This window comes from Panthera leo, chromosome A3 (assembly GCF_018350215.1).
Source record: "Panthera leo isolate Ple1 chromosome A3, P.leo_Ple1_pat1.1, whole genome shotgun sequence".
Lineage (NCBI taxonomy): Eukaryota > Metazoa > Chordata > Mammalia > Carnivora > Felidae > Panthera > Panthera leo.
The window spans coordinates 26,827,648-26,928,608 of record NC_056681.1 but is presented as its reverse complement, the minus strand read 5'-3'; the positions used below and the strand labels follow the sequence as shown (position 1 = coordinate 26,928,608).

The window sequence follows — 100,961 nt, the reverse complement described above, 5'->3', positions numbered from 1 at the left end:
CACGATCTCGCGGTTCGCGAGTTCGAGCCCCGCATTGGGCTCTGAGCTGATGGCTCGGAGCCTAGAGCCTGCTTCCGATTCTGTGTCTCCCTCTCTCTCTGCCCCTCCCCCGTTCATGCTGTGTTTCTCTCTGTCTCAAAAATAAATAAACGTTAAAAAAAAAATTAAACATTGAGAGGTGTTTTGTGTTAAATTAATTAATTAAAAATAGGTATACGGGAACACTGAATATTAGAAATATACAAAGGGCTCCTGGGTGGCTGAGTTGGTTAAGCAACCAACTCTTCATTTCGGCTCAGGTCATGACCTCATGGTTTGTGGGATCAAGCCCCACATCAGGCTCAGCGCTGACAGCGCAGAGCCTGCTTGGGATTCTCTCTCTCTCTCCCTCTGTCTCTCTCTCTCTCTCTCTCACTGCCCCTCCCTCTCTCTCTCTCAAAATAAATAAATAAACTAAAAAAACTACTTTTAAAAAATAAAAATATACAGAGAGCATAGAATGAGAAAAGTAAGTCCTCTTCCCACGTCTGCTTTCCAATCCACAGCTCCCCCCACATCAATCACTTTCTTCTGTAGTCTTTCAGAGATGGTCACTGTATTCACAAGCAAATTATGTGTACAGATTTTTTACACAAATGCTAGCTTGCTATAGACACTTCTACAAATTGCTCTTCTGGCTGAGCTCTACATTTTTGGTCTGCCTCGATTTAAAAAAAAAAAATTTTTAACATTTTATTTATTTTTGAGGCAGGGAGAGACAGAGCATGAACAGGGGAGGGTCAGAGAGAGGGAGACACAGAATCTGAAACAGGCTCCAGGCTCTGAGCTGTCAGCACAGAGCCCGACGTGGGGCTCGAACTCACGGACCGCGAGATCATGACATGAGCCGAAGTCGGCCGTTTAATCGACTGAGTCACCCAGGCGCCCCTGCCTCAATTTTTAAAATTAACACACAACTTTATATAAATACCTGCCTTAATTTACTTGCCTAATATTCTCTTTGGGTACATTTGGGTAGTTTCCATTCCTTTCTTATTACAAACAATACTATAACTCATCCATTCGTTATTTTGCGTACGTGGGAGTTTATGTTAGGTACATTCCTGGAAGTAGAATGCCAGTAAGTGAGTACACGAACTTGTTTTTGTTTTGTTATAATGGATATTGGCAAAGTCCTCTCCCATCAGTTGTACCAGTTTGTCCTCTCCTGTCAGTGAAATATGAGAGTGCCTTGTCCTCACATCCTGAACTGCAGCGTGTTGCCACTGAGATAGATAAAAACGAAGAGGCACTTTTATTTTTCTTTCTTCTTTTTATTTTTTCACCAAGAGTGAAGTCGAGAAATTTTTCATATTGATGAGTCTTCTTCTGGGGGGAGTTTGTTGTGGTGAATTCTCTATTCATTTCATTTGCCCTTTTTTTCAGTTGGTCTTTCCATTGAGCTTTGTCTCATTGATTTATAGGAATTTTTATCCTTTTTTTCTACATCTAAGCTGTAAATATTTTTCCAGTTTATTTATTACCATGGACAAACTTTTACTTCATGTGTATTTTAATGTATCAGTCTTTTCCTTTGTGGCTTCCAGGTTCTATGTCATTCTTAGGAAGACTTTCTTCAATTCAATATTAGAAAAAAAATTCTCTGTACTCATCTAGCTTTTACTTGGCTTCATATTTTATATTTCAATCCTGTGCCATCATAAAGTCACTTTGGTATATAGGCTGTGAGGCAGGAATCCACAATTTTTTTTTCCAAATAATACCCAGTTACCCCATGACTATCATCTTTTCCCAACGCATTTGATATGTCTGTATTATCATAATCTACATTCCCAAGTGTATGGGGCCAATTTCTGAACTTTCTATTGTGTTCAATGGGAGAGTTTTAAACTGGGGCAGGATGTGATCTGCTTTCCTTTTTGAAACCTCCAGTGTCAATATGAAAATTATCATCATGGAAGTCTATGATGTGCTTTGGGGGTCCAGCAGAGGGCAGATCAACCCAGCCCAGAGACATGGGCTTTATTGAACTGGTCCTTAAAAGGAGAATAGGATTTTGCCTGGAATAGAAGGGAGGTAAGGGGCATTTTAGGCAGCAGGCACTGCCTGAGCAAAGGCACGGAGGTCTAACCTGAGAGTCAATGGTGTGTTCTAGAAATAAATTGGGATGGCTGAGAAGGGAGTGGTGGTAGCAGAGACTGGATGTAAATGTGTAAATGCGTGTTCAGGACACTGCATAGACACTGGAGGAGCCAGCCAGGAAAGGACGTGAAGAGATTTATATTTTGGAAAGATGGATAGAGCCTTTTGGGAAGGGAATTTTGCAATATTTACCAAAAGCCCTAAACACCAGTCTGGGAAGATCACTGAGAAATGATCTTTGATTGGAATTGAATTTAAGAAGTGAAATGCATCCAAAGATTTATCCACAGAGATGTTTGTGCAAGGTTATTTATAACACCAGAAAGAAACATTAAAACTAAGAAGGGCAATAAATAGGGTGACGGTTTGCATGGGTTAAATTCCCACATAAAGATTGTTAACTGAGGTATATTTAATATAGTGGGAAAAGGCTCCAAACATAACACTTAAGAATTACAAAAATTGTGATTTATAAAAATATATATTACATGCAAGATGTAGTAGAAGGAATTATACCAGAGTTCAAAAGGTAGTTATTGTTCAGTAGTCAAATTATGGGTGATTCTCTTTTTTTTTTAAATACTTTTCTGTGTTATCTAACATGACTACATTGTTTTCATTGGAAAACACTGGTTTTTTAATGATTAATTAAAAAAAAATTTTTTTTAACGTTTATTTATTTTTGAGACAGAGAGAGACAGAGCATGAACGGGGGAGGGTCAGAGAGAGAGGGAGACACAGAATCTGAAGCAAGCTCCAGGCTCTGAGCGGTCAGCACAGAGCCTGACGCCGGGCTCGAACTCACGGACCGCGAGATCATGACCTGAGCCGAAGTCGGACGCTCAACCGACTGAGCCACCCAGGTGCCCCAATTTTTTAATTTTTTTAAATGTTTATTTATTTTTGAGAGAGAGAGAAAAACAGAGTGCAAGCAGGGGAGGGGCAGAGAGAGAGGGAGACACAGAACCCTTAGCAGGCTTCAGGCTCTGAGCTGTCGGCACACAGCTGCACGCAGGGCTTGAACCCACAAACTATGAGATCATAACCTGAGCCAAAGTCAGACACTTAAGCCACTAAGCCATCAAGGCTCCCTGGAAAACATGTTTTTAAAAACATGTTTGCTGAGATTTAGATGATGAGGTAATGCTTGTGGTGTAATGTTAAGTGAAAATAAAAGTATACAAAATTAGGGGCCCTTGGATGGCTCGGTCAGTTGAACATCCAACTTCAGCTCAGGTCATGATCTTGCAGTTTGTGAGTTTGAGCCCCGCATGGGGCTTGCTGCTCTCAGTGCAGAGTCTGCTTCAGATCTTCTGTCCCCTTCTCTCTCTGTCCCTCCCCTGGTTGTGCCCTCTCTATCTCAAAAATAAATAAAACATTAAAAAAACTTTTTTTTAAGTACACAAAATTAGATATGTGATACAATCTCATCTCTAAATACCATGCATAGGAGAAAGGCTAGAAAATCAATGTGATAAAGACAAAACCTTACACAGATGCGAAAGAGAAATGGAACAGAGTGGTCAGTAAATCTGAAAAGATGCTCAACCTCACTAGTTGTCAAGGAAAATGAAAACTAAGACCTCAGTGAGATACCATTTCACACCCACCAGACTGGCAAAAAGGAGAAAATCCAATAAAATCAAGTGTGGTTCCAAGAATATGGAACAACTTTGGGGGAAAAAATGGATTACTACCTAGTAGAATTGATGATGCCCAGCAATTCTATTCTTTGATACGTGCTCTAAAATAACCCTTGCACATGTACTGATTCAAGTATAAGAATATTTATAGCATCTGAATGCCTGGCTGGCTCAGTTAGAGGAGCATGTGACTTGATCACAGGGTCGTGAGTTTGAGCCCCATGTTGGGTGTAGAGATAATTAAAAAAAAAAAAATTTAAAAGAACATTTATAGCAGTACTACTTATAATGGCAAAAATTTGGAACTACTCAAGTGTCCATTATAGCAAAATGGTTTAACAAATAGTAGTATATTTATACATAGTAATATGATACAATCAGAAAATAAGTGGATTTAGTTACATACAGCATGAAAGAATCTTAGAAACATGTTGTATGAAAAAATTGTAAGAGAATAATGAAGTATGATTCCATTTATACATAGTTTGAAAACAGGAAAAACTAATCTACATACTACGGAGGATTTGTGGTAGCCAGCCTCATCCAAGATGGCCCCCAAAGATCCCTCCCTCCTGGTATTCACGTCCTTGTGTAGTCCCCTCCCACAATATATCAGAGCTGTTCTATGTTACTGATGGCAAATGGCTGAGGTGATGGTATGTCACTTCCCAGACTAGGTTATCTCCTTCTCTCTCTCATCACGCACTCTGGGGGTAACCAGCTGCCATGTTGTGAGCAGCCGTACAGAGAGGCCCATGTGTGGTGAGGAACTGAAACCTTCTGCCAACAGTCATGTGAAACTCCTCCTGCCCCAGCCTCCAGGTGATTATAGCCAACAGCTTGACTACAACCTCATCTGAGACCCTGAGCCAGAACCACTCTGTTAAGCTGAATTTCTGACCCTAAGAAACTGTATAAAGATAGTATTTGTAATTTTAAGCTGCACTGTAGCTATAGATAACTAATACAGGGATATATACCTATGTGGTAAAATTATTAAAAAATGTGAAGGAATAAGAAACACAAAATTCAAGATAGCCATTGCACATTAACAGGGGTGGGCTCAGGATGAACTGGGGAATCAGATACGATTCAAAGTTTGAAAGATAATGGAAATGTTCTTATTCAATTGAATTGTATATGTATATTCAGAATTTGTTGCCTCATTTTTTATACATACATATATTTGTATTTGTACCTACTCAATATCTCATACAATCAATTTTAAAAATACTGGAAGGATGGGGCATCTGGGTGGCTCAGTCAGTTAAGTGTTTGACTCTTGCTTTCTGCTCAGGTCATGATCTCATGGTTTGTGAGATAGAACCCTGCTTCAAGCTGTGTGCTGGGATTCTCTCTCCCTCTCTCTCTGCCCCTCCCCTGCTTGCATGCTCTGTTTCTCTCTCAGAATAACTAAATTTTTTAACAAAATCTTAAAAAAACTAAACTAAAAAAAAAGACTGGAAGGAAATATATTACAAGTAAGAAAGCATTAGTTTTAAAATGAGAAATTAAAATAAACATATAAAAATACAAAAATACATAAATATGAGCATGTAAGGATATAGATATGAGGATTTGCTATATTTATGAAAAGATCTCTGAAAGATACGTACTCATCTTTTAACACTAATTTTTTAACTGAGGGAGAGGGATTGGTGATGGGGTGTGGTAAGAGGCATAGGGCTTTTTCACTTTTACTTCATGTATGTTTATGAACCCAGATGGATCTCGCTGCAAATCTTAACTCTGGTATGTGGCCTTGGGCCGTTCATGTCACCTCTCTTGAGCCTCCGTTTTTTCCATCTGGAAATTGGATATAATTGCACCTACCTGGCAAGGTTGTTGCAAAGATTAAGTGAAGTCATGGATGTACAGCACCTTATATATACCTTCCACTCTGTCATAAGCATTTTTTTTGTTGTTGTTGTTGTAATTTAAAAACCTATTTAAACAGAAAAGATCTCACATATTGAAGTATCTGGCCTACGGACCAAGCCAGTGGCCACTACAAATGAAGAGGATGGAATTTCAAGGGGTTCTCTCTCTTTCCTCTTCCCAAAAGACAAAGGCCCCACTTGAGCCTGGCTACCACTGATTTTACATGAGCTTATTGAAAAGAAACCCTTGCATCAGCGGTCACTCCCTCCCCCCCACCCTCAGCACTAGCAACCATCAATCTACCTTCTGTCTTTATGGATTTGCTTCTTCAGGAAATTTCTTATAAATGGAGTCATACCAATTTGTCCTTTTGAGTCTGGCTCCTTTTACTTGTATGTTTCAAGTTCATCTGTGTTGTAGTATGTATCAGTACAATTGATTTTGTTAAAAAATACTACTCCTTTGCATGGATTTACCACCCCTTATGGATCCATTCATCAGTTGGTGGACATTTGGGTTGTTTCCTATAGTCTGTTGTTTTTAATCACAGATTCCTAAGATCTCTATAATCCTTCCCCAAGAGGAATTCCACATCAGCCATGAAGAAAAAGACCAGGAAACACCTGTAGAGCTCCCTTTGCTTGGGTGGATGGGAACTATGGAAGACAGAGTGGTGCCCCCTTCTCAGGGATCCTTTGGATGGCTGTCACCAATGGCTCACACTTGCAACTTTCTCCAGGCAAGTGTTCTTGGGTGACTGTAGCCACTCTGCCTGGAGGTATTTGAGAGTTAGTCACCACCCATAGCCAATGACTGGCTGGTGTCTATTCTCCACGAAGTAGGAGGACTCCATCAAGCTGGAAGGCAAGTACAGATTTTTGGTTTGGTGACCACTGGTTAGATGTTGGAGGGACTGACATCTAATGGCACAGAATGAAGGAGCAGATTTGGGGAGGCAAAGGTAGAAGTTGGTTGTTTTCTTCTCACTTTCAAAAAATAAGAGTTTGAAGAGTCTGAGTAACTTTCCACCCCACTGGCTCCTCCTCCTCCTCTCTCCTTCGCAGACTTCTCTCCCCTACCATACTTCCATTATAAAAAACAATAAATTCAAATCACACAAATAATACATGGCCACATTCTTTTCTAAAGCAAAGATAAAACCCACATTATCTATCCTTTCTGTCCACAATCCAGTTTAATTCCTTCCCTCTGAAGTTCCCACATTTGTCAGTTTGTTGTGAATTCTTTCATACCTTTCTGTCATATATACATCTGTGTTTAATTTTTTAAATTTTTATTTATTTTTGAGGGGGGGCAAGCAGGGGAGGGGCGGGGGGGGGGGACAGAGGACCCGAAGCAGGCTCTGTGCTAACAGCAGAGAGTCCTATGTGGGGCTCAAACTCACAAACTGCAAGATTATGACCTGAGCTATAGTTAGATGCCCAACCAACTGAGCCACCCAGGCGGCCCATACATCTGTGTTTAGAAGAGGCAATGTAGGGCAATGGTTAAGGGTTTGGCCTCTGGAGTTGGACTTCTTGTGTTCAAATTCTGGCCTGTCACATTCAAATCGTGTGACCTTAGAGAAGCTGTCTACCCTCTCTGAGCCTCAATTTCCTCAATCTATAAGGCGAAAATGAGGACATTACCTACCTCATAGAGTTATTATTAGGATGAAATAAGTTAATAAGTATAAAGTACTTCAAACAGTGCCTGGTATATGGTAAGTGCCAGGTAAGTGCTAGATGTCATTATTTATACACACCCACAGAAAAAGTACAGCATTGTTTTGCATATTTTTTTTTAATTCAAATTCAGGTTAGTTAACATACAGTGTAGTATTGGTTTCAGGAGTAAAACCCAGTGATTCATCACTTACATAGAATACCCAGTGCTCCTCCCAACAAGTGCCCTCCTTAGTGCCCATCACCCACTTAGCTCATCCCCCCCCACCTCCCTCCCCTCTAACAACCCCTAGTTTGTTCTCTGTATTTGCATATTTTTAAAAAACATAATGGTTTCAGGGGGGCCTGGCCGGCTCAGTCTGTGGAGCATGCGACTCTTGATCTTGGGTAATGAATTGAAGCTCCACATTGGGGATAGAGTTTACTTAAAAAAATAAATGTAACAAAACCATAATGGCTTCAGAATGAATTCATATCAATCAGCAATTTGTTTTTTAACCAAAAATGTGTCTCAAAAATACTTCCCTGTCAGTCCGGATCAATCGAACTCTTTTTGAACTGATGCTTAGTATCCCATGTTATACCCAGTTCATTAAAATGCCTTCCTACTTACGGACATTTAGGTGGTTTCCAATTTCTCACAACTACAATGCAGTAGCCTACTAATTGATTTCCCTTTTTCCATTCCTGTTCTCCTTCCCTCTGTTTTCAGCACAGTAGCCAAAATTATCCCATTAAAAGCAGAGAGCTGACCAATGCTCAAAACCCTTCCCAGGCCTCCCACCTCATTCAGAGTAAAGATCAAAGTCTTCACAATAGCCCAGTTGGTCTGCCAGAATATCTCCTGACATTCTCCTCCTTGTCCAGTTGATTCAGCCACCCTGACTTCCTAGCTATTTCTAAAACACGCCTGCTATGCTCTTCCTTCAGCTATCTGGATGGCTCACTCTTCACCTTCTGCAAGTCTTTGTCCAAATGTCCCTGAACTACCCTACTTAAAATTACAACACTCCTTCACATGGAGGCCAAAACAGTGATGGTGAAATTGTGGGTAGACTGGACCAGATGTGTCTGCCCTTTCAGCTCTAAAATGCTGCTTTGGTGATTTCAGACCTCACAGTCTGCCATACAGGAAGAATGGGAACTTGAGACTCCGTCTAGAATGTCATCAATGCAGAAGGAATGACAGGAGATGAATCCCTTGGGTCAGGCTCACCCCTTGGAACGACTTGGGAAGTTCTCACACACATCCTGGCCCGAGGCACTGCTCATTCACTCACTCACCTACTGAGCACCTTCTGTCTAGTACGCCCTGGACCCAGCACAGGTCTCCTGCCCCTGCTCTCCTAATGTAAAGCGAGCTCCCTTTACCTCCACCCCAGCCTGGGCCTGGCTACTCCGTGGCCCTGCAGGTCCCTAGTAGCTGGGTGATTGATGTGTCTGCTGAAAGTGGGAGGCCACAGTGTAGGCAGACCCTGTCCTTCCTTTGTCTCTGTCCAGCCCCTGCCTTCCTCCTGTCATTGTTATCTGCCCCTTGGGGCCTGGAGAGCAAATGATTTTGCATTTACCACCTCCTAATATACTACATCATTTATTTACCTTGTTTAGAGTCTATCTTCTCTAGTGGAATGTCAGGTTCCCAAGGACAGAGATTTTGTCTGTCTTTTCACTACTCTATCCTCACATTTAGTACAGTGACTGACACACGGTAGGTGCTCAATTCATGCTGTAGTAACCGTGCCTCTGTACCTCTATGTGAAAGTAGATGAATATCTCTTGGAACTAAACCTAGAAATACAAGTCCTAGGTCACAGGGCATACATGTTTGATATGGGTGAAAAATGGTACCTTCTTGCTTAAATTTAAATTTATTTTAAATTTCAGTATTACTAGTTGAGGCCAACCACCTTTGCATGTCTTTTCTTTTCTTTTTTAATTTGAAGGTCCAACTGGCTTTATTTAAAAAAATTTTTTTTTCAATGTTTATTTATTTTTGAGACAGAGAGAAACAGAGCATGAATGGGGGAGGGTCAGAGAGAGGGAGACACAGAATCCGAAACAGGCTCCAGGCTCTGAGCTGCAAGCACAGAGCCCGATGCGGGGCTCGAACTCACGGACCGTGAGATCATGACCTGAGCCGAAGTCGGCCGCTTAACCGACTGAGCCACCCAGGTGCCCCCCAACTGGCTTTATTAAGGGGTTCATGAATCTGGCAGCATCCCATCTACCAACGAGAGGTAGCGTCCCTTTGCATTGTCTTTAATGGCCAATTTTGTTTCTTCTTCTAAGAACTGCCCATCTTCCTCATTTTTTTTTTTTTTCCTGTTGAGTTTTGGTCCTTTTCTCACTGATTCATAGGAGATTTTTTTTATTTATATATTGGGTTCTAATTCTTTGTACTATGTGTTGGAAATATTTCACTCAGTCTTTCTTGTTTGTTTTCCTTTTGTCAAACAGAATTAAAAATTTTTTTAATATTTATTTATTATTGAGAGACAGAGGGAGATAAAGCACGAGCAGGGGAGGAACAGAGAGAGAGGGAGACACAGAATCCAAAGCAGGCTCCAGGCTCTGAGCTGTCAGCACAGAGCCAGACGCGGGGCTCAAACTCACAAACTGTGAGATCATGACCTGAGCCGAAGTCAGATGCTTAACCGACTGGGCCACCCTGGTGCCCCTATTCAATATGAGTTTTAGACTCAACTTGGCAAGTTCCATGACAAAACGTTTTATATTGGAAATTTCATCGGAATTGCCTTGAACCCTTCATATGGAAAATTAAAAGCTTTACAATATTGGACCTCCCCACCCACTAACAAAGTATAAAATTTTTTACTTATTTTTATAGTTATTCAACCAAGCTTTACAGGTTTTAATTTTCAGATAAAGGTCTTAGGTATCTTTTCTTAAATGTTGTAGTTTTTATTACAGCGATCTTCCCCCCTTTTCGCTGCTATTATTTTCTAACTGATTATCGATGATCTTTAGGACCAGATGTCCTTAATTCAAATTCCACCTCCTCCATTTATTGATTTTTAGACACATTCACTCAACTTCCCTGAGCCCTTGTTTTCTCTTTTATAATACCAGGATGACAAAGCAAGGGACGTAAATGGAATTAAAAGGGAAGGACCAAGCAATCATAAACGGCGAGTTTAAGCCAGTAACGTCAGGGCCTGGACTTAATGAAGACTTTGAGAGACTCCTCTCCTTGGCAGAGAAGCTGAGGGCGAGTCTATGTTGTACACAGGGGACTCTATGTTAGAACGAAGAGAATTTCGATGAACATTCAAGGCACCATACACCACTATAGGGAGAATAATAAATATTTTTCTTCGGTTAAAGTTTTGGGGAGGTCCAGGTGCGCGCCGTTCTGTTACCTGAAGCCACTCCTCATCTCCTCAGTTGGTACCACCTCTCCCGAATAATTTGTAGTCGAGCATTCTGGGCTTTGTAGTAATTTCCTTATTAGAGTTGTTCCACGGGGCTCGCGCAGTTGCTTGAGACTACATTTCCCAGGAGGCTCCCGGGCCGGTTGTTTGCTTGTCCCTCAACATGACTTCCGGCGTCCTGGCGCACTGCTGGGCCAATCGGGAGGCTAAGACTGCCCATTCCTGGCCCTCTGATTGGTGCATTCGACCAGAGAGCCTGGGTTCAAATTTTCAACGGTACTGAATGAGGCCCGCGGCGGGTGTTCCGGACGCTCGGTTGTCAGAGCTGAGGTGAGGTGAGCCTTGGGGAGAAACGGGGAGCAGCTGGGGGTGCGGGGCTGCTTTCTCTGCTGCTGTCTGCTGCTCTGCCTGGTTCTCGAACGGCTGGAGGTGGCTCGCCTCTAAGCCCGTAGTGCGGCCCGAGCGTCTTGGCCCGGGCTTCACAGGCGGCGGCGGTGGTGTGTGTGGGCTCCGTCTTGGCCGGGCCGAGAGGGAGCTAGACTTCGGACCACCGCTTTCTTGGTGACAGGATTTTCCCGTGAAGTGTGGCCGGACCGAGGCTGGCGGGCTGCGTCTCGAGGTAGAGACGGAGGCCGGCCGTGGGAAATAGGGGGAAGGAGGGTTGGTGGGAGGTTGTAGGCTAATAACGGTAACGACCATTGTTACCACGAAGGGATGAAATAAGCATTCACTGGAGTGAGCACTCTGCGTGCGTTTTCTCGTTCAATTTTCGCACCAAGCCGATGAAGCAGGCGCTGTTCGTAACCCCCACTTTATAGAGGAGAAAACAGGCCCAGATTTCAAGAAATGGGTGCAACAGTAGCCCCGCCCTCAAGGAGTGTGGCTTGGGTGGAGGAAAACTGATGTCGGCACAGGCAACTGCATTTAAAAACTATTGTGTAAGAAAGAAAGGTAATAGATACGGTGTGAGAATTGCGGGACAGGTTAATTGCAATTGGAGTTGTCTTTCTGTTTGGGGTTTAAAATTCATCCTGTTTTATCTGTATCTGCTTAGCCCTCCCCCTTTGTAACGAATAACTAGGTATTCTTTCCTTTCTAATTTTCTATCCTAGAACGTTTATAGGTTGGAGAGGAAAGGAAAAGTGTGAGCCAGACTATAAAAAGCAGCCCCCCCCCCTTTTTTTTTTGATGTATGGTTTCTTTGTCTCACATACAGTTTTCTAGTAGTTAAGTACCCAGGACTTTCCCCAATCAGTCTTGCTTAGGACCAGATAGCGTCCATCGCTCTCCTGATCTTGCTCTGAGGTCATTGCTTTATGTACTCCCAGGTTCATTCCGTTTTACCTTGTCTTGACATCCTATGACCTTTCTTTGTATTTGTCTCACTCATCGGATGCCAGAATTTGAATTATTTACTACTATGATAAGGATATTCTTCTGTTGTGTCGTCAGTGTATCCTATCATAACCCCTGTCCAGCCACCCCTAGATCAGCCTTGGTTGTTTTGGAGTAACACTGTTGGTGTGGTGTGTTAGCTCAGCGTTAAGTTGCCACTCTCGGGATAAAAGTTACTGTTGCTCCCAGCTCACTTAGCTAATTAATTGACTTTTTGAGGGTGTACCGTGTGCTCAGACTGGTATTAGATGCTATGGGTATTCAGATGTATGATGTTCTCGTGGGTTTTCTGGTATGTTTGAGGACAGAAGACTGATCCAGATTGACACGTGACAATCTGAACAAGACGCGACCGAATTGGAGTCCTCTAGTGTTATGTATCGTAGGCGCCCTGGCAATGTAGAGGTGAGGGAGATCAGTGAGGCTTCAGACAAGCAAGGCGTGTCTTTGTGAAGCAGAGAGGACACATACTGGCTCTTGGTAAGCAGAGTGTGGTTAGACAAGAACTAGAACAGTCTTGGTGCACAGAAGTTGCCCACTTAATATCTGCTGTATTGGATAGGCAAGAGGACATTATCTAAATTGACTACACAACTGCAGATATGAAAAACTGGATGACTTCAGCTAGGTCGGTCAATTTGTTTAAATTTTAAAATTATTTATTTATTATTATTTTTTTTTAATTTTTTTTTTTAACGTTTACTTATTTTTGAGACAGAGAGACAGAGCGTGAACCAGGGGAGGGGCAGAGAGAGAGGGAGACACAGAATCTGAAACAGGCTCCAGGCTCCGAGCTGTCAGCACAGAGCCCGACGCGGGGCTCGAACTCACAGACCGTGAGATCATGACCTGAGCCGAAGTCAGACGCTTAACCGACTGAGCCACCCAGGCGCCCCTAAATTTTAAAATTATTTAAATGATGCTTAAGTCTGTGTATTCCAAAGTTAATAAAGTTGACTTATCCTGCATTTGCAATTAAGCTTCTCCGGGAGACAGGATTAGGTGAGAAAGTCCTTCATTTTTTTTTTTTTTTTTTTTTAATTACTGATTTCACGGTGAATCACACCTTTACTCTTTTTTTTAATTAAAAAAAAATTTTTTTTTTAACGTTTATTTATTTTCCAGACAGAGAGAGACAGAGCATGAATGGGGGAGGGGCAGAGAGAGAGGGAGACACAGAATGTGAAGCAGGCTCCAGGCTCTGAGCCATCAGCCCAGAGCCCGACTCGGGGCTCCAACTCACAGACCGTGAGATCGTGACCTGAGCTGAAGTCGGACACTTAACCGACTGAGCCACCCAGGCGCCCCGAAAGTCCTTCATTTTTTGTTTAGGTGCCAGGAGATGATGAGTTCTTCTATGTCCCCTATATATTTTTTCCTTTCAGCCTCTCCTGGGTCTTTTCCCTAATCCTTTTTGAATTGCTGGTGAAGGAAGGAAGAGGAGAGGCCTAAATGCCCTTTGGCAAACTGAATTGTCTTTGCAATGAGTAAAGTTAGGAAACAGAATTAATTGACTACAGGGAGACTGAACAGCCCATTCAGTTCTGTAAATAGATCTGTATATGAGACAGACATAGAGCTCAGAGGTTTTAAGGTACTTGGTGCAAAAAGTATAGATAACTGGGAGGGGTTCTGGGTTTGTTTGCACAGAGAAACTTGATTGGGGAGCAATTAAAGATTAGTGAGAAAGGAGCTTACTTTGGAAACATATAAAAAATACTATATCTACTCATTTAAATAGAAAAAGGTAGTAAAAGTTTTTTTATAAGTGTGCCTACTTATAAGTGCCTACTTTATAAGTGTGCTTACTTACTATAAGTGTGCCTACTATTTGTCCTGAGGTTTGAATAGAAATGCACTCTATTACTCCTTGGTGTCAGTGTTCCTAAATTGCAAGATTTGGAAAGGTAGTTTTAAAGTGGGAATATATAATGTCAAAGACCCCAGAAGACAGCAAATGTATACTAAAATTTAAGCTGAAATGACAAGTTAAGAAGTTTGGCATTTGGGGTAGATTTATGCTATTTAGAACTTAGCTCTCAGAAGCACTCTTTGGTTTGGAGAGTGGCTGGCTATCTCTGGTGTTATGCAGCCCCTTCCTATTCTCTGTTAACCATCTTTACTACAGAGATCATGAACCTGTTATATCACCTTTCTGTTTCTTCCAGGTTCTTGATAACAAGTACTTGCTAGACTTCAGGACTTCAGAAGAGAGGTGAAAGAGTACGTTGCAACTCTGAGTCAAGTCTATAGGCAGGTGGACTGACTGATGGATTAAACCACAAGTAAAGCTGAGTCTACAGTGAGTTACATTAAAAAGGAATAAGAGGTAGGGCGCCTGGGTGGCTCAGTCGGTTAGGCATCTGACTTCGGCTGAGGTCATGATCTCGTGGTCTGTGAGTTCGAGCCCCGCGTCAGGCTCTGTGCTGACAGCTCAGAGCCTGGAGCCTGTTTCAGATTCTGTGTCTCCCTCTCTCTCTGACCCTCCCCCATTCATGCTGTCTCTCCCTGTCTCAAAAATGAATAAACGTTAAAAAAAAAAAAATTAAAAAAAAAAAAAAGGAATAAGAGGAACATTAATATATTAGCATCAAAAGTGTTTAACTTTAGGGGCGCCTGGGTGGCTCAGTCAGCTAAGCATTCAACTTCGGCTCAGGTCATGATCTCACAGCTCGTGGGTTCGAGCCCCACATTGGGCTCTGAGCTGACAGCTCAGAGCCTGGAGCCTGCTTCGAATTCTATGTCTCCATCTCTCTCTGCCCCTCCCCCCTTACGTTCTCTCTCTCTCTCTCTCTCTCTCTCTCTCTCTTTCTCTCTCTCTCAGAAAATAAATAAGTATTAAAAAAAATTGTTTTAAAGTGTTTAACTTTAGGGGTGCCTGGTTGGCTCAGTCGGTTAAGTGTCCAATTTTGGCTTAAGTCATGATCTCATGGTTTGTGGGTTCCAGCCCTGTTTGGGCTCTGTGTTGACAGCTCAGAGCCTGGAACCTGCTTTGGTTCTGTCTCCCTCTTTGCTCCTCCCCTGCTTGGTCTCTCTCTCTCTCTCAAAAATGGGTAAACGTTAAAAAAATATTTTAAAGGTGTTTAATGTATCTTAAAAAGTAACATATTTGGGGAAAAATTATTTTTTCTAAGTTTATTTACTTAGAGCGAGTGCAAGTTGGGGAGGGGTAGAGAGAGAGAGGGAGAGAGAGACTCCCAAGCAAGCTCCACACTGTTGGCACAGAGCCCGACCCAGGGCTTGAGCCCACAAACCATGAGATCACGACCTGAGCTGAAATCAAGAGTCGAATGCTTAACTGACTGAGCTACCCAGGCACCCCAGAAAATTTATTTAATATGGAAAAGCAAAAGAAATAAATATGATTCACTATTCTACCTCTTAGATAAACTATTGCTAACATTTGATAGATTTCTTTCCAATTTTTTTTCTGTGCCTGTATTTGGTTTTAAAAAGTCATACACTAAAAACTTTCATTATTTTTTTTTTCAACCTGATTAGGTTATGAACATTTTTTCATGTCAATAAAATTTGCTACAACATAATTTTAATGGCTACATGGTAGTCCATTAGATGGTTCTACCATAGTATTTTATGCAGTGAAATCCTTGGTGAAAAGAATGCATATTTTCAAGACTTTGGTACATAATACCAATTGCCTCATGGGAGAATTGTGCTGATAAACATACCCACTTAGTAGTGTATATTCACACAGGCACAAATTTATATTTTTAAACTATGTAATACATTCACGTGGCACAAAAATAAAAATAATATAAAAATATTTATAGTTAAAAATCTTCTGTCACTGTCTGTCTCACTTCCTGGCATTTAATAGGTAATCAGTTTTTGAGGTTCTTAGGTACATGTGTATCTACATCCCAAGAAACATACCCTTTGAAGGATGTAAATCTTTACAAGACTGAGTGACTGAGGTTTGACTAGGATTGTAACCTCCTGTAGCCCCACTGTCAACCCTTACAAAACTCAGCTTCTTGTGTTGGAACAGCAGAATACTTGGATATTCTACAAAGATTTCCTTTTAGTATTCTACAGAGATCTGTGTTATTATTTGGTAATAATATTGCCATTATTTGGTAAATGGCATCATTGATTTTTATCAAGGTCCTATTAGTTGTATAAGAGTAGATTAGGGTTTATAAAGTTCTGTGGATAAATTAAATAAAGCAGAACTGAGTTTGTAATCCATAACTCACAAGTTTGGGAGAGAGTCGATAAAAAAAACTACATTTGCTTGAGGTTTCTGGACAGTGATGAATTACAACAAGTGTCCATGTGTCCTGTGCTGACTTCTGAGTGCTTAGACAGTGAGGGATTGTCATTGGATTTTAAATTGACCCAATTTTGGAAGCTTCATGGATCTGTTTCGGTAAACAGATCCAATTTCAACGTAGAAGTTAGCAAACATAAATGTGGAAACACAAAGTCCATTTACTTCCTTCAGACTTAGTTTGTGACTTTGATTAACAGTTAAAATGACATGCTGGATTATGTTGCCATTTACTGACTCCTGCTAATCCCTTATGTACAAAAAAAAAAATGTAGGTAAGATGAAAATAACTCAACTCTATTTAACTTGTGGTTTGGTAACAGGATCTCTTTTCCCTTGTGAAAGTAGGAGAGGGTGTCCCTGGGGGAATGGCACCATTTGGGATGGGACCATTTACTAGCTATGCTTCTAATGAAGTCTTGACTTACTTTGTTTACTATGTTACCAGTTGTTTAAGTCATGATTTTTCTTCCAATAGGAATAGGTTAAGATGCAGCTCCCAAACTGGATAGTGAAGTGCTTGAGAGCATCTGTCACACCAAAGTCTTTGTTTTATTTAGGAGCTGCCAGTCCACTGTTCCAGCTTTCCTTAGAACTTACCCTTTTGCAGTTTTCCCCCACCTCCCCTGAACCTGTGCTTTTTGATTTATAGAGCTTGTCAAGGCTAGTTATTTTTGGTTTGAGAGTGAAGAGGGACAGGACATGATCGAGGTTAATTTCAGGCGAATGTGGAAACACATTGCTTCTTTTGCAATCTTCCTCGGTTGTGTGCTTTTTCCCTCATTTGTTTCCCTTTTCCATTTATCTCTTCCCTTAGAAAAAGTCAGTATTCATCCTTGTAGAACTCTGTAGGTCTGTCTGTATCTCCTTATCTTGTTGTTGCTGTTGTTCTTTGTGCATTTCTTTTTCTTTCTTTCTTTCTTTCTTTTTTTTTTCTTTCTTTCTTTTTTAAAATTTTGATTTGAGTATAGTTGACACACAATGCTACATGAGTTTCAGGTGTACAACATAGTGATTCAACATCCCTGTAGGTTATGCTATGCTCACCACTGTTTGTATCTTTTATGCATCACTTCCACCAGGTACCCTTCTCTGACCCTCCTGTTCCCCTTCTCTGCACTTCCATAGTGCCTTTGGTTTTCTTCTGTTATATCACAGATCACCCTGTATCACAATTGTCTGTATTTTCCACTCAAATGTGAGTTTCTTAAGGGAAGAGACTCTTTATATGCTTTTAGTCTTTGTTTTTTGGAAACAAAAATGAGCTATGTGATATGATGATGGCACTTAATAGGCAGTTCTAAAAGGAAGCTAAGTGGTTCATAATATGGGAGAGGCTTTTTCCTCAGTTCTGTTGCAGGATTATTGGTCTGAAAGAGCTATTCACTCAGATGGTTTCTAGTTTTGCAGGAATCTAGAGCTGTGGTAGATTCAGATAATTTTGAAATGTGAAGCTGATTCTCTTCCTTGGCAGTCTGATTTGTTTGGGAGAATGTGGTTGACGCATGTGCCTTTTTTCTTTCTTTCTTTTTTTTTTTCTTCAGTGAGACCTGTTGACAGAAATTCAATCTTGATAAAGGGGTGCAGGAAGGCATCCAGTTCCCATCATGCCTAGGTCTCTTTCATTTAAACAGTTGGCCCAGACTCTGGCCTGTTCCATTTCCCACTAGGCCTTGTGCTTTTTAATTTTTGAAGGTTTTACATCTTAATTTTATTATTTATGGGAGAAGCAGTGTGGTAAAACTGGCATAGCCGAGTAGTTACTTTTGGTTTTGTTCATGTGCTTGTGCTATCACCTTTTATTGAAGAGTCAGACTTCTCAATGGATTTGTATTTTGCTTACTTTTTCCCCTTTTTGGGGGAGTTGGGGAGGTGGGAATGGTCTCCTGAGTTGGCCATACTGGACCAAAAATAGCTTTTAAAAGAAGCCTCTTTTTTTTTTTTTTTAATTTATTTATTTTGACAGAGAGAGAGAGAGTGTGTGCACAAGCAGGGGAGGGGCAGAGAGGAAGAGAGGAAATCCCAAGCAGGCTTCACCTATTGTGGGGCTCATGCTCATGATCTGCAAGATCATGACCTGAACTGAGATCAAGAGTTGGATGCTTAACTGATTGAGCCACCCAAGCATCCCAAAAAGCTTTTTTAAAAAATGGTCATGTTAGAAAAATAGTATTTCAGTTTTAAAATTTCACCGAAATAAAGATTAAGCATGTTTAGGTTTGAGCCCCTTGCCTTTTGACCCCCATCAATCAAATGCACTCCTAGACCTCAGAAGACATTTCTCCTTCTGATGCTTAAATACTGTATTCATGGTTTCTTTTACTCTATAATATCCACTGAGAGGTTCAGACTAACTTCCATCTTATAAATAGCAAAAACTTTATATGCAAGAGTACAAACTAATAAAAGAGAAATTAAGAGGCGGTGATTTACTTTATGGGATGATTTTAGCTCAGAGCTTTCCCGGTGTATGTATGTATTTATTTATAATTTTTTTAATGTTTATTTTTGAGAGCGTGAGCAAGCACACAAGCAGGGGAGGGGCAGAGAGTGAGGGAGATACAGGATCCGAAGCAGGCTCCAGGCTCTGAGCTCTGAGCTGTCAGCCCAGAGCCCGACGCCGGCCTTGAACCCATGAACCATGAGATCATGACCTGAGCCAAAGTCGGATAGCTAACCAACTGAGCCACCCAGACCCCCTATCCAGTGTATTTAGAATAGGGTTTTTAATTTAGCAGTGTTCTTTTATGAACAGCTTCTCAGGATGCTTAGTTTTGTGTAAAGCAGAGTTAATTTTTGCATTTGACTGACAGTATGATTTGGTTATCTACCTCATCTTTGAAGGAATATTGTAGGAAACACCTGTACATTATAGCGACCTGAGATTTTGGAATCCCACAGACCTGGTCTTATAACTTAACACTGCTACATACTAGTTGGTGATCGTGGAGTGGCTTAATTACTCTGGGCCTGTTTCCTTATTTGTAAAAAGGTGATGATGATATCTACCTTGTATATTTTTAATGCACTTTAAATGTGATGGTTTCTTAATTTTAAAAATGTATTTATTTTTAAATTTTTATTTATTTAAGTAATCTGCACACCCCCTGTAGGGCTCGAACTCATGACCCTGAGATCAAAAGTCCTGTGTTCCTCCCACTGAGCCAGCCAGGTGCCCCAAATGAGATGATTTATGTAAAGTGCCTAATAAAGTGGTTGGCCTGTAGTAAATAGTATTTGGAAGTTATTATCTATAAATGGTTTTATCCTTTGTGCCTTGACATTTCACTTTGATCTACATAAATCTCTATTTTTTAAAATAAATATGAGAGGAAATAAATAAATAAATAAATAAATAAATAAATAAATAAAAATATATACTCACACGCACACAAAGAGGCACCTGTCTGGCTCAGTCGGTAGAGCACACAACTCTTGAGGTCATGCCCTACATGGGGCATAGAGATTACTGAAAAAAAAAATTAAGTAAATAAGAGAGGTTAGTGGATAAGGACACATCCTTTAGGGCCTACTTGAATGCAGATGCTGGCTCTGCTCTTTCTTAACTGTGTGATCATGAGTAAGTAGTAAATCTCTCCTTGCCTCAGTTTCCTTGTCTATAAAATGAAGACAATAATAGTACCTACTTCATAGGATTTTTGTGAGGATTTAGTGAGTTAATTAATACATGTAAAACATCGCCAGGAGTGTCTGGCATGTCATAAGTACTCAGTAATTAATAGCTATTATTATTTTTTTTTTTTTATAATTTTTTTTTTAACGTTTTATTTATTTTTGAGACAGGGAGAGACAGAGCATGAACAGGGGAGGGTCAGGGAGAGGGAGACACAGAATCTGAAACAGGCTCCAAGCTCTGCGCTGTCAGCACAGAGCCCAACGTGGGGCTCGAACTCACGGACCATGAGATCATGACCTGAGCCAAAGTCAGCCGCTTAACCGACTGAGCCACCCAGGCGCCCCAATAGCTATTATTATTTTTAAGTTTATTTTGACAGAGAGAGAGAGAGAGCATGAGCAGTAGAGGGAGAGAGAAGAGAGAGAGAGACAGAATCAATCTTACTTAAGTAGGCTCCATGCTCGGTCCGGGACCCAGACACAGGACTTGATCCCACAACTGTGATCATGACCTGATCTGAAATCAAGAGTCGGATAGATGCTCAACTGACTGAGCTACTCAGGTGCCCCATTAGCTATTATTTTTAACTTTTTTTTTTCAAGTTTGTATACTTAAAAAAAAATTTTTTTTAATGTTTATTTTTGAGAGAGAGAGAGAGAGAGAGAGAGAGACAGAGCGTGAGCGGGGAGGGGCAGAGAGAGAGGGAGACAGAATCTGAAGCAAGCTCCAGGCTCTGAGCTGTAAGCACAGTACCACCTGATGCTGGGCTTGAACTCGTGAACCTCAAGATCATGAGTCAAAGTTGGAAGCTTAACCGACTGAGCCACCCAAGTGCCCCACAAGTTTGTGTACTTTTTATTAAGTCAATACTCAGGAGCATTTTGTTTTTATAAAGAAACATTAAAAAAAGAAATAATGTGTAACATTTGGATAAGTGAAGTTAGTAGCCAATTTCAGACCCTGTAAATGGGAAACTTTATTTCCAAAAATCAATAGACTTAACAATTATTGCTGGATTACCAAGTGTACTTAATAAAAATCCCAGAAAGTGCAGTGACTTATGGACTGTAAATGCCACTTTAGGGGGAAATAAGTACTGCTTAACCAGTTCTATAAACTGAAAAGATATTCATTTATATAATAAGATGTATTCAAAGAGTTCATATAGTGAAAAGTCTTCCCCTGACTCAGAACTCCTAGCTTTCTTCCCAGACCCAAATACTGTTAACACTTCTGTGTCTCCTTCCACAATAATCTATGTATGTACAAAAGTATACATGAGTATATATTACCCCTTTCCTTCTTTTTAACATGAATGAGAGTATGCACTTATACATTTTACTTTTCTCACCTAATAGCCCTTGGAGCTCATTGTGTACATATGACCACATACGCAAAGTTATCTAATATTAAATTCTCTAATATTTTATTATAGGATTGTACCCTAATTTATTCAAGCAGTCTTCTATTGGTGGAATTTTTGTTTTTAGTTTTTTGGCTTTTATGAACAATACTATCGTGCACTTTCTTATACTTACGTATGCATAAGTACATATCTGTAAGATAAAGTTTTACACTTGGCAAGACCTCTCAAAAACATGCACTTGCTCTCCAAAGAGGGTAGCCATGTAGCTCCATAATTTAAAAAAGAAAAAAGAATGTGAGGGGTTATATTTGAATACTTTCCAGGTGGTTTTTTCAGTGGCATGCTTTGGTGGAATCATGGTTTTTAGGAAGCTAAGTGGGGTTGTTGCATATTACATTCCTGCCTCTTCCCTCCCCCAGCTTTAGTTGTCTTCATTGCATTACTGCCTGGGAAGTGTTCCCAGTGACCTGGGTTAGGCATTAAGATCATGGGAATCCAAGATTTTCCCATGTCTTCCAGCATGTTTGTTCACAAGAACAGGAAAACTTCCTTGCAACAGGGGAATTTTAACCACTGTCCGTCACTGGGGAATCTTTCAGTGAGGGTCCTTTGAATAAAGATATGGTCAAGGGGAGGAGAGGCAGTGATATCTTATAGTAGTGCATTGTATAGTACTTGAAGTGCCTTCTCATGTTTATGGGAAGTAATTAGGCAGAAAGATACAGTGCCTCTCCTGTTGTTCTATACATGTAGTAAATGTCAGAGACAGGTCTAGAATTCTGGACTTCTTTGTTGGGATTGTTTTGGGCTATAAGTGACAGAAAATGTGACTGTAATGGCTTATTCAAAAAGAGTATTGTCTGGAGGTAGATGGTTGCTGATATTTGATCAATGGTCAGTAGCTCAGCAATATCAGGGCCAGTGTTACTTTTTTGGCCATCCACTTGTATACGCGATAGCTGCTCTATCTCTAGCTATTACATTTGCCTTTAAGGCAAGAAGAAGGGTTGAAGGGAAAGGGCAAGAACAAGGGCTGTGGCTATATCAGGAAAGTAAGTTTTCCTGTAAATCCCTCAGCAGATTCCTACTTCATTCTCATTGGCCAGAACTGTTCTGGCTACACTAAGCTTAAAAGGTGACTTTTGTTATGGTGTGCTTCCTACTATTTTGATGATGTTCAATGAAACATATTTAATCAGTTTGACTTAAGTGATATTAATTTCTAATTCTCTTTTTTTTTAACGTTTATTTATTTTTGAGACAGAGAGAGACAGAGCATGAACGGTGGAGGGTCAGAGAGAGGGAGACACGGAATCTGAAACAGGCTCCAGGCTCTGAGCTGTCAGCACAGAGCACGACACGGGGCTTGAACTCACGGACCACGAGATCATGACCTGAGCCGAAGCCGGCCGTTTAACCGACTGAGCCACCCAGGCGCCCCAATTTCTAATTCTCTTTATATTTAGAGTTTATAATTTAAATATTGTATACTATCTTATTTTTTGAGTGCGCCAGAACCTTAGCTCCTATCTAGATTTTAAATTCCTTTGTGTCTGAGACTAGATCTTCTACTTTTTGTGTAAGACATAGTCTCAACTTGAGTATTAATGAGAAAGGAACTCCGGTATCATTAAGCCCATATTTAAGGCCCCTAGTGAGTGTATAAGAGTGGACTGCTAACAAATAACTTAGTGAGTTAAATTGATTAATGAAGGTAGACATAGAGAGTGAAAACTTTAAAATGAGAATAATAAAGTCTCCTCTATTCAGGGCAAAAGACTATGGAGAATGGATTTACTTGGATATGCAGTCCTCTTTTCTATGCAAATAGAGGCCATAACTATGTTAATATGCCTCTTTAATTCATAGGGTGAGAGGGCAGAACAATGTGGAAAGAACATTGTGTTGATGTTAGGAGCCTCAGTTTTGGATCTAGTTCTGCCTTTACATAATTGTATGATACTAGGCACATCATTCTCTCTTCAGCTTCCTCTTCTAGAATGGGAATAATAATTGCTGCTTTATGGGATTGTTGGAGAGTATTTGAAATACTGTGTATTTACTACTTCATGGCACCTGGCATGTATAAGTACTTTTGGTAACTGTTTTTACCATGATCATTAGTATTATTGTTGTGTTGATCTTGGAAGAGCCTTTTTTGCTGTAATTAATCCTTATCTATAAACTGCAAAAGTTAGTTATTAAGATTCCTTCTGATTCCAAAATAATCATGTTTCTACACTAAGTACCTCAACTGGGGCATCGTTATAAAGGTATCTGTGGAGTTCTGGCTGCATTGAGTTCATAGGAGAGACCATGGAAAGATGAAGTTCTCTGGTGTACGGATTGATGTCACTATGTAAACCAAATAATTATTAGAATAAATGTTTCTCAGGCACTCAAGTACCTTCTGAATTACCCCAATCCACTGAGAGAAGCTAACGAAATACTGGCCAAACCACTGAGCAATGAAGTTGGGTGTAACTACTCTTATGATTTATCTCAGAGCATAGGTATAGTTGTATACTATAAAGACAATGAGTGCTGAGGGTTATTAGTGCCCAGAATTGGTGACATTGTGGGGAACTGGCATACCTCTGGTGATATAAGTTCCTTTTTAGGAACGGTTTTACAGTTTGTATCAAGAGTCAGCAATTCCATTTTTAAGAATTTCTCTTAAGGGTAGGGGCGCCTGGGTGGCTCAGTTGGTTGAACGTCCGACTTCAGCTCAGGTCATGATCTCGTGGTTCATGGGCTCGAGCTCCGCATTGGGCTCTGTGCTGACAGCTTGAAGCCTGGAGCCTGCTTGGGATTCTGTGTCTCCCTCTCTCTCTGCCCCTCCCCAGTCATGTTCTGTCTCTCTCAAAAATGAATAAACATTAAAAAAAAAAAGGAATTTATCTTAAGGGCATACTTAAGGATGTGTACAGAAATTGAACTACAAGGATATTCTTCTAGTAGTATCTTTAAAGTGAAAATATTGAAAAATGCCTAAAAATAGGGGATACGTAAATTATAGTATCTGTCAGTTGACAGCTGTCATCAAGCTGTCAGTTGATGAAATATCTATATATATATATTGACATGGAAAATGCTCACAGTATGTGAAGCAGATTTCAAATATATGTGTGTATATAGAGAAAAAATGAGAGAGAGAGAGGGAGACAGACTGGAATAGTGTGGTATTATAGATTATTATTTTTTATAGAAGCTTTTTTTTATGATTTCTTTAACGAGCATGAATTTTTATAATAAAATAAAGGCTTAAAGGTACTTAATTTAATAAATGTGTATGCAAGTAATTAGTGGTATCTACTTCTCTTCCAAGATACAGAATACTTTAAAGTACATGTTGTTCCCTGGATGAAGACAAATGGCTCATTGGATTTCATAGGGAAATTATTTGCCAGTGAGTGTGTCCTTCAGACTGTTTTTGAAACTACTTCCAGATATTTGCTTAACCGTAAATGGCTAGAGTGGGGGCTGACTTTAAACCTACACAGGTTTCTACGGGAGAGTGTAAAACTTTGTACACCGGAGCAGGGATGGGCCCATACCTTTGACTTGTTTCTTTGACCTAATTTACATGTCGTGCCTTTTATGTGTGTGTGTGTTTTGTTTTTGTTTTTGTTTTTTAAGATTTTATTTTTAGCAATCTCTCTACCCAGCGTAGGGCTCAAACCTACAATCCCGAGGTCAAGAGTGGCATGCTCTACTGACTGAGCCAGCTAGGTGCCTCCTTTTATGTATTTCTTTTTTTTTTTCAATTTTTTTAATGTTTGTTTATTTTTGAGACAGAGACAGAGTGTGAGCAGGGGAGGGGCAGAGAGAGAGGGAGACACAATCTGAAGCGGGCTCCAGGCTCTGAGCTCTCAGCACAGAGCCCGACGTGGGGCTTGAACTCACAAACCGAGGGACCGTGACCTGAGCTGAAGTCAGACACTTAACTGACTGAGCCACCCAGGTGCCTATGAAAATATTTCCAGGGAAAGAAAACCTGTAGTTGGCAAAACGTACTAAGTTTTTACTAGGTATAAGATACCGTTCTGAGAACCTTGATGGATGAGGTATACACAAGTGAATAAAATCCGTCTTTGTCTTCAGGAATTTACGGTCTACTAGGAGAGGCATTTGCATAGTTAACTAATATAAAATTGAATGGTAAACAAAGCATTATGGCTTTGGAGAGGTAGCAATTAGTATGATAGGTAGAAATTGGGGAAGTTTGTAGAGAATTGAATTGGACTTTGAATAATGAGTAAGATTTTAGTTAGTAGGTGTAAAATTTAATGGTGTGTTTCAGAAATTGGGTTATTCAGGGCAGAGAAAGAGTAGTGGGATGTGGGAGAGGCTAGAAATGAAAAAATGGTAGGTTGAGGGAAAATAAAATAATGAATGTCAAACACCTAGTATGGTACTTTGCCTGGCATGTTGTAGGCACTTATCAAACTTTGCCTCCTCCTAATTCCAACACATTTATCTTCAGGAATATTTTCAAGTTACCAAAAAAGAAAAGTTAACTTTGGGGCACCTGGCTGGCTTAGCCAGTAGAGCATGAAACTCTTGATCTTGGGGTTGTGAGTTTGAGCCTCATGTTGGGTGTAGAGATTGCTTAAAAAAAAAAAATCTTTGAAAAAGAAAAGTTAACTTTTAGTTTGGTTTGAAAAATAAGGTGTCTTGTCCAGGTTATTTTCAGAATTGCAAATGTGGTAGTAAAATCAAAGTAATTGCTGGGGAATCAGTACCTTAGATTAATGCACAACCAAGTTTCTGAACCATTTCTTTTCATTAGAAGGTGATCTGTTGAGAAGAGTGAGTACTGGGAAAAACCTGCTCTTCTGTGCCAAGGCAGGGGACAATGTCACAAGTTAAAACTTCTTATTCCTATGATGCTCCCACGGACTTCATCAATTTTACCTCTTTGGATGATGAGGAAGATACCCAAAACATAGATTCTTGGTTTGGTAAGTGTCTGCTTTTTCAGGCCATTTTAAGGGTTAGTAGCTTGCTTTGTTCTGAGTACCTTTCTTTTTTTTTTTTTTTTAAATTTTTTTTTTTTTTTTTTTTTTTTTTTTTTTTTTTTTTTTGTTCTGAGTACCTTTCAAAAAAATAGTAGGAATTTCAAGAAAATAACTAAAATATAAATTATTTTCTACACCAAGATATTTTATCATTTATGATATGATAGAAATAATTAAAATGCCCAGTGTCTTAGGAGTGGGCTATCAGTGTTATTTTGCAGTTAGGAATAGTAAATATTTAAGCATTAGGGATATATGGAAAAATCCAGATGAAACAAAGTTGAGTGAAACTCTAAGATTCAAAACATGTCTGTAGTGATAGCAGCCACATAAAAACTTGCTCTACTGTCATTGGGCATAGAATCTAGTATTACAGTTAGGATACTGACATTGATACAGTCTACCCATCTTACTCAGATTTCCCCAGTTTCACTTGTACTCATACTCATTTCTGTAGTAAGTTCTATGCAATTTTATCACTTGTGTAGGTTTGTGTATCTACTCCCACTGTCAAGATACTGAACAGTTCTAACATCACAGGCATTCTTGTGTTGCTTTTTTATAACTACAGTTACTGCCCTATTGCTTCCCCTCACTGATTCATTTTTAGCTGGAGGGATTATGCTACTCAGAACCCAATCCCCAAACAGAAATGGGATTGCCTGGTGTTGAGTCATATGATTTGATGCAAACCCTGACACCAGGCCAATAATAAATAAGGATGTGATTATGTTTTTATAGTATTTTGGGATAATATGGTGAGACCAGTGATATGTCAGGCTAGTAGTTGCTAGGGTCTCTTCATTTTATTCTTTCTCGTATACTTATCTTCTGTATTAAAAAAAAAAAAAAAAAATGTGATGGGAGAAAAAAAATGAGTCCATTACAGCTGCACTTATCACTTACAATGCAGTGTCCACGTGTGGTGGCACATGCCCTTCTCTTGCAAAAGGCCTTTAATGGTATCCGTTGGAGAAGGGGTCTGTTGGAAGTGGTGTGGAGGAAAGGTGAAGAGGACCAGCTGCCCTCTAAGGATCTTCTCACGTCCTTGCATTACTGAAACCTTGAGGAAGACAACCCTGGGTTGTCTATCTTTTTTTCTAAGTTTCTTTAAAAACAAGATAGAAAATATTTGTACAGCGAAACTGGTAAATACAATGTCGAAGAAAAAAATTAATCCTACCATTCTTTCAAAACCACCTTAGTTCTAATACATTATTTTCTAATTCTCTTCCAAATAATCATATCTTTTTATACAGTTGCACTCTGATTGTACATGCACAGTGTTATTGCTGGAGCTCACCACATTCCTGAAGCTTCTGTTTGTTGGTAGGCAGTTGGTAGAACGGATGTTTCACTGCTTTGCCCTCACTTTTGGGCACAGGAGAACCTAAGGTAAAATCCCTTGGGAGAGCCTAGCTCTGTTCCATCCTCACACACCCACTTCTTACCAACCAGTTGAAAGAGAACCTCAACTCAAATAGACCATAAGATGTCTCTTGTAAGCCCTGCAGATCTTAATAGCTACAGTTTCCTTTAAGAGGAACATGATGTATTTAGGTGGTAGATTAGGCCAGTTCATGCTTATATGGTCCTAAATGTGTATCAAACAAAGATAAATAGCTATTCACAATGCAGAGTCTGCACTTCTCCTTTTCTGTAATACATTGTTCAGTGTTGCCAGTGTTACAGTGATAGTTTTTATAGTCTCTATCTCTGACGTATAATGTGTACTCATTTCATTTTGATCACAAGAACTTTGTACTTGCCAAATGTGCTGGAAGCGTACTAGTAGGGGCTTTAGGCCCCATTTACAAGTGCATAGGACTGATTTATTTTGCTTCCTTGCTGATTGTTTAAATGATGCTCTTTTTTTCACAGAAGAGAAAGCCAATTTGGAGAACAAGTTTCCTGGGAAGAATGGCATAGGAGGGCTTTTTCAGGGCAAAACCCCTCTGAGGAAGCCTAATCCTCAGCAAGCTATTGTCACACCTTTAAGACCAGGTAAGAAAGAACATCTTAGGAAAAAGCTCTTTGGTAGAATGGTGGAACAGTGTGTTATGGGCCTGAGGGATCTGGGGGAATTATGTAAATGTTGTATCCTTTGGTTTATTATTGGTGAAATGGGCCAGTTTCACTTTATGGTGAATGTGACACTAATAATGTACTACACTTTTTTTTTTTTTTTTAATTTCTTGGAACTTAAGCTAATATAGACTTACTGCCAGATATAAAACTCTTTTCTTTTTATGACAAGATTTAACATAACATAACCTGAGTCTGGCTGGGAAACAAAGCAGTAGGAGAGAAGAATGTACTGCTTGTCATTGCACAAGAATTCTTTGAGTCATGTATCTGATTCTAAAAGATAATTGGCATTTAAACTGGTGGTTACTAAGTCTGCAGAATATTTTCTATTTGATCAGAACAAAAGAAGCATTTTTAAGAGATCATAAATCCTTAAAAATTACTTTTTTGAAGTAACAGCCATATTTAGATATGATTCACATGAACAAATCACCCAAAGTGTACATTTCAGTCTTAAAAAAAAAATTTTTTTTTAATGTTTTATTTTTTGAGAGACAGAGACAGAGCGCAAGCAGGGGAGGAGCAGAGAGGGAGGGAGACACAGAATCCAAAGCGGGCTCCGGGCTCTGAGCACAGAGCCTGATGCAGGGCTCAAACCCACGAAAAAGAGATCATGACCTGAGCCAAAGTCAGACACCTAACCAACTGAGCCACTCAGGCTCTCCATCAGTGTTTTTCACAGTACAGTCATAGAGTAGTTGTACAACCAATACCACAATCAATTTAGAACATTTGAAAATTACTCTTGATGGATGAATCTGAAACTGGCTCCAATTAGACCGTTAAGTAGAGGAGTCATACCAGGAAATAGCTGTATTTCTAGCAAACTTTTGTAATTTACAAAGTCTAAGCTGCTAGGATGACTTTCAAATAATTAACTCATGAGTACAGATGATATCTATTGAATTTGGGATTAGGGCAGGGACCCTGAACTTTTGCATCCATTGTCTTAATTGCAGAAGGGGTTAGAACTGTATGGCATGTTTCACTTGCCATGCTTGGAATGCCTGTGGCCTCAGTGTTGCATCCTCAGGTAAATTACATTAGTTCATTAGGCATGGCAGATTTTCTGTTGCCTTGGTGGTCTTTGTGCTCTTCTTGAATTGAAAGAGTATGTACTGTTACCTAATTTGTCTGGACCACTTTCAGTTGAAGACTGTTTTGTCAACAGTGTGCCCCAAAGCAAGAAACTTCTGTTGGGTCTGTCATGTGGCAAAAACCATGCACATTGCTTACGTGCATGCCCCTTAGGCCCCTCAGAGTCTGTGTTCTTTCATATTACATATTTTCACCTGTCTTATGAGTGTTGTTGCCTCTGCATTCAATTCCTAACGTAATTGAAAAGTTCCTATTCATCATTCAAGGTCCAGCTCAAATACCCTTTTTTCTCTGATTCCTCTTACTGTGTTCTCAAAGCACTTTTCATACCTCTATTTTAATTTCAATTTTCTTTTGTGTTGCTAATACAAAAAAAATAATTGATTCTTACATATTAATCTTTTATCCTGCGACCTTCTAAACTCACTAGTTTTAGTAGTTTTTTTTTAATAGATTCCATCAGATTTTTACATAGATCATATCATCTGCAAATATGCCTTTTATTTCTTTTTCTTGCATACTGTACTGGCTAGAACCTTTAGTGGGATGTTGGATAGGAGTGGAAAAGGTAGACATGCTTGTCTTATTCCTGTGCGTTCAGGCTTTTACCATTAAATATGATGTTAACTGTAGTTTTTTCATAAATATCCTTGATCAGGCTGAGGAAATTCCCATCTATTCCTATTTGCTGATAATTTTTTATTTGGAATGGATGTGAGATTTTGTCAAATGCCTTTTCTGCTTATATTGAGATGATTATATGATCATTTTTCTTTTTTTGGTCTGTTACTGTGTTGAATTACACTGATTTTCCAACGTTAAGCCAACCTTGCATTTCTGGGATGAACCCCAATTGGTCATGATGGTATTTTTTCTTTGTATGCATTTTTAGGTTGTTTGCTACATTTTTGTTGGGAATTTCTGTATATATTTTTCATGAGGTATATTGGTCTGTAGTTTTCTTTGTGATACCTTTGCTTGTTTTGATAAATACCTTACTCTAAATATTCCCTTCTCTTCTTTTTTTTTTTTTTTGGAGGAATTTGTGTAGAATTAATATTAGGTCTTACTTAAATGTTTGGTAGAAGTCACCATTAAAGCCATCTGGGTCTGGACTTTTCTTTGTACAAAGGTGTTTTTTTTTTAATTTTTTTTTTTTTAATTTTTTTTAACATTTATTTATTTATTTTATTTATTTATTTATTTTTTAACGTTTATTTATTTTTGAGACAGCGAGACACAGAGCATGAACAGGGGAGGGGCAGAGAGAGAGGGAGACACAGAATCTGAAACAGGCTCCAGGCTCCAGGCTCCGAGCTGTCAGCACAGAGCCCGACGCAGGGCTCAAACTCACGGACCGTGAGATCATGACCTGAGCCGAAGTCGGATGCTTAACCGACCAAGCCACCCAGGCGCCCCAACATTTATTTATTTTTGAGACAGAGAGAGAGAGAGAGCATGAACAGGGGAGGGTCAGAGAAAGAGGGAGACACAGAATCTGAATGAAACAAGCTCCAGGCTCTGAGCTGTCAGCACAGAGCCCGACGCGGGGCTCGAACCCACAGACCACAAGATCATGACCTGAGCCGAAGTCGGACGCTTAACCGACTGAGCCACCCAGGCGCCCCTGTAGAAAGGTTTTTAACTACAAATTCAAATTCTTTAACACTCTCATCTTGAGTGAGTGTTGGTAGTTTGTATCTAAAATAATTTGTCCATTTCATCTAAGTTGTTGAATGTTCATAATGTTCCCTTATTATCCTTTTAATATTTACAGATTCTGTGTGGTATCACCTCTTTCATTCCTGATCTTGGTAATTTGTCTCTGTTTTCCTAATCAGCCTGGCTAGAGATTTATTAGTGTTACTGATTTTCTGAAAGAACCAACTTTTGGTTTCGTTGTTGTTGTTTTTCTATTGCTTTTTCTATTTCATTGATTTTCATTCTGATCTATTAGTTCCCTTCTTCTACTTACTTTGAGTTCAATATGCTCTTTTTTTTTTTTTTTTAAAGTTTCTTAGATGGCAGCTGAAGTCATTGATTGGAAATCTTTCTTCTATAAATTTCCCCCTAAGTACTGCTTTAGTGGCATCCCACAATTTTGGTGTGCTCTGTATTCATTTTCATTCCATTCAAAATACTTTTAATTTCTTTATTGCTATCTTCTTGATCCATGTGTTTTTTTTTTAATTGAGATATAATGGACATACAACATTGTGTAAGTTTAAGGTGTTGATTTGATATGTTTATATATTGCAACGTGACTGACACCTCTATCATATCACATAATTATTTCTTTTCTCTCATTGTGAGAACAATGAGGATCTTGTCTCTTAGCAACTTTGAAGTTTATAATACAGTATTGACTATAATCTCTATGACTATTATTGTTGACTGTAATCTCCAGGATTTATCTACTAGTTCCAAGTTACCTAAGTGTTATTTAGAAGTGTGTATTTAATTTCCAAATACATGTGGCAGGGGGTGGCAGTTCCAGAAATCTGTTACTGATTTCTCGAGGGATTTAATTCCATTTGGTTAAAGAATATATTTGTGTGACTTGATCTTTTTGTATTGAGACTTGTTTCATGGCCCAGAATATGGTGTGTCTTGGTAAATGTTCCGTGTGCACTTCAAAAGAATGTATATTCTGCTGTCATTGGGTGGAGAGTTACATAAATGTCAATTGGGTCAAGTTGGTTGATGTTGCTCAAGTCTTCTATTTCCTATTGATCTTCTAAGTGTACTATCCATTATTGAAAATGGATATTGAAATCTTCAACTATTATTGTTGAACTGTTTTTCCCTTTAATCTTGTCAGTTTTTCCTTCATGTATTTGGGGCTTTGTCATCATGTATGTATGTGTGTGTGTATATCTATATATACGCATACCACATATGTATGTATGTTTGTAACTGTTACATTTTCTTGATGAGTGGACTGCAACATATTTTTGTTAATGAAGTTTTATTGGAATACAGCCATGCACATTTGCTCATATATTAAGACTACTATATTCTTACCGATTTTTCTGTCAACTTGTTCCATAAATTAGAAGAGAGAGATTGAAATTTCAGACGACATTTATGGATTTGCCTATTTTTCCTTGTACTTTCTGCTTTTTGTATTTTAAAACTCTGTTATTAGGTACGTAAATATTTCAGTTGTTACCGCATCTTGAAGAATTGACCATTTTATCATTTTGAAATGATTGTCTTTATCTCTGATATTCTTTGCTCTGAAATCTGCTTTGTCTGGTACTAATATAGCCATCCCAGCTTTATTTTGATTAGTGTTAACATGGTGTGTTGATATTTTAAGAACATTTTTTGTAGGGAGAATATAAATTTTTTTATTCTATTTTAAGATTTTATTTTTGAGTAATGTCTACACTCAACATGGGACTCAAACCTACAACTTTGAGATGAAGAATCACATGCTGTACCTACTGAACCAGCCAGGCACCCCTATAAAATTTTTTATGTTAAATATTTTATATTAAATTTTTAAAATTTAATCCTCTCTGATTTTAAATGGGGTAAGTGCCTCTGTTATAGCCTTGACACAATATATTATCATTTTTTTGTTTCTTTTTCTCCCCTCTAGGAAAAAATTTCTTTAGGCGATGAGCCAAATGATTGTTCTCTGGAATAAATAATGCATGAAATGTGTTTTCATAGCCTGACTTTTCTTCCCTGTTATCTGGTTGAATTTTTTGTCTTTTGTCAAGGCTCTCAGTTCATAAGCTATACTAGAAAATGCTGTTTCTTCCATGAAGACTTTTTTTTGATTATTCTTGTCTCCTTATTCTTATAGTACTTTTTTGTTTCTGTTTCATGATGGCCATAGTAACATCAGAATACGTTATGATAAAATATCTCCTTCCCCTTTCCACCCTTAGATTCCCTTTTCCCAAATGCTGTATTTTTAAACTCTTAACTGTTTTTAATTTGTGGAGGAGAGAAAAACCAATGGTTATACCCATAATGCCTAATAATATGATTATATCAGCATTAAAAGGCAGAGATACTTTTTTCTGAGGTGATGACTTAGGCTGGCAGATAGGCCCTGGATACTTTGTTTCTGCTTCAAACAAAGTAGATTTTATAAATTCATCTTCTGTATAAGATTTCACTGGAACTAAAGGTTCCACTGCTTAGAGGGGCTTTATATACACACACACACACACACACACACACACACACACATAATTTTAAGTCTAGAATTCTATGTTGTCATACACACACACACACACATGCACATACATATAGATGTGTCTCTCATATCTAGCTTACTTCCTTGGAATTTGAGTGCTGACTAGTTTTTGCTCTTCCATAGTTGACAACACTTACTACAAAGAGGCAGAAAAAGAAAATTTGGTGGAACAGTCCATTCCATCAAATGCTGCTTCTTCCCTGGAAGTCAAGGGAAACACCTCAAGAAATACTCCAGCACAGCCACAGAGGTAAGACTGTTTTAGGGCTCCAAAGTGGTTTTTATGTTAATAATGTTCACAGAATAGTTACTGTCAGGGTACCTACTATGTGTCTCATACTATATTAGGCTCTTTATTTTACCTCATTTAATCTTCATAACATTTATGAATTGTAGGTAATATGCTTAACTTATTGATAAGGACTTAGAGGTACTAAGTTGCTTAAAGTTTACTGGTTCCAGAACCCTTGCTATTTGCACTATCAATGGATTGCACTTTATTTGTGTGGATATATGACAGACTTTTTTTTTCCTATTTATATATTATAAGTAAACTTCATAAGGGCAAGCATTATGTATCCTTACTGTGCCTAACAGTGTCTGGCAGGAGCAGAAACTGAATATTTAAATGCTTGATGAATGAATAGATGGGTGGGTTAAGCTGCAATCTTGGCACTGGTGAACTTAAAACATTTAATGTCTTTGAATGTTGTATTTGTGTCAGTATCTTTTTTTTTGATAACAAAAATACCATGTTTGGGAGCTGTCAGTATTAGTTGCCTTCAGATGGCACTCATCAGAAGAATATTCAGGTTAGGTTTTTTTTGTTTTAAACTTTCAACATCTAATAATTACCATCCACTCATAAAGTTTAAATTGTAAGACCGTTTATTGCTTTATACTTTGATGTTACCTAGAATATCCTCAAGGAAGAAGGATGACAGATAATATTATTTTATATTCAGAAGTGATAAAACTACCATTTGCAAAGCCTCATGCTGGTATAAAGGTATTACCTTTTGAGATTGGTATCATACAAGCTTATCCTAAACTTTTTTGGTAAAGAAGCCCATTTTAATAAAAAGAATTCTATGAAATTTCAATGAGCTAGGCATATATCACAAGAGTCTTAAGAGATTGCTACTGGTTGATTCTATGGTTTCTGTTGCATGTTTAGATTGTAAATTGAGGCCTACAGATTCTTATAGATTGCTTCAGAATCCTGGAAACTGTTAGTGTCTTCACTTCTCTCTTCTGTATATGTATATGATTGCTAAAATTGTCTTTCATCCTGATTGAATGCTGAATGCGTTTTGGAAATGACAGTGTGAGAGGAAGCCAGCTACTATTAGAGACCTGAATGGTTTTTTGTTTTATTTTTAAGGCAGGTACTTCTACCACTCAAAACTTCAGTTTACTGAGAATAATCATATCCTCCAGGCTCCTTGTAAGAAAGGGCCAAATAAGATGGCATGTGACAGTACTTTGTAAATGATATTGCATTATGAAAATGCATAATAAGTAAAACATTAGTGCCATTAATCTCAGATCTCAGATTTATCTGAGTCCAGAGTTACCTAATCGAGAAAGGAATGGCAGATGGAATAGGAAGGTGTAGATAGTCATACAAATTCCATTTTATTTTATTTTCACATGGTCTCAATGGATAGGCTAAAACATGTCCAAAACTTCTTTGACGCAGAATAGTTAAGAGTCAGTAAGGCCTTAGTGTGTAATAATAATTTTTCCATGGAGGTGTTGCTTTACCATAAATACATGTTTTAATTTTTGGCATCTCATCCCTCAGTCATTTCTCCCTAAAGACACCCAGCAGTTCTTCTCTTGACTTCATTAACATCATTGCTGAATTTAAATAATGTCCAAAATGGTCGTGTGTTCATGTGTTTTGCCTTCTTCCTTTCTAATTTGTATGATTCCCAGTCCCGTTTTTAAAAATTAACTAGTTTTGGGGTGCCTGGGTGGCTCAGTCTGTTGAACTTCTGACTTCAGCTCAGGTCACGATCTCACGGTTAATGAGTTTGAGCCCCGTGTCAGGCTGTGTGCTGACAGCTCAGAGCCTGGAGCCTGTTTCGGATTCTGTGTCTCCCTCTCTCACTGTCCCTCCCCCACTCGTGCTCTCTCTCTCTCTCTCTCTCAAATAGATAAACAATAAAAAAATTTTTTTTTTAATATTTATTTTTGAGACAGGGAGAGACAGCATGAACGGGGGAGGGTCAGAGAGAGAGGGAGACACAGAATCTGAAGCAGGCTCCAGGCTCTGAGCTGTCAGCACAGAGCCCAACGCGGGGCTCAAACTCACAGACTGCGAGATCATGACCTGAGCCGAAGTCGGATGCATAACCGACTGAGCCACCCAGGCGCCCCTAAAAATTTTTTTATAAAAGGTAAAAGTTAACTAACTTTACTGGGTAATAATTTGCATATAGTAAAATGTACAGATCTTGGGCGTACGATCTGATTAGTTTTGATAAATACATACCGCCATGCAACCATAACACCACAATCAACATATATAGTACGTCTTCATCACCTCAAAAGTTCTCTCATCCTAACCCTTTATAGTTAATTCTTACTGCTTTTTCTACCTTCTCACTCTCTCACCTCCTACCCAGAGGCAAAACTGTTCTAATTCCTGTCACTGTAGATTAATTTTTTCCATTCTAGATGTTTTTATAAATGAAATTTATGGTACTCTTTTATATATGACTTCTTTTCACTTAGCGTGTGCTTTTGAAATTCATCCATGTCCTTTCATGTTAGTAGTTTGTTCCTTTTTTTTTTTTTTTTTTTTTTAATTTTTAAATTTACTTTTGAGAGAGACAGAGAGACAGACAGTGAGCGGGGGAAGGGCAGAGAGAAAGGGAGACACAGAACCCGAAGCAGGCTCCAGGCTCCGAGCTGTTAGCACAGAGCCTGATGTGTGGCTCGAATCCATGAAGCGTGAGATCATGACCTGAGCCGAAGTCAGATGCTTAACTGACTGAGCCACCCAGGCACCCCAGTAATATGTTCCTTCTTATTGCTGATAGTAAGTTCTGTTGAATGGATATGCCACAATTTATTTATCCATCCACCAGATGATGGACATTTGGGTTGTTTCCATTTGGGGGCTATATAGAGCTGCTCTGAGTAGTTTTGAGGACGTATGTTTCTCCTGAGTAAATACTTAGGACTGCAATAGCTGGGTCATAGTGTTAAATGTATGTTTATAAGAAACGCCAGAAAGTTTTCCAAAGTGACTGTACCATTTACATTCCCACTGGCAGTATATGAGAGTTTCAGTTGCTCCGTATCCTAGCCAACATTTGGTATTGTCCGTCTTTTTAATGATATTTCATTGGTTTTAATTTGCATTTTTCTGATGACTAATAACGTTGATCCATATTTTCATGTGATTATTGGCCATTCATATATTTGCATACATAGCTGGCTGCTTTTTTAGTCTGGTTCCCTGCGGTCTCCCCCAGACCTGTGAAAGTTAGAAGTCAGCCAAGACTTTGAGTGGAGTTTAAGTGTTCATCCTCAGGTTTAAGTGTTCATCCTCTCTGTGGTTCTCTTGTTTCTGAGATTTTGTCTCTAAATTCCTGCCAGCTCCAATGTTTGTCTATTGACACCTCAAGCAAGTAAGATGTTAGTTTTGTGCCATCTTACTATATGCACAGTGGGGGTTACATTTATTTAAAAAAAGCAGCAAACTCACCAGTCTTACGTGGTGTGGTTTTATTTTTTAAGGATGGACACCTCACCAGTTTCTGCTTGCCTTTTTGCTGGGCTCCATGGGTGTCTTCTAAACATACATGGTTTAGCAGTCAGGCAGGAATTTGTGCAGAGGTTTTGCTCAGATTTTGAGTGACATTTTTTCTGTGGCTCTTTCACTTTCAGGATTTTCTTCTAAATTTCTAGGTGTTATACTGGCCTTGAATTTTTATCTTCTATTATCTCTAGCCAGTGAGACTGGAATTTTCTGCTGTTAGAACTGCTACATTTGGGGAGTACCTCGGGCAAAAAAGCTACCAACTCATAATTTTTACCCTTTGCAGTTGTTTTTCATGGATAAATGTGCCTCTGTTTTCTGCCTGCTTTTGGTCACTTTCCAGTGCCTTCAAATGGTTGTATTATTGTATCTTGTCTACATTTTGTAATATGCACTCTTCATTACTCATTCAATACATTCATTTCTTCATTCCTTAATTCAGTAAATTTGCTCTTCATTACTCCATGTAATTTTTTTATGAGTACTTTCTTTTAGAGATTATGAAATATTTGTAGATGAAAGGTAGACATTTAGTTAGGATTCGTTTCAAAATCCAATAGAATGGATGGAAGGAAAATTGATACATGATTGGGATTGGCTGTGAGTTGATAATTTCTGAAACTGAATGATGAGTACTCACTAGTCCATTTTATTCTCACTTTTAGTTTTTTAGTATTTAGAGAGAGAGAGAGAAAGAAAGCACATGTGCATGGGAGAGAGGCAGAGAAAGAGGGAGAGAGAGGATCCCAAGCAGGCTCCACACTTTCAGTGCACATCCCGACATGGGGCTCAGTCCCACAAACTGTGAGATCATGACCTGAGCTTGAAATCAGGAGTTGGACATTTAACCAACTAAGCCACCCAGGCACCCCTCTCCTTATTTTAAAAATATGCTTGAAATTCTCTGTAATAAAGACTTAAAAATTGGTACTCTGTGCAGTAGCATGAAAGCCTGAAAATGTAATAAGTCTTTACAGTGTTTAGGACTTTTATAAAAAAAAGTGTTGAGAGAAATTAAACAAGATCTAAATAAATTGTAGGACATACCATATTTATGGATTGGGGGATCAGTATTAAAAAGATATTAGTTCTCCCTAACTGATCTATAGATTCAATGTAATATTCGTTAAAATCCTAGTGGTTTTCACTGTGGACATTGATAAACTGATGCTAAAATTTATTCAGAAATGCAAAGGTCTGAGAATAGCCAGATACTTTCAAAGTGCTAGTTGATAGCAAGACATATTATTATGAAGCTGCAGTAATTCAAGCTTTATGGTATTATCCAAGGATTAATGAGATCAGTGAAATCAAATAGAAATTCATGCACCCATCTATGGGCATGATATATGACAATGGTGTTACTGTAGACCTGTGGGGAAACAGTGCTCCCCCCCACCCCACCCTTTAAAAACAATGCTTTGCTAGTGGATATCCAGATAGAACAGAATGAAACTTGGTCCCCCTTTGCATATAAAACAGTCAGTTCTTTTTTTCTTTACATCCAGTGTTGGGGCTCAAACCCACAACCCCAAGATCAAGAGTCGTGTGCTCCTCTGACTGAACCAGCAGGGGCCCCTAAAATAGTCAATTCTGGGTGGAATTGTAGATCTAAATGTGAATGCTAAAGCTCATATAATGAAATATTGGAGAATATCTTCATGACCTTGGAACAGGGAAGGATTTTTTTTAAAATAGTATACACACAGAAAAGCACTGACCATAATGGGGAGGGGTATTGATGTATTTGAGACATTTATCTAGTCAAATGGTACCATAAAGAGAGTAAAAAGCCAACCCCCAAAGTGGGAAAAGATATTTGTGACACATAAAACCTACAGAGGGCTTATGTTCATAGTATATAAGGAATTCTTACTAATCACTCAGGAAAGGATTGACAACCCAATGGAAAACAAACAAGAGACTTGAACTAGTACTTTATCAAATAGGATAACCAAATGGCCAGTGAACATGTGAAAAGTTGCTCTGTCTCACTGGGAATCAGAAAAGCAAATTAAAACCACAGCAAGGTTTTACTGCCTACCGGCTAAATTAAAACATCTGACAGTACCAAGTGTTCAGGAGGGTGTAGAGCAATGCAGACTATAATATCAACTCGCCAGTGTAAGTAAGCATAGATTGGTACAAGCACTTTGGAAACAACTTTTAATTGATATAACCAGCGTCCTGTGACCTAACAAACGGTCTTAAAGCCTACACCCGCCAGCAACATGTGCACCTGTGCAGTGGACTGGATAAATAGTGGTACATTCCTACAGTGACTGTTATTCAGCATTAAAAATCAGTGAATTAAAGCTACATGACTCAATGTGGCTGAATCTCACAAATATAATGTTGAGTGAAATAAACAAGACAGAAAAACAATACTTGCAGTAGTCTGATTATATTACCTGAAGGTTTTTTTTTTTTAGTTTTTTTTGATGTTTATTGCTTTTGAGAGACAGCACAAGTTGGGGAGGGGTAGAGAGAGAGAGACACAGAATCTGAAGCGGACTCCAGGCTCTGAGCTGTCAGCACAGAGCCCGACATGGGGCTCAAAATCACGAACTATGAGATCATGACCTGACCCAAAGCTGGACGCTTGACCAACTGAGCCACCCAGGCACCCCTGCCAGTGTTCTACTTCTTAGCCTGGGTGGTGATTTCATGAGTCTTTACTTTGTAATCATTTAACTTAATTTTTGTTTTGTGCACATTTTGGTATGTGTTAAATATTTTACCAAAAACGGGGGCGTGACTAAAAGGAGAAAATAAACACCTTAGCTACCAGGAGATCTGATCTCAAATTTCAAGTCTGATAGCAATTTGCTATGTAACAGGGTCAAGTCACCTCATCTTTATCGACTTTCACATTTAAAAGGAGGGAGTTGTATTAGGTGATTGCCTGTGTCTTAAAAGAAAAAAAATCCGTTGCATTTAAGTACCAACATTTTATGATGAGGTTCAAAAGCTATCAGTAAGGTAAAAAGTTTTTAGAGTGGAAATAATACCACAAAACTCTTTGTAGCCATTGGCAGTTTGACATACTTTCACATTTCTGGGGCACAATTGCATATCTGTAGTAGATACATTCATTTTGGATAAATTTTGTCAATTCCTGTACCATAGGCGATCTACTAGACTCTCTGCTCAGAAGGATTTGGAACAGAAAGAAAAACATCATGTAAAAATGAAAGCTAAGAGATGTGCTACTCCTCTAATCATCAATGAAATTCCACCCTCCAAAAAAATGAAAGTGTAAGTAGCCACAGCTTCTGTCGGTTGGCATAGGTTTTACTCCTGTTTGCTCCTGTGGTTAACAGCAAACAGAATATATGGTGCTTGTTCTTATTTTTTATCAGTTAGGAATGTATTTTGCTATAAGAAATAGCCTATTCACCTCGAGTGGTTTAAAGAATAGTGATTTATTTGCTTCACAGAAGTTTGCTGTTGGCTTTGGTTCAGTGACTGAACAGTGCCAGGGCATTGTTAGCTTTTCTTTCATACTTGTTACTCAAGGTGGCAGCTCTGTGTTTCTTAGCTTCTTCCTTGTGGTTGTTGCCTCATTGTCACAAGATAGCTGCTATATATCTAAGTATCACATCCATGTTTAAGAGAAGGAGAGTATGATGAAGAGGGGCAGCACCCATATCACAAAAGTGAAAATTTTTCAGAAACCTTGGTTATACCTCAGTTGCCCTACTGTGTCGCTTGAATTCTCCCTAGTGCAAGAGAAGCTCTCAAAACAAGTACAGCCTTTGTACATTGCCACCCCAAACAAAATTAGAATTCTGTTGATAAGAAAGAAAGTGGAATAGATATTGGGAAGGCAGCTAGCTATCTGCCGTTTGTGCATTTTATGATAAGCAGTTGGAATCTCTCCCCACCCTCCTGAACCATCATCAGACAACTCTTACCTTGACTTCTGTTGGCGTTCTCAGAGTTTACTCATTTTATCCATTGGTACATACTATTGAAAGAATCTTGCAATTGAGACGTGCTTGTTGTCCGAATGAGAGAGAAAATTTAAGCCTTATGTGATAGATTTGGAGAGGAGAGTACAGCAGTGTATGCTTTAGGGAATTGAGAATATTTATTGTTTGTTCTTTTGAACTCAAGTTCTAACAAAAAAAAGAAGCCAGAGGAAGAGGAAGAAAGCAGTGCCCATCAAGATACCTCTGAAAAACATGAGTCTTCCCCAGAGAAAGCCAAGGGCCGACATACTGTGTCTTGTATACCACCTGTGAGGTATGTTTCTTTCCTGAATTTAAACTTTAGAGTCAATAGAGTAAAATTATAAGCAGGTACATCTGTAGTGTGGAGCACATGGAGCTTGGGAAACTAATAAAGCTGTAACTATGGTGAGGTGTATTGTTTTATGTCTTGGGGGATGCTCAAGTCTTAAACATTGAGGAAAATATACTATTAAAGCAAATTAAAAGGAATATAAAAGGAAAAAGTTAGTAAAAAGGTCCTTACTACCTGAATTGAACAGTTTCTATTTTACCAAGCTCCCTTCAGGTCTTTACGCAAGTAAAAAATGTATTTTTACAATCTGTGTATAAGTAACCTTTGGGATTTGTTTTCTTTGCTTGCCACAAGACTATTTCTTTTTTCTTTTTCTATACTATACTATAAAATCTTCCCATTTATCCTTTTTCAATAGCAAATACTCTATCAAATTATATTTACCATTTCCTGTTGAAAATGTAGTTACCAGTTTTTCACTATTAGAAATAATCAGCGAACATCTTTATTGGTAGGGACTTTTTTTTGAGTAGTTTCTTCAGGCTGAGGAAAGAGAAATTCCTTGATCAAGCCTAGTTTTATGGCTGTTGATATTGCCAATTTTATTTCTGAAATAAATGTATGAATTTACAATACCATCAGCTTTGAATGAATATTTTTATTTCTGTGTACCCTGTCCACATTGAATTTGTTTTTTGCATTTAAAATTGTTTAAATTTACTTGATAAAATGTTGATGGCATCAACTTATTTTAATTTTTATTTGATTGCTGATAGGATTATATTACTGTTATTGTGAACATCTTTTCCATATTTCCTCTTGGGTGGATTGTCTATTTCCTTTTCTGTTTATCTGTATGTGGTATTAGCGATAGTCTCATTGTTAAGAATGATTACTCTAAATTGAACTTTTGCTATGTGTCAGGTACTTGGGAAACACCCGATTTAATAGTCACCAAATATTCTGTGGGGATGAATATATTCCTCATTTTACAGTGGAGAAAACTGAGTCTCAGAGGGATTAAATATTTTTCTCAAGAGCACATAGGTAGAAAATGAAATGACATGGTTGGGATTTGGACTCTAGCTGGTTTCACTCCTAAGTCTCTCTCTTCTCCATCACAGAGTATATTTTACATATGTTAGTCTTTTGTCATATTTCTTGCAAATATTTTCCCCATTCTACTGGTATTTTAATCCTACTTTTTCTTGTGGCCTAAAAGCTGATCATTGTATAGTCAAATTTATGTCTTTTGTAATATCTTCTATAGTCAATTTTAGCTTTCTTTTTGAAAAATTTTCAATATCGTTATAACTTGTGCATCTTGGTTTTTTGTGGGTTTTTTTTTTGTTTGTTTGTTTTCATACTGTTACATAATTAAGTCAGTATCGATTTATCAGATAATCCTTTTTGGCTTTGATGATTATTTTATCACAGGTTAAAAATCTTGTCTGTAATACCTTTATTTTTTTTTTTTTTTTTTTCAACGTTTTTTATTTATTTTTGGGACAGAGAGAGACAGAGCATGAACGGGGGAGGGGCAGAGAGAGAGGGAGACACAGAATCGGAAACAGGCTCCAGGCTCCGAGCCATCAGCCCAGAGCCTGACGCGGGGCTCGAACTCACGGACCGCGAGATCGTGACCTGGCTGAAGTCGGACGCTTAACCGACTGTGCCACCCAGGCGCCCCATTCTTTTTTTTTTTTTATTTTTATTTTATTTTTTTTTATTTTTATTTTTTTTTATTTTTTTTTTTTCTGTAATACCTTTAGACTGTTTTGAATCAGGAGCCTCTTTCTTCTCTCCTCTCTTACCTCCTTTACTGATTTTCCCTTTAGGCAAAAGATTCTAAAAAGTACTGAGGAGCAAGAGTTGGAGAAGAGAATGAAAATGCAACAGGAGGTGATGGAGATGCGGAAAAAGAATGAAGAATTCAAGAAACTTGCCCTTGCAGGAATAGGTCAGCTTGGCTCTGGTTGATTCTGATTTATGAGGGGTCCTTCCCATAATCTTGGTAGGGTTTTTGAAGTCTCTAAAGGATAAAAGTCTTTATTGGTTAGTAGCCAGTAGAAAAAGGTATGTTTGTTAGAAAGCTGGACATGGATATTCTTTATATCCCAATGATTGTTTCCTAGAACGTTTTATATACACCAGACTAGGGCGCCTGGCTGGCTCAGTTGACAGAGCATGTGACTCTTGGTCTCAGGATCGTGAGTTCAAGCCCCCATATTGGGCATAGAGGTTACTTAAAAAAAAATGGGGGGGGGGTATTATATACATACACCAGACCTTTTTTAGAGCGCACTGTTACTCTCTGTCTCTAACTGTAGAACTCACACCCATCTTTTGAGGCCCTTTTCCATGAAAATTTCCCTCATTTCTTCAAGGATAACTGATTCCTCTCTCCTTTTCCTTTCTAATTCTTTTTCTTTGTATTAGAAAAAGAAGGAATTACGATTGAGACAGAAGATAAAGCCATTGGGCATGCCAGTTTTTTATTGTTGTTTTCCCATTTTAATTTTAGACAGGAAAAGACAGCTGAGTGAATCCACTTGTAGCTACAGAGGACAAGTAGGACTGAGGGAGCGAAAGGGTCAGAGTTCTGCTTTGCTCTGGCATACATAGAGTTATTATTGGTGGAGTCAAAGCTATAAAGCCCTGAATACTGAGTTGAAAAAGCACCCCTGGAGTTTATAGGATTTCCTTCATAGACATGTTAAGTGTGCTTTTTAAGACAATTCATAGCCTTTCTTGTCAAAAGTATTCCAGTTACTGTGTGTCCAGAGCTATAACTACACCTAGGAGATGGGATTCTTCTCCCCTGTTCTACCTCTTTGCAGTTTGCCTCTGACCAGAGGTCCTCACACCAGTAGTGCTCAATGAATAAGGTACATATAGTAAGTAGTGTCCTTGAGCACTGATTCAAATTTGGGGCTATGTGTAGAGAGTGAACAATATTAAGATCCATGATGATAGAAATATCAAAAGGACTGGATAAAGGGGATTTACTGATATTCTCTATTCTTAGTGTTACCTGTGTGTTTTACTCTGCTTCTTACTCAGGGCAACCTGTGAAGAAATCAGTGAGCCAGGTAACCAAATCAGTTGACTTTCACTTCCGCACAGACGAGCGAATCAAACAACATCCTAAGAACCAGGAGGAATATAAGGAAGTGAATTTTACATCTGAACTGCGAAAGCATCCTCCGTCTCCTGTAAGTTGATGGGCTAAATGGATATTCTTGTTACTAATTCAGGGAGGATTTCGGGTGCAGTACTTGTGGTCACTATAATTGAGAGAAGCGTGTTTTTGAGTTAAGGTAGCTCTAAACCCTCACTTTGCCCCATTAGCTATGTGATCTTGGAGAAGTCATGTGGCCTCTCTGGGAAGCATCTTAAGTTGCTGTGAAAACTGATTTAAGGATGTACATATGGAGCTCCTGGTAACTCAGTCATTTAAGCATCTGACTCTTGATCTTGGAACAGGTCATGATCTCACATTTGTGAGATTGAACCCCTCACCAAGCTCTGCCTGACAGTGCGGAACCTGCTTGAGATATTCTTTCTTCCACTCTCTCTCTCTGCCCCTTCCCCACTTGTGCACACATGCACTTTCTCTCTCTGTCTCTCAAAATAGTTAAATAAACTTAAAAAAAAAAAAAAGAAAGAAAGCGGAGTGCATGGGTGGTTAAGCATCTGACTTCAGCTCAGGTCATGATCTCACGGTTTGTGAGTTTGAGACTGCGTCAGGCTCTGTGCTGACAGCTCAGAGCTGTAACCTGTTTCAAATTCTGTGTCTCCCTCTCTCTGCCCCTCCCCTGCTCATACTCTGTGCCTCTTTCAAAAATAAACATAAAAAAAAAATAGAAAAAGAATGTACATAAAGCACTTAGAATTCTGTGTGGCAAATTGTAGGTGCCAGCTTGCTACAGCTTGTGCTCTTACAAAATTCTTGAAAAAATCTTGTGTTAACAAAGTTTTGTGCAATATATGACAGGGCTTATGGAAGAAATGGGGTTGGAGCAGACCATTTAAATCTAACAAAATGATAAGAATCCTACTTAAAAATTCTAAAAAATATTTTTTGTAAGTTTTATTTATTTGAGAGAGAGAGAGGGCACACAAGCAGGGGAGAGGCAAAGAGAAGGAGAGACAGAATCCCAAGCAGGCTCTGTACCATCAGTACAGGAACTGATGTGGGGATGCAGGGCTTGAACTCATGAACCGAGAGATCATGACCTAAGCCAAGATCAAGAGATGGACACTTAACTGACTGCTCCACCCAGGCATCCCTAAAAATTCTAATACTAAGAATTTCTTCTTGCATTTGCAGTAAGCATCATTACTTGTTGAAGTCAGTCCTTTGCAGTCTTAAACCCTGGTGTTGTGCTTCTTCCTTTGAGATGTAGGTCCTTAAAGAGTTTTGTTTCTAATCAGAGACTAATGTTATGAAAGTTAATCATCCAAGGACTAGACTCCTTCATCACTCAGTTTTGGGGAGGATGTCTGCAGAGATTCTGATTCAGGCAGTTGCCTGACCTGATCCAGACCCAAAACCCAAATCAATTTTTTCTTAATGGGATTAAGGGTGAGGGGAATACCTTTGCAGCTTTTTTTCCCTTCTAATTTTCAGAAAACTTGTTCTTGCTGGCTTCAAAACACTGACATGCTTGGAGAAAAAAAATCACCTTATTAACTGTTACAGAACAGATAATTTGTTAAGCCCTAGATCCTTTCTCCCTTCTTTTTAATGTTTATTTTTGAGAGAAGAGAGTGAGCATGCACAGGTGCTTAAGCAGGAGAGGGGAAGAAAGAGAGGGAGACAGAGAATCCTAAGCAGGCTCATGCTGTCAGCGCAGAACCCATGAACGTGGCTTTGAGCCACATGGCTCAAACCCACAAACTGTGAGATATGACCTGAGCTGAAATCAAGAGTTGGACACTTAACCAGCTAAGCTCCCCAGGCGCCCCCCCAGCCCCTTTCTCCCTTTTTTAAAAGGTGGGAACAGACTAGTTTTAACCTTTGCTCAAGGACTGACAAATTTAGGAATAATAATCTTGACTTTTTATTTTAAAAAAAACCATTTTTTTTTTAACATTTCTTTATTTCTGAGAGAGAGAGCGAGAGAGCATGAGCAGGGGTGGAGCAGAGAGAGGGAGACACAGAATCCAAAGCAGGCTTCAGGCTCTGAGCTGTCAGCACAGAGCCTGATGCGGGGATTGAACTCATGAACTGGGAGATCACGACCTGAGCTGAAGTCGGACACTTAACCGACTGAGCCACCCAGGCGCCCCATAATAATCTTGACTTTACCACAGTCCTTTTTTCTTTTGATCCTCTGTGTTGAATATGTGGCTTATGGTAGATCTGAGCTCTTCTAAAACACTTCATTTGAGGACCAACTTTCTTTACAGGCTCGAGTGACTAAGGGGTGCACCATTATTAAGCCATTCAACCTGTCCCAAGGAAAGAAAAGAACATTTGATGAAACAACTTCTACGTACGTGCCCCTCGCACAGCAGGTTGAAGCCTTTCATAAACGAACCCCTAACAGATATCACTTGAGGAGCAAGAAGGATGATAGTAAGTTTCATATCAACATTATAGCTGGTTGGAGCCTCCCCTAGGATTTCATTTGCTTACATAAATTTGCCTTTAGTTGAAATCCTAGCTTTTGAACTAAAGTATGGCATATGCCTACATGCAGACAAGAAGTGCACAGTTGAGCATCTTTGTACTCCCCGCTCTGGCTATCTGTCTACTTATATACATCAACCACCTTGATCCTCCTGGTCAATAATTGGCCAGGTATTGTACCTTTGCCACTTGTCAGGGTGTATTGGTGCAGCTACTTAACTATAGAAAATGGAAGCAGTCCATTCATTCAGGGTTGTGTGCTTTTTGTTCAACCATTCAACAAATTTCACCACTATAAACCAGGTATAGCAGTGAACAAAATGGACTTGGTGCTGCTCAACATTAAGTTTCTAATTCAGTGAGAGAAACAGAGCACTATAGATTATGGTAAGTGTAACGAATGTAGAGGGACACACAAGAGTGAAGAGATGTGGGAGATAGGTAGAGCATGTCTGTAAGCTGAGAAGTCCCTGGCAGTGAAAAAAGTTGAAGAACCAGGGCAGAAAGGAGATAACCAGTGATTGACTGTGCCAGCAGGTGGAGGAGGGATACTTAGCTCAGGTGGAGTGCTTGTTCTTTGAAGGGAGGGTAGAAGAGAGAAGAATGGGTGCAAATGCCAAAGGGTTTGTAGGTTTGGGATGAACACATGAGAGGATTCTAATCTCTTAGCTTTTGTCTTTATGAAAATAATTACTGCAAGAAGGAAAGTAGAGAAGTTTGAGAAATGGAAGTCATGTAAAATAGTTGTCTAGAATGTAGGACTAGCATTCTGGATAAAGCAGGATTTTGTTGTTTTGCCTTTGAAGGTCTCAGTGTTTTCTGCCCTTGCATTGGCATTGTTTAGTGCAGCCAGGCAAGCTTCTTTAAATACAGCATTAATATTGTTATTATATTCCAGGGGTCATTTGTCAAACTTTAGATTACAAAAATAGTGAAATGTCTTTTTTTTATCCTAATGGAAATTTAAATATTAAACATGACTTTCCAAATAATATATGACTTCTAGAGTCTGATATGCCCTGCTTTTAGAATCTTGGTCCTGGCAAATAGAAAAAAAATTATTTCCTGCAATTAAAAAAAATTTTTTTTTAATTCCAGTATGGTTAACATATGGTGTTGTATTAGTTTCAGTTATAGTGATTCAGCAATTCTATACATTCCTCAGTGCTCATCATGATAAGTATACTCTTAACTCCCTTCACCTATTTCACCCATTTCCCACCCACCTCCCCCCAGGTAACCATCATTTTTTTTTGTCTATAGTTAAGAATCTGTTTTTTGGTTTGTCTCTTTTTGCCTTTGTTTTATTTTTTTTAATTCCATATATGAGTGAAATCAAATGGTATTTGTCTTTGATTTATTTCATTTAGCATTATATTCTCTAGATCCAACCATGTTGTTGCAAATGGCAAGATTTCATTCTTTTTTATGGCTGAGTAATATTCTGTTATATATATATCCATTCATCTGTCAGTGGACACCTTGGGCTGCCTCCATAATTTGGTATTGTAAATAATGCTACATTAAACATAGGGGTGCATATATCTTTTCAAATTAGTGTTTTTGCATTCTTTGGGTAAATACCCAGTAGTGGAATTACTGGATCACATGGTAGTTCTATTTTTAATTTTTTGATGACCCTCTGTACTGTTTTCCACAGTGGCTCTATTAGTTTGCATTCCTACCAACAGTGCACAAGGGTTCCTTTTTCTCCACATCCTTGCTAACACTTGTGTTTCTTATGTTTTTGATTTAGCCATTCTGACAGGTGTAAGGTGATCTCTCATTGTAGTTTTTTGATTTGCGTTTTCCTGATGATGAGTGATGAACATCTTTTCATGTGTCCCTTGGCCATCTGTATGTCTTTTGTGGAGAAATGTCTGCTCATGTCTTTTGCCCATTTTTAGATTATTGGGTTTTTGTGGGTTTGTTTGTTTGTTTTGTGTGTGTTTTTTTGGTGTTGGTGTTGAGTTGTATAAGTTCTTTATGTATTTTGGATACTAACCCTTAATTGGATATGTTGTTTGCACGTATCTTTTCCCCTTCATAGGTTGTCTTTTAGTTTTGTTGTTTCCTTTGCTATGCAAAAGCTTTTTACTTTGACATAGTCCCAGTAGTTTATTTTTGCTTGTATTTCCCTTGCCTTGGCAGGCATATTTAGAAAAATGTTGCTGCGGCCAACGTCAGAGAAATTACTGTTTGTGCTCTTTTCTAGGACTTTTATGATTTCAGATCTCACATTTAGGTCCTTAATCTATTTTGAGTTTATTTTTGTGGATGGTGTATTTTCTGCAATGATTATTTAAAACTTTATGTAGTTATAAATAATTGTTATACGTATACTTGAAGGCTGACTTATTTCTAAAATTAATAGATTTGGTTTGTATCTCCTGCTGTTATGTGGCCAGATCTAAATTAGAGGACTCATTCTACGTAATTATGAAAATTGACAAGGTTGCCTCTGGTCAGGTAATCAATATTGTCTATGAATGGTAGTGATGGTCTTAAGATTGATGCTTTGACGCAGTCTTTTTACTCTCTCTATTTGACTTTCTTTGAACAGGTCGTGATGTTTTGATGTAGACGCATTTAGGAAATTCACAAAATTGGGAGTCATTACTTGATCTTTAGAAAGGCCTTATTTTAAAGCTGGAATAAACAAAAGTCTTACGTGTCAGTAATAAGCAAAATAGTTGGCATTGTGAATAGAAAGGCAGTACATGCCTGTGCAGTGATAAGGAATCCATCAGACACAAATGGATTTTAAGTTCAGAAGATGATAGTAGAGTTTAACCAAAGACTACCTTCATCATACCCCTCAGTAAAGAGTGACAGGGAAGAAGGGGCTGCATGTTTGTCAGATTGACTGACATGAGCTGAGCTGAGCGTGGAGGGCAGCCTCTCTGATTTGTCGTCTCTGGGCTGCCTAGTTGAGTCAGCACCTAGAGTGTGCTGGGAGTCTTGGGAGCTAGGTGAATGTCTGTGATCTTGGTTTACAGCTCTGTTACCCTCCAAGTCTGCTATGGTCAAGATATCCAGAGACCCACAGACTCCTGTGCTGCAAACCAAACAGCGTACAAGGCCAGTGACCTGCAAAAGTGCAGCGGATCAGGAGGCTGAGGAGCTTGAGAAACTGCAACAGTAAGTCCAACTGGCAGTATTTGAGGAAGAGTTCCAAGAATCTGCCTGCTTTCTTTTCAATCATATATATGTGCGTATATATGTACATATATATGTACGTTTTGGGTTTTTTTTAGTTTTATTTATTTATTTTGAGAGAGAGAGTGCAAGTAGGGGAGGGCCAGAGAGAGAAAGGGAGGGAGAGAATCCCAAGCAGGCTCCATGCTGTCAGCGCAGACCCTGATGTGGGGCTTGAACTCATCAACCATGAAATCATGACCTGAGACAAAACTAAGAGTCAGACGCTTAACTGATTGAGCCACCCAGGCGCCCTTGGCTGCTTTCTTTTCAGTTCTATAATGGGGATAGTTGCTGTTTTTCTTGTCATGGGAATTTATGGCATTTGAGTTATAGGCTCTGTAGTCTGTGCCCCTGCCTCTGTGATTAAAAAATTAGAAGGGTATGGGGCGCCTGGGTGGCTCAGTCGGTTAAGTGGCCGACTTCGGCTCAAGTCATGATCTCGCGGTCCGTGAGTTCGAGTCCCGCGTCAGGCTCTGTGCTGACAGCTCAGAGCCTGGAGCCTGTTTCAGATCCTGTGTCTCCCTCTCTCTGACCCTCCCCTGTTCATGCTCTGTCTCTCTCTGTCTCAAAAATAAATAAATGTAAAAAAAAAAATTAAAAAAAAAAAAAAATTAGAAGGGTGGGGGGGGTGGTGGGGGGCACCTGGCTGGCTTAGTTGGTAGAGCATGGGACTTTTGATCACAGGGTTGTATGAGTCCCATGCTGGATGTAGAGTTTACTTAAAAATAAAATATTAAAAAAAAAAAAAAAAAAAGAGAAGTGGGAATATGCAGATATCCTGGAATATAAAGTGGTAAAAACGAAGGGGGTAGGCAAACTTACTCAGGATTCCAACTAAGGAGTGTCCTCTGAACTTAGTTGAGGTAGATCCCACCCTTTATGGCTACCCAAGGGCTCATTACAGCTATTATTGGTGGGGGAAACTGGAACAAAGTGTGGTTAGCACTGGAATTTGTCTCCTGTATCCTTCTTTCATTCCTTTTTGTACTTCTTTTGAGGAGGGGCAGCTTCCTCTGGGAAGAGAAATCCCAGTCTTTAAAGTGGTAGGAGTGTTAGGATTGGCTCCTTTATTCTTTGTTCTGGAGGTAGAGACAATGGCTGTGGAATGAGTCAAAATTTTGCTGTGCTTGGGTAATCATAATAATTATTTTTCTGTTTTAGACCTGCTTTGTTGTTTGTGTAATTTTTATTTTATTAAAAAAATTTTTTTGTGGTGTCACTTAAACTCTTATCTTACAGATACAAATTCAAAGCACGGGAACTTGATCCCAGAATTCTTGAAGGTGGGCCCATCTTGCCCAAGAAACCACCTGTGAAGCCACCCACTCAGCCTATTGGCTTTGATTTGGAAATTGAGAAAAGAATCCAGGAGCGGGAGTCCAAGAAGAAATCTGAGGATGAACACTTTGAATTTCATTCTAGACCTTGCCCTACTAAAATCTTGGAAGATGTTGTGGTAAGAATGGTTAAGGCCCTGTATGCTGGCAGAAATATCCTGCTCATGACCAAATATCTCCCTGTTCACAAATGTTTGAGTAGATACTATGATCAGGGCATTGTATTAGGAACTGTAGGTGATAAGAGACAAGTCAGAGGTGGATTTTGCTCTCAGGAAACTTAAAGTCAAGTAAGGGAGACAACATGTATAAATAATATAAAATTAGAAGTATTCTAAGAGCAGTGACAGTTAATAGTACTGTAGGAACTCAAAGGAGATAATGATTTCTTCCAGACAGGAGGTTCAGGGAATGCTCTGTGGAGGACAGAGCATATGACCCGAGTCTTCACATCGTCCTCATCATGTGTTGTCACTGTCATAGTAGCTGACGCTTTCACTATGTGCTAAACGCTCCTCTAAGCCCCTTCTGTGTATTAACCCATTCATTTTAACCACAATGCCTTCAGGTGATTTACTGTAATTATCACTGGTTTCAGATGAGGCAGTTGAGGCACAGAGACGTTAAGTGGCATTCCTAGGCCATTCAGCTAGTGAATAGTGGAGCAAAGATAAGAACTCAGGCACTCTGCTCCAGAGTTCATGATCTTAATACTTCGTTATATTGCCTCTCCGTTGTATGGTAGATTTTGGACTCGTAGAAATACAAGTGAAATGGACTGGCAGAGCATTCCAGGCAGTGGAAGTAACGTAAAAGCCTAAAGGTAGAAAACACAGGGTAGCTACTGGGAAGCAGGTGGGTGGCTCATTTAAGCTACAGAAAAGAAGTACAGTATATCAAGAGGAGCAACTGGAAATGAGATTAGAGAAGTGGGTTATAATGTGATGGTGGGCATATAGTCAGGAATTTAGGGAAAACATACAATTAGGAAGAGATGCCACAAAGAATTAAAGAATCAATAATAGGGTTCATCTACATAAGTGCAAAGATGGTTTTTAGATCTATTTCTGTGCAGGTAGGGAAACACCTTCTTCCTGTATTGGACTGACTTATATCCAGGTACTAAGAACTCTCTTTTTCTGTTTTCTTTCTTTTTGCTTGCCCTTTTGAGTCACCATGGTTTTAAGTGAAACTGCATCAAAATATATTATTACCTTGGTCCGTGTACTTAGTTTTGTTGTTGTTGTTGTTTTTTTTTTTTTAAGATTTTATTTCTTAGTAATCTCTACACCCATCATAGTGCTTAAACTCACAACCCCAAGATCAAGAGTCGCATGCTGCTCTGACTGAGCTAGCCAGGCACTTCTGTTTATTCCATTTTCTTAGCACTAAGTCAGAAGCAATCCAAAGTTATATTTTCCAGGCTTTAAGAAAGCACAGTAATGCTTAGAAATAGTTCTTCCCCTCTTCCCACCTTTATGGCTTACTGCATATGAGACCTCTTTTCTATTCACAATGCTTTTTCCTTTTCCTTTTCTTTCGTTGACACACAAGTACTATAGGCCAAACTCTGTTGCACAAACTTCTAAGAAACCTCTTTCCACACAAGTGATCATTCTCCAAGTCCTATGCTGTCATTTGCCCTTTGTCATTACCCACTGAGGAAAATGCTCTGAATGTAACAAGGGAAATGTAGGTTATATGCAAACTTCAGAATCCTAGAACGTAGCAGAAGGGTTCAATGTTTTCATTTTACACACTAGAAAATCAAGGCCCAGAGAAGAGAAGTTACTTCTTCAAGGCTTTTGTAACATGCATTTAGTACCTTGCTTTTAGTAACATCTTTTTCTCTAAGCTCCTGGCTTTCCCCCCTGCTACAAAGCTTTGGTTTTTATTTAATTCACTTTTACCCTTTTGATTTTTACTATATCCTTGTATCTCATATTACCAGTATTGACTTTATATATTCTTAAAATTGACTAATTTTTAAAGTAATTTTATTTTTTTTTCAATGTTTATTTATTTGTTTTTGAGAGAGAGAAAATCCCAAGCAGGCTCTGTGCTGTCAGCAGATCGACCCGGGCTCAATCTCACAGACCATGAGATCATGACCTGAGCTGAAATCAAGAGTCAGATACTTAACCGACTGAGCTACTCAGACGCCCCTAAAGTAATTTTAAAGGGAGCATATAAATCATTGTGTAAATGGAAAACCAGTACTTTTTGCCATGAATAATAATACTAACAGCTAATATATGAAGCTTATTATGTGCCAAGTTTTATTCTACGCTCTTCAATTTATATAATAACTTACTTAATTCTCATAATTTATATAGTAACTTAATTCTCATAATAACTCTTGAGGTAAACACTATAGGTCCTATTATCAGTCTGTTTTATAGTTAGGAAATATAATAGTTAAATAACTTTCCCAAGATCACTAACTAGCCAGTGGCAGAGCTGGATAGATTCTAGGTATATGGTTTCAGGGTCTGTACTCTTGTATTAAAATAGAAGGTACCTTTTTAAATAGAAAGGTCTTGGGAAATATGTGACTATTAAAAAAAAAATAGTCTGCATCCCACTTAACATCCTCTTCCATGACATCTCTCTTACCTGAACTTTGATTTTAGAAACCCTGATTTAGGAAATTGGGCTGGCAGTTTGTTGTACTTTGGACATGCTAGGGTGAACTTGTATGTGGGGAAGGGTGCCTAGAGTTCGGTAAGATTTAGTTAAGTGAGATCTTAGAGTAGCCTTGTACTAGTTTATGCCTTGTTGAGAATTCTGGATAAACATATCAGCAAAGCACTAGGTAAGTAAGATGCAACTGAATTGATGTGGTACGCTCCAGGGAAGTGTTTGCCAAATCCAGCTGGTTCTCAGAATCCTCTGGGGATCTTATTACATAAACAGATTCCTGGGCCCCACCCCTGGAGTTTTGATTTGTTATGTGCAGCATAGATTAGAGAGAGCCCCAGTGAGAAATTAGTGTCTGACACACAGTAAGCAGTTATGTTGTTAATAGTAATAACTGTCATTTTCTCACATGCTCTCCTCATGCCGAGCGTTTTATGTAGATTGTTGTCTTCTTGCAACAATTCTTAAGAGGCAGGTTTTATCTTTATTCCTGTTTTTCAGATGAGGAAGAGACAATAGGAGGTATCTAGTATGCAGAGCCAGGATCTGAACCCACCATCTCCTTGAATACTTTCTTATTCTACTGCACAGTGCTAACTTACCATCATTTATTTTGGCAAACTCAGTTTTTGAGTTTGATACTGGCCATTTGCAACTCTCCCTTCTAAAAGTTCCAGTGATTGCACTTCAACTCTTGGTTTCTAGAGAAGCAAAGCATAGGAAGCATTAGGTGTATTCTTTCACCCTCTTCATTTTTTAGAAAGAGAGGCTTTGAAAGGGGAATGTAGCTTGCCCATAGGATCATTTTTAAAAGTTGCTGGTAGAATTGAGATTAGGTCCCTTAACTTCTACTTCTGGACTCTCAGAACAGAAGAGCCTGCTTCCCAGAGCCCAAATTCATCTGGTCTGTTCACCACTGTTCTTCATCCTTGCCCCTCTAGTGCTGAAGCTCTTTTTGTGTGTCCTTACGGTGTTTCTTGTGCTCTTAAACTTGTGGTTGATAGGTGGCAAGGAGACAATGGGGCTGATGAGAGATGGGCTTGGGCAGCAGTGGGCTGTGAGGCAGAGATGAAAAAAGGGCTCTTGGGGCAGAGGTGGAGTGATGAAAACCTTGAGCTCAAGGGTGTGAAATGTGAACTTGGTGCCGACATCTAGTGGGGAACCGGGGCACCACAGAGGTGGATGTGTCGGTGAGGCCAGGGAATAATTTTAGCAGTGATATTTTAGTGATGACTTGGGGAGACCAACAGGCTTTTTTTTTTTTTACACCCCCCCCCCCCCATACTCCCTGAGATAATATTGCTTCATAGTAATTTCCTAACTGCTCTTGTGGCAGGGCATTTGGGGCCATATCCTGCCATAGGGAGAAGTGCTCACCCCTAATACCTGCTCCCCTATCCTGGGCTGCTTTTCCTAAATGCGCCTTCTGCCTACTCACATTGCGTACTTCTAACACATATCACTTTACAGTACCTTCCCAGAGCTTCCTGTTAGGAACTTCCCCTGTTATCCTTTAGCTCCGCATTCTGCCAGATTTCCTCAGAGCACTTGTGAAAATCAGGGAATACCTGATTTGTTACTTTTTCATTGTCTCTTTCCTCCATGAGAACGTGAGCTCCCTGAGAACAGGGACTGTGCATGTCTGTCTTGTTCATTTTTTATTCCCTTGCACGTAGCATCCAATGTTGGATAACTGAGTAAGAGTAAGAGCTGAAATGCACCAGTCTATATTCTGGGAATTCAAAGATGGGTTAAGCGACCGACTTCGGCTCAGGTCATGATCTCGCAGTTTGTGAGTTCGAGCCCCTGTGCTGACAGCTCAGAGCCTGGAGCCTGCTTTGGATTCTGTCTCCCCCTCTCTCTACCCCTCCCCTGCTCATGCTCTGTGCCTCTCTGTCTCTCAATAATAAATAAATGTTAAAAAAAAATTAAAAAGAAAATAAAATGCACATCTCTGCTGGGTGGATGGAAAGGGTGGGGGGAAGGAAAAGAGGGATTACTTTAGAACTAAATGAATTCTCAGGTATTTATTTCTATTACTTTATGTTATGAAAATTAAAAAAAAGCATCCCAAGGCCTAGAAGGCTATCTCGTGTGCCCCGGGTTATGCAGTTGGAATCAGAACTGGGCTAGAACCAACCTCTGGCTCCTTCCTTCACATTCTTCCTGCTCCCACATACCCTGGGTGTGCTCAAGTAAGAGAGGCTGGTGGCCACCTGTCCAGGGCAGTAAAGAACAATAGGCTTTTGCTGTTGTTTTACAGTAAGCATTATTTGAAAACCCATTTCGCAGACTTTTGTCACTATGATTACAAGTTCTGCTAAATGAGATTTCACTGTGCTAGTGATCCCGGCTTTCTTTAGAAAACAGAACTTCCACAGCAGAATGAGCATTCTCTTTACAATAGTCACCTTGGCAGGGTATACATTCTTTCCAGTGATTGATACCGTACAAAGCTTTTTTGGGAAAGCTTGAAGCTTGTGGCTCATAGTCTTTTGGATCTCTTTAGCAATGGCAGGTGTTTTTATTTTAAAGATTAATTTGCTTTTAGGAGCGTATTAAATAATTTGGAACTAAAACTAAATAGTCCAAGATAATAGAGTGGAAAGTTTTGCTTAAAAGATTGGGTGTATACCTCGCATTGCCTAAAAACTGACTGTGAAGGCCATTCCAAGAAAGACATTCCAAACATGGTTTGAGCAGTGACAGCATTGTTGAGATTAAGAAGAAGTCTCTTTCCCAAGTTATAAATTAGAGTCCAAGAGTTTCATTTTATTTTATTTTATTTTTTTGAGTCCAAGAGTTGTAGAGTCCAAGGTATAAATTCCGTTTTCATTTTTACTGTATTTATTCAACATTTACTGACTGCTTTATACTTGCTATGATCTTTGTTAGGTACTAGAGATTGATGGCATAATAGTCCCCACTCTCAAAGGCTAGCAGATGAACATCTAAACATACAAGTGCTATGAAGTTTCGTATGTATTGTCATAGAACCATACACAGGGAAAGAGAGAGGTCAGTTCATAGGTTCTGGGAGTGGAGAGATCAATTGAAAGCCTTTATAAAAGAGGAGGTGCTTCCATGGAGGCTTGAAAAGAAAGCTTAGGTGTTTCCAAGCAGCTGGGGCATTTCAGAGATGACACAAAGGTGTTGAGAGAACCAGCATTAACATTTTGGCAATTGCCTGTAGTGGTTGGAGGGCAATCTGTAGGGAAGGGTGAGAGATAAGGCTGGGGAATCAGAGCACCATATTGTGAAGCGCCTTGTACTTCATGGCAAGGAACTTGTTATACTGCTATAGGTAGCATAGGAGCCATTAAAGAAATTTAAGTCAGGAAGTTATTTGATCCAATGTGTCTTAGACAAATAATTCTGACTGTATATAGAAGATGGATTAGAGGAGTGAGATGAGAAGGTGAAAGACTTACAAGGCTAGTAGGGTGGCACAGGCAGTAGGTGGTGTGGCTGGTGGAGAGGAAGCAGAGCAGAGGGCGGGGGGTGGGGGTGGGCAACATACACATGTGAATGTAACAAGGAGTGATTGAGGATGGCTTAGGGTTTTGATTTTTTTTAATCATTTCATTTTTTCATCATTGTAAGTGTACTCTTTAACCCCCATTCCCCCACTTTCTTTCCCTCTGGTAACCATCAGTGTATTCTCTATAGTTAAGTCTTTTTCTTGGTTTGTCCCTCTCTCTTTTTTCCTTTGCTTGTTTGTTTTGTTTTTTAAATTCTACACGTGAGTGAAATCATATGGTATCTGTCTTTCTCTGACTGACTTATTTCACTTAGCATTATACTCTCTAGCTCCATACATGTTGTTGGAAATGGCAAGATATCATTCTTTTTTTGGCTGAGTAATATTTGTGTGTGTGTGCCACATCTTTCTTATCCATTTAACTATCAGTGGACACTTGGGCTGCTTCCATGGTTTGGCTATTGTATATAATGCTGCAGTTTTTATCTTTTTTTTTTGTTTTAAAGAGCATGGTTTTGCTTTTTGTTAAAGTTTATTTTGAGAGAGAGAGAGAGTACGCACACATGGGCACATGTGAGCAGCGGGTAGGGGGTGAGGGTGTGCGCAGAGAGAGAGAGAATCCCAAATAGGCATCATGCTCAGTGCAGAGCCTGACATGGAGCTCAGTCCCACAACCGTGAGATCATAACCTGAGCCAAAATCAAGAGTCGGACGCTTAACCAGTTGAGCTACCCAGGCACCCCTTGATTATTTTTTCAATTGATCTGGTCTTCATTAAAAGACCACTTCATTAAAAAAAAGACCAAGAGAGAAGCGTGGGTCATGATATTATGATTCATGAGTTTGAGACCCACATTGGCTCTCTGCAGCGTGGAGAAATCCTCTGTCCCGATTTCTCTCTGCCCCTTCCCCACTCATGCGCTCGCTTTCTCTCTCTCTCTTTCTCTCAAAAAATAATAAATAAACATTAAAAAAAGAGACCAAGAGATACCATTTTGTAGTTAGGATTAATTGCCAGATTTGCGATAGAGTATAAATTCTGTGAGAATTAGAAAATGGTTATGAAACGACTTTCTAAAACATGTTAGTTTTGAATGCTGTGCAAAGTATGGTACATATAATTCAGTGTGCAAAGACTTGAAATGTTGGCAGTGTTTTGGAATCTTGAAGGGAAAAATCCTCAAAGTAGTTGAATATATTAGAATTACGGAATATTGGGGTTTATAGTCAGTTTAGCGTCCGACTTCAGCTCAGGTCATGATCTTGCAGTCCGTGAGTTCCAGTCCTATGTCGGGCTCTGTGCTGACAGCTCAGAGCCTGGAGTCTGCTTCAGATTCTGTGTCTCCCTCTCTCTCTGTTGCTCCCCTGCTCATGCTCTGTCTCTCTCTCTTGAAAATAAATAAGGATTTAAAAAAAAGAATTATGCAATATAGAAAATTCATTGCCTCTCTTAATCCACTCTCAAAGAGATGTGTGAGTTAACAGTTGTTCTTCCCAGATTTTGTTTTTTATGCTTAACTTATATATATTTTTAAAAGAAAAAATAATATATTAAAAAAATAATATTCTCTATTTCAGCAACCTGTCCCTCCTCTCTTCTCAACATTATGAACACTGTAATATGTCAGGAACAGATTTATTTCTTTTTCATGGCTGTATGATATACTTTTGTGTGGCTTTACTGCAATTTAAAAAAGAATTAAAAAAAAATTTTTTATCGTTATTATATTTTTTATATAACATAATATGTTTTTTATATTATTTTAGGCCACCTTTGGAGTGCCACTGTGTTCCAGTATGCTTTTGTCTTACTTGGGTAGACAGCAACATAATACTAGCCTTTGTTTGATTCCTGGTCTATGAATTCCCCTTTAAGAAAGGGATTTAGTCTTCTCACACAGCCTAGTAGATCTTATTCTGGGATGTCTAATTGAATTGCTTACTCCTTGCAGGGTGTTCCTGAAAAGAAAGTACTTCCAATCACTGTCCCCAAGTCACCAGCCTTTGCATTGAAGAACAGGATCCGAATGCCCACCAAAGAAGATGAGGTGACTCCTGGGATGGAGGGTTTTTCTTCCTTCTGCACCATCCATCTAAGCATTCCTCTTTCTTAAACTTAATAGAATTCAAAGGCAGTCACTCTTATCTGGAGTTGTCTTTAACAGTGGCAGATCATCTTTTTTGCTCCCCCTCTAGAGCAAAGTAGTTGGTAAGGGTATGAATGTTCTGGCTTTCAGTAGTAACTGGTTGCAACTTATTGGAGGCTTGTCCTTTTCTATAGCATTGAAAATCAGCCTGTCATAACTTGAATCAAAATTTGCCAAGCCTTGTATTTTATTTTGCCTGAGCTATTGTCACCATTCAGCGAGGGACTCTTAAAATCCACACTAAGCAGTTACATCCGCCCTATCCAATCTCCACCAACCCAAGGGTTGTTAAGGTTACTTACTGTGTGGTGATGATGGTTCATGAAATTGGAATACATGAACTGTCATTGATCAGGCTAGTTTCTTGTTACATCTCCCATTTTATCTATAAATATCCAGAGTTAGGGTAATTTTATAGCAGATCTCAAGCATAAGCCTTTTTATAGGTTCATTTGAAACTAAAATACACAGTAATCTTATGTTACCAGCTTGAACCCAAACAACTTACTTGGTCCTATTCTGGGTTTGGCAACCATTAACTCCCAGTCACATGTTTTAGTGGAGTCTGGAGGCTGGGTCAAAGAAGAGGCCAAGGTATATGCTTGGTTAGTACCTCTCTTCTGTTCTCCATTTTGTTCACGTTGTTTGATCTCATTTCATTTTTACAACCTTCCTTTGTAAAAACATGAGATCCTTTAAGAGTAGTAATTGTGTTAGTCCTTCATCAAATGTTTCCACACCGGTCTCACCCCTGAGAAGTGGTAGGTAACTTAGGTATTATCCCTCTTTGATAGAAAAGGAAGCGAGGTGGGGCAACTGGGTGGCTCAGTCGGTTGAGTGTCCGACTTCAGCCAGGTCACGATCTCGCGGTCCGTGAGTTCGAGCCCCGCGTCAGGCTCTGGGCTGATGGCTCGGAGCCTGGAGCCTGTTTCCGATTCTGTGTCTCCCTCTCTCTCTGCCCCTCCCCCGTTCATGCTCTGTCTCTCTCTGTCCCAAAAATAAAAAAAATAAAAAAAAAAAAAACGTTGAAAAAAAAAGAAGAGGCCAAGGTATATGCTTGGTTAGTACCTCTCTTCTGTTCTCCATTTTGTTCACGTTGTTTGATCTCATTTCATTTTTACAACCTTCCTTTGTAAAAACGTGAGATCCTTTAAGAGTAGTAATTGTGTTAGTCCTTCATCAAATGTTTCCACACCGGTCTCACCCCTGAGAAGTGGTAGGTAACTTAGGTATTATCCCTCTTTGATAGAAAAGGAAGCGAGGTGGGGCAACTGGGTGGCTCAGTCGGTTGAGTGTCCGACTTCGGCTCAGGTCATGGTCTTGCGGTTCGTGAGTTTGGGCCCTGTGTCGGGCTCTGTGCTAACAAACAGCTCAGAGCCTGGAGCCTCCTTCGGATTCTGTGTCTCTCTCTCTCTCCCCCTCCCTGCTCATGCTCTGCCTCTCTCTGTCTCTCAAAAATAAATAAATGTTAAAAAAAAAAAAAAAAAATGAAAAAAAAGAAGCAAGGTAACCTAGGGGGTTGAGTGACTTGCCTTAATTAATGCCTCTTCTCTCATGTAGTGTTTTCTGACTCTGTATTCTGAGGAGGTGAGAGAGAGCTTGTGTCTAAACTAGTTTTTCCCTTAGGAAGAGGAGGAGCCGGTGGTGATAAGAGCTCAACCTGTGCCACATTATGGGGTACCTTTTAAGCCCCAAATCCCAGAAGCAAGAACTGTGGAAATATGCCCTTTCTCTTTTGATTCTCGAGACAAAGAACGTCAGTTACAGAAGGAGAAGAAAATAAAAGAACTGCAGAAAGGGGAGGTAGGTGTTTCCATTTTCTGCAAGTAACATAATACTATCCTTTCATCTGTCAAAGATAATCTTTTATGTTGCACTTTTAACTAGAAAATCACTGACTTCCTTTGATCCCCCAAAGAACCTTATGAAGTATAAATAGGGCAAGTTTTTAATAACCCTTCTGCCACAAGGAGATTAAGTGACTTGCCCATGATTGTGCTACCAGTTATTGGGAGAATATTAGGAGAAAAACCTAGATTCTCCTAGGTTATTCGAGAATAACCTAGAGCCCTAATGGGCTCTTTTGAGCCCATTACTCTTTCTGCTGTTCATACCATACTGCTTTGAAAACCGTCCTTTCCTATTTTTCAGATTCATTCAAATATTCTGGAGGAGTTCTTGCTTTCTAGCTAGAGAGACCTTAGGATTTTAAATCTTATGTTTTCCTTTCTATTAGGTGCCCAAGTTCAAAGCACTTCCTTTGCCTCATTTTGACACTATTAACCTGCCAGAGAAGAAGGTGAAGAACACAACTCAGATTGAGCCTTTCTGCTTGGAGACTGACAGAAGAGGTGCTCTGAAGGCACAGACTTGGAAGCACCAGGTGGGGGATGGGAAGAGCAGCCAAAATGTTCACTGCTTCATTGTTGGTTGGTTAGAATACATAGACCCACTACATTGAAATTCATTTGGGAGCTAACATCCTGAATTATTTCAGGGGCTCTCACTCTAAATCAGAGGTCAGTAGCCTTCTACTGTAAAAGACCAGATAGTAAATACTTTTTTATTTTTAGTATTATTATTATTTTTTTTAATGTGTCTTTATATTTGAGAGTGAGAGAGAGATAGAGTGCGAGAGACAGAGGGGCAGAAAGAGAGGGAGACACAGAATCCAAAGCGGGCTCTAGGCTCTGAGCTGTCAGCACAGAACCTGGTGCAGGGCTTGAACCCATGAACCGTGAGATCATTCCCTGAGCCAAAGTTGGACTTTTAACCAGCTGAGCCACCCAAGTGCCCCAAATTCGGATAGTGAATATTTTAGATGTTGTAGGTTGCATATGGTGTGTGTGTGTCTGTCTAAACCCTCTGAAAATGTAAAAACCAGTCTTAGCTCAAGGGCTGTACAAAAAGCAGTTACAAACTAGATTTAGCCTGTAGGCTGAAGTTTGCTGATCTCTGCTCCAAGTGATCGTCTGGAGAATGTGAGAACTGTCAGGCTTTTTTTGCATCAGGAGTTTCTTTAAGATCTCCTCTATTCCATCTATTAGACTTGTTCACTACTTGTTCACTCCTTTCTGTTGGTGCTTTGATAAGAATCGGTATGGTGAAAATAGATCCTTAATATGATATGCTGTTTCCTCAACATAGTGTACTATTTGCTCTTTGTAGATGGCAGGTGATTAAAAACAATTAATTGATTGTTGGCTGTTATAATTGGGATCTAATGCTGCCCTATTGGAAAACAATTCCCCTGAATCCCTAAGTTTGTCACTGTTTTTATATCATGATTTATCCTGGACTCTGTCCAAAAGGATCTCTGGGCTAATCTTTTTAGGAAGTCACCCCTCTTGAAGCTCAAGAGATGTGATTGCTTATATGACTGCACATACGTCCCTTGTCGGTGTTGTTCCCTAGGAAAACTTAGGACTGTTGTTTTGGAAGTAGTAGTGAATCTCTCTTTCAAGGACCACGACACAAAATGTCTGTGTGTGGCATTTACTATAATAAAAAAAAAAATTTTTTTAAGTTTTTCAGACATACACAGAAGTAGAGAGAATAGCTTAATGATCTTCCATGAACTTGTCGTGTGGTTCTATAATGATCAAAACATGGAAAATCTTATTTCATCTATATTTCTACCTACTTACCTCTACACTGGGTATTTCTACCAACAAAAGATTAATTTGAAGCCAATTCTAGGTATCACCGCATTTCATTCACAACAGCAAGTAAATATACTTCAGTGTGTATCTTTACAAACATAAGTATATTTTTAAAAAGATTAACAGTAATCCCTTAATAGTGACAAATAGTGTTCTTATAACCCCACATCTCTCATAATTGTTTTAGACAGTTGAATTGTTCAAATCAGGGTCCAAATAAGGTCTACATAATGGATTTGTTTGATGAATCTCTAAATCCCTTTTTCTCTATAGGCTTCTCTACTTATATATTACTTGTGGAATAAACTGGATTTGTCTTATAAGTTTTCCACAATCCAGATTTTGGTCATTGCATTCCCATGGTGGTCTTTAATACGTTCCTGTATCTTCTATGTTTCTTTTGTTGTTGTTTAGTTTATTTATGTTGTGGGGGGGGGAGTAGGGGCAGAGAGGGAGAGAGAATCCCAAGTAGGCTCCATGCTGTCAGTGCAGAGCCTGGCTCAGGGCTCGATCCCACGAACTGTGAGATCATGACCTCAGCTGATATCAAGAGCCAGATACTCAACTGACTGAGCCACGTAAGTGCCCCTCTTCTGAGAATAAAAGTCTCATGCTCTACCGACTGAGCTAGCCGGGCAGTCACCTCTTCTGTATTTCCTATAAATGAGTAGTTAGATCTAGAGGCTTGATTAAATTCTAGTTAGATTCTTTGGGGGGTTGAAAGGAAGAATACTTTATAGATGATCACATCCAAGGGTATATAATATCTACATGTTTATTTTTGTGATGTTCAGATAGGCCTTAAAAGTACCTTAAAGATACTTTCTAGTTCTCATTGGATTCAGAGGTTGTTAGTCTGATCAACTCATTGTAAAGGGTTGTTTTTTGTTTTTAAAGTTTATTTATTTATTTTGAGAGGGAGAGCGAGAATCCCAAGCGGGCTCCGCATTGCCAGTGCAGAACGCAACACAGGGCTTGATCTCACGAAGTGTGAGATCATAACCTGAGCCGAAATCAAGAGACGCTCAACTGACTGAGCCACCCAGGCACCCCTATAAAGAGGGTTTTAACAGGTTTGGATGAAGCCATCTGCTATCTTTACTTAGATGAAGCAGTTTAGAAACATTAATGCTTGAATCACTGAGGAGGTAGTCATGGAGAGTTGTGTTGTTGCTTATCTAATAGACTCTCTTTCTTGTAGCTGGAGGAAGAACTGAAACAGCAGAAAGAAGCAGCATGCTTCAAGGCTCGTCCAAACACCGTCATCTCCCAGGAGCCCTTTGTTCCCAAGAAAGAGAAGAAATCCGTTGCTGGTAGTAGTATATGTACTCTTGGGGGATCGGGGTAGAATTGTCAGACTTCCCAGGGAGGATGTTGGGATTCAGTTATGTCAGTATCAGCTGTGTCAACCAGAAGCCTTTGCCTAGTAGAGGATCTAGTTGTTCTCCTTTTAGAGTAGTTTTTTTGTCTTTGTTGAACACATCAGCTGTGTTGAGTTTGCAGAATGTGTTGGGGTCAAATTCATAGAACAAGAGCCTGGGAAGAGGCAGCTGGCATTTTCAACAGCAGCTCTACTGTTTTACAATAGGCTTTACTCATCCAAAGAGTCCTAAGTGAGGGAAGAAGGTCCAGGATTTCTTTCTGGAGTTCACCATGAAGCAAGCCTTAGATATAAAACATTTAATTCCTTTGCACTGGGTAGAGTGTCAGAAAATTGGATTCTCCTCCTACATCTGTCTCAGAATCACTATATAGTTTTGAGCAAGCTGTTTCATCTGTATAAGTCTTGCTTTTCTCCTAATAGGTGGTTTCCAAGAGGTTTTCCAACTGTTAGAACTTTTTTCCAGATTCTAGGACTTTTTATATGTGGTTTACTCCACCTTCCTGCTAACAGGGCTTCCCTTGAGCTTAGCCTTTCTGTTGCCTTGCATGTCAGTACCACTTGCTGCGTCCTTGCAGGCTAAGTTTATGCAGGTTCTGCTTGTGCACCAATATTCTCTCTGTTTCTGTACTCAGAGGGCCTTTCTGGTTCTCTAGTTCAGGAACCTTTTCAGCTGGCCACCGAGAAGAGAGCCAAGGAGCGGCAGGAGCTGGAGAAGAGAATGGCTGAGGTAGAAGCTCAGAAAGTCCAGCAGTTGGAGGAGGCCAGGCACCAGGAGGAAGAGCAGCAGAGGGAGGAGCTGGCCAGGCTACGGAAAGAACTGGTAATTGAGCAGCACGAGCACTCACTAACCCACAGTTGTCTCTGTTTTGTGTTATCTGTACCTTGCCTTGTTCCAGGAAGAATCTAGGGTGGCCTACAAGGACACATAAAAGAAGAGTGAAAGCAGGAAATCACACAAACCAAGAAGGGTGACTAAGTTGTGATGTGAACAGTGCTAAAGGTGTGCACATTGTGATCCATGTATCGAAGTTTGAGCCATAATTTTGGCCCTTTTTAGGAACCAACTTGTTGGTTACAAAACTCACTGTTCATGAGATATAATGTGCTAGTTGTTAAAAAAATACATTTATTCTTGATACTGAATTCAGACAAGTTCCTCCAGGGGTCTTCATAAGGAGGATATCATGTAGTGTAACATGCACAATGATGCATTTCTAGGACTGTTTATTTATTTATTTTTATTATTCCCTTTAGACTTAAGAAAATCAATGTGGTTTTATAATTAGACAAGAATACATAGGTAGGGAAGGACGGGAATAATGTGGCAACTGTATTTTCATTTTCCTCTTAATACTGGACTCAAATTCCTTGGGCTCATAGCACATGTTGGTCCATGTGACCCTCCATGCTAACACTAACATAATGATTTAAATATTAAGTTATTCAGAAAGAAAGCTTAATTCACAGGACTTTTTCACTAGGAGGGGCAGCAAGCGGCATTCACTGCATTAATGAGGAAGAAGAGTTTCAGATGGAAATTCATATGATTAATAAAAGGAAGAATATAGAAATATATAAGTTGTTGAGGTTTTGCCTAAAAATGCTAGGCCAGCTGCTGATACAGCTGTTGGCAGAGAGGACTTTGGCTTCAGGAAGTCTCTAGGGACAAGTTATTAAAGGGACTAGCTCTTTGGCAAAATTTAAGCTGCCATTTGCTGATTGGATGAAAAACCATACAGTCCCTGCTCTAGAAATACACACAAAACCAGCCTTTTTTTCCAGTTCTTTGGTTTTTTTCTCAACACTAGGTACTGCCTCTTGTGTTTGTGCCTATCATAGAGGTGTTACAGCGATTCTCAGTATAGGCTGATGTCAGCATCCTGAAGCACAGTTCAGTCAATGTTCTCTCGACTAACCTGACTTAATTCAGGATTGATTTTAGACTATCCAGGAGGGAAGATGGCCTTCTCCCAGCAACCCTTCCTGGTTATTGGTTTGTTTGTTTTTTGTCCATGGTTTTGGTGAATATTAAGACTGAGTAAGCTTAAGATTGTACCCTGGCAGGTTCTTAACAGGTATCTCTTCTCTGCTGCAATTGTGTGCAGCCCTGTTAACACCTGAGTAATAGACAACCAAGCTGGAGATAGACTTGATGTTCTTTAGTGCAAGCTGAGAGACCCAGCAGGACCTGAACAAAACTTGCTTGGGCTCCAAAGCACATGTGCTTTTCCATTATGCTGTGTTGCCTTCTTTTTTCCCCTCTTTGACTTGCATCTGTAAGATTATACAAGCATTTTCTCAAGAAGGAAAAATAAAAACAACTATAAGCATAGTTCTGTAACATCCTTATCACTGGTAACTTTATCTTTCCTCACTCTGCAGGTGCACAAGGCAAATCCAATACGCAAGTACCAGGGTGTGGAAGTAAAGTCAAGTGACCAGCCTCTGACTGTGCCCGTTTCTCCCAAGTTCTCCACTCGATTCCACTGCTAACTTCAGCTGTGAGCTGCAGACACCACCTGGGAACAGAAGCTGCTCTTCTCATCAAACCATGAGCCTTCTTTCCTTGCCACAGGGCATGAAGAGAATCTATTTCTCCAGACTTTTACCTGCCCATACCAAACAGAGCATACCTGACAAGTGTGGACTCCAGTTTTGTTGAGAATTGTTTTCCTACATTATTGAAGCTAATAATGAGACTCAACTCATGTATGTCATGCTCTGACCCCATGTAGTTATTTCCTGTGAACCATCAGTAGACCTTTGATAGGAGTCTTAACTCTGACTAGACTTTAAAGTCTCTGTATCAGCACAGTATAATTTCTATTGCTTCTTTGCCCCCCTCCCCCTTTTTTCTATTTTAATCAGAAAATAAAGATAGTTAAATATTAAGGTAGGATTTAAGTCATGGCTTACCTGAGGAACAATGAGTATATCAGGTTCTTTCCTCTTCTCTGCACAAAATGAATCTAGTGTTACAGAACCCGTCACTACGAGGGTAGAAGCCTCAATAACACAACCATGAAGAAGACTGCATGGACTGACAGGGAACCTCGTGGCAGCCATCGGCAAGCTTTGGGACAGGACTGCTGTTAAGGCACGTTCTTCCCTCATCAGTGCTGATAATAACAGGGAATGCTGTGCAGGACACGTTTGAAGTCCTCCAATAAACTGGAGTAGAATAAATATGTTTGTCTTCCCTTCCCTGATTTTGTCACTGGATGTTTTTAATTCTGTCAAGCCCCTTTGGAGGTCACACCTTACTGGGGAAATGAGTACTTTGAGAGGAAGGAGGTCCAGGAACTTTGGAACATTGAAAAGCACAGGCTCTGTTCTTAGAGGAAAAGGCTTTGTAACTTTTTTCTGTCCTTCCATATTTTGTTAACTGCCTCCCAGGAACCACTCTGGAAGGCACTCATGTTTGTTATTATGCCTTCAGACAGTCCTGTGCCTTCTTCCCTAAGTGTGCCTTTTCTTGTCTGGTAAACTTCCTTATAAGACTCAAGTAAAATCTTCATAAATCCTTCCTTGACCACCTGACCTCCTCAGGTAAGGATGATCACTTCCTTCCACCCAAATGCTTCTTGTGTATTTCTCTAGTAGAACAGTTTCTTGTACTTGTTCACAAACTAGTAGAGACCCAGATACCTAAAATTTTCTTAGTCCTCAAAGACAAAAATTACCTTCGTCATCTCTGTATTTTTTGTAGCTGGCACAGAATTCACTAGGTCCTTGTTAGGTAGTGTATTTTCTTTTAGACTTGATACTGTTTATGAATTCTACTAGTTATCTACTCCTGTGCTAAGGAATATAAAAGCATCCATATTCTGCCCCAGGCCAGTCCTAGGCACCAGGAAGACAGTAAACCTATTTTATATTCCTTTTGTTTCTTCCTTCAGTGAGCATCATGAACAGGTCATTGTAGATTCAGTGATGGATGAATTGATGACAAAGCCAAGACGTGATCTGCAGATCCCTAAGCCTCCTGAAGACCCACAAACTGATGCAAAATACAGTTCCTCTACTCATTTCCCAGAAGTCTAGTATGCAGGTCCATAATGACTTCTGTAATTCATTTAATAAATATTTATTTGGTGCTAACTATACATACCTTGGGACTACTTAGTCTCTGGGAATACAGCATGGAACAGAAATAGAAGAACTTGCCTTCATGGAGCTTACCTCTTAGGAAGGCAGACAGACCATAAGCAAGTTGCTGTCTTCTCTTCTGTCACATGGTAAATGTTTCTCTGCTGTGTGGAAAGTAGACTGGGGTCAGATGGGGGGCATGTGAGGGTGGAAACAAGACGGTGAGAGCTAATAGGAGGTTGGGCTAGGTGGTAGCAGTGGAGGTGGTGAGAAATGGTTGGGTTCTGAGTGTATCTTGGAAGTTGTAACTGGCAATCTGCTGACAGATTGGACGTGGAATGAGAGAAAGAGGGTCATTAAGGAGGGCCCCAGAGACCAAGTTCTCCATCCTTTGTCCTGTGAGAAATCCAGTTCTACCGCGGTCCTCATATCTCTTGTGGATCCCTGGAGGGCTTTCATTTTTTCTGGTCCCCTCTTGTTACGGTATTTCTCCTTCTGTTCATCTCTTGGTCCCCTCTGTGTCTGTCTGTCCTCTGTAGCTTTCCCCCCCTCTCACGTATCAGTAGTTTTTTGACCGTTCACAATCATTCACATATTTCCGTCTGGTATCAGTTTTTTAATATATTTTGCCCATTTTTTTTGTTTTTTTTCAGGTACGAGAATAAATCCAGCCCTCAAGTTGAGGGTCTGGAAAGAGGGTTAGTGACAGTTATGGACCTTTAGGGGAGCCTTCTACCCCATACGCTCCAGTCTGGATGATCCCACCCAGACACGCCCATTTCGGGGTAGTAATGTGTGACAGTCTGTAGAGGTAACAGAGTGGGATTATAGTACTTTAGAGCAAATAGCTTAAAATTGAGACACAGACATCCATTGCCTCCTGCTTCCCAGAATTCCCCAGCTTCCCAGTGGCTGTCTACTTCTCAGGACGGTCCGCCTAGTGTTGAGTTCTCTCTGGACCACCTCAAGTGACCTTCATTTTTAATACAGCTTCCCATTTCCTCCAAAGCTCAAAATCTCCACTTCTGTCTTACAGAGAAAGTCTAGTTCTTTATCCCTTCAGGCCATATTCTAGAGGGAGCTTCTCTTTCAACATTCAGAGGTCATTCTGAGATTTTCCTAAACAAAGAACCTGTCCTCTGATAGGAATTTACTGAGTTTTACTGAGAAATCTGGCTGTCACACTTTGCTTGGCAGCTTTGCAAATCTCCTAGCTCATGCACACAGGCAGCTTGTTAGAATTCCCACAATTTCTGGGAAGGACTCTGTTTTCAATGTTATTTTGACTTGGTCATAGTTTCCCATTGCTAATAGTCCTGGGATCATTAACATACTTGTAAGATTACGGTTCACTCTTACTTTGGTTGGTCGCTTTGTCCTTGTGTGATTGTTGTGTTGCCATCTTGACTGCTGTTTTATTCCTTACCGGTTCTTTATCCCTGGAAAGTGGAGCTTGAGTGGTAGACTGGCTGAGGTTGCAGCTGCCCCAGAGTTTAAAGGAGATGAGACCCATGCACAAGGCATCGTAACACAAGATAAGATGTGACTCGGTAACGCCAGACACAAAAAGGGGGAGTTTAGACACTGCTTTTTGAGGTGAGATTGCAGTTCTTAAACATGTTTCTTTTTTTCTTTCTCTTTTTTAAGTAAAAATTGCCAAAGTCGAATGTCTTTTGGAAACAATTAAAATACAAACCATATAAAATAAACCATGCAAGTCTCCTTATTTCCCTACTCTCATGTTCCAGGAGCACCTCATTGACAACAGTTGCATATTCTTCTAGAATGTTTTTATGTGCACACACAGATTTCTAGAGCATTTTTCTTTTTTTGTAACAAGAAGATTATAGCATTCTGCATTTGTTTTTACTTTTAATTTGTCCTTTGAAACATTATACGTTCACATGGTGCAAAATTCAAAAGCTACAAAGGTAAAGTTCTCCGCTTTTCTCCCAGCTGCTCGGTTCCCTCAGAGATCGTGCTGCCAGGTGTGCTCCTTTGCAGAGATCGCATCACCATATGCATGTTTCTATCCCCTCTCTCCTTTTATTTTTATGCAAATAGCGTCCTGCTTTTCTACACTCTGTACCTTGCTCTCTTCATTTGTGTTCTGGATTGAATGATGTGTTTCAGGTGCTAACGTGGGCATGTCTGCCTGGCTTCCTCTCAGACTGGAGTATGAAGCCTCTTAGGAGAATCTAATGACATGGAGTTTGACCTGTAGTGGGGTCTAGGTCCTCTGCATGATATCCTAGGCTAGTGACCTGAGGTCCCAAGGACCCAAAGAGAGGTCAGCAACACCTGGTCTTTTACTTCCTTCTGGCTTAGCTGAGCCTGGGGGTGCTTCTTGGCTTGAGTATCTGGTTAAGCCTGTGTATCCCCTTTGATAAATCTTGACACTGCTTCCTTTTCAGTTTCCTTCTGAGGTTTGTCTGCTGAGGAGGTTCCTCATTGCTGAGAGTAGCAGTTAAAAAAGCTGTTAGCCACGTGGCTGGGCTCCTATTTCTGCACAGGCAGAGGCTGAGTTACAGCGCGGTGGTGTGGATCCAGGTAGGAATCAGTCAACATTCTGAGTCCTGAGCTGCCATCTGCCTTGCAGCCTGCTGGGATGCTCAGTTTAGACAACATATAAAGTTTCCTGGATACGGGACAAACCCAGGCCTATGGAAAGAGCAGGAAGGTTAAAGCGTGTGGTACTTTGAGTGGTGACGAAGGCGTAACCAGGGAGCTGACATGTTTGCACCAACGCCAAGAATTCCAGGACAATTTGTTATCCAGCTGAAGCCAGTGTGGTTGCTACCAAAAAGAAGCCTGGGGACAAAACATACTTTTCCCCTGTTTCCTTAGTCTTCTTGCATACCCACTCTATTTTCTAGTGCTGTAGAGAAGGTTACTGACATTGAAAATGTTTCATGGTATTTGTCATTTTCTTTCTTGCAAGAGAGTAAGACACGGGGCTCAGGTCAAAGCAGGGCTCTTATGTGCTGAGGGTATCAGCTTCCTGAAAGGGTTTTGGCAGATGCTGACTTTTCACCCAGAGAAACCATAGTTGGAGGGGTAGGGAAAAAGCCTTAGAAAACACTGGGTTTTATCAGGAATATTTCACCAGCCTAACCTTGACCTGAAGGCATCCATTACCCTCTCCCTTTCCCTTAAAACTTTATTAGCCAGAAAGGAATAAAAACCTGGCCTGTCTGCTGTGCTGAGACCCATGCAGTTACGGGACTGGTATTCCAGAACATCCCAGGCGAGTATGTGAGTGTGCTAAGATTTGTGGCCAAGTGCCGTTGCTTGGTCTGTTTTGGCACCAAAGCTATTACCAGGTTTTCTTTCAGGAGCAGGGGTGGGAGATCTAGTTTTCAAGTGGGTCAAGGTGCAAAATAGAGTCAGTGGTCATAACTTGTAACATGAAAGCAGTTTGGGGCAGCATTGTTCAAGCTTGCTTCGTGGTAAGAGTTGAAAAGTCTCTAGCCTGACACCGACATGCTCCCCCTCGGAGCACACATACACACACCAGTCAGTGTCCTAGAGATAACCTGCTAAGTGACTCCAAAGTGACTGAATTTGCTCTATGCAGAAAATCTTGAGTGGGTTTTATAATTATTTTTTCAGTTTTTTTTTTAAATATTTATTTATTTTTGAGACAGAGAGAGACAGAGCATGAACAGGGGAGGGGCAGAGAGAGAGGGAGACACAGAATCCGAAACGGGCTCCAGGCTCTGAGCTGTCAGCACAGATCCCGACGCGGGGCTCGAACTCGCGGACCGTGAGATCATGACCTGAGCCAAAGTCGGCCGCTTAACCGACTGAGCCACCCAGGCACCCCTATTTTTTCAGTTTTTAAGGTGGGGTTTATTATTAATTATATACCATTCAGAAAATACCTGGTAATAGGAGAAAAGAAAAAAAATCTATGACCCACCTTGAGCACTGGTGCTTCTTTGTATAATGTTTTTTTATTTTCTTATATAAAACTTTAGTCTGTTTCTCTACATTGAAGGATATATACATATATATATTCATTCTGTTTTTCACTTAGCATAGTAGTAACTCAAATATATTTCCGTATTACTGCATACTTTGTAAATGCCAATTTTAACAGTCACTTATTGTTACATTGTTTTGAGTTTGCTTCTCCCCCGTTGAAAATGCTTGTTTTGCAAAGGATTTTCCTAGAGTCTATTTATAGGACAGATTTGTTTGTGCTTCCAATGTATCATGTCTGGCTCTAAACTTGAAATGGCTGTTTCAAACCATTTTCAAGCTGTGTAATTAAAATATTAAAAGGAAATAACAAACCCCTCTCCAAAGCATACTTAATGGCATTATTCTGGCATACACATTTGCAAAATGGAAAGCTTTTTTTGGCTGAGGTGATGTCAATGTTATTGGCACTCATGCCCAGAGAAAAAGTTTACTGGCCTTTGGCAAAGCCTTTCTGGAGACAACTCTCATTATGCTATTTTAAAGTCTTAAAACTCTACATTTGCAGACAGACTTACAAAGTTAATTGGTATCTCCAAGCCTGTGAGATCAGATTCAAAAGAAGAATACCCTTTGTCTTTCGTGACTCTGAAAGACAAAGCTGTGATGTGTCTTTTGGGAAGAGTAAGAGCAGGGAATATAATCTCACTTCTGTTGTTGACATGCTGGGTGATTTGTAATAAGTCACTCTCCTTTTCTGGACTTCAGTTTCCACATCTGTCAAAGGCGGAGATTGAACTGGAAAGATCAGTAAGGCTCTTTCAGCTCGAGTATTTTCAGAATTTTTAACAGGCTGTCTGTTTTAACCACACCAGACCTACTTTCATATTCATATTTTTCTATAGCCACCTGCTCAACCACTGCAAAAGGGCACCTCTAGTGAGCTCTCCTGCCCCTGGATTGCCATTTGAACTTCAATGAAGTATGTTGGAGACCTGTGTGCTATCTTGTTGAGGACTTTCCAAGGGTTGTTCTGGAAGCGGAAATCTAGCCCAGATCACTCCAGGGGACTAATCCCTGAATAATGTCCTCTGACACACACACATATTTTCTGATGTTTCTCTTGACCTTGGAACTGGTTAAAGACTGCACAGAATGTTCACTGAATTCTTACAGACTACTGCGAGGAAGTCCCTCCCATCCTTGGCTTTTCCAAGATGTGAGGATATCCAGTAGTGGTTTTTCTATTGAGGCAGTTTAAGGACATCACAGTGAAACCAATGATCTTGCCTTGCTGCTCTTCTGTTTCTCTCCACCATAATTCAGTTTTTACAGTGTTCGTGGTCAAGGGGATTTAGATTGTTTTGGGATAATTGTCACAGGCTTCAGGAAGAACACAAAATTATTTAGTGGAAAAAGTCCTAGATTAGGAATTGGGAGAGTGGCTTCTGGCTTTCTGACCTTGAGCATGTCATTTGAATTCTCCAGGCTCAATCTCCTCATCATAGAAGTTAGAATGATGTTTCTAGAAAGGACTTTCCTCCAGCTTTTCAGATGACAGTTTGCTCCCAGTTTTAACGTGACCCAAAGGCACTCTGAGCAGCAATGGTGACTGTCACATTGGGCACTTATTCATCCCTGTTGGCCAATGTGACTCAGTGTGACCATGCAGGAGTCATATGCTCAGTATTAATTATCAGTGGGTATGTGTCACCAGGGGTTGCCAGAAGCCCCTGCTGTTTACCCAAAGCTAACAACCTAACAGGACAGGGCTAGCAGCTGCTGGTTAACAACCAGCAAAGGGAGCAGGGAGACCTCTCAGAGAGAGACTCCATGGGAGTTTGTGCAGGCAAGAAAGGAGAGGGGTTTGAGTTGAGCCTGCAGAAATCACCCTTACTGGCTGGAGGTTGATGTCTGCACTGTAGGCTCACTGATTCTCATTTGCTCATTAGCCTTTTTTCTCGTGGTGATTTGTTACTGCAGCGATAGAAAACCTGGCATGAGCGTCAGAAGGGGCTGCCGGTACCCACTGCCCTTCACTAAACAGCTTTGCCTTTTGTGCAGCTCCCTCCCTTGCGACATTCGCTGTACTGACAACTGGGTCTGAGTGTTTCTGCGTTTTCCTCACACACACACACACAGAACACTTCTATTACTCGGAGGCCTCATGAAAATGGGTAGGAATTAGGCCGGAAGCTCAGCAACTTGGGCTGGGGGACTTTTCCCCGGGATAGTGGTCCTCAGGGTGTGGTCTGCGGACCGGCAGACCAGCCTCATCAGGACTAGACGTGTGAATTCTCTAGCCGTTCTGCAGGCGTCCTGAGTCAGACTCTGGATGTGGGGCCCCTCCGGGGGACTGAGGCACTCCCAGGCGGGAGGACAAGTGCCGGGAGAGAGACCTGTAGGTCCTGATAGACAACAGGTTTCCCAACTCAAAGGTCCCTATGGGCCAAGGAGCCAGCAGCCATTCTCCCCCGTGACCCTCAGTGCTGAGGCCAAACAAGAGGGAATCTGGAAGGCAAGAACACTCTTCCCCTCTGGAGCTCCTTGGGGAGACACGTTTGTGAAATCCGTTCGTGCGACATAGGAGAGCTGCTGAGTTTGTTGAGTAGGTATTTATCTCCTTAGCCAAGGCTCCATTACCAGAATAAAGGAGAGCAGAAGGCTTGTCCATAGGGCCTTCCAACAAGTCATTTGACAGATGAGGAAACTGAGGCTCCAAGTTTAAGTTGGAGTGTCCCCAAAGTCACACTGCTAGTAGGTGGCAGTGTGGATCCGGGTCTGTCTGCCCCCGGGTGCTCTCTGCACCTCCCCGGTTGCATCCCTTGAGTAGAGCCAGCTGCAGAGGATGGACATTCTCAGGAGCTCCTGGCTCTTTTTGGAATCGGGTGACACTTGACCAGACTCCCCTGGGTGAAGAAGAGGTTGTGTCTGTCAACCTCCAGGGCCAGCAACTTCACTTAGGACCTGGGAGCAAGTGTCTTATGAAGGCTGCAGCTCGGGCTGGAGCCCTCACTCAGCTCTCGCACTTGCCGCAGGAACCTCCAGCTAAGCATCCCAGAGGCCGGAGGCAGGCGCCCCCTCCTCCCTTTCACCCAGCAGGCATCTTCTCAGACCGTGCTTGGGTTCCCGTCAGGGAGGTGGCAGCTGCCAGTCAATTAAGTCACAAGCCTTAGCAGGACAGAATGGTGGCCAGGGTGGTCAAACTGCCAAGTGACCGCTGCCGGGAGGTGCTTTGCCCCGGCCCACTCCCCATCCTTCGTCTGGATGCCCCCTCACCATCCCAGGCAGGGCCCTCTTCTCACAGCGGTCGCTCAGAGCTTGCCAAGCACCCCCTGGATCTTATGGGAACCCAGTTTAGCAAATGGACCTCGAGTTTTATAAATAGCACAATGGTAGGCCGGGAAGCCATCCTGTGCAACGGGACAGAACATGCATTCCCCGCTTTTTGAGCCATTTCCTGGGATCGTGTGGTGGGAGCGACTTCCTGTGCAAAGTTGAATTACTTTCAACTCCCAGGTCCGTACTCCGTACTTGGGTCTCGCTTCTACTCTTTTATGTGTCTGCAATTGTCCCCCACCCCCACTGGCCCTGCCTTCCTGAAGTGGTGCTTCCAACTCTGCTCCTGGGACGTTTCCTGTTCTTGGAACAGCTGCACCAGCCTGGGGTACCCTCCTGCTACTTGATCCTATAGGGAGGTGTCCAGTGGCCCTGGGTAATTTTCAGATGACCTTGTTCCTCTGACGTCATTACATGGCTATTTTTGGCTTTGCTGTTTATTGCTGCAGAGTTGGGCTGAGATGGGGGAGAGCGAGAAAGTGAAGGTTTCCCATTGTCCCGGGGCCCCGCCAAAGTGGGAACATTTACTCTTCAACACTTACCGAGCACCTACCGAATGTCAGGCCCTGGGCTACCAACCTGATGACATAGTCCAAGCATTCTTCACTTGCTCACAAATTCTTTGTTCTGCGGGCATTTAGTGATACGAGTAGGAATTAAGCATGGGGGCCCTGGAGCCGTATGGCTTGGGTTTAAATTTCAGCACCACTGGAACACTGTCTCCGATACCTTGGGCAAATGACTCTTCTGTGCCTCAAGTTTCCTCCTGGAAATGGGAGTCATAGCAGTATCTACTTCATAAAGTTGCTATGAAGATCAAAGGAATTAATACGGCACATGGTAAATACACAATAAATATTCGTGGCTATTACTGTTAACAATGGCACCACTTTTTGTACCAGATCCTTGGGATACAAAGTTGACTGACCTGATCCCTGTCCTGAGCTGGATCTGGATCCAGACCCCCAGAGCCCCAGTTACTGGGGACAGGGGGCACCGTGCATACAACAAGTCAGAAGGGAACGCCTGCCTTGTGCGCCATCGTATCCGAAGCTGTGTGTCTTTTAAGTTTATTTATTTTGAGAGAAAGTAAGTGCACAAGAGTAGGGGAGGGGCAGAGACAAAGGGAGAGCGAGAGGGATTCCCAAGCAGGCTCCACGCCCGGCACGGAGGACCCCAACACGGGGCTCGATCTCATGACCGTGAGATCATGACCTGAGCTGAAATCAAGAGTCGGATGCTCAACCAACTGAGCCACCCAGGTGCCCCTGTACCCTAACTTGTAAGGGCATTTCAAGGAAACGAGGTGAAGTTCTTGTCCTGGGAGAGCCTCAAAGCAGTGGTTCTTAACCCTGACTGCACATCAGAATATTCTGGGGAGATTTAAAAAAACACCAACATTCTGGGCTGCACCTCCCCGATATTATGATTTAATTGACCTGAACTCAGGAGGGGCTCAGGCTTCGGGAGTTGTAAAAGCTCTCCAGACACCCCACTTGCATCAGCGCTGAGAAGCATGGCCCAGGCTCTAGAGGCCTCTGAGAGCTCATCAGCTACACCAGTGGTGTTCTCTCAGGAGCGCCTCAAAGCGGGTCCTCTGACTTGGGGGTTCTCGGACTCGGATGCGCATGCTGGCTATAGAGACAGAGTCCCGCGCTCCCTGCTAAGGTGGCTTCATCTGAAACCAACTCTGGAGCCTGGGTACTGAAAGCCCGTTGGAGCCAGGCCTTCAACTGAGAAGTCTTCCCTGACCATCAGTCCCAATCTGTGTTGTCTTTTTATCTCATATACAGCTCATACCACTTTCTGTCTTAAATTGTAGAAACCTGTGTCCATATTGCTATGTTTCAAATTATTTATTAAGCTGTTTAGAGTCACCAATGGTCACTTCGAAAAAAACTTGGAAAATCCCAAGAATGAAAACCATCTCTACTCCCATACCTATTAAATATGTATACTTACATCCCTCTAGACATTTTGCCATTTTTTTTAAATTTTTTTAATGTTTTATTTATTTTTTCAGAGAGAGAGAGAGAGACAGAGCACGAGCAGGGGAGGGGCAGAGAGAAAGGGAGACACAGAATCCGAAGCAGGCTCCAGGCTCCGAGCCGTCAGCACAGAGCCCGACGCGGGGCTCGAACCCACAGACCATGAGATCATGACCTGAGCCGAAGTCGGACACTCAACCGACTGAGCCACCCAGGCGCTCCTGCCATTTTCTTAATAAATGTTTTTAACAACAAAAAAGGATCCTACTTCATGAATGACTTTGCAATCAGTTTTCACTAAAAATGTGCTATGTGGTGATTCTATAGCTATTCTTCAAACATCTGTGTTCCCAAAGTGGCCACTTTAGTCTTGAGCATTCAGTATGTAATCTTAGCAAATGAAACTACGTTTTTGAGATGGATCAGTGTGCCATTGGAGCTTCCAGAGGGATCTCTGTTCAGTCTGCCACACGGAGTGTCCATAGATGCTGCTTATCAGCCTCAGAAGGAAGAACAGAGTCTGCTGTAAGGACAGCCTCACCCAGGCCTCTCCCAGAGGCCTGAGAGGTACTCTCAGAGTGCCAGGCTTCGGGGCCCGAGGTGGGAGAGGGCAGGAGAAAACCGCCCTGAGAGGCTCCCATGTCAGGACCACAGGAAAGTTGGAGGGGAATTGGCCGTTCTCTTTGGAGTCAGAAAGGTTACTCAACTCCCTGGATTTTCCATCACAGCCAGGCAGGGAGAGGGTCAGGCTGGGAAACGTCTTCTCTGAGCAGGGCCTTTTAAAGCCTCTTGGCTGGGTCAATTTCCTTCCAGGAGCCAGGGGAGCAGTGCCCGGGTGAAGTTAACCCCTCGACTCCCAAGCAATTCTCCCAGGGATGGGTGAGCCTGGGAGCCCAGGCTTCTGGAATGCAGAGCCATCCAGGGCAAGAGGCCTAAGGAGCCGTGAACTCTGGCTGGAGAAACCTTCCTTCTGGCCTTGTTAAATCCAACAGGCATAATTGCATCCTGCTGACCTTAATTCCCCTGGCGGGTTTAATTGGTCCTGGCATTGCCCCACTTCCTGCCCTGCCCCTGTAGAGGCAGAGAGGGCGGCGGCCCAGCTGGTGCAGGCCGGGAAAGCCCCTTCTTAAGGGTGGGCAGGGTCTCTGGCAGCCCCCCGCTGGGCTGGGAGGTTTCCCCGCACCCCTCCCCTGTGCCTGCAAGAGAGCAAATGAGAAGAAGCCCGGGGACTCCCAGGGCACAGCTGGCGGAGCTGAGCTTAACCCTGGGCGAGCTGCAGGCAATCCCGCGGACCCGGAACCAGGCCAGCCTCTCATCCCAGCGGGGGAAGGACTGTGGAGGAGCCTGTGGAGGAGCCGCAGGGACAGCTGAGCCCTCTACCTGGGCGTCCACAACATTATCACGCTGCCAGCACCGTGCCAAGCGCTCTACATACCGTGTGCTCCCTAAAGCTCCCGGCCACCCTGGGAGAGGCAATGGGGCAGAGGGGTGATGCGCTGAGCCTTGGCTTAGATGGATCAAACCCAACTCTGTGAATCTGCCCCGTGACTCAGTTTTCCTGTCACATCTGAGAAATGGGGATAGAAGAACTGACATTTATACAGCACTTAGAATGTCTCCTCCCCATGTTCTACAGGCTGTATATACCTCTCCCTATGAGGGAGGTGCTCAAACGCGACTGCATTTGTCCACACCTAAGTGGCTGATCTCAGAGCTCCTAACCATTGTCCTGGAGATGTGTTGTCACAAAGTTGCTTACCCCGGGGGCCTCACCCGCTTACCAAGAGTTTAAGAGAGGCCAGTTATTTGGGAAGCATAACAGTAACAAATGTAGCAAATAAAGCCGCTTATGTTGTCCCAGCTCGGATTTTGGTCTCGACAGGAGGTGGTGCTGGATTCAAATCTGCACAGTTTGCAGCTACTCAATGGCTGTGTGACTTTTGGGAAGAGTCTCTTGCCTTCTCTCGGCATCAGCTTCCACACCTTTTTTTTTTTTTTTTTTTTTTTTTTACGTTTATTTATTTCGAGAGAGCCAGCGTGGGTGGGGGAGGGGCAGAGAGAGAGAGAGAGGGAGACAGAGAATCCCAAGCAGGTTCTCCGCGCTGTCAGCACAGGGCTCAAAACCACGAACCGTGAGATCGTGACCTGAGCGGAAACCAAGAGTCAGACGCTTAACCTACGGAGTCACCCAGGCGCCCCCAGCTTTCGCACCTTTAAAATGGCCTGATCCTTGGCCCTGGAGTCCTTTGTGAGGATCCAGTGAGCTGGGTAAAGCCCTTGGCAGAGTCAGGCCTGGCACTTAGTGTGCACCGACTCAGTAACTGATCAGTACCGACAACCAGTTAGTAACACGGGAATGTCAGCAAGGGCCATCATACTAGAGAGATCCCACAGACCCCGTCCAGAGCCCTGCTAGTCAGTCACTTACTCACCAAACACTGACTTGGCAAGTACACTTTGTGCTGGGGACACACATGAGCACCATAAAGCCCCTGCCCTCGGGGGGCTCCCAGAGACTGTCAATGGTGGGATCAGCCTGGAGCTGAAGGAGGCCAAAGCAGGAGCGTCCAGCGTTTCAAGCTAAACCAGAACATGCTGTGGGAACCACCAAGTAGGGTGCCAGGGGCTCCCAATAACAGACATGGAGAGGAAGCATTTCAGGGGCGCCTGGGTGGTTCAGTCGGTGAAGCATCTGACTTCAGCCCGGGTCATGATCTCACGGTTCGTGAGTTCGGGCCCCGCGTCGGGCTCTGTGCTGACAGCCCGGAGCCTGGAGCCTGCTTCGGATTCTGTGTCTCCCTCTCTCTCTGCCCCTTTTCCTCTCTCTCTCTCAAAAATAAATAAACATTAAAAAAAAATTAAAAGGAAGCATTTCAACCTTCAGGACGCCATCAGACCACAAAGGGGATACCTGGCAGGGAGAGGCGGGCAAGACACAGGCCAGGGAAATTTTAGGGAAGAAAGAGGACTTTGGGCTTCGAGGAAGGACATTTCTGGCTCTACTCCTTGCAGAGTGACTTTGGGCAAGTTACTCTCTTGATCCCCGTCTTCTATTCTAGGGAATAGGATGGCAGTGCCCCACAGAGTGATCACGAAGATGAAGTTTTCAGACAACATGGAGACAGCTAACCGCAGGCCCTCAAAAAAAACCAAAAAAACAAAAAAGAGAACGCCTTTCCTGGGTTCAGATCCTAATGCAGCCCCTGACAAGCCATATGGCTTTGGATAAGCGACTTAACTGCTCCGTGCCTCAGTTTCCCCATCTGAATAGTACCTAGCTCATTGGGTTGTTCTGAATATCACGTGAGTGAATCTTTATAAGAGCACTGGGAACAAGGCCGTGGGACACTGCTGAGTACTAGACAGGCATTCGTGAGGATTTTTGCTTCCCAGAAGAGGCAGACTTTCACCTGGACCTCGAAGGAGGGAAACGGAGGACAGGTGGGCCAGGAAGGGCAAAAGTCACCAAGACTGGAGAAGGAACTCCAACTTCGGTCTTTATTAGTTTCTGCCAACAACCCCAACATTTGCTCCCTTAAAAAAAAAAAAAATCACTCATTTTGACTGGTATTCCGTTCACATACTTCACGGTCCAAATAGAAAAAGTGAAAGGGTGTGCAGTGATGTCTCCCTCCTACCTCCGATCCCCCGTTTCTTCCTTACTGCCCCAAAGACATTCTTACCTGAATACAGTGAAAGTTTGTGTGTTATTATAGAGATCACCCTCTTTTGCCCCGATGATAGCATATTCTGCACATGGCTTTAATCGCGCCCCCCCCCCCCCCCCCATTTTGGAGATGGCTTCGTATCATTTCGTTCACAGCATCCTCGATCTTTTTTACCGCTCCGTGATCTCCCCCTTGCTTAGACGTGCTGCTTGCTTCGGTCATTTCCGCCCCCCTCCCTCCGAGGGCAGGGGTGGTTTCCTCCACGTGGGAGAGCATGGGTGGAGGGACAGGATGGTCGCCACAGCGAGGACCTGAACCCAGACGCCCACTCCAGGGCTATTTCCGGGACACTCAGCTCAGCCAGTTCTCAAGGTCCCCCTCAGAGACAGTCTCTGGGCAGGCAGCCCCTGGATGATGGAAGGCTCTTTGGATACCTCTCCTCATCCCATCTCAGCTTGATTACCTCGGGCCTGAGTGGCCCCCAGGTCACCACCGCACTGGAGGACCCTTGCAAAAGGCTCTCCAGCAGCCCCCTCCTTCCAAACAGGCTTCGGGGGAGAACGAATCTGCTTGGTGGGGTGGCCCTGAGCACTGACCGTCTCCCAGCCTCTGTCTCCTGGGGAGCCCAAGAAAAACATATCTTCAAAAGAAAAGGCTTTCAGGCCCATGGGCATGTTGAGCAAATGTCCCTGAGACAATTTCTTACCCAAAGATGCCCCAAGTAGGTCTGGATGCCAGGGGCAGGGATCATGGGCGCAGAGCTGGGCAGGGGGGTCAGGGTGAATAGCCCCAGCCTGCATGGCTCTAACCAGCTTCTGGGAAACCCCAGGAGACGTGGCACACAGGTGGGCAGAGCCAGGGCCCTTCCTGAGCATAGCCTTGTCCTCCAGCCCCGCCCAAGACCCCCTGGTGTGCCAGGCCCCCTTCCTGATCCTGTCCAAGCCAGTGACACCAGACAAGGCCTGGGAAAAGGCTGCTCCCTCAGGGCCCCAGATGCCCCCCTCCCTTTTCTCTTCCTGCTTCTCCCAACACTACTCTCCCCCCAGTCGGTCTGTGGGAAGAATGCTGTGTCCTCTGAACGGGGGCCAAGAGTGACAGGTGGTGGCAGTCCGAGCTGCATGGCCCCTGGTGTAAGAGATCCTCTCCTCCGTCCCCGCCTCCCCTGCCCGCGCCCCTGCCTCCGCCTCTGCCCACCCAGCCCAATCCCTTACAACTGCCCCAGGACTGCTTCTGGGCAGCCGCTGCAAGTCAGACGGCCCTCAAGTTGCCCCTCTCTGCTCCAGGTACCTTTTTCCCCTCAGTCAGCTGGCCCTGGCTCCTCTCGGCCAGACAAGAGGAGGAATCTGACAGCCTGACACACCTCACTCTTCTTTCTGCAGCTAGAAAGACTTGAGTTAGACAAGCAGAAGCACACGCCTCCCTACCTCATGGCGACAGCAAACGGAGCAGTCGAGCTGGGAATCCAGAGCCCATCGACAGGTGCCAAGCTGGGGCAGGAGACAGAGGGAGGAGCCTGGGAAGGGGCGTTTGAATCCAGGGCTGGGCCCGTTCCTCAGTGGGAGTTCTGTGCCCCAGGCCTTTTTGTATGGCGTATGAAAGACCCAGAAATTACAACTATCTCTGGGTGACGTTGGGCTGGGTTGAGGGCCTGCATGAAGCCCTCCCTGGAAAGAACGGGAAGATGGGAAGCCCCCATGCATGGCATCTAAACATCCTGGGCAAGGGACGGTGGGGGCATCAAGGCGCATTAGAGGACCAGAAGTCTCCCAAAAGGGCCTCCCAGATCCCGGCAGCCCATCTCTAGAGCCCATCAGATGGTCCCAGAGGCTCAGTGGGACCAGCATTTGCAAATTGCTGCCTAGGTAGGGACCTGGGCCCAGAGCTGGTCTCTGGCCAGCCTGGCTGGGGGTGGTGGGTGGATCCTGACTGGTGTCTCACTTCCTTTGCAGACAAAGCACCTAAAGGTACAGCAGGTGAGGGACCCCCGGCTACGGAGAAAGAGCCTGGTCCACCAGATCCAAAGAAAGGTCCTGGGCCGCCAGATGGGAAGAAAGAACCTGGCCCCTCAAACCCAAAGGAAGAAACCAGTCCCCCGGATGCAAAGAAAAAACCTGGGCCCCCAGACCCAAAGAAGGAACCTGTTCCACCCACCCTGAAGAAAGACGCCAAAGCCGGTGTCCTAGAGAAAGGGGGCGGGTCCCCGGCCCAACCCTCAACGAGCAGCCAGGGCCCCGAGGGAGAAGGCGACCTGGGTGGGGGCCCCGCGGAGGGCAGCGCTGGGCAAGCAGCAGCCCTGCCCCAGCAGACCGCGACAGCGGAGGCCAGTGTCAAGAAGCCCAAGGCCAAGCAGGAGACCTCAGGCAGCCAGGGCCCCGGAGAGCCCAAGGTACACAAGAAGGCAGCCGAGGGCCAAGCAGGGGCCAGGAGGGGCTCCCCCGCCTTTCTGCACAGCCCGAGCTGTCCTGCCATCATCTCCAGGTGAATGCCCCCTGTCCAGCAGTGGGGACGGGTCTGAGGCTCTGGCCCCAGAGGTCATGCGTAGCTCCTCTGTTTTGGGCATTGTTGTCACCATGTTCAGTGCTAGATTGGGCGGTTCTGAGACAGTCTAGCATCTGTCCTGGGCATTGGCTCTACTACCTTGTGCCCCTGCAGAAACCAGGATGTGGTGAGCGTTCATAGACACCAGGAATGTCAACACAGAGAGGTCCTCAAAGACCTCTTCTCTAAGCATCTGGAGTCCAGAGTTCCCCTTCCTCCATGAACTTGGTTCTAGCCAAGGGCAGGACTGAGATATCGGGGTGGGGGTGGGTGGGTGGGGAAGATAACTTACCTTCTTACTATAATGCGAAAAGATGACTAATAATCGGATTGATAGATCATTACTAATACTTTCATAAGCATGATATAGCACCAGTCTTCGGCAATCTGTTAGACTTACCTGAATGCTAACCACATGAATGATATTAGAGATGTATTATAAACCACAGTAGTGACACCATATCAGTCAGAATTATATATTAATATCAGTTAATACCGTGATATCATTGATACATGATCTATTGAATTACCACGGTCTTCATGAATCAAGAGCCACACGCTGTCCCTAATTGTAGCCACATAACAATTAACCAAAACAACAATCCTGTTAGTAGATATTAATGATCTATTAGTGCATTGATAGTCAAGATAGTGACCACAGACATTTATGGTATTATTAATGTCCCTTGACTTCATTCAAAGTGAATTTGGATGCATCACCCCATGCATTTGAGGGAGCGATGGGGGGTTGTGTTAGCTCCAGATTGCAGGAGAGGCTCTGGAAGCATCGAGACCTCCCGGAGGCCAAAGCACAGCTCTGACTGCTAAAGGCATCATCTCTGCATCGTCATGTTCTAGGCCCGAGAAGCTGCCAGCTGAGAAACCCCCAAATGAGGCATCAGAGCTCATCTTTGAAGGGGTGCCTGTGACCCCCGGCCCCGCGGATCCCGGGCCAGCCACGGTGGCAGAAGGAGGGAAGGACATCCCGGCAGGCAGCCAGAAGGAAGCAGGAGAGAAGGCTCCGGGCCAGGATGGCCAGGCTAAGGTGCAAGGGGACACCTCCAGGGGGATCGAGTTCCAGGCTGTTCCCTCGGAGAAATCGGAGGTGGGGCAGGCCCTTGGTCCCACAGCCAAGGAAGAGGACTGCTTCCAGATTTTGGGTAGGCCAGGGGCAGGTTGGAGGCTGGGGAGGGAGAGGGGCTCCCCAGATGTCCCCATGTCTCTCAGTTTGGAGCGCTGAGTGTCGTATAACTCTAAGAAGTACAAGTTCCTGGTCCCTTCGGATGGAGAAACCGAGGCTTGGGGAAGGGGAAGCGTAGCGAGTGCCCCAAATCCACAGCCAGGACAGGATCTGTACCTGTCCAAACAGCCCCACTCCAGAGCTCACTTTTTGCACTCTCTTCTACTTTGTCTACAATGGGGTTGCGGGGCGGGGGGGGGGGGGGCGGATTAGGCAGGTTTTGGAGCAGCACCAACTCTCTGGACAGTGGAATTTAAAGTCAGTCTGTAGAAGAGCTCAAAGGCCAAGCTTTGGTAGTTCAACTGCATCCTGGAGGGGGTAGGGAGGGTCATGAGAGCCATAGAGGGTTCATGAACTGAGGAGCACAGGTGTATGTGTATGGGAGCAGTGACCAAGGAAGCTGGGCACGTGAGATGGGGCAGGACTGTAGAGTGGCCTTAACTGATGGTCAGACAAGGAGCTGGGGGGTTAGTGGTTTATTAAGGAGGAGACATAGAGCATGAGCGGGCTTGGGGATCAGCTGAGTAGGGAAAAGGCCTGGGCAGGGGTGCAGCAGGGGTGGGGGTGGGGTGAGATGGGGTCAGGAGAGCCCAGAGTGTCCTGACACCCCCCTCCTCCAGGCTGAGGTGCCATGGAAGCCCAGTCAGCCCGCCTGGTCAGCGGCACGGTGCCACCCAGACAGGGTGGGAGGGCCTGGCGGCTGGGCAGCGGCCAGGAGCACTGCCTCCTCCCCCAAGCAGCGGCAGAGCCTCTGCCCCGCCCCCTTCAGAAATCACATCCTCGGGGTGACGGGACCTGAACAACCTCCAAGGGCCGTCAAATGTATCACCAGCCCGGCTTCCCTGCTGCCTCTTGCTATTTATAAAGAGGTTTCCATTCCCGATGACTCAGCCTGTGGGCCGCCAGGGCCCGCTGTTCCCCGTCGTCACCGCTAGGTGGCAGCCTCTCCCTACCAAACACCGCCTTCCCTGTCTCCTCCCGCCCTCGCCCTGCCCTTGGGCGGTGCCCAGCTCGGGGCAGCTTCTGGTGTTATTAGAGGGGATGGTAGGCAGGTCCAATCACCTACCCCATCATTCAGACATAGTAACGCTGATCTGGTCCTCCGCCATTATCGTCCCCACCCCACCCCGCCTTTTTTTTTTTTTTTTTTTTTTCTTTAATGGAAATGCAGATAGCTTGGGATGGAGACTTCCTACCTTATAATGTGGGAGGGCCCAAGAAATCCAATCAGCTGTCCCCATTGTTGTGCCAGGAGAAGCTGAGCCCCCTCTGACAGAGTCCCAAGGCCATTTTGTGTGTTGGTGGCAGAGCTGAAACTGGAAACTGGGCCCCCTAGCCCCTATCCTGGAGCCAGCTGTCCCCCAGGTATCATCACTTGGTGAACTTTGCTGGATGGGGCCCAGGCCAGGCAGGAGGGGGTGGTGCCGGGGTACATCCTCAGCAGCTCCTGCCACCGACTGATGGCTCTGTTCTGCCTCCCCAGATGACTGTCCGCCACCCCCAGCCCCCTTTCCCCACCGCATCGTGGAGCTGAGGCCTGGGAACATCCACAGTCAATTCAGCCTGAACTCCAAGGAGGCGCTGGGCGGGTGAGAGCTGGGACCCGGAGCCCCTGGCCCACAGGCAGGAGCACATCGAGCACCCAGGGCCTCACGTCTTTCATGTACAAGGCCCCCCCCACACCCCGATTGGACGTGATCTCTGTGGACACAATTACTTCTACGTGGTTAATAACCCCCATCGTATGCAAGCTGTCACATGGGTTGATATGCACTCACGCCCCCGTCTCTCACACAGATACACCATCGGCCATTCAGTGTTGCCCATAGGAGATGAATGGTATTTTCCTGGCTGTTTCAGTTTTAGGCACCACCCTGATCCCCGCAAGGTGCTTCATAAAAAACCCCGCAGGTGACTTGCCCAGGGCCCCAGGGCCCATGCTTACCACAAGCCTGTGAGCTATCACACCAGGGGCCATCCTCTGGATGAGCCGACCTGTCCTGTGCCCGTGGTTTTTGTGGCTCAGCTCCTGTCCCTGCAGTGGAGCTCATAGCTTCCGAATGGAGCCAGGCTGGCTGGGACAAGCGTACTGTCACAGAGGGGGATCCAGACGGGAACGGAACACAAGCCCCCTACCTCAGCCCTGTGTCCCCGGGAACCCCTTCACTCCCAACCTCTTCTCTCTTCAGCGGCAAGTTTGGAGCAGTCTGTACCTGCACGGAGAAAGCCACGGGCCTCAAGCTGGCAGCCAAGGTCATCAAGAAACAGACGCCCAAAGACAAGGTAGTAGGGGCTGGCTGCATGGGAGTGTGAAGGGGTCCTTGGAGTGGGGAGTGGGTACCTCTCACCTCCCTCTACCCGTATGTCTGCACCAGGGGTTTGTTGTGTGGACCTTGATGTTGCTGAAGGGGTCACTCAGATAGACAGATGGACAGGCAGACAACCCTGCCACAGGGCCTGAAGCCCCTACCCATAAACAAGACACCTCAGTTAGTGAACTTATCCTTGCGACTTCCCCTTCTAGGCACAGGACATTCAGGCCTTCTGTTTGTTTCAATTCAGCAAACACTCATGAGTGTGGGCTCTGGGCCAGGCCCTGTGCTGGGCCCTTGGGGTCCCCAAGGGAAGTGAATGTGGTTTCTGCCTTCAGGGAATGCCGAGGTAATCAGGCCCCGTCTAGAGCTGTGCCTCCACACCCAGCCCGGGCCCGGTTCAGAGGAGGCCAAGGGCAGTGTTTATTTAAGGAATGAGTGAATGAGTGGATGAATGAATGAATGTGGGCAGAGGCTCACGTGAAGTGAGGGAGGGAGTCAGGTGTGTGAGGAGGTGATGACCGTCTAGCAACCTGTTGTGGTGAGGACTGGAACTCAGGAAAGCTAGGGCGGGGGGTCAGGAAGGGGCTGTGGAGAAGGCTCCTGATTCAGCTGGCGGGTCTCTCTAGAACAAAGGCTTGAAGCAGAAGCTGATTCTGGTGGCGGGGCAGGGGAGAGAGTTTCAACCAGAGGGGAACCGTGAGGGGAAAGGCCTGAAGGCCAGAAACGGCAGAGACCTGCTGGGGACCCTTGGGTTGAGGCAGGGGAGCCGAGAAGTGAGCTGATGGGCATTCGAGGCAGAGACCCAGCACCTGCAGAGGCCTGGAGCCTGGGAAGAGCATGAGAAGGAGCTCCAGAGGCCTGCAGCCCTGCCCCTCTGTCACGGCTCTATGCACGCTGGGAAGGCGTGTAGTTTCTACGTGACTCTGCCTTTCTCCAACTCCCCTACTCGACTGCCGGGTCTCCAGGCCTCTGTTATGGACCTTGCTCGGCCTAGACGCTCAAGACACATGTGCTGTGGACATTAATTGGAGTCAGCTCTTGACTGCTTTCTTCCTGAGTACTTTTTCTGCGCCATTCGCTGTGCCAGGTGCCGGGGACACGGTGGCGAAGTCCGTGGGTCCCTGTCCTCATGGGGTGACAAGCTAGAGAGGAGGAGCAGACAACTAAAAACAAGCACAAAGCATGGTGTCAGGCACTGAGATGCGCTAGCAGGAAAAGTAAAGCGAGGCAGGGTACAGGGAGTGGGGGGCCAAGGGGGCCATAAAGATAAGGTGGTGAGGTCAAGGCCTCTCTGGGGAAGTGACGAGCGCAGTGAGAGACGAATGAAGGAGTAGAATCACAAGGAAAAAGGGAAAAATTTGGGCAATGACGTGATGCTGGGGGGCAAGGGGGCGGGCAGGGGGAGAGGCTTGATTTGTGGCATCTGGCAATTTCCCTGGTGTAAATATTCCTACCATGGCTGATATCAGCTACCGGTGTGACAGGTGGCTTTCAGCCTCTCTGAAAGTGACAGTTTAGCAGCCTCGACTAGGAAGGCAGTGATGGAGCAGGTGAGAAGGAACTGACTGGGTTTGTAATCCAAGAGGGTTTCCTGATGGCGGGTGTGAGGGAGTAAGAACGCGGGGAAATCTGAGATAGCCTCTAACTTTCTGTCCTGCGCACCTGCGCCAGGGGTCATGCCCTGTTGCTAACAGGCAAGCTGAGGGCAGCTCAGTTGTGGGGAGGGGGCCACATCGAGGGTTTCATTTGGACCTGAGAGACTCCGCATGTCACTTGGACATCCAAGGGGAATGGCAGTTAGGCATTTGGAGCTGTTGGTGCCTGGAGTTCAAGGGTGCAGTCAGAGGTGGAAGTACGTATTTGGGGATCAATTACATTTGGATAGAACGGCAGGTACTGGGGCTTGAGGAGGATGCCCGGGGAGAGTGGTGAGCGGAGGACTGGCCCTTGGGCACCCCCGTGTTCAGGCGGGAGGAGAAGGGGAAGATCTGGCAAAGGAATGGTGTCCCAGCAGGAATGACCAGGGGTAAGGACACAGTCTCGGGAGTGGGGAGAGACAGGAGGCAGGGAGGCCAGCAGGGAGGAGGCCGGGCAGTGGTCCGGACCAGGCCCAACAGGTCCGGCCAAGGGCAGAGGGGTGGAGGGTGGAGGACAGGGAGTGGTGACACTCAGGTGGGGCCCCTGGCTTCCCTGGTCCCCAGGAAATGGTGATGCTTGAGATCGAGGTTATGAACCAGCTGAATCACCGCAACCTGATCCAGCTCTACGCGGCCATTGAGACCTCGCACGAGATCGTCCTGTTCATGGAGTAGTGAGTGCTGGCAGTGGGGTAGGGGACCGGGTGGGGGTGCCAGCCGGCCTGGAAGCAAGCTTGTAGAGGGGTCTGTGCACACAGCATCGAGGGCGGCGAGCTCTTCGAGAGGATTGTGGATGAGGACTATCAGCTGACTGAGGTGGACACCATGGTGTTTGTCAGGCAGATCTGTGATGGGATCCTCTTCATGCACAAGATGCGGGTTCTGCACCTGGACCTCAAGGTACTGGAGCTGGGGCCTCCTGGGAGGGGTCAGGAGCAGCATCCGACCACCTGAAACCTGGTGGCAACCAGCTATCCCTCCGCCCCTCCCGTCGGTCCTTCTCTTCCTCCCTCCATCCTTGTATCTATAGATCCCGAAGGGTTTATTGAGTCTTCACTAAGTACCAGGAGCCAGGGTTACAAGACAGAGTGAAAGAGACTTGGTCCTAGCTCTCAGGGCGTCTAGTCTAGTGCTAAGTACACATCTCTTACAGTCCTGGGAGCCCCAAGCGCACCGTCTCACGCAATGAACTTGCTAAGTGTTGCTAACGCGTCCACCTCAGTGCTGGCCCCTTGTAGGCGCTGCGAGTGTTTATTGATTCATCCCACAAGTATTTGTGGAGGGCCTACTCTCTGCCAGGCAGTGTTCTAGGTGGTGGAGATCAGGAGTGAACAAAGCAGATAAAAACGCCTGCCCTCTGGGAACTTATGTTCCAGAAGGGGAGTCAGAAAAACAAATCAATTACGTATAGCATCAGTGCGGCAACACACACGTGACAGGCACTAACAAAAACGTTCAGTGAGAGGATATTCACATCCCTCCTCTGACCCTGCTCAGTAACTTGCAGGTAGGGGGTCAGGGACAGAGCGAATCGGGTTTATGGATCACGCCAGCTGTGGTCAGCTGGAGCTCGGCGATGCGGGCGGTGGTGCTGAGTAAGCAGGGGCAGCGTGAGTGCTGGGTGTCACGTTTGCAGGATAATCGGCAGGGCTGGTGGAGAATATGGAGCATGACCACTGCGGTGGGTTAGCACCCGCTGGCCTCGTGGATAGTCCTTTCGCTCATTCACTCGACAAATATGTATCGAGTACCTGTGCCGTGCTAGGCTGCTTCTGTGCTGCTGTGCATGGTGCTGGGCACGGGCGTTACCATAGGGATGGCGAAGGACACGCCCCTTTCCCCCGGGAGCCTACAGGTTAGTGGGGGAAACGGACCTTCCTCAAATAGATCATCTGAAACCGGAAAAGCGTTGTGAAAAGTACATGAGAGTAACGGGGAGACGTACGAGGTGAACTTGGGAGGAGCATGCAAAGGCCAGAGCAGGCCCAGGGCTGGCCAGCACCTGTACCGCGGGCTCACTTGGGGTCAGAGCTGTTTGGGGCGTATGCGCCTTCCGACAGCCCGCCAGGCGGGTGTGCTGTGAGCATCCGCCCTGACAAGTGAAGCCAGGAGAGTAAGGAGATGGGTTCCAACGGGCCAACGTGGCGGCAGGGAATCTGAGGGGTGGTTGTAATGACCAAGGGCCCAGAGGGTGGCGGCCGGGACCAGTGGCAGGGATGGAAGGTGGCCAGACGGTGGCTACATTCTGAAGCTAGAGCCAGTCTGATTTGCTGAGGGTTTGGATGGGGGAGGGGGCAGAGGGCAGGGAGAGGAAAGAGCAGGGTGACTCCTGAGTTTCTGGCCAGAGCTGGTGCCTGCACGTGGCATTGGAGGCCTCCCGTTACCCCCGTGGAAGCCACTGCCTCTGGGGTAGAGCAGGGTCACCAGTTAAAATGAAGTGCCCTGGGAAGAAGCTCATTCTGAAGCCTATCCTGAAATGTGTTTTTTCAGGAGAGCAGTAAGTTTCTCCTCAAAGAGGGGTTTCGTGGTCAAGTAAGCTGGGTGACCCATGGCCCGACGGCCCTTCCCAGGGCTCCTCGGGAACTCTCAGACCAGGAGGAGGTCTGAGTCTGTGTCACTTCCCCCAAAAGATCGCACCCTGGGACCTTTCTTTTCTTTCTCTGTTTTGTTCGAACACCAGGTGAGCGGGTGTCATTATTCCTGCTCTGAGCGGATGCCTCGGTTCAGAAAGCGCCTTCAGAAAGCATGCTGTCAGGGTGCTCTAGTCAAACGCCCACAGAGCCCAGATGTGTAACAGGGGCCAGGCCAGGGCCGTGAAGGCCCCGGGAGAACCAGAGGACTAGCACCCGTCGGGGATCACTGACAACTCACCCCGGGCGGTGTGTGGCCATGAGGCGAGGGCTTCTGTTGTTTCGGGAGGTGCAGAAGATCTGGAAAGCAGGGTTTTTGTGTGAAGTCTCCTGCCTTTGAACCATTGTTAACTACCAAAAAGGTTTCTGCCTTGCAATCTCAGATTAGCCCTGCGTCCTCGGGTTACAGGAGGAGAAAATGGAGGCCCAGAGCCAGGAGGGACTGGCCTCACAGGAACTTCACTCACACACTCACCTGTGCTGGAGTCACAGGATTCCCAGGAGCCTTGGCTGAGCACCTACCCGGTGCCTTAGTTAGACATTGGTGGGGGGAACAGGGAGGCAGGGAGGGGACAGTCCCTGCCCTGGGAAAGTCCCTCTCTGGGCTGCGGGGTCCTCATCTGTGCCTGGAACAGGCAGGCCCGGGGGGTCACTGATCGGTGGCCCACACCGGCAGCCTGGGCCTCTGCTCCAGAGAGCCCGAGACATGGGTGGACCTGGGTGGGGACGAAGGGTGAGCCAGGTCAGAGGTCAATCCGGGCCACCCCCTTCTCCTCAGCCAGAGAACATCCTGTGTGTCAACACCACGGGCCATTTGGTGAAGATCATTGACTTTGGCCTGGCACGGAGGTACCACCTCAGTGGGGGCGCGGGGGGGCGGGGGAGGGTAAGGGCAGGGCAAGCCTCTGAGGTGGGCAGGGGGCAGGGGAGGAGCGGAGGGTGCCGGCACGAAGGCCGGGGTCTGCACTCTGAGCTCTTGCTCTCACCCCCAAGGTATAATCCCAACGAGAAGCTGAAGGTGAATTTTGGGACCCCAGAGTTTCTGTCACCTGAGGTGGTGAATTATGACCAAATCTCCGATAAGACAGACATGTGGAGTATGGGGGTCATCACCTATATGCTGTGAGTCCTGAGAGAATGTGGTGTCTGTGGGACTGGGCATGTGGGTGGGCAGCTGGGGCCAAAATTGGCCTTGGGGTCCTGGTGGGGTGGGTCCCATCTCTCCACTCTCTCAGGAAGGGGGTTGCTGGGGTTGGGAGTGCTAGGGAGAACCAAGAGAAGGGAACTTTGTACCCATTTTGTAGATGGAGAAATGAAGGCCCCTAAAGGCACAGTGTCCTAGCCTAAGGCTCTGGACAGCAGACCTTTATGACTCAGGGTGGGGGCAGAGGGGCAGCAGACATCTTTTATGCACTCATCATTCCTCTTCTCCATTGTAACCTGGGAAGCTGGGATGATTATGCCCATTTTACAGATGAGAAGAGTGAGGCTCAGAGAGGGGAAGTGACTTGCCCAAGGTCACCCAGCCAGTCAAACCCAGGTCTGTCCCACTCAAGAAGCTGGGGGTCGGGGCACCTGGGTGGCTCAGTCGGTTGAGTGTCCGACTTTGGCTCGGGTCATGATCTCACAGTTCGTGAGTTCGAGCCCCGCGTCGGGCTCTGTGCTGACAGCTCAGAGCCTGGAGCCTGCTTTGGATTCTGTGTCTCCCTCTCTCTCTGCTCCTCCCCCGCTCACATGCTGTTTCTCTCTCAAAAATAAATAAAGATTAAAAAAGAATAAAAAAAAAAAAGAAGCTGGGAGTCTTTTCAGCTCATGGTGCTGCCTTCTAGGATCTGCCTCCATCCCCTGAGCCCCCAAAGGTGACTCAGGGTCCCCAATTTCATCTCCCTGCCCCCTGACATCCCCTCTCTCCAGGCTGAGTGGCCTCTCCCCCTTCCTGGGAGACGATGACACAGAGACCCTAAACAACGTTCTCTCTGCCAACTGGTACTTTGACGAGGAGACCTTTGAGGCCGTGTCCGATGAGGCCAAAGACTTTGTCTCCAACCTCATTGTCAAGGACCAGAGGTGAGGCTCACCCCAGGACACAAACCCCGTGTGTGCAAGCCCACTGCGTGCGTCCCTGCATGTGTGTGTGTGTGTGTGTGTGTGTGTGTGTGTGTGTGCGTGCACTGCAGGGCAGGAAGAGGGCCGGGCAGTGGCTGGGCTCTGGTGTTTCGCAGGCATTCTGCCCATCCTCACCGCACTGCCCCCTCCCACAGGGCCCGGATGAGCGCTGCCCAGTGCCTCGCCCACCCCTGGCTCAACAACCTGGCAGAGAAAGCCAAGCGCTGTAACCGCCGCCTCAAGTCCCAGATCTTGCTTAAGAAATACCTCATGAAGAGGCGCTGGAAGGTACCACTGGACACGGTGGGGAGGAGGGAGGGGCTGCAGGCGGGAAGAGCTCCTGGCACCAGATCCCAGGCCCCACCAGCCCTGCCTTGGCAGTTTCTATCGACCAGGCCTAGCCCTGTCTGGAAAACAGGGTTGGCTTTTCTCTCTCTCTGTCCCGGGCTGGTTCCTCTCCTGGAGTAGTGACCCTCCACCCACCCCCTAGAAGCGTCTATCACTTCTAGGCATGGGGAACACGCCAGTGGACAAAAGAGACAAGGATTTTAATTTTTATGGACTTACTTTGGGTAGGTGGGGGGGGGGATATTAAAAGAGGTTAAGGAAGGGCTCTAGAAAAGAATGAGGATGCTCAGGAGTGCCAGGGGAGAGGTTGCATTTCTTAATAGGGTGGTCAGGAAAGGCCCACTGTGAGAGAGCATGTGAACAAAACACCTGAAAGCAGCGAGGAGTAAGCCATGCTGGTACTGGGGAGAAGAATGTTCCAGGAAGAGGGAATAGCCAGTGCAAAGGCCCTGAGGCAGAAGCGTGGTTGGCAAGTGTGAGGAACAGGTGGGGTGGGCAGTAAGGCTGGAGGGGAGTAGGCAAGGGGTTAGGGAGATGAAATCAGAGAGGGATGGGAGGCAGGGGGTGGAGGGACTTGGCCATAGCAAGGGGCTTATGTTTTACTTGGAGCGAAATAGGAGCCACCGAAGCATCTAGAGCAGAGAGGTACCCAGGTTTGGCTGCCATACCTGTTGAATGAAGGACGGTGTCCTGGAAGATAGGTATCATGGCACCTCCTGTGGCCACTCTGGGTACTGCACCCTCCCTCCACCTGGCCTTTGGGGAATGAAGGAGACCTACTTAGGGGACGCTCTGCTGGACCACAGCTTCTCCTTTGCCCCGAGGCTGACTGGGACATTTCTCCCTCATCCCTCAGAAAAACTTCATTGCCGTCAGTGCTGCAAACCGCTTCAAGAAGATCAGCAGCTCGGGGGCACTCATGGCTCTGGGGGTCTGAGCCCCGGGAGCGCCTGAGGCCTGGACGCAGCTGCACAGTGGCCGGGGCTGAGGCCACACAGCCCAGAAGGCCAGAGAAGACGGGCCAGATCCCCAGGGTGGGCTGGCTAGGACAAGACTGCGCCAGGCTGGGAGGCTCGGGGCTCCCCACGACCCCGCGCAGCGACTGCTTCCCCGACGTGAGCTGCCTCAGATGTGGCCTGAATCGATCCTGCTAACGCCTCCCCAGACAGGGCCCTCCCCGGCCCGTCTGTCACAGCCCAGATGCCACAGGCCCTGTTGTCCCCTCCCTGGCTCCCCCTCTTGGAATTGCTACCCCGGTGACCCCTGCTTGGCCTCACCTGGGGCATCCCTGGCCGGGGCTTGCTCCTAGCTGGAACGGGAAGGCTGGGGGTCCCAGCACGTGGGGCTTCTGCGGTTGTGGATGGGAGGCCCTTGGTGGGGCAGGAAGGCAGCGAGGCCAATTCCTGAGGCCCAGCTGCCAGGGGAACAGAGCAGGCTTTGTGAAAGAGGACCTCCATGCCCCCGCCCGCCTCCCCGCTCCCAACAGATAAGGCCTAGTACACACCATCTGGCCCGGCCCGGCCCGGCCCCCGCCCACCTTCCTTACGACCACCAACACACAGGAACTCCGTGTGAGAGAAGGACGCCCAGCCCAGGCCTGGCGGAGAGTGAGGGGAGAGGCCTGGGGGACAGGGAGACCACCCCCAAGCGTGCCTGAGGGCCAGGCTGGCCCAACCCAGCCACTCTGGACCCTCATCCTAAGGGTCATCCACGGCTTCAGATGATGGGGTCAGCAGGCCCAGGAGGAGGGGGAAAGCCATTGGGCAGTCCCCAACCTGCTCTCAGCTTGTGCCTTGTAAATAAATGTACAGGTTGGATGTGGCTCCCTTCCCGGTGTGTGTGTGTGCCCGCACTCAGGTGAGGTCAGAGAGGACTGCTGTCCACTGAACGCTGCCACGTGCCGGGCACTCTAGTGGCACTTGAGTGCATGGCGGCGTGGTTACTGGCGCAGCCCCGGGAGCCACACTGCCCAGCCCGCGATCGGGGCCAGGGGTTTCCCTACTTTGTGCCTCGGTTTGCTCATTTGTCACAGCACCATTATTGGATGCTTACTGTGTGCCAGGCTCCAGTCAAGTGCTTGTATGGACGTTAACTCGTTTCTCTCTCACTGTAAGCTTATGAGGTAGATATTCTTATTATTTCTTTTAAAAAATTTTTTTAATGTTTATTTTTGACAGAGAGAGAGAGAGAGAGACAGAGCATGAGTGGGGGAGGGGCAGAGAGCGAGGGAGACACAGAATGCGAAGCAGGCTCCAGGCTCTGAGCTGTTAGCACAGAGCCCGACGCGGGGCTTGAACTCACAGACCGCGAGATCATGACCCGAGCCGAAGTGGGGCTCTCAACTGAGCCACCCAGGTGCCCCAATATTCTTATTATTTCTATTTTACAGAGGAGAAAACTGAGGCTTAGAGAGGAGAAGGAACTTGAAGGCTATTCAACAGGTCAGAAGCTGGAGCATGAAATGAACTCTTCTGTCCCCCAGAGCAAGGCTCTGCTCGTGCGCACACCCTGCTTCTCGCCAGAACAAGGTGTGAGCAGAAAACAGAGGCTCCGGGTGGCATCAGAAGTTCGGGCAGGACTGTGGTGCCTTCGCTGGAGCTGCAGGGATGGGGGTCTCCCCAGAGGCCTGGGGGGGGGGCGAGGGGGAGGAGAGAGCTGTTCTCTGCTCTTCCCTGGGGCCACAGCCTGCTCTGCCCCAGGCCTGCATACAATGCAGGGGAGGGGGCTCCATCTGCTGGAGAGGGCAGCCCAGGGGGCAAGAGAGCTTAACACTAATAGGGCACAGTCTTTCTGGCTGTGAGGACAGCTGAGTCAGAGGTGGGACTGGCCTACGAGGGACAGCGGGTCTGCCTGCTCGGGGTGAACTGGTTCCAGCAGGAATGGCAGGGACAGCAGTTCGCACGCATTGAGCCCTGCTGGGTACCAGCTCTGGTCCAGCTCTATGTGTTCATGATCGCACTGATTACTCATGGTGAGCCCGCGTGGCAGGCACTGTGTTATGTCCATTTCTCAGATGGGGAAACCAAGTCTCAGGGAGGTTAAGCCACTTTCTCAGGGTCACACAGCTCGTCGATGGCAGAGCCAGGATTTGTACCCGGACTATGGGGCCCAGAGCCCCTGCTCTTAACAGTTACACTGCCTACCTTTTGAGAAATCTTGGACTTGCCCACCCACCGAGACCTTGACAGTTCACCCCTACCTCCCCTGCCTCCGTGAATATTGGCCTGGAGGGCAAGGCCAGGGTTCTCACCCCCTACCCTGGCCCCGTACCAGCAGGTGAGTGCAGCGTCCCACGGCAGCAGGTGCCACACGGGCGGGGTGTGGCAGACTTTGGGGACTAAGCCTGGGGGTCTTGCACTCAGGGTTTGAGAAGCCTGGGGAGCCTGGCTTGGGCTCTTGATGGGACTCGTGCTTATGGGCAAGGCCCCCAGGGCTGTAGATCCCTGCCGGCCTGCCTGCCCGCCTGCCTGCTCACCACCTGCCAGCTGGGCCAGGCCTGTGGTTTCCTCTGAGTTCTCTCAGTCGCTGGCCCCCACCCAGGCTGAGCCTCGGCCACACAGCGTGATGATGAGGGATGAGTCACAGCCGTGGGGCGGGGGGTGAGGAAATGAGGTCCGGCCACAGCAGAGATCCAGGGCCTGGATCCAGCTGGGGAAACCGAGGCCAAAACAAGGAAGGCCCCTCAGCAGAGAACCCAGGCCCCTGGACTCTGGGTGCAAGTCTCAGTCTCCTCCTCTACGGTATGCAAACGACAGCCTCAGCTCTGCTCCCCACTGCTACCCCTAGGGCCATTGTGACAGTCACAAGGTGGGATAGGGTGCCCATTTACCATATTTCACAGCTGAGGAAACAGGTTCAGAGAGGGCAGGTGACTTGCCCAAGACCACACAGTAAATGAACATGTCCTAGAAGGAAGCCCACCCAGAACCGTGGAACAGGGCTGATCACTGCTTCTGTCCCTATCACCTCCTAGGAGTGCATCTTGGAAGGCTCTTTTTGATTTATCAGGGGCCCTCCTTTGTGCCTCCCCTGGTCTCTGGAGGTAAAGGATATAGACTCAACAATATGGATGGGGAAATGAGGGTTCAGAGAGATTTTGTCCCCTCCAAGGGCCACAGAGCACACTCAGAAAAAAAGCTACGGTGGCAGCCCTCAGTGTGGGGCTGAGTTTCTGCCTCTGGGCAGGCCTGGGCCCCAGCCCCATTACCACCACTAGAACCCCCATCCCCAGCAGCCTCGCAGGAAAAAGCTTCTCACCCTAGGGGCCATCCTGGTGGAGAGAGTGAATCCATGGCTCTTTGGGGCCTGCCAGCTGGAGCCAGGGCCAGGGCCAAGGCTCTGGTCTGTGATTCTTCAAGTCCCGGGTGCCAGCTGTGAGTATCCCCTAGCTGGTTGTGCCCGACCGTATTGCCTGGTTGTGGGTCGGTTCCTCAGGCACGGGGCCCGTTACAATGCTGACGCTGTGATCTTCCCTGCAACGTGCTTCCTGGGGCCACAGGGCCATGAGCTTCCCCTCCCTGCTCAGGGTCCTGGGCACCCCCTTGTGGGCTAAGAAGGGTTAACACCCTCAATGGAACAGCTCCTCCTGGTTGATTCCAGCCCAGAAAGCGTTCCTCCAAGACTATTTCCTGCCTCTGGGCCTTGGCCAGGCCCACAGTGACCACCCCCATGGGTCTGAGGCCGCATCTGGTTTGGATTACACCAGGCCTGGTGACGCTGCCTCTTCCTGTCTGCGTCCAGTGGCCTTGAATTCCACTGGCCACCTTGGACCCAACGGGGCAGTGGTGGGAAAAGATTCAGCCAGTGACAGTGTTGCCCGAGGGTGTGAAGCGGCCAGCGTTGGCCCTGAAGGAGGTGCATACCTGCGCCGAGCTTCCATTCGTGCAGCTGCCCACACACCTGTTCCTTTCGGCACGTTAACGCTGCGATTTACTGAGCGCCAGGCACAGTACCGAGTGATTTCCATTTATGAACTCATTTCATCCTCACCCTGTGAGTGGGTATTTTCCTTAGGTATTTCATCCAGATGAGGCAGCTGAGGTTCAGGGAGTTTGTGGACAGGTCTCTGGGTTCCCAGCCAGTAAACAGTGGGGTCACGATGCAAAGCAGACAGTCCTACTTCTGACACATCCAATCATGTCACAGCTGTTTGTTGAGTCCCTTCTCTGGGCCTGGCCCCAAGCTAGAACCCAGAGGTGAACTGTGGGCACGGTCCCCACCCCCAGGGAGCTCACAACGTCTGGAACCCTACCAGGTGGGAGGTTGGGGGTCAGGGCGAAGCTGGAGGGCCTCAGAAGAAGACACTAACCCCCATTCTCTTCTTTTCAATGGCGGCGAGTGACATCCAAGCTGAGGGCAAATAAGGGGCAGACTTTTTCCAGATGGCATGAGGTGGGTGTTCCAGGCAGAGGAGATCACATGTCCAAAAACTTGTAGCTAAGGGCAAGCTTGTCTTGGAGCATTCCAGTATGGCAATAGGGAGACATGGAGGGGTTTTGAGCAAAGGAGGCACAGGGCCAGATCTGTGGTTTACAAGGATCTCTGAAGCCAGGGAGGTCGGTGAGTGAGAGAGGGAGACTGGAGGCAGGGAGGCCAGAAGGAGGCTGGGCCAGGTTGGCTTGAGAGGTTAAAGAGAACAGTTGGGGACTGGAGGCAGACGCAGGTCTCATGAGCCTCTAGGGAGACAGGCTGATGACAGGGAGACTGCACTCGGGTCACACAGAATGGGGCTCAAATCTACTTATTTGCCCTCTCTGAGCCTCAGTTTCCTG

The 100,961-nt window shown here is 43.9% G+C and overlaps 2 protein-coding genes across 10 annotated transcripts; both read left to right on the top strand.

Annotated features, from left to right (window-relative positions):
• The first annotated feature begins 10,996 nt into the window (after positions 1-10,996).
• On the top strand, positions 10,997-68,577 carry TPX2 (TPX2 microtubule nucleation factor). 9 transcript variants are annotated; one of them, XM_042931317.1, is made up of 18 exons: positions 11,023-11,073; positions 14,307-14,440; positions 26,225-26,396; positions 28,335-28,457; positions 33,979-34,105; positions 40,760-40,888; positions 41,750-41,878; positions 43,717-43,838; positions 44,942-45,093; positions 47,294-47,462; positions 50,516-50,657; positions 51,957-52,173; positions 60,128-60,223; positions 61,949-62,125; positions 62,559-62,705; positions 65,186-65,297; positions 66,022-66,188; positions 67,751-68,577. In XM_042931317.1, the coding sequence occupies exons 3-18, from the start codon at positions 26,291-26,293 to the stop codon at positions 67,859-67,861; spliced, it is 2,226 nt and encodes a 741-aa protein (XP_042787251.1). In that variant the 5' UTR covers positions 11,023-11,073; positions 14,307-14,440; positions 26,225-26,290; the 3' UTR covers positions 67,862-68,577. The 9 variants fall into 9 exon arrangements, with proteins under 9 accessions (XP_042787247.1, XP_042787251.1, XP_042787242.1 ...); XM_042931308.1 differs by having other exon boundaries at positions 66,001-66,188; XM_042931312.1 differs by having other exon boundaries at positions 14,307-14,467; positions 66,001-66,188.
• Positions 68,578-83,803: 15,226 nt separating this feature from the next.
• MYLK2 (myosin light chain kinase 2) lies at positions 83,804-96,958 on the top strand. Its single transcript, XM_042930134.1, has 13 exons — positions 83,804-83,855; positions 84,326-84,403; positions 84,500-84,854; positions 85,773-86,074; positions 87,638-87,743; positions 88,344-88,437; positions 90,671-90,780; positions 90,865-91,006; positions 93,515-93,585; positions 93,730-93,858; positions 94,651-94,803; positions 94,998-95,130; positions 96,047-96,958. Exons 1-13 carry the CDS (start codon positions 83,804-83,806, stop codon positions 96,125-96,127), a joined length of 1,806 nt encoding a protein of 601 aa, XP_042786068.1. The 3' UTR covers positions 96,128-96,958.
• Positions 96,959-100,961: the final 4,003 nt, after the last annotated feature.

Coding starts and splice junctions, on each gene's coding strand:
- TPX2 (XM_042931313.1), top strand. CDS start 26,291: ATGTCACAAGTTAAAACTTCTTATTCCTATGATGCTCCCACGGACTTC. Junction 45,094..47,293: donor GAAAGCATCCTCCGTCTCCT/GTAAGTTGATGG, acceptor CTTTCTTTACAG/GCTCGAGTGACTAAGGGGTG. Junction 62,126..62,558: donor AAGAACTGCAGAAAGGGGAG/GTAGGTGTTTCC, acceptor CCTTTCTATTAG/GTGCCCAAGTTCAAAGCACT.
- MYLK2 (XM_042930134.1), top strand. CDS start 83,804: ATGGCGACAGCAAACGGAGCAGTCGAGCTGGGAATCCAGAGCCCATCG. Junction 83,856..84,325: donor AATCCAGAGCCCATCGACAG/GTGCCAAGCTGG, acceptor CTTCCTTTGCAG/ACAAAGCACCTAAAGGTACA. Junction 87,744..88,343: donor TCCAAGGAGGCGCTGGGCGG/GTGAGAGCTGGG, acceptor TTCTCTCTTCAG/CGGCAAGTTTGGAGCAGTCT.